This window comes from Mobula birostris, chromosome 20 (assembly GCF_030028105.1).
Source record: "Mobula birostris isolate sMobBir1 chromosome 20, sMobBir1.hap1, whole genome shotgun sequence".
NCBI classification, from domain to species: domain Eukaryota; kingdom Metazoa; phylum Chordata; class Chondrichthyes; order Myliobatiformes; family Myliobatidae; genus Mobula; species Mobula birostris.
Genome location: NC_092389.1, coordinates 61,140,125 through 61,263,277, shown reverse-complemented (window position 1 = coordinate 61,263,277; position 123,153 = coordinate 61,140,125). Strand labels below are relative to the sequence as shown.

Here is a 123,153-nt window from a genome sequence, read left to right as displayed (position 1 = left end):
AACAGTGTGACCCGTGTCCGATCTTAGATTAGCAGCCGCTCACAGGCTCTAGCACTCCTGATCTTTAGCTGAAGCAAAGTCCCGTGTTAATTCCTGGAGAATGTGTTCAGTAATGGCAGTGTCTATCCTCTCTCTCACCCAACCCCCCCCACCCCCACCCTCTCTCTCTCTCTGCAGTGAATTTAATGGCGATTGTGATCCTGTCCGGGGGAAAGTGCGGCCTCTCTACCTGCACCACTCGCTACCTGGTGGCCATGGCAGCGGCGGATCTACTGACCATTGTCACCGAGCTCATTTTGTCTCGAATCAATTGGTATTACTTTCCGTGGAATTTCCTGGACATCACCCCTGTGTGCAGTGTTATCAATTCACTGACGTACGCAGCCACAGACTGTTCTGTCTGGTTCACCGTCACTTTCACCTTTGATCGTTTTGTCGCCATTTGCTGCCAGAAGCTGAAAGCAAAATATTGCACCTGGAAAACTGCGGCTGTGGTTCTGACAACAACCGGCGTACTGTCTTGTCTGAAAAACATTCCACGATATTTCACGTTTGAACACAGCGTGATCATTGACAATGTACCGTGGTTTTGCAGAATCAAGGAAAATTATTTCAATGACCCCGGGTGGGTGGGACATGACTGGCTCGATACGGTTTTAACTCCGCTCCTCCCTTTCGCCGGGATCCTGCTGCTCAACGCTCTGACAGTCAGGCACATTTTAGTGGCCAGTCGGGTCCGTAAGGGGCTGAAGGGTCAGAGCAAGGGGGAGAACCGCAGTGACCCGGAGATGGAGAGCAGGAGGAGGTCTGTGGTTTTACTCTTCACCCTCTCTGGCAACTTCATCCTCCTGTGGATGACATACGTTGTAAATGTCATATATTATCAGGTCGCAGGAAAAGGATCTGATTTCAATGATTCTGAATGGATCTTTCACTACGTCGGAGTTTTGCTGAGTATTTTCAGCTGCTGCACGAATACATTTATTTACACGGTGACTCAGTCGAAATTCAGGGAGCGGCTGATAGGCGCGGTGAAATACCCGGTCACCTCGGTGCTTCAGTTCATGAATAAAGCCGCTTCCTGAGCACTAGCCAGTGCGGGCCGCTGTGTGTCGAGCCCGGGCTCTGGTTCCTCTCATTCACCGCCTGATGGCCAAGGTGTTATTTCCGGGCGGGTTTTCCCAGCTACCGGCAGCTCCGGGAGATTAGGGTAGTCTGTGTGGTGGAGGGAGGGGACGTGGACGGTGGGGGAGTGAAACACCGTCATGGCGACTCAGAAACTCAGTGTCCCGCCATATGCCAATCAATGTACTGCTCCAGAATGCCGCCCAGCATTTGGTCTGTGGATATGTCTATCTATTCCCTTTCCTGCTCAGTACCTCACAGTCTGACGTCCCCAGACAACTGTAGGGCTGGTGTGATACTGGGTGGCCAATCCACTGCCAGTTCTCTAGTCTCCAACTTTCACATGAATAACGGGCTAACGTGAAAATATAGGGCGGGGTATGGATAAACACTTTTTTTTTAATTGGTGAAAAGCCAGGTCGCCCCATCTTAATGACCGCCTCTGCAGCTACTAATGACTACGACAATAGCTGATAGCAGATTGTAGCTGGGAGATTAGTATCCAAGGATACATATAGTATGGAAAAAAACAGGCTGGAAGGCAGAGGTGGTGGCTTAGCTCTGTTTGTTAAACAAACAAAATCAAATCATTAGAAAGAGGCGATATGGGGGCGGAAGGTGTTGAATCATTGTGGATAGAGCTGAGGAACTACAAGGTGAAAAGACCCTGTACAGACCATGCAACCGCAGTGAGGATGTGACCTACAAATTACAACGGGAGACAGTGAATGCTTACCGAAAGGGAAATGGTAGAATAGTCATGGGGGATTTAAATATGCGTGTAGATGGGAAAAATCAGGTTAATCCTGGATTCCAGGCCGGGGAATTTCTAGAGTGCCTTCGAGATCGCTTTTTAAGGCAGCTGACGTTTGAACCCACTGGAGCATCTGCTGTCCTGCACTGGGTCTGGGGCAATGAAGCGAAACTGATTGAAAACCTGAAAGCAAAACAACCTTTAGGGGCAAATGAGCAGAATGTTTCTCAGTTCACCCTGAGGTTTGAGAAGGAAAAGCAAAAAACAGATGTGCTGGTATTACAGCAGAGTGACGGTAATCACAGAGACAATTACAATCGGCCAGAATTAATCGGAAGGGAACACTGGCAGGGACTACGGCAGAGCAGCAATGGCTGGAATTTCCGGAAGCAATTCGGAAGGCTCGGGATAAATACATCACAAAAGAAGAAGAATTTTGCAGGAATGTCAATGCCAGCATAAAAATCTAAGAGAGGCGATATAATTGAGTAAAAAACAATAGTGAGAAGTTAGACAATTCGGAAGCTTATGAAAACCAAAAGAAGTGAACCAAAAAGTCATTAAGAACGTAAAGATGGAATACGAATTTAAGCTAGACAGTGATATAAAAGAGGACACCAAAGGTTTCTTCAGCTACATGACGTGCTAAAGGGAGGAGAGAGTGAATTTCCGGCCGTTGGTAAACGAGAATTAGTAATGGGGGCAAACGAAATGGTGGACTGAATCAGATTTTAGGAGTATGGGCAAAAAATTGGCAGATGGAGCACAGTGTCGGGAAGTGTATAGAAGAAAAAATGAAAGGGTTAACTATTTTATAAATGGAAGGAAAATGTATTGTAACACGCGCTTCCTCTAGGCTTAATCAGGGGGTGACAATCCCCCTGCCCCGCCAAATTTAATAAATCTCGTCGGGGTGGATGCTGCGCGATGTGTCCCCTGTTATAAATCAGTACCCCGAAATAACAAACAGTACACAATATGCAATTAAACGATTAAGCTTTATAACTATTACCTTGACTACATGGTTAGTAGAGAATATATATATATATAAAATGGAAATAAGGCACCAATCTGATTAAACGGTCCTGTGCACACGCAGTTGGAGCTCACGCAGTTCAGTTGTTCTTCTTCCTCCATCGATCTCCTCCTTTGGGCCTCCGCTCGGAGACGACCCCGTTCGGCGATCCACCACATTTCTCCGTTCGCGTCTTCTCTCTTCATCTCTCTCTCTCTCCTTTTCGCAAAAGCCCGCAAAAGCAACTGCTTCCAGAATCACAAGACAGGGCAACAAAATCCTGATTTGCTAACATGCATCAACAGTCCGGTTATCTCCGCCCATAACCAAAACATTGCTGCTACAGAGAAACCATTCCTTCAGCAGTGAACATTGCAAAAAGAAACATTACATAGCAGTGAACCCTTACAGCGCGTTACACTCTGCCCCCACCACTACCAAATTTAGTCATGTCCTCATGACGTTGAGATAGTTCGACAACCCCTCCTACAAACACAAAGTCCAATCCAGATGCAAAAGGCAGTGTCATAGCTCGCCACAACAGCAGAGATCACACACTGTTCCCAGGCGCTACGTAGGCCAACCTACGGTGGTCTACACATCCGTACCTCCTCACTTAACTCTTCAGACTCAGACGCTACTGGTGACACTTCGTGTCTGCTTGCCGAGTCCTCCCCCACCCCCACCCCCACAACTCGGAGCCCTCTGTCCCGTGTCCAGGCCCCGCTTCCTCTCCTTCAATGTCCTGCTGTAACCAAGGCTGCCCACAACTCACCCACCCCCTCCACCTCACCTGACTCAGGGGGGAAGGGGCCGGGGCTTTCTTCCTCAATCAATGGGGAGTTAGCGAAAGGTAGCATGTACCTCACATCCAGATAATCATCCTCCGATTCAGCTTCCCTCTCATGGGCGCGGCCCGGCCCAGCCTATCCCGCTGTGGGCCCTGCAGTTGCCCTGCGTTTTCGCAGAGTCCTCTTACTAGGTGTAGGCTCACAAGTCGGGCTCTGGGTCAACCTGCACCTCTTGTCCCAGGGGCAGCAGGTGGTTCCGATGAAGAATCTTGACAGGCCCCTTCTCGTTTCACCTGGAAAATCGGTAGGTTTGGCATCTGACTCTCCACCACTTAAGGTGTGGCCGCCCAGCAGTCAGCTAACTTGTACTTTCCAGGTAGCCCCAAATTCCTTATGAGGACTCGGTCTCCCGGCAGGAGTTGGGAGAACCTCACTTTCTGATCATACCTCCTCTTATTTCCTCGATTCTGCTTGGCGGCTGCAGCCCCAGCCAATTCATAAGCGCTTTTGAGCTCAGTCCTCATATCACACAAATACTTCAGATAAGGCTTCGGTGGTAAGTCACCCTCATCAGTCCCAAAACAAGGGTCAATGGGCAACCTCGCCTCGCGCTCAAACATCAGATAACATGGCGAGTACCCAGTAGCTTCATTTCGTGTACAGTTGTAACAGTGAACCAGATGCACAATATGTTGACTCCACCTGCTCTTCTTGCTGATCTCCATGGTCCCGAGTACGTCCAGCAAGGTCCTATTAAACCCCTCAGGCTGGGGATCGCCCTGCGCGTGATAGAGCGTGGTCCTCGACTTCTCAACTCCAAGCATGCGCAGTGACTCATAGATGAGTCTGCTCTCGAAGTCCCGTCCCTGGTCACTATGTATCCGCCTGGGGAGGCCATAATGAACGAAATACTTCTCCCACAACACTTTTGCCACCGTAGTCGCCCTCTGGTCCTCGGTAGGAAAAGCCTGAGCATATCTGGTGAGGTGGTCCGTGATGACTAAGACATTCGCCGTGTTGCTGGCATCGGGTTCTATGGACCGGATATCCACACACACCAGGTCCAGGGGCTCTGTAAGTGTTAGTGGGACAAAGGAGCTGCCCGCGTAGGCAGTGTCTTCCGGCCTATGCAGTGAATGCACGACTTGCAGTATTCTTCAACCTCCGACTTCATTCGGGGCCAGTAAAACCGGTCGCTGAGCAATCCATAGGTCTTCTTCACCCCCAGATATTCAGAATCATCATGAAGTGATTACAACGCAATCCTCCGATACCTCTCAAGCAGAACCAGCTGGCAACGCCGGGTCGGACCTGTCATGACGTGACCCGGGATAAGATCTGGCTCTTCAACTCCAATCGAGGCCACTCTTTCAGTAATGGAGGCACCGAAGCGTGTTTTCTCTTCTCTGTCTGAGCCGTGTCTCAATTTTCTACCGCAGACCAAATAGTACCACTGCCCGGGTCATCCCGCTGAGCAGCCGCCACTTCCCCAGAACTCAATTCCGGCAGCAGTGAGGTCACAGTGAACCTGGGGAATGACGTCATCGGAAGCCGCCCATTGATCCGCTGCTCGATCCGGCCGCTCCTTTTCCTCTGCCTTCACGGTGATGGCAAACTGACACAGGGCCGTCACCCCAGGGGCAGGAACGCTCTCCCCCTCCTCGTCCCTGTCTAGTCCCTCATGTACCCGTCACCCCAGGGGCAGGAACGCTCTCCCCCTCCTCGTCCCTGTCCAGTCCCTCATGTACCTGTCACCCCAGGGGCAGGATCGCTCTCCCCCTCCTCGTCCCTGTCCAGTCCCTCATGTACCTGTCGGGACAAAGCATCCGCATCAATGTTCCGGCTCCCCGGCCGGTGCTTCAGGCTGAAATCACAGGCAGACAACGCTGCCAACCACCGATGGCCTGTCACATCCAGTTTCCCCGAGGTCAGGATATAAGTTCGGGGGTTGTTGTCCGTCCTCATCTCAAACTTGGCCTCGTGCAGTCAGTCACTCAGCTTATCCACCACCGCCCATTTCAACGGCAGGAATTCCGACTTGTGCGTGGGATCGTTTCACTCGTCCAGCGACAAACTCCGGCTGACAAACACCACAGGCCTCAACCCGGTGCCCTGATCCTGATACAGGACGCTCCCTAAACCCTCTCGGATGGCATCTGTGTGCAGTACTTACGGCAATCGGGGGTCCGCAAAAGCCAGCACCGGCGCCTGGGTCAGCAGCTCCTTCAGCGACTGAGAAGCTTCCTCACATTTTACATCCCACCTCTGCCCAAAGGGCTCCGACGGGTTTAGATATTCTCCACCCTCCTGTCCTTTCCCCCCTCCCTTTCTTCCCCAGGGGAGGGTAACCACATAGAAGCTGATTCAAGGAGTGATTCACTTTGGCGTAACCCGTCAGGAATCTCCGATAATAACCACAGACCTCAGGAACGAGCGCAGGGCGCTGACAGTCTGGGGCCTTGGCCAAGTGGTCACCGCTTCTATCTTAGCATGGTCTGTCCCTACTCCATCGGTGAGATTATGTGTCTGACTTAGATAACAGACGTTTTATAGAACTGGCACTTGTCCAGGGAAAGTTTTAACCCTTCATCTGTCAGGCGGCCGAGCAGCTTCAGCAGGTTCGCTTCGTGTTCTTCCAAGGTGGATCCAAATACTATGAAGTCATCCAAATACACCAACACCTCAAGCAAGTTCATATCCCCCACCGTCTTCTCCATGACCCGCTGGAAGTTTGCAGGGGCTCCCGATATGCCCTGGGGCGCCTTTCAAACTGTTGGCATCCCAGGGGACATATAAATGCCGTTTTCTATTTGTCGGGCTCACTCATGGGGATCTGGTAATATCCACACTTCAAATCCAGCACACCAAACCACTTTGCACCACTCAGACAGGCCAGCGCGTCTTCGAGCCTTGGAACCGTATACTGGTCAGGGAAGGTGCGCCTGTTCAGAGTCCTCTCGTCCACACACATGCGTACCTTCCCGTTCTTCTTCCAGGCTACGACTATTGGGGACGCATAGGGGCTTTGGGACTCAGTGATGATCCCAGCTTCCTTCAACTTACACAAATGCTGCTATACGTCTTCCACGTCTGCTAGTCGCCGCGATCTCTCTCTAAACGGGGTGTCCTCGGTCACCCGGATACTGTGACGCGTGCTCTTGGAACAACCCGCATCAAACTCGACAATGGAAAATACGCCTTCCAATTTCAACATCTTCTCTACCAGCCTCCTTTTCCAACCCGGCGGCACCGGGGAGTCCCCGAAGTTGAATGACTCAGCGGTCAACTTTCCCCGCTTTTCCAATAGTTTCTCCCCGGAGTGCCTCACGGGGGCGCTAAACATTACCGTCACCGGGAACAAATGCGCCAGAGGCATCCCCCGCTTGAAGGTGACCTCCCTCTTCGTAGTGTTCCTGACGATCACTGACATCCTGCTCGGCTGTACAAGCGAGGGCTTCTGGAATTCGGGCCTCACCAGCACCCCAGCCAGAAACCCCGACACCCCCTTGTGGTTCTCCAGAGCGTCCACTAAGAGGGTTTCTCCCTCAGGCATTCCGGGAAATATGGTGGGTCTCCATCACTCTCGCTACCTCCCCGGGCCATACCACCATTGGTTTCGACTGGGTGAACCACACGGTCCCTCGTTTAAATTTGGTATCCAGCCCAATGCTGCCACGCACTTCCTCAAGATCACCTTGATACACTGGGAGCACGGACAGGGTCCCCAAAAATCTCTCACCCGCCTTCTCCTTACAGGCCCCCATGAGCCTCCTCACCAGAGGGATGTTGGTCCCCACCAGAATTGAAACGCAGCCCTTCTCAACAGGGAAACCAGCACCACTGTATCAAGACCCTCAGACACTCCCACATCGGCCTCCGAGAACTCCAGTTTCACTGACAAGTAACCGTCGTATGGGTAATCACCAGCACTGAGACCCCAAATCTCCACTGCACTGAATGGTGTCAAGGCTAAATGCTTCAGATACCGGTTGTAAAACGAATGGTACAGTAACGTGACCTGTGATCCCGTGTCGAATATGGCTTTAGCGTAAATACTCTCTATCCGTAGCGACACACTGGAGCGTGGTCCCACTAAGCCTTCAGGAATAGGGTCTTTTGCTTTCGGGAGTACCTTGGTACATTGCTGGGAACGTGTTCCCCCAGAGACACCAGGCCGTTCCCTCACTGGGTCCCCTCTAGGTTTCCCCAACGACTCTCCCTGCTGAGGTACCCGGGGGCTCACTCTCCTTCTGGCGTGAGACCTGCTGCCAGCAGCCCTCCGCACTGTTCATCCCCTTGGGGAATCTGCAGCGCCCCCCCCCCGCCCACAACAGCCCCAACATATGGGGGGGGGGGGAGTCACACCCGCTGATAACAACCGACGTATCTCCGTTCTCAACTCTGCCACAATCTCTTCTACCACTCCCCAGGGTAGGCTATCTGTGGTCACTTCACCGCAGGAGACACTACCGAGGACTGTACCCTGCTGACTGAGTCCTCCCGTGCTTCCGCCGCATTCTCCTCTTCCCGTACCTCTCTGATCAGCTTAACAAAAGATGGAGGGGATGCGTCGTACGAGACTGTCAGAGACCCCACACAATCGGGTCATGGCTATCTGGTCCATTCTTAACCGATCCACCTCAGCCGCCTGAATGACCCCTCTGTGCCGCAAGCAGTTTAGCTGCCTCTCTAGTCGTAAAATAAAAGCAGAAACCTTCTCCCCCTTCTCCTGACGCATGCTCTGAAACGCCACCAGGAGCTCCACTGGGCTTCCAGTCGATCAAAGTCATTGCCCAGTGCTTGTTGATAACTGACAGCTGTCGCTACGGGATAATGTAACCTGACAGCTCTCTCGTCAACGGCCCGCCCATTCAAACTTTCAACCAATCACTGTCGCTTTTCATCATCCGAGCACTGCCACTCATCTAACAACTGAGAGGTCCGTTCCGCCCACGTCTCATACTCCTCCTCCCCTTTAGGTGTGGGTGTTATTCCAGAGAATAGGTGGAGCCTGCCATAGCTGCGACTTGGAATCTGATTTTTCCATTTATTCGCCAGAGAAGTAAGGGCGGCTACTACCTCAGAATTCTCACTCTCCACCGGGGGACGTGGAGTAATTAGATCTTCCAACTCCGACCACTCTTTCCCCTCACTCCACAGAAATGATAGAAACCTGTCTTTGAAATCTCCGCCTCCAGCTCCCTCAGCGCTGGTCTGCATGAGAACAAGAGCAGCATCCGCCATTTTATCAAGTCTCCGCTCACAATCACAACTTCAACAGAACCTAACAGTGGAATTAACAATTCATCCGGAGTACAAATATCTGCCCCACTGGTTCATTTCTCAGGGTAATTACACAGCATCCAACAGAATCAATCCCGAACGTAGCCCCCACAATTGTAATTCTCGCTTTGCCTAGCGGCTTAATCTAGGGGGTGATAACCCCCTTCCCGGCCAAACTGAAGAAATGTCGTTTGGATGGATGCTGCCCGATGTGTCCCCTGTTACAAATTAGTGCCCAGAAATAAGAAACAGAACACACTTTGCGATTAAATGATTAAGCTTTATAACTCTTACTTTGACTGTATGGTTAGTAGAGAAACAAAATTGAAAAAAGGGTGCGATCTTATTAAACAGTCTGTGCGCAAAAGTGGAGCTCACTGATAGGCCGATCGGTCCCCATCGGCCTCCTCCGATCGTTACTGCCCTTCGGACCCGCGCTCCGAGTCCACCCTCTCCGGCAGTCTAGCAAATCTCTCCATTCGCGTCTTCTCTCTCCATCTCTCTCTCTGACAAAATCAACGCTCCTAGATTCACGAAACAGAGCAACAAAATCCTGATTGGCTGACATGCATCCCACAGTCCTGTTATCGCCAGCCATAACACGAACATTGCTGCTGCAGAGAAACTGTTACTTCAGCAGTGAACATTACAAAGAAGCCATTGCATTAGCAGAGAAACCTTACAGCGCGTTACACATAACAGAAGCATCTGGCTTCCCTTGGGCTGTATTCCCTGGAGTTCAGGAGAATGGGGGCTGGGGTCGTGAGGGGAATCTCATTTAAACATTCTGAATTTTAAAAGCTCTGAACAGATTAGATATGCGAAAGTTATTTTCCATGGTAGGTGAATCTAGGACAAGAGAGCACAACTTCAGGATCGAAGGACATCCATTTAGAAAAGAGATGAGGAGTACTTACTTTAGTCAGAGGGTGGTAAATTTGTGGAATTTGTTGCCACATGCAATTGTGGAGGCCAAGTCATTGGATGCATTTAAGACAGAGAGAGATGGGTTCTTGATTAGCCAGGGCATCAAAGGGTATGGGGAGAAGGCAGGGGAGTGGGGATGACTGGAGAATTGGATCAGTCCATGACTGAATGGCGGAGCAGCCTCGAAAGGCCAAATGGCCGACTTCTGCTCCTATATCTTATAGTCTTAATTGAGTTGACTGAGTGAATCCTTTCCCACATTCAGAACAGGAGAGTGGCATCCCCCAGTGTGAATTCGCTGATGTATTTTAAACTCAGAATGCCGAGTGAATTCCTTCCCACAATCTGAGCAGGTGAACGGTTTCTCCCCAGTGTGAATTCGGTAGTGGCTTACAAGTTTGGATGATTGAGTGAATCCCTTCCCACATTCAGAGCAGCTGAAAGGTTTCTCCCCAGTGTGAACTCGCTGATGCACCTTCAGTCGAGATGACCAAGTGAATCCCTTCCCACATTCAGAGCAGGTGAATGGCCATTCCCCAGTGTGAAGTCGCTGATGTTCCTTCAGTTGAGCGGAATGGGTGAATCTCTTCCCACATTCTGAGCAGGTGAATGGTTTCTCCCCAGTGTGATCTAACTGGTGTGTCAGTAGTCGAGAACGCCGAGTGAATCCTTTCCCACAGTCTGAGCAGGTGAATGGCCTCTCCACAGTGTGAACAAACTGATGATCTTTCAGCTGAGCTGCATCGGTGAATCCCTTCCCACATTCTGAGCAGAGGAATGGTTTCACTCCAGAGTGGATTTGCTGGTGTCTCAAGAGCTGAGATGACCGAGCAAATACCTTTCCACATTCTGAGCAGGTGAATGGCTTCTCCCCAGTGTGAACTCGCTGATGCTCCTTCAGTACAGATGACCGAGCAAATACCTTTCCACATTTAGAGCAGGTGAATGGCCTCTCCCCAGTGTGAACTCGCTGGTGTGTCAGTAGGTCAGATGACTGAAGAAATCTCTTCCCACAGTCTGAGCAGGTGAATGGTCTCTCCCCAGTGTGAACTAACTGATGTTGTAGCAGGTGATTTGACTGAATGAATCTTTTCCCACAGTCTGAGCAGGTGAATGGCTTCTCCCCAGTGTGAACTCGCTGGTGGGTCTGTAGGTTGGACGATTGAGCGAATCCCTTCCCACAATCTGAGCAGGTGAATGGCTTCTCCCCGGTGTGAACTCGCTGGTGTCTCTGTAGTTTGGAGGAGTGAGTAAATCCCTTCCCACAGTCTGAGCAGGTGAACGGCATCTTTTCTGTGTGAATTCACTGGTGTTCATTCAGTTGAGATGATTGAGTGAACCCTTTCCCACAGTCTGAGCAGGTGAATGGCTTCTCCCCGGTGTGAACTCGCTGGTGTCTCTGTAGTTTGGAGGAGTGAGTGAAGCCCTTCCCACAGTCTGAGCAGGTGAACGGCATCTGTTCTGTGTGAACCAGCTGGTGTTCATTCAGTTGAGATGATTGAGTGAACCCTTTCCCACATTCAGAGCAGGTGAATGGCTTCTCCCCGGTGTGAACTCACTGGTGTCACTGTGTTGTGGTTGAGTGTGTGAATGCCTTCCCACCGTCCGAGCAGGTCAATGTCCATTCACTGGTGAATTTTCTGATATACCTTTAGCATCAATAACAGAATGTGCTTCCCACAGTCAGAACAGGTGGAGCATCTCACTATGGTGTGAACTTGCTGATGTATCTTCAGACTGGATGACTGAGTAGTTCCCCTCCCTCACACAGAGCGGGTGAATGGCCTCTCCCCACTGTGAGCGGGTGAATGGCCTCTCCCCACTGTGAACTCACTGGCGTGTCTGCGGGTAGCCTGTGAGTGAATCTCTTCCCACACTGAGAGAAGGAGAATGATATCTCACTATGATCAATTCTCTGGCAATTCAGAAAGTCAGACGTTTGAATGCCTTGTACAATCAATGCAGTTGAGAACTGATCTCCAGTGAACAAATGCTGGTGTGTTCTCAGCTCCTGGTTCCAGTGAATTACACAGAGTTAAAACAGAAAATTTTATTTCAGAGACAGAATAAATTACCAGCTGCGATGAGATACTTCTTCATCTCCAAAGATCGACAACAGATGTGTTGGCGTTGCAAAGAAAATATTTGGTCACTGCTTAAATATCCAGACAGAGACAGAAAAACTGATGTTTTGTTGTGTTGAAGATTCCCGTACACAAGTGCTCTGCAAATTCAAACCTGTAAAAATATTTGCAAAAGACATCAATTGGTGAAGGACAATATTTCAGGAGAGGTTTCGTCTGTGGTGAGAACATCAGAACAAAAGAAATAGGAGCCGGAGTCGGCCATCTGGCCCTTAGAGCCTGATCTGCCATTGAATAAGATCATGGCTGATCTGGCCATGGACTCATCTCCACTGACTGCCTTCTCCCCATAACCCTTAATTCCCCAACTGTGCAAAAATCTATCCAATCTTGTCCTAAATATATTTACTGAGGAAGCCTCCACTCCCTCATTGGGCAGAGAAATCCACAGATCCACCACCCTCTGGGAAACGCAGTTACTCCTTATCTCCATCCCAATTTACCCGAATTTTGAGGCAATGTCTCATCTACCAGTGGAAACAACTTTCCTGCCTTTATCTTATCTATTCCTTCCATAATTTTACATGTTTCTGTATGATCTCCTCTGAATGTGAGCTCTGGCGTCACATTTTATCAATTTCAACACGTTGGGGGTTGTCAACTTGAGATATACCTCAGGATACTGTGGGAAGTGAGGGAGAAAATTGCTGAGCCTCTGGCGATGATCTTTGCACATCAATAGGGAGAGGAAAAGTACCAGAGGATCAGAAGACATCGTTTCCTTTTCAAGAAAGGGAGTAGAGATAAGCCAGGAAATTACAGACCAGTGGTTCCTACTTCAGTGGAGGGCAAGTTGTTGGAGAAGCTCCTGAGAGGCAGGATTTATGAGCATTTGTAGAAGCATAATCTGATGTGGGATAGTCAGCATGGCTCTGTCTAGGGCAGATCGTGCCTTACGAACCTGATTGAATTCTATGAGGATGTAACAAAACACACTGATGAAGGTAGAGCACTGGATGTTGTGTACATGGCTTTCATGAGACTTTTGATAAGATTCCTCATTGGAGGCTCATTCAGAAAGTAATGAGGCAAGGATCCAAGTAGACCTTGCTTTGTGGATCCAGAATTGGCTTGCCCACAGAAGCCAAAGGTGGTTGTAGATGGCTTGTATACTGCATGGAGGACGGTGACCAGTGGTGTTCCACAGGGATGTGTTCTGAGACTCCTTCTCTTTGTGATGTTTATAAATGATCTTGATGAGGAAGGAGAAGGGTGCTGATGACACAAAAGTTGAGGGTGTTGTGAAGAGTCTGGACAGTTCTCCAGAGGTCACAGCAGGATGCAGATAGGACGCAGACCTGGCAGATGGAGTTCAACGCAGATAAGTGTGCTGTGGTTTATTTTGGTACATCAAATTTGAAGACAGAACACACTATTATGTTGGGACTATTGGCAATGTGGAGGATCAGCGAGATCTTGTGGTCCATGTCAATTTTACACTCAAAGCTGGAGTGCTGATTGACAATGTTGTTAAGAAGGCCTCCATCAACCATGGAACTGAGTTCAAGATCGGTGAGGTAATGTTACAGCTATATAAGACCTTCTTTAAACCCACTTAGAGTCTTGAGTTCAGTTACCTCATTACAGGAAGGATGTGGATACCATAGAAAAACTGCAGAGGAGATTTACAAGGATGTTGCATGGAATGGAGAACATGCCTTATGAGAATAGGTTGAGTGAACTTTGGAGTGACGGAGGATGAGAGGTGACCTGACAGATGTGTATAAGATGATGAAAGGCATTGATCGTGTGGATAGCCAGAGACTTTTTTCCTAGGGCTGAATTGGTGTAGTTTTAAGGTGTTGGAAGTAGGGTTAAAGGGGATGTCAGAGGTAGGTTTTTCACACAGAGAGTAGTAGGTGCATGGAATGCACTGCCAGCGATGATGGTAGAGGCAGATACCATGGAGTCTTTTGAGAGACTGTTAGATATGTACATGGAGCTCAGGAAAACAGAGTGCAATGCGGTTGGGAAATCCGAGGCAGTTTCTAGAATAGGTTACATGGACGGCACAACACTGTGGGCCGAAGGGCCTGTAATATATTGTAGATTTCTATGTTTCTATATGCACTCATCTTCAAACAAGGCACGGATCAGACATTCTGACTGACCATCAAATTCTCTGACTGTATTCCTGTCTGTGTGAGAATGGGCTATTTTTGACTTCAATCAACCTGTGACTTGGCTGAATTCGTCTCTGCCCTTTGGTATTATTTCAAGTTCTGGCCGTGTTCCACAACACTACAAAGAGCACTTGTTACTACATGTATGATCCTGGAGATTTACTAATTACTTGCATCCACTACAGAGCATTGTGGGAGCTGAATTCTGAAGGAAGGCAGTTTTTTTAAAAAAAACTTCTTCGAGTGCAAGGAAAACGAGACTGCGCAGGCGCATGACGTCAACAGGACAGCGCGGAGAGTTTAAAAAGGCAGGTTGTTACCAACAGCTGTCTTTTGGATCGGGACTACAGAGCATAGTGGGAGCTGAATTCTGAAGGAAGACAGTTTTTTTAAAAAACTTCTTCGAGTGCAAGGAGGACGAGACTGCGCAGGCACGTGACGTCAATAAGACAGCACGGAAAGTTTAAAAAGGAGACCACCCTATACAGCGGGCAGCGGAGTGAGTGGGAGCAGAGTGTAGGGCTTTGGCTTCAACGGGCTTCGGCGGTAAACGGGAAGAGGCAAGAGCGAAGCACCAACTCTTTTTTTTCTCCCCCCCCCCCTCGCGAATCGGCCTGGACAGACAGGAACAGCAGGGCTCTCACAGCTAACGGTTTAAAAAGTTCATCTGTTTGGCGAGGTAAGTGGGTGAGTTGACTTATTTTTCCTGTAGAATTAGATAGCATGCCTGCAGGGTTAGTGCTTTGTTCAGGGTGTCAGATGTGGGAATCCTGGGAGACCTCCAGCCTCCCTGATGGCCACATCTGCACCAGGTGCACCGAGATGCAGCTCCTGAGAGACCGTGTTAGGGATCTGGAGCTGCAGCTTGATGACCTACTGCTTATCAGGGAAAGTGAAGAGGTGATAGACAGGAGCTACAGGGAGGTAGTCATCCCTAGGCTACAGGGGTCAGAAAACTGGGTCACTGTCAAGAGAGGGAAGGGAGATGCCCGGATAGTGGAGAGCACCCCTGTGGCTGTCCCCCTCAGCAACAAATATCTTGTTCTGGATGCTGTTGAGGGGGATGACCTGACGGGGGATGCCCACGGTGACCGGGTCTCTGGCACTGAGCCTGGCGCTGTTGTGCAGGAGAGAAGGAAGGAGAAGAGGAATGCAGTAGTCATAGGGGATTCCATAGTCAGGGGAACAGACAGGAGATTCTGTGAGCCTGACAGAGATACCCGCAGGGTGTGTTGCCTCCCAGGTGCCAGGGGACGGGATGTCTCGGATCGGGTCCTGAATATTCTGAAGGGGGAGAGTGAGCAGCCAGTTGTCTTGGTACATGTTGGTACCAGTGACATAGACAGGACAAAGGAGGAGGTCCTGAAAAGAGATTTCCAGGAGTTAGAAAGGAAGCTTCTCCAAATGCTCATAAATCCTGCCTCTCAGGAGCTTCTCCAACAACTTCTCCTCCACTGAAGTAAGAACCACTATCTGTAATTTCCTGGTTTATCTCTACTCCCTTTCTTGAAAAGGGAACAGTGTCTTTTAATCCTCTGGTACTTTTCATCTCCCTATTGATATGCAAAGATCATTGCCAGAGGCTTAGCAATTTCCTCCCTCACTTCCCACAATATCCTGGGGTATATCTCAAGTTGAGTACCCCCAACTTGTGTTGAAATTGGTAAAGTTGTCCACTCTTGGACTGTATTCCTTGGAGTTTAAAGAATGAGGGGCGACCTCATAGAAACATTCGAATGTTGAAAGGCATGGACAGAGTGGATGTGGCAAAGTTGTTTCCCATGATGGGGGAGTTTAGTACGAGACGGCATCACTTAAAGATTGAAGGGCGCCCATTCGGAACAGAAATGCGAAGAATTTTTTTTTAGTCAGAGGGTGGTGAACCTATGGAATTTGTTGCCACGGGCGGCAGTGGAGGCCAAGTCAAGGCAGAGATTGATAGGTATCTGAGTAGCCAGGGCATCAAAGGTTATGATGAGAAGGCGGGGGAGTGGGACTAAATGGGAGAATGGCTCAGCTCATGATAAAATGGAGGAGCAGACTCGATGGGCCGAATGGCCGACTTCTTCTCCTTTGTCTTATGGTCCTATGGACTCCCACCAGCTGATTGACAGTGATGATCACATCGATGGCAATGCTAATGAATATAAAGTGGAGGGCAGTGGTTATTCTTATTGGAGTGCAGCACTTTTGTGATGTGAAAGCCCCAAATCACTCGTCATCGAGGCAAAGATGTTTTATATCGTTATTTATCCAGCGAGAACTAAATCTGACGGAAGGTTTCATTTCCATACAGCACTAATTGACATTCCCACTGACTGGAAGGTAAACTCTTCAACCGGCATTAACTGGGAACTATACTTCTGTTCCGAGTTCATAATTCTCGGATTTACATAGCTGGAGCTCGGCAGTGTTTGGGAGATACATCCGCTCGCATTTCCTTTGACTGTTCGGGACAACGCCGGTACTGTTGCCTATGGCTGCCTCTTTACCCAGAAGCCCTCACGATGAGAAAGCTCTCCATCAGCCATCGAAAGATGCAGGAATGTGCATGCGCCGCAAAACTAGCGGCGGAGGCGCCGAGTCGAAAGCTCCTGGGGGAGCCCGGGTCCGGATCGTGGGGCTGAGAGAGGGGGAAAGGACCGGGACTGTCGTGGGGTGCAGTACCAGTGTGGCTGGAAATCACAGTAATTGTCCTTCGGTCGCGTTTCAGACGCCGATGATTGACAGTCCGCCCGGAGCGCGCTCTTACTTGCGTCCATTCGTTGTGAGCCGCTCGTCCAGTCAGGGCATGCGCTGTATTCGGGTCTGAGCGCGGCGACCACGCATGCGCGTTTTTTTAAACAGGAGACACATCTGCAGATGCGGAAATGCAAAGCGACACACGGAAAATGCTGGAGGAACTCAGGGGGGCGGCAGCAACGTGGAGAGGGGTGAACAGTCGGCGTTTCACACCGACACCCTTCTTCAGGACTGGAAAGGAAGGGAGGGAGTCAGAATGTGTGTGTGGGGCGGGGGGGAGTAAAGTCAAGAGGTGTGAAGGTCACTCGTGAAAGAGATACAGGGCTGGAGAATAATAATAAATGCTTTATTGACCCCGAGTGGGAAATTCTTTTGTTACAGCAGCTAAATTTAAAATCACACTTAGCAGTGTGCAGATTTTACTAAAAATAAAGTAGAGAATAATTATATACAGAATAATACGGTACCAATGTGCAATTATAACGTATGAAACAATTTTGCGGAGACTACTGAACTATGATCTGTCGCAGAAAGATGTATTTAATTGATTTTATTTCCTACATCCTTCACATACATGTGGAGTAAACTCAAATAGGCAATCATAGTAATTTATAATAAACAGAACAGTCAATGTAACATAGAAATACACTCAAATCAGCGTGAGTTAAGCAGTCTGATTCCTGGGGGAAGAAGCTGTCCCGGAGCCTGTTGGTCCTGGCTTTTGTGCTGGGGTTGCGTTGCCCCGATGGTAGCAGCTAGAACAGATTGTGATTGTGGAGACTCGGGTGCCCGGTGATCTACACACCTGCCTTTGTAAATTCCCTGAATCGTGGGAAGTTCACAACAACAGATGCGCTGGGCTGCGCGCACCACTCTCTGCAGATTTCTTCGATTAAGGGAGGTACAGTTCCCATACCAGGCATTGATGCAGCCAGTCAGGATGCTCTTAGTTGTGCCCCTGTAGACAGTTCTAAGGATTTGGGGGCCGACACCAAACTTCCTCAACCATCTGAGGTCAAAGAGGCGCTGTTGTGCCTTTTTCACTGCACAGCTTGTGTGTACAGACCACGTGGGGTCCTCGGTGATTCGGATCCCGAGGAACTTAAAGCTGTTTACCTTCCAACCCCAGATCCATTGATGTCAATAGGGGTTACTCGTCTCCCTTCCTCCTGTAATTCACAGCCAGCTCCCTTGATTTTTTGACATTGAGGGAGAGGTTGTTTTCTTGACACCACTGTGTCAGAGAGATGACTTCTTCCTTGTAGGCCACCTCATTATTGTTTGATGTTAGGCCAATCAATGTAATGTCGTCGCAAATTTAATTCGCAGTTTAGAGCTGTGGTGGCAGATTAGCAGATGAACTGTTGTATATGGTTATTATATTTGATGGGAAAGATCTTCTGTAATGATCCTTGTGACAGCGGCGCTGAGTGAGTCTGTTTGAAAGGGTGCTCCGCTGCCGATGCAGTATGTCGTGGAGAGAATGTGCCCGATTGTCCGTAATGGATGACCATTTGTTTCGTGTCCTCCTCCCCACAACTAACTCGAAAGAGCCCCGGTTGTGGCCAAGGACGGTTCCAGCCTTTTTGATGAGTTTATTTTGTCGTTTTGCATCACCAGCACCGATGCTGCTCCCCCAACATAAATCCGCAAAGAAGACTGCACTCGCTACAACAGACTGGTAAAAAAATCTCCAGCATCCTGCCTCACACATTCAAGGATCTCAGCTTCCTTAGAAAATGGAGCCCGCTCATCCCCTTCTTGTAAACAGCCTTGTTGTTGCTTTTCCAATCATATCTGCTGCCGAGGTGAAACCCCAATGCTGTACTCCTCCACCACCGCAACGTCTTCTCCCAGAACGTATACAGGCCTCGTCACTCTCCTCTTCCACCTAAAATCAATCACCTTTTCCCTGGTTTTGGCCACATTCAGGAGCAGGTGATTCCTCCCTTACTATTCCACAATACTGTTAAACCAGCCTTCTGTACCCCGAGTCCTGCCCGTCTCTGATGCACTCAACTACGGCAGAGTCATCAGAGAACTTCTGCAAGTGGCCAGACTCAGAGTTGCACTGAAAGTCTGAGGTGTTCAGTGTGAACAGAAACGGAGACAGGACAGTCCCTTGTGGGGCTCCGGTGTCACTCACCTCCACCTCAGGCAGAGAACCACCCAGCGGTACAAACTGGGGTCTATCAGTCAGGAAGCCAGTAATCCAGGAGATAGTGGATTTGTCTGCACGCATCCTTTGCAGCTTCTTGCGCAGATGACGCGGCTGGATTGAATTAAATGTTGCCCGGGGCGACTGAGGAGAACCCAAGTGCGGGACACCGGCACGTCGACTGAGTTGGGGATGCTGGCGTAGACGTGAACGTAGAACAGCAAACCGGAGGAATCTTGACAAGGAAATGGGATCTACAGGGACTATCTGAAAACTAGAGCTGAATTTAGAACTAACGTTTCTAATCGCACAAGAGAACGAAGTATTACACGAGAATGGACCAACAAACTGGCAGCCTATGATAGTGACACCATCGTACTGATTTCACAGTCTCTGATGCAAACCAGAGGTACCCTAATAAAGCAAACTAGCAGCAATTGAAAATCTAATGGCTGAAATGAGGGCATAATCAGGGAGAAAGGAGTGTTAAAGGGGAACAGCCAAACGGAACCATGACATTAAAGGCACCAGAGACATTTTTAAAAATGTGATTCTCAGAATGCCACCACAATCATCCCGGTGGGAATGAGCTCGCTGCAACAGGGAGATGACAGTGAAACACCCAGGTTCTGTTTGGCTACCTAAGTCTGGGGAAGGCCATCTCTGGCCCCGCCAAACGTGTGAGATTGAGGTGTGAGCTCACCCGAGACCCCCTGTTTGGGTGGATGCTGCGTGATTTGTTTCCCTGATACAAATCAATACCACGAAATAACTGACATAACACCATACCCAATTAAACGATGTTGATGAATTTGGGGGTGCACACTGATTTGGGGGTTGCATGCGCGTTTGAGGGTGCAAATGCATATGGGCTTGCACACAGATTTGGGTGTCTCGGTGGATTTGGGGATGCACACAGTATTGGGGAGTCCGTCGATTTGGGGGTGTGATGATTCTCAAGGTTGTTTCATTTATAGGTATTTTAATAACAAATGCACTTTGAACTTTGATTTAAGCAACTATTCTGTGAATTGTTGGAAATGAGTCTTGCTCTGGGATAATCTAATGTGCATGTGGTGTTGTCGTGCGGATGGAGTGCGAACAGATTTGTGTATGTAGTTGGATTTTAGGGTGTTAGCAGGTTCGGGGTGAGCATAGAATTGGGGGTGCAGACTGATTTGAAGATTGCCCTGAATTAGGCGTGCTTTAGCGAATATGGGGGTGCAGAGATATTTGTGGATATGCGCGGAAGTAGGGGGTTGTCAGCAAATATGGGGGTGTCAGTGGATTTGGGGGCACCTACTGACGTGAAGATGGGTTTGCGGAAGTGCATATATTTGGAAATGTCAGCGGATTTGGGGTTGCACACGGATTTTGGGATTTGGTAGATTTGGAGGTGTTCATGGATGTTGGGTGCGCGCATATTTCACGGTTCTCAGGATGTGGCTGTTTCGTGAATCATAAAGTTATTTCATTTATAGATTTTTTTTGACAATAAATGCAGTTTGAACGTTGACATTTGTTCTTGCTAAATTATTAAGGTGGACCTGCTTGAAAGGATGCTTGCTGTGGTATAATCTGATGTGTGTGTCGGGGTGTCAGCGGGTTTAGGTTGCACATGGAATTGAGGTGCACACTGATTCAGTGGATACAGGTTTGGGACTGTGCGCTGATTTAAGGAGACGTCAACGAATATGCGGGTGAACACACATGTGGACGTGTGTTCAGTCTTTGTTCTTGCTACTTTTAAAGTGGAGACAGCTATTTTGTGAAGTGTTTGAAATCCTTCCTGCTCTGGGATAGACTCATGTGTTGGTGTACCACGGATTTGGGGTGCGCTGGGATTTGGAGATGTGGGAATAGTTTGGAGTTTGTCAGCGAATGTGTGAGTACACAGGTATTTTTGGGGTGTCAGCAGCTTTGGGGGTGCACACTGACTTGAGAGTTGAATAAGTGTGTGCTGGTGACCAGAAATTTTTTGGGTGTACACGATTTGCAGATATATGCAGAGTTGGGTGTGTTGACTTTGACTTTGAGGAGCTGTTGGATTTGGAGGTGTGTCGAATCTCAAGGTTGTTTCCTTTTTAGATAAACCTGTTTTTAAATGGAAGCAGCCATTTTGTGAACTATTTGAAATGATTCTTGCACTTCGATAATCTCCTGTGCATGTGGGAGTATCAGCGGGTCGGGAGCGCAACGGATTCGGTGGTGCAGACGTATTTGAGAACATGCGCTCATTTAAGAGTGTTTTGGGGAATTTGGGGTGCACAGGGATTTGGGAATATAGACAGGAATGGGTGTTTTCAAGCTAATATTGGGGGTGCATGCAGACTGAGGGCATACATGAACCTAGATCCAAACGGATTTCGAGGGGCACACGTATTTGTGTGTCGGTGCGAATTTGAGTGTGTGCAGAGATTTGGGAGTGTTTGCTGATTTCAGGGTGCATGCGGATTTTGGGGGTTCAGTGGTTTTAGAGCATACATTGGGGTGTGTATGTATTTCAAGGTTCTGAGGATTCGGAGGTGTGACGACTATCATACCTGTTTTATTTAGAGTTAATTTAATAATACAAACATTTTGAATGTTAACGTTTGTTCTTGCTAATTTCTAATGTGGGGGCAGCCGCTTTGTGAACTATTTGAAATGATTTTGCTCTGAGTTGATCCAATGTGCAAGTGTGTCTGCTGATTTGGAGCTCTGGCGAATGTCAAGTTTATTTCATTGGATTAATCATGAATGCAATTTGAATTTTGACCTCTGCTCTTGATTTTTATGGTTCAGGCAGCCATTTTGTGAAGTGTTTCAAATGAGAGTTGGAAAGCATGTACAGTTTGCCAAGACAGATGGGAAGGACTGAACCGAGAGGATAAATTGAACTCGAGGTCTATAGATACGTGCAGAGTCAGGCAGGGTCAGGCAAAAACAATGGGTTGATTCACACAGAGACACAGAAACACGCTACACAGAACTGTACTTTCATATCTGCTTCTCCAGCACTCCGCAACACATACGCGGTGATATGATTAAAACATACTCAACTCACAACTAGACTGCTGAATTTCATGGCCATGTATTAGGGTTAAGGGTGGGTCCTGGACGAGCACCGAAATGTTCTGACTGTGACGAAGTCACTTAAGATATTGGAAGGCTTTGTGGATATGAAAGTGTTTATTCACCATCACACGCAGTTCCTTTCTTGGCGACCCCATCGTTAGAGTCCGCCAAATACAAACTATTCCAACAGTTTACACTCGCGAGGAGAATAGTAACAGTATGTAATTCAATACAATTTTACAAGGTGCAATGACGTAAGTTATTTCAATATTATTTGTCTCTTAAATGTGTCCATTGAAGTACATATCTACAGTGGAAGCACATTTACAGCGGCATACACAAGTTTGGGACTCCAGGTCAAAATTTCTGTTACTGCGAATAGTTGAGTAGAAAATGAACTGATCTCCGAAAGTCATAAAGTTACAAATGAAACATTCTTTTCAACTTTTTAAGCAAGATTAATGTATTTTTTTTTGTACAATGGTAGTATGAAAAAAGGGAAGGAGCATCATGCAGAAGTTTGTTTACCCCAAGTGATTTGAGTTCTCAGATAAGTTTTACCAAGGACCCAGACTTTAATTAGCTTCTTAAGGCTATGGCCTAATCACAGTCATCATTATGAAAGGCTAGGCGATACAAATTTCAAAGCTTTATTAATACCCTGACCCCTCAGCTGCTCTAAACAGCTTCCTAGCACTCTGAAAATAAAAATAATTGATGCCCACAAAGCAGCAGAAGGCTATGAGAAGTTAGCAAAGCGTTTTCAGGTAGTCGTTTCCTCAGTTTGTAATGTAATTAAGAAATGGCAGTTAACAGGAACGGTGGAGGTCAAGTTGATGTCTGGAAGACCAAGAAAACTTTCCGAGAGAACTGCTCATAGGATTGCTCGAAAGTTAAATCAAAACTCCCCTTTGACAGCAAAAGACCTTCAGGAAGATTTAGCAGACTCTGGAGTGGAGGTGCAGTGTTCTGCTGTGCAGCGACACCTGCACAATTATGACCTTCATGGAAAAGTCGTCAGAAGAAAACCTTTCCTGCGTCCTCACCATAATATTCAGCGTCAGAAGTTTGCAAAGGAACATCTAAACAAGCCTGGTGCATTTTGGAAACAAGTCCTGTAGACTGATGAAGTTAAAACTTTTTGGCCGCAATGAGCAAAGGTAAGTTTGGAGAAAAACAAGGGTGCAGAATTTCATGGAAAGAACCTCTCCAACTGCTAAGCACGGTGGTGGGTCGATCATGCTTTGGGCTTCTGTTGGAGGCAATGGCAACAGTGGCAATGAATTCAATTAAATACCAGCAAATTCTGGAAGCAAACATCACACCGTCTGTTAAAAAAAGCTGAAGATGAAAAGAGAATGGCTTCTACAACAGGTTAATGATCCTGAACACACTTCAAAATTCACAATGGACGACCTCAAGAGGAGCAAGCTGAGCGTTTTGCCATGGTCCTCACAGTCCCCCGACCTAAACATCATCGAAAATCTGTGGACTGACCTCAAAAGAACAGTGCATGCAAAACGGCCCAAGAATCTCACAGAACTAGAAGCCTTATGCAAGGAAGAATGGGCGAAAATCCCCCAAACAAGAATGGAAAGTCTCTTAGCTGGCCAGAGAAACCGTTTTCAAGCTGTGATACTTCCCCAGTACTGACCATGCCCGGCGCCCAAACTTTTGCTTCGGGCCCTTTTTCTTTATTGTTATTTTGAAACTGTAAAAGATGGAAATAAATTTTAAAAAAATCTTTGTTACAATATTAAAGAAATGTGTGATCCTTAACCTTATGACTTTTGGAAATCAGGTAATCTTTTACTCGCTTAGCTATTCACAGTAACACAAATTTTGATCAGGGTTGCCCAAAGTTTTCCATGCCATTGTAATTGATAAGACACCACTGAAGGTTCAGTTGCCTTTGTTGGAACAAGCTAATTCACACAAACAGTCTAAACATTGCACTGGTTAATTATTTAATCGCAATATGTCACCATGGGGATTGCACCTGCCATACGTAATTGGTTTGTAAATAATTTCAAAACATTTATTTTTAAGTCTGTTGAAATGTGTCCCTGTGGAGTCGCTACATGGTATTTAAACCCTTGGCATGTGTTGCCTGAACATTTCATTCCGAGAGATCGCCTGTAGCACAGGGGGACAGATCACTCGACAGAAAAAATGTCTGGAATGTACTATAGGTACAAGAGTGTGGAGAAAATATTGTACGTGTTCATTGCCGTCATCGGAGTTCCTGGTGAGTGAGCAGAACAATTCATGTTTGGTATTTCTGTGTGTTAACCATGTGAATCTGTTGATGACCATTGTACAAATATTTGTCTGAGATATTCATCCTGTCAGTTCACACTCTGATTTTGCATATTTAATGACAAGCGGAACTAAACTCCTGTCTCTCATCTAACTCACGGGATCAACTCGAACGTTGTTCTTGCCTTCAGTGACACCTCGTCCGGAGTTGTCCCGGTGTGGGGACAGGCAGCTCTCCCGCAAGCTGTGACTGGGAGGGGTTTACATTGTAAAGTTCACTGTTTCTGAGTTATTGATCAGAGAGAACCCCTGGTCCTGTGTTTCATGTCTCCCTATGGAGTCTGTCACAGTCTGATCTCACTACCTGTCGGTCAATAATTGGGTCTGGTCACCTGAACCAGTGTCCACGGATCTGCTGACGAGAGTTATCGAATTGAACTGCGCTGCGGAATTAATCCATTAACGGAGCCACTCAGTCTCAGGTTACCAAGCTGTTCCTGCTTTCCCTTTGAGACGCGTCGTAAATTGCGGCACCGCTTCGTCCTGTAGAAAAGTCTTGGCTCTAAACCAGAGTTTGTTCAATCCCATGTATGCTGCTTGACCTGCTGAGTCCCTCCAGTATTTTGCGTCTGTTGCTCCCCTCGGTATCCCTTCTCGGCCCCAGCAGACGCTGAGTTTCCAGAGGCCTGGTCAGTCACTGTTAAATCAGTAGAACCGGTCGGATCAGCGACCGGAATCGGGATCAGCACCGATCGTTGTTGTTCACGCAGATCGATTTTATCGCTGACGATTCTGCACACATTGTCTCATCTCCACACTGAAGAAGGCAGGTCAGAGACAGTGTGACCCGTGTCTGATGTTTAGATTAGCAGCCGTTCGTAGACTCTCCTGATCTCCTGATCTTTAATTGAAACCCGATCTCTCTTGAGGAATGTGTTCAGTAATGCCCAATGTCTCTCTCTCCCTCCCCCTTCCCCGTCTCTCACCCCCTGTCCCGCCCCTCCCGCCACCCCCCCCCCCCCCCCACACACACAGTGAATTTAGTGGCGATTGTGATCCTGTCCGGGGGAAAGTGCGGGCTCTCCACCTGCACCACTTGCTACCTGGTGGCCATGGCAGCGGCCGATCTATTCAGCATTGTCACCCAGGTCATTTTGTCACGACTCAAATGGCGTTACTTCCCGGACAGTTTTCTGAGCATCACCCCTGTGTGCAGTGTTATCGATGTACTGACGTTCACAGCCACAGACTGTTCTGTCTGGTTCACCGTCACTTTCACCTTTGATCGGTTTGTTGCCATTTGCTGTCAGAAGCTGAAAACAAAATATTGCACCGGGAAAACTGCGACTGTGGTTCTAACAACAACCGGCGTACTGTTCTGTCTGAAAAACGTTCCCCGATACTTCGCATGGGAACCCCGGATGATAATTGACAACGTACCGTGGTTCTGTGAGATCCCAGACAACATTTTCACTGACCCCGGGTGGGTGGGTTATGACTGGTTTGATACGGTTTTAACTCCGTTCCTCCCTTTCGCTGGGATCCTGCTGCTCAACGCTCTGACAGTCAGACACAGTTTAGCGGCCAGTCGGGTCCGTAAGGGGCTGAAGGGTCAGAGCAAGGGGGAGAACCGCAGTGACCCGGAGATGGAGAGCCGGAGGAGATCCATGGTTTTACTCTTCACCCTCTCCGGCAGCTTCATCCTCCTGTGGATAACAATTGTTGTCAATTTCATATATTATCAGGTCTCAGGGAAAGGATTCGATTTCAATGATTCTGAATGGATTTTTCACTACTTCGGGGTTTTGCTGAGTGATTTCAGCTGCTGCACAAACACGTTTATTTACGCGGTGACTCAGTCAAAATTCAGGGAGCAGATAATTAAGGCGATGAAATATCCGGTCACCTCGGTGCTTCATTTTATTAATAAAGACGCGTCCTGAGCACAAGCCGGAGGCGGCCGCGGTGTCTCCAGTCCGGACTCCGGCTCCTCACATTCACCGCCTGATCTCCCATGTGTTATTCCGGGTCCGACTGTCCCATCGACCGGTTGGTCTGGGTCATTAGGATAGTGTGTTGCTGGGGAGGGGCTAAGCACCGTCCTACTCGTCGGATGTCAGTCAACGAAGTACTCTGGAATGCCAGCCACCCATTGGTCTGTAGATATGTCCATCTATCCCCATTCCCGCCCAGCAACCTCACAGACCGACGTTCCCACAAGACAGCAGGGGTTCTAGACTGATGCTGGTTGGCTAATCACACCAGTTTTCGCATTCCCCTTGGATGATTGGCTAACGTGAATAAATAGGGCGGGCTTTGGATGCATGGCCGTTGACACTCCAACTTAATGTCCGTTCCCACCACTAGCTGGACTGGAATATGGTGCAAGGAAATGGGAAATAAAACCCTCACTGATTTTTTTTTCTAATGAAAACTAAATTACCCCCGAAAATCCTATAGATTGTACCTAATGAAACCTAATACAGTGAATTAAATTAAACTCATTGCCACAACTGAAATGAAAGATTTCCACCCCCATCGATTGCAATGAAATCTGGATTTGATTTCTATCTACCTGATCAGCTTCACCCGGAGACAGTGTGTTCAAATGCTTCATAATGACAAAACCTACACAACCCAGTATAAAGTTTTCCAACACGGCGGAAGGAATAACTCATTATAGTAAGGCCAATTCACGTCGTATCAATATAATTCCTTCCGTTCTGTTTTTTACCAACTTCTCCCATGAAACCAACACTATTCGGTATCTGTAAATGCGTCTTTCCTTGTACCCAGTGCCCCACGAGATTTCCCATATGCTCCGAATTCTTAACCCTGCAAACCCTGAAACAGGTTCTCATTTGCAACGTGGAAGGCCTTTATCCACAGTTGAACTTTTAACAGCTTTTGTAACTAAACAGTCAACCCTCTCATTCCCCTCAGTACCTCCATGTGCAGGATCCCATCAGAACAAACCATATAAACCAATACTTTGCGTATGGAATAATGTTTGATGAATTTCCGACATAAATCTGACCGTCTGCTGGTGTCCAGCTAGTTCCAGACTGAACGAACCGTTTTAAAATTAATCAAAACAGAAAATGGCATCTGAACAAATTACAACTTGACATGGACAATTTTCCTCCACTCAGAGTAAATTTAAATGATGGCCTCATATTCTGCTGCTTATACTGATAAATGGTTGATAAGTTGCTTCTTTATCGTTACCTTTAATGCTGGCACAAAAAAAAAAACACAGCCATACCGTCATTCCCCGTTAAATTGCCTTTTGATTCCTCTGCAACAATGGTTAACATATCAAAATAAATTTCTTTAATATATTGATGAACCAGCAGATCCCCAAGCATAACAGAGTCTTTGGACTTTATTAAAATGTGAGACCTAAAATCAACTAGTCAGAGGCAGAACAAAGTGGGGTTTCAGAGAAGGTGACAGTGCGCCATATTGCATAATCCAACAATCTCATCTTCCCAGCCTGATAAGATCCCAGCCAACTAAATATAAAAAAAACACTTTTCGTATGATGTTCCCAATAGTCCTCTAACACAACTTTAACAGGGTGATCATTTATTTGCCCCCCCAAATTAATCCAGTATGTTAACATCAACGGCAGTTTCCGCAATTGCAAGGGCAGTTGTCACATTTCAACCAGTACAGCCGAAACAGGGGGCGAACTTACTACACCACAACACATTCCTAAAGCCTGTGCTCGTATCACAGCCAAGCATTTTAAAGTTGAAAACGAAGCTGATCCTGCGCCACACAGCCATAATCAAGAAGAAATCTATTTAAACAAATAAAATGGTCATCAGATTTTCATGTCCCCAGAATACCCACATAGACACTTGAAAATATTCATTGCTCCGTTATATTTATCAGTTACTTTACTGATATGCTTCTTCCATATTATATGTTCACATGCCTGGAAAAGAAACGTCTTCAAGAGTTTGACTATAGAATTTCAAATCAGCAGCAGGTCTATTAATCCTCTATGTAAAACACATAAATTGTACATTAGCCACTGAAAACTTAAATCCTTATATATTTGCCAATTGTTCAAACGTACTAATTGCTAATTGCATCCAATATACGGTATAATTGAAATTGCTAACTCTAATCCATAAAGCCCTATCATCTACATGTAGTGATTGACATACCTTAGTGACTATCTCAGAAAAGTATCATTAATGACAATATTTAATAATAAGTGATTACAAGTACTGCCTTGTGGTTTCCCAATCTTTATCTGATAAAAACACAAATGCAACTGGCCCACCACACTAGCACAGACCGTCCAAATATAAAACTCAGAAACAATTATGCAATCTCCCCCTCAATGCTCACTTCCATAATTTAATCAAAAGCTTTTCATTCCAGAAACATCATATGCCTTTTCAATATCAAACATATATTGCTATCACATCTATATTTTACTGTGATTTGTTTATATTATCTTCAAAACCTAAAACTGAACCCACTGTCATACGACCATTCCGAAATTCATTCCGCTATATATTTCAATCGCACGATTACCATATGTTCCACACGTGTACAAATTGTGATGTTAAATTTTACACCTACAACTGCAAGGATTTAGAATAGGCACTACTGCTGTCACTTTCCATGGGGAAGGAAGATGGCCTAGCCTCCAAATACGATTCAAAACTGTTACTATCGCAATAGAGTTGTCAGTCAGATGTCCAATCATACAATAGCATACACCATTCTTTCCTGGAGACATTTGAACTGCATTATTAATAATGCAAGCTCAAACAAGAGAAAAATATTGCAGCTGCTGGAAATCCAAGCAAACACGAGTAAAATGCCAAAGGAACTCAGCAGGCCAGTTCCTTACTCCTCTCCTGCTGAAGTGCCTCGGTGCAACACGTCGACAGTACTCTTTTCCACAGATACTGTCGAGATTTCTCTGATCTTCCAGCATTTTGTGTGTATTTCCTGCATTAATAATAACCTTTTGACATTCACAGAAAGAAAACTGTGTATCAGTGATTCTCTCATTGCCACAGCTGGTTTCCAACACGTCAGAGCACTCACTGAGAACCTTATCCCTACATTGTTTAACCTCTTCACTTACATTGTCTTTATTATGAATCGCAGCTAATGACCCAGCCAGTAACACAACCTTCCCTGTTTCAGTAACAATCATTTTACCCACATCAATCTTTCACAACCTTTACTACTTTCCTCACCCCGGCCTGCGCCCTTTTATACTTTACAGAAACTTTTTAACCTTTCTAAACGCCCCGTTTCTTTCCCTAAGTGGACGAGATATCCGAGCAGCAGAATTCACCACATCCTTTATAAACATCACACTTTATCCAGCAGTGAAGTATCTTCAGCGAGAGAGCTCTAATGACGACACACATCCTCTGACGTCAGAGTCGGTTCTCTGAATAGGAACACTATTAATATTCGCTTCGACGCCTCAGTGAGTCCGTTCTGTCGGTGTTTGTGGTGGATGAAAAAAAGCGTTGCTCCCTAAGCGAACACTAATGACTACAACTCCCAGAAGGCCACACGACCCGGCTAGTTCGGCAGTTGTTGCCGTTTTCGCGCCGTGTCCGACGGGCGAAAAACATAGAAACATAGAAAACGTACAGCACAATACAGGCACTTCAGCCCACAAAGCTGAGCCTAACATGTCTGTACCTTAGAACTGCCTAGGCTTTACCCATAGCCCCCTACTTTTCTAAGCTCCATGTACCCATCCAGGAGTCTCTTAAAAGACCCTATCGTTTCCGCCTCCACCACCACCGCCGGCAGCCCATTCCACGCACTCACCACTCTCTGCGAGAAGAAAAAAACTTACCACTGACATCTCCTCTATACCTACTTCCAAGCGCCTTAAAACTATGCCCTCTCGTGGTAGCCATTTCAGCCCTGGCGAAAAGCCTCTGACTATTCACACGATCGATGCCTCTCATTATCTTGTAAAGAAGATTTAATGCTCCTTTAAATTTATCAATTATTTTACTGACATGCTGCTTCCATGTCAGCTTATTATCCATCCACACGCCTGGAGAACTTACCACTGACACATCCTTAAGAGTTTAATAACATAATTACAAACCAAGTGAAGGTCTATTAATCCTGTTTGTAAAACACATAATTTGTTTTAGCGACTGGAAGCTCAAATCCTCGTCTATTTGCCCACTGTTTGACCTATTAACTGTACATTGCAGCCGATGTACAGTAAAATTGAAATTACTGCCTCTAATCTATAAAGCCACATCGTTTGCATACAGTGATTTACCCACCAGAGTGCCTATCTCTGAGAAAATATCGTTAATCATAATATTAAATAATGAAGGGCTACAAGTACTGACTTGTGGGGTCCCATTCTCTACCTCATAGAAACACAAACATACTGTGCCCACCCATACCTGCATCCAAATAGAAAACTGAGGAAAATTATACAATCTTCCCCTTACTCCTAATTTCCATATTTTAATCAAAAGCCCTTCCTTCCATAACATATAATTTCCCTTTTCAACATCAAAAAATACTGATTTACAACATCTTTATTTAACTGTCCTTTCCTATAATCATCTTCCAACACTAAAACTGAATCAAATGTCATTTTACCCTTCAAAAATATACTCTAACGAAACGCTACATCACCACTCTTTCCAAAATATAACTCAAGCGCTCGATACCATACATTCCATCAGTTTACATAACCGAGACATTAACGATTTAAGCTCAGAACTAGAAGGATCTGCCAGGATCTGCCACTACTGTTGCCATTTCTCATGAGGGAGGAAGATGCCAAACCTCCAAACAAGATTCAAAATGTTAATATTTTCACAAGAGAAAATTACATACAATTACAATTACATATATCACCATTTCCTGTGGGCACCTGACCTGCAATAATAGAAGTCTTCTTAAATTCATGCAAAAAAACTCTACATCAGTGATCCAGCTGACTTCCAACACATCAGGGTATTCACTTAGAAACTTATCCCTACATTGTTTAACTTCTTCACTTAAATTACCTTGTTTACAATTCACAGCAAATGACCCAGTCATTAACACAACCTTTCCTGTTACTGGAACAATCATTTTGACCCATTAATCAATACTGGAATATTATGATCCTTACAAATCACCGCACTTTCTTAATCATTTCCCAAACATCTCCTGAGTTTAATACCCCTTCCAACGTCAGCGAGTTCAGCGGGTTGCTGCTGTCGGTGGTCTCCGGCCTTGGCGTTCACGAGGACAGGCGTGGTTCCCCTTCGATTCCTCGATGATTCCATTCCGGCGACGTCTGTGGTGGCAGAGGAAAAATGTACTTGCAGGGAGCGAGCGAGCGACAAGGGAGGCCACATGACTACAACTCCCAGAAGACCCTCTGATGACAGAAAATTTGGGGGTGTTGTGGAGAGTCTAGAGAGTTGGCAGAGATTACAGCTGGAAATAGATGGGATGCAGAACTGGTCTGAGAAGTGGCAGATGGAGTTCAGCCCAAATTAATGTGAAGTGTTTCATTTCGGCAGGTCAAATTTCAACACAGGATATAACATTAATGCTAAGACTCTTGGGGCAGCGTGGAGGATCAGAGAGATCTTGGGGTCCGTGTCCATACGACACTCAAAGCTGCTGTGCAGGTTGGCAGTGTTGTTAAGAAGGCGTCTGGTGTGATGGCCTCATCAACCGTGGGATTCAGTTCAAGAGCTGTGAGGGAATATTGAAGCTATATAAGGCCTTAGTTACACCCCACTTGGAATACTGTGTTCCGTTCTGGTCACCTCACTAGGAGGATGTGGATACTATATAGAGTGTGCAGAGGAGATTTACAAGCACGTTGTTCTTGGATTGGAGAGCATGCCTTATGAGAATAGATTGAGTGAACTTGGCCTTTTCCCCTTGGAGCGATGGAGAACGAGAGGTGAGTAGACAAAGCTTAACAGGATGCTGCTCGGATAAAGTGAGACTGGACAATCTAGGGAATTAGTTTCTCTGGAGCGGCTGAGGCTGAGGGAGGTCTGACAAATGTTTACAGGAACGTGAGAGGCACAGGCAGAGTGGACAACCGGTATTTTGATCTCTGTGGAGGAAACGTCTAATACCAGAGGGCATGTACTCCAGGAGAAAGGGGAAAAACTACCTCATTGGTCCTTTTTCAGTATTTATGTGTTTTGAAATTTTGTGTAATTTTGCATCTTATCTCCACACAGCTGCTGTTAAAAAATTAGAAAAGACAATAATTTTAAAAATCTGACTCAGAATGTTTCAGGTAGATTTGCGTTTCAAGTTTTGTTTTTCATACCCATCGTGGTGAGTGTCTGGAATGAATGTCAGGGGTGGTGGTGGAGGCAGATGTGATAGAGGCTATTAGATACCACATGAATGTGAGGAGAATGGAGTGATGTGGACCTTGTGTAGGCAGAGGGATTGGTTTAGTAATGCATGAAATGACCGTTTCAATTGGTTCAGAATCGGACTAGATCCCCGCCACTTAATGGCTGAGTTCGGTGGGCGGGAATGGGAATAGATGGACATATCCACAGACCAATGTGCGGGCGTCATTCGGGAGTAGTTCTTTCACTGACATCTGACGGATCCAATGAGGTACTGAGTCTCCAGGCTGGGTCTTTGTCCCTTCCCTCACACTCACTCTCCTCATGTCCCGGAACTGCCGGTCGCTGGGACGGTCTGCACGGGAATAACACCTGGGAGTTCAGGCGATGAATGTGAGGAGCTGGAGCCCGGACTGGAGACACTGCGGCCGCCTCTGGCTTGTGCTCAGCACGGGGCTGCATTAATGAACTGAAACACCCAGGTGACCGGATATTTCACCGCGCTGATCCCCTGATAACGTCTGACAGGCGCAATCCCCGCTGTGAGATATTGTATTTACATTAATGAATTAATATTTAGACTATTTCTGGGAGTAAGTTTGTCCCAACAAAGGTGTCTGATCAATTGAATATGCTTCCACTGTAAATCTGCCTTGAGACTCGTCACGGCTGCAAATCAGCAGCCACCCTCACATGCACGTTAGGTTACTCCAGAGCAAGAACCATTTCACGCAATGGCTGTCTCCATTTAAAAAAAAAGCAAAAACAGAGATCAAAGTTCATATTGCATTTATTATTAAAGTCTGTATTAACGGAAAAACCTTGAGATTCGAAACACCTCCAAATTCACCGGATCTCCCAAGTCAGTGTGCACCCCGATTCCGGCAACACACTCACTCTTCACATATCTGCAATCGGGGGGCACCCATAAATCTCTGCACACCCGCAAAACCATATCCAACCCTCAAGTCAGTGTGCACCCCCAAAGCAACTGACAACCCAAAATCCCAGTGCACTCACAGATTCGCTGGCATACCCCTAAATCTGTACACATCCGTGAAGCCGCATGCGCCCCCGAATCTGTAAGCGCCCCCAGATTCACCGACAAATCCGGAAATATGCACACACCCCTAAATCGGTGCGTATTCTAAATCCGTGCATACATGACTATCACAGAGCAGGAATCATTTCAGACACTTCACAAAACAACTGCCTCCTCCTTAAAAATAGCAAGAACAAAGTTTAAATTCCAAACACACGTCCACATGCCTATTCCCCATATAATCATTGACATCCTCTTAAATCTGCCCACCTCCCCAAGCCTGTCCTCACCCCCGTGTCAGTGGGTGCCCCAAAATCCACCGACTACACCATATTCGCTGACAAACCCCTATGGCTGCGCACATCCACAAATCCCTGTGTACCCCATATTCGCCAAAACATTCCTAAATCAGCGCAATCCTCCAATCTGTGTGCACCCCGAAATCCGTGCTCACCCGAACCTGCCAACAGGCACGAATCTACCGACATACACAGATTGGTACGCAACCCAAACCCGCTGACTCCCCCACATGCACATCAGATTATCTCAGAGCAAGAATCATTTCAACTAGTTCTCAAAATGTCTGCCTCCAACTTAAAAAAATAGAAAGAACAGAGGTCAAAGTTCAGGTTGCATTTATTATTAAACTACGCATCAACCTTCAAATTCAAAATGCCTCTAAATTCACCGGGATTTCCATATCTGCAAATCTGTAAACACACCCGAATCCGTGTACATCCGCAAACCCGCATGCAAACCCCAACTCAGTGTTCACCCCTAAGTCAATGTGTATCCCCAAATATATACACAACCCCAAACCTGTCGAAACCCCGAAATCCACCCACATACCAGATCTGAGAGCACCCCAAACCTACTGACACCCCGAAATCCACCCACATACCCAGGTCTGTACATACTCCAAACCCGCTGACATCCCCACATGCACATTAAATTATCACAGAGCAAGAATCATTTCAAACACTTCACAAAATAGCTGCCTCCACCTCAAATCAAATAGCAAGAACAATGTTCAAATTTCAAAGTGTTCTTAAACTATCTGTAAATGAAACAGCCTTGACGTTCATTACACCTCTAAATCCAAGGACTCCCCAAATCCGCCGAGACACCTAACTCTGTGCGCAGCCTTAAATACTCCCCAAATCCCTGTGCACCCTCAAACGCCCAAAGCAGTGTGCACCCCCAAATTCACCGACACCCCAAAATCCGTGTGCACCCCACATTCACCAGCATACCCTGAAATCTTTGCACATCCGCAAATCAATGTGCAGTCCCATTTCCAAGTGCACCCCCAAACCCACTGACATCCCCACAAGCACATTCGATTATCCCAGAGCAAGAATCATTTCAAACAGTTCTCAAAATAGTTGCCTCCATCTTACATCGTTCAAAATGCAAACTGCATTCATTTTTAAAGTGTTTCTGTATGTTTGCATCTCAGTGTGTTTATATGCGTCTTCGTATGTGTCTGTCCGTCTTTTTGTGTGTCTGTGTGTTTGTGTCAGAGACCAGCTCGCAGACAGCGCTCGGTCTTTGTCCTGACGGCGTAGCTACTGAGAACACACGGCCATCCTGTCTACTCCACACTCCCCACCCCCGCCTGTTCTGCAGCGTACAAAAGGGGAACGAACCGGCCTCTCCCGGAAACCACAAGCCGTTATTTTCTGAGAGAACAGTAGAACTTTCCAAACAAGTAATAATTTTACAACATCTATAATTCAGCATGCGTGTTAACCGTCATCACAGTGCGGGGTGGGGGATGTGGGGACGGGTGGGTGCCGGGGAAAGCGAGCTACAGGAAAGGGGGAAATGGGGAGATGGCGAGCGGCAGGCGAAGCGTTCGGCAGAACGGAAGAAAGAGACAACAGGGGAGAGAAGAAGGGCACTGAGTGGGTAGGGAAGGGATGAATGTGTGGAGGAAAGAGTGGGGCAGTGGGGAAGAGAACGGATAAAGAGAGGAGGACAGAGAGAAAGAGATTGAGGCTATATATATATTTAGTCTCTCTCTCTCTCTCCTCCACACTTCCCTCCCCCGCCTATTCTGTAGCACATAAAAAGGGAACAAACTGGCCTCTGCCGGAAACCACAAGTCTTTATCTTCTGAGAGAACATTGTCGCTGTGCAAACAACGGAGAATTACACAACATCAGACAATTCACTCTGTGTGTTAACTGTCATCACAGTGCGGGGTGAGGGTGGGGACGGGAGGGTGACGGGGAAAGCGAGCTGCAGCAAAGGAGGAATTGGAACGCAGGCGAGCCGCAGGCAACGCGTTCGGTAGAAAGAGAGAAGGAGACAAAATCGAAAGAAGAAGGGGAGTGAGTGGGTAGGGGCGGGTAGAATGTGTGGAGGAAAGAGAGTGGTAGTGGGGATGGGAACGGATGAAGGGTGTAGAGAGAGAAACAGAGTGTGGAAGAGAATAAAATAGGTGAGAAAGGAGGAGGGAGTGGGAGACACCAGATGGAGAGGGAGACGGTGAGGGAACGGGGAAGAGGAGGTGGCGAGAGTGGGAAGGGGTGAAATGGGGCAGGGGAGCGGGCAGAGTTTGAGCCAAAGAGGAGGAACGAGCAATTTTTGGAAAGCGGGGTGAAGGGCAATGGGAAGATGGAGGGAGCGTGTGTGTGTGTGTGTGTGTGTGTGTGTGTGTGTGTGTGTGTGTGTGTGTGTCTGTCTCTCTGTCTACCCGTGTGCATGTGGGTGTCTGTCTGTCTGTCTACCTACCCGTGTGCATGTGGGTGTCTGTATCTGTATGCTTTTCAACAACTTTAGAATCCCTGCCTCTCATCTCCTCACTTTGGCCATGGATGTCCAGTAGCTGTTCACTTCAGTCCCCAGCAGGAAAGCCTTAAAACACATCGCATTCTTCCCGACAACAGACCCAAACAATTCCCATTCGCCTCCACTTTATCAGGAGTGAGGGAGTACTGTAACAAAGAAACAAACCCCTTTGCCCATTGAGTCGGTATCGAATTGTTATTCTGTTGAGTCCCATAACCGCAGCTGGACCGTGGTCCTCAATACCCTCCCGTCCATGTACTGATCCAAACTTCTCTGCAATGAAATCCATAACTTCCACTGACATCTCTTCCCACACCCTCACCGCCCTCTGAGTGAAGGGATTCCCACTCAGGTTCCTCTTAAATATTTCACCTTTCACCCTTAAACTGCGATCTCTAGTTCCCATCTCACCCAACCTCAGAGGAAAAAAAAACCTGCCCGCATTTCCCCTGTCAACAACATCTACGAAATCTCACTTCATTTTCCAACACTAAAGGGATTAAAGCCCTTACCTTGTTCGAAAGCTTTGAGTCCTCATGTCTCAGCAAACCGATTGTCAATGTTCTCTGCACTCTTTCAAATTTGTTGCTAGTTTTCCTTCAAGCAGGTAACAAAAACTACACACAATAATCCAGATTGGGCCTCACCAACGTCTTATATAACTCAACATAACATCCAATCTTCTGTACTTTGATTTATGAAGTCCAATGTACCAAAAGCTCTCGTTTCGACGCTATCTACCCGTGACGCCACTTTCAAGTTATTATAGAACATAGAATACTACAGCACATTACCGGCCCTTCGGCCCACAATGTTGTGCCGACCCTCAAACCCTGACTCCCATATGACGCCCCACCTTAAATTCCTCCACATACCTGTCTACTAGTCTCTTAAATTTCACTAGTGTATCTGCCTCCACCACTGACTCAGGCAGTGCATTCCACGCACCAACCACTCTCTGAGTAAAAAAACTCCCACTAATATCCCCCTTGAACTTCCCACCCCTTACCTTAATCCCATGTGCTCTTGTATTGAGCAGCGGTGCCCTGGGGAAGAGACGCTGGCTATCCGCTCGATCTATTCCTCTTCATATCTTGTACACCTCTATCATGTCTCCTCTCATCCTCCTTCTCTCCAAACAGTAAAGCCCTAGATCCCTTAATCTCTGATCATAATGCATACTCTCTAAACCAGGCAGCATCCTGGTAAATCTCCTCTGTACCCCTATCCAATGCTTCCACATCCTTCCTATAGTGAGGCGACTAGAACTGGACACAATACTCCAAGTGTGGCCTAACCAGAGTTTTATAGAGCTGCATCATTACATCGCGACTCTTAAACTCTATCCCTCGGTTTATGAAAGTTAACACCCCATAAGCTTTCTTAACTGCCCTATCCACCTGTGAGGCAACATTCAGCGATCTGTGAACATGTACCCCCAGATCCCTCTGCTGCTCCACACTACCAAGTACTTTGTACTCTGCCTTGGAGTTCGTCCTTCCAAAGTTTACCACCTCACAATTCTCCGGGTTGAACTCCATCTGCCACTTCTCAGCCCACTTCTGCATCCTATCAATGTCCCTCTGCAATCTTCGACAATCCTCTACACTATCTGCAAGACCACCAACCTTTGTGTCATCTGAAAACTTGCCAGCCGCACTCTTCTACCCCCATATCCAGGTCGTTAATAAAAATCACGAAAAGTAGAGGTCCCAGAACAGATCCTTGTGGGACACCACTAGTCGCAATCCTCCAATCCTAATGTGCTCCCTCTACCACGACCCTCTGCCTTCTGCAGGCAAGCCAATTCTGAATCACCTGGCCAAACTTCCCTGGATCCCATGCCTTCTAACTTTCTGAACAAGCCTACCGCGTGGAACCTTGTCAAATGCCTTACTAAGATCCATATAGATCACATCCACTGCACTACCCTCATCCACATGCCTGGTCACCTCCTCAAATAACCCTATCAGGCTTGTTACGCGATCTGCCCTTCACAAAGCCATGCTGACTGTCCCTGAACAGACCTTGATTCTCTAAATGCCTTTAGATCCTATCTCTAAGAATCTTTTCCAACAGCTTTCCCATAACAGACGTAAGGCTCATGGTCTATAATTACCCGGACTATCCCTACTACCTTTTTTGAACAAGGGGACAACATTCGCCTCCCTCCAGTCCTCCAGTACCATTCCCGTGGACAACGAGGACATAGAGATGCTAGCCAGAGGCTGAGCAATCTCTGCCCTCGCCTTGTGGAGCAGCCTGGGGAATATTCCATCAGGCCCAGGGGCCATATCGGTCCTAATGTATTTTAACAACTCCAACACCTCCTCTCCCTTAATATCAACATGCTCCAGAACATCAACCTCACTCATATTGTCCTCACCATTATCAAGTTCCCTGTCATTGGTGAATACCGAAGAGAATCATTCATTGAGGACCTCGCTCACTTCCACAGCTTCCAGGCACATCTTCCCACGTTTATATCTAATCGATCCTACCTTCACTCCTGTCATCCTTTTTTTCTTCACATAATTGAAGAATGCCTTGGGGTTTTCCTTTACCCTACTCGCCAAGGCCTTCTCATGCCCCCTTCTTGCTCTTCTCAGCCCCTTACCTGTTACAGAAAGCGTTGACAAGCTGAGGTACTTGCCAAAGTGAGTGTTACTAAGTACTGATCAGCAGGGTGCCTAAACTTTTGCTTCGGGCCCCTTTCCTTTTTTTTGAAACTAGAAGAGATGGAAATAAAATAATAATAATATTCTTGCTTAAATATTAAAGAAATGTGTCGTCATTAACTTTATGCCCTTGGAAATCAGGTCATCTTTTACCCGCTTATCTATTCACAGTTGCAAACATTTTGAGCAGAGGTGCCCAAATCTTTGCATGCCACTGTACGCTCAAGCTTTTCAATCGGCTGTAAGGCATCCCTGCAATCGCAAAGATTATTTACCGCATTGAATACTGAAGCAAAGTATTTTTTTTACGTACATCGGTTATCTCCTCCGGACCCATGCACTCTTTTCCACTGACATACTTGATTGGTCCTATTTTCTCACGTCCTATCCTCTTGCTATTCACATACTTGTAGAATGCCTTGGGGTTTTATTTAATCCTGCTCGCCAAGTCCTTCTCATGGTCGCTTCTAGCTCTTCTAATTTCAGTCATAAACTCCTTCCTGCTAGCCTTATAATCCCGACATCTCTATCATTGCCTAATTCTTTTAACCTTTCGTAAGCTTTTCTTTTATCCTTGCCTCTAGAGAGGTACCGGTATTCAAGGATTCTGGGATACACAGACAGACGCATGAAGAGGCACGGCGATCCAGAGGCACAGAAATAGCGAGGCGCGCGTATCCAGAGAACCTCTGATATGGGGATACAATGATACGGCGATACACAGACTGAGGGACGGAGAGACACAGGGACACATTGATACGGAGACATTGGGATACAGAGGCACCGCGATAGACATATACAGGGATGCAGTGATACAGAAGCACAGGGTTGAAGGGAAACAAGGATACAGGGACTCAAAGATACAGATAAAAAAAGATGAAGAGGCACAGGGATACAGAGGGAGAGGGAGAGAGCGATACCGGTAAGCAATGATATAGAGGCAGGGATACAGGGAAAGGAGGATAGAGTGACACAAGGATAGGATGTTACAAGGATGCAGTGATATAGAGACAGGGATACCGAGAAGGACTGATACAGAGGCACAGGGATACAGAGTCAAAGGGATAGAGCGATTCAGTGATGCAGTTATATAGAGACAGGAATACAGAGGAAGAATGATACAGTGACAGAAGGTTTATAGAGACAGAGGGATTTAGAGATACAGGGATGCAGTGATATAGAGACAGGGATACAGAGGAAGAAGGGTACATTGGCACAGGTTTACAGAGGCACAGGGATAGAAAGGTACAGACATATAGCGATAGTAAGATACGGAGTCACATAGAACGAGCGATATAGGGAGACAAGTATACAGGGATACAGGGGCAGTCAAAAACAGAGGATAAAGTTACATAGAGAGGACTGTTAGATCTGCAATCCGGCGGAGATTCAGCAAAAGGTATGCTGCGTTGTCCGGATTCTTATTATGGAGAGTGGTTTAGGGTATTGCCTGGGTTTTGAGCTGTATTGACTGTGAGGCCTGGTTAGCGGGACGTGTGACATGGGACATACGCACAGAAAGCCGTTTCTTTCCGAGAGCGGAATACCCGTTGTCAATCTGAAATGTTACCAATGCTCCAAAGTTTATTATTAACTTGATCGCTTCTGCTCCCTGCCAGAACTGAATCCTCAAAAAGACACCATGTTCCGCCAGGTGCCGAGTGAGAGTCAACGAGTCTCAGCGCAGTTATGATTTCGAATGTCGTTTTGCCATATTGTCCAGTGTTTCCCCAATTGACACTTCATTGCTCAGAATTAGGATTACCGCAATTCTGACTATGTAGTGACATGGGATGTAATAACAGTCCTGTTCACCTTCTCCAAGCCGTCGGGTATTCGTTCCTTTTCTCAGTGGATTGTTCACTTGAATTCATTCGCAGCTGTTTCATTTACAGCTTTTTTTCCCCCTCCACTTTACGTAGAGAAATTGCTTTGGCACAGTAGAGCCAGAAATCCACATGGCACAGAAGTAGCCTCACTGGTCATGATTCTATTGCCAACCACTTCGAGAATATTTAATTTTACCTGGAGCTTGACTACAGTTTTCTGGTTCTGAACAATTTTTGTCCAGCCGCCCCTGGGGTGTTAGGAAAACTTCCGTCTCCCTCACACACTCAGACCGGGCTGTCTAGACGCAATGAAAAACGTTAACAACTTTTCGATAATATTGGAGTAAGACGTTGTTTAATTTCTACCTCATAAACACATCTCTGGTTTAGTCACAGGTGGAATACAGGGTACAATTTTAGTCGTCACGCTGGAGGAATGGTGTGGTTTCACGGAAGGAAATATTTGGTCTCAATCAAGTGTACCTCAATCACACGCTTTTCTATTTTTTAGCTACTCAAGCACGCCCGTCTCTTCCTTCCTCTTGAATGATTGTCTACGTGAAGAAATAGTCAGGGCTTTGGATAAACGGCAGTTGATATTCGAATTAAAGGCGCATTTCACCTACAACTGGACTGGAGTGTGGTGTAGAGAATTGTGAAATAAAACCCTCACTGTTGCTTGTTTTACTAATGAAAGCTAAGTTACCTCAAAATCCATTGTAGTTTGTACGCAGTGAAAAACATTACAGCGAGTTAAATTAAAGGCAACTCATATCTTCAGAAAACTCTGAACTGAAAGCCATCAACTACCGAAGATTGTAATGAAGCCTCCATTTGATTTATTTCTACCCGATATGCTTCACCATAGAATAGTGTGTCAACTGTTTCACAATGACAAAACCTACTTGACCCAGAATGATGTTTTACAGCACGACATGATTAAGTATAATATTCCCAACTTCGCAAACAAAGGAAAATCTGCAGATGCTGAAAAGCCCTAAACACACACACAAAACGCTGGAGGAACCCGGCAGGCCAGGCAGCATCTATAGAATAGAGTTACAGTGGACGTTTCGAGCCGAAACCCTGTAGCAGTGCTGCAAAAAAAGAGAAAACAAAACAAATATGAGGAGTGTACTTGAAAGGTATTGGGAGGGGGGAGAGAATCGCCAGACGATAGGTGAAACTCACGGGGAGGGGGATTCAGGAAAGAGCTTGCAAGTTTATTGGTGAAAGAGACATAAGGCCATGGAGAGAAAAAAGAGGGGGCGGAGGATCACAGAGTGAGGCGATGGGCTGGCAAAGAGATAACCGGAGAGAGGGAAAAGGTGACTGGAAATGGTTAAGAGGCGTGTTGACATTACTGGGAGTTGGAGAAATCGATGTTCATGCCATCAGGTTGGGGGCTACCCAAATGGAATATAAGGTGCTGATCCTCCAACCCTTGTGTCGCCTTATCCCGACAGTGCAGGAAACCATGGATGGACATATCGGAATGGGAATGGTAAGTGGAATTAAAATGAGGTCACTGGATTATTCTGGCGGACTGAGCATAGATGCTCGGAGAGGCGGTCTCCTAAACTCTTATATCTGCATACCTCGACTCTCTTTTATCACCAACCCCGGTTCAATCCCATCCCACCTATATCCGTGACACTTCACACGCTTTTGATCTTTTCAATGATTTCAGGTTCCCTGGTCCTAATCATTTCATTTTTACTGTGGATATCGAGTTCTTCACACCATCAGGAAGGCCGTAAAGCTCTGCGTTTTTTTTTTCTGGACACAAGACCCAACCCGATCTCCTCCATCAACACTCTCCTCAGACGAGAGGAACTTGTCCTCACTCTAATTTCCCCTCCTGTTTCTCCTACTTCCTACAAGCAGAAGGTATAGCTTTGGGTACTCGCACGGGTCCCAGCACTGCCTGCCTGTTTGTCGGCAGTGTATGTTCCAGGCCTACAGTCGTGACATTTCTGCACTGTTTCTACGCTACATCGCCGACTACATCGGGACTGCTTCCTGCACCCGTGCTCAACTCAATGATTTCATCCACTTTGCCTCCAACTTCCACCCGGCCGTCAATTCACCTGGTCCATTTCCGACACTTCCGTTCCTTTTCTCCATCTCACTGTATCAATCTCCGGACATAGCTTGTCTGTTATGAACCAAAGGACGCTCACAGCTACCCGAACAGTACCTCATCCCAACCTGCTACTGGTAAAATATTATCCCCTTTTCTAAATTCCTCCGACTCCGCCGCATCTCCGCTTGGGATGAAGGTTTTCATTCTAGAGCAAAGTAGATACCCTCCTTTATCAAAGAAAAGGGCTTCCCTTCTTCCACCATCAAAGCTGGCCTCTTCGACTTCAAGCAAATCTGCTCTTACCCCATCCTCCCGCCACCCTACGAGGGATAGGTTTCCCCTTCTTCAGTACAGTACCATTCAGGGTCCCAAATAGTCCTTCCAGATGAGGTTAAGCTTCACCTATGAGTCCGTTGGCGTCATTACTGTGTTCGGAGCTCCCGGTGTGGCCTCCTGTATATCGGGGAAACCTAACGTAGATTGGGATACCGCTTCGCCGAGCATCTACTCTGCGTCTGCCAGAACAGGTGGGATCTCCCTTTAGACACAGACTTTAATTCTATTTCCTTTCCCCATTCCGATATGTCCATCCATGGCCTCCTCAACTGCTGGGATAAGAGGACACTTAGCCTGGAGGAACAACACTTTGTATTCCGTTTGGGTAGATTCCAACCTGATTGCATGAACATAGATTTCTCCAACTTCCACTAATGACTCCATCCTCCACCATCTGTACATTTGCCATCACCTTTTCCATCTTATATGTCATCTCCCTGCTCGCCCATCGATTCGTTCTGGTGTTTTTTTTTCCCTCCCAGCTCTTTTCTTTTCTCCACGGCCTTCTTTCACTTTCACAAATCAACTTCCTATCTGGCGTTTCTCTCTCCCCTCACCCAACCTTTCAAATCTACTCCTCAGCTTTTTTTGTTCCTCGGGTTTCGGCACGCAGCGTCGACTGTAACTCTCTTCCTAGATGGTGTCTGGCCTGCTGAGTTCGTCCACCATGTTGTGCGTGATGCCTAATATTAGGTTGTGCCAATATGATTCTTTCCCTTCTTATTCAGATTAGCTTCTGATTTACTAAATGGAAGATCTGTATCCAAGTTGTAATTTAACAGCTTTTGTACATAAACAGTCAACCCGCTCATTCCCCACAACACCTTTTGTGCTAGGACCGGTTAGAAGAGGACATGTGAACCAACACTTGGAATATGAAATAATGCTTGATGAGATTCCTACTGTCATTGTGACCGACTGCAAAAATGACTTGTTTTAAAACTCATCAAAACCTACATATCCAGTTAAATTATGTTTAAATTCCTCTGTATTCATAGTTGACATATTACAATGATATTCCTTCATGCACTGATGAGACAACAGCCACTTCGGCATGACAGAATCCTTAGACTTCATTAAACTGTGTGACCTAAGATCAACCAGTCATAGGCATAGCAAGTTGGGATTTCAGAGAAGGTGACAGTGGGGCATATTGCACAATCCAACAATCTCATCTTCCTAGCGTGATAAGATCCCAGCTACCTAAAATTAAAACCACTATTCCTGTGATGTTCCAAACAGTCCTCTCACACAACTTTAACAGAATGATCATTCTTTTGGCCTCTCAGATTAATCCAGAATGTGAACATCAACTGCAATCTCCGCAATTGTAACGGTAATTATCTAATTTCAACCACAAATCCAAAGCCGGAGACGACCTTACTGCACCACAACGCAAACCTAAAGCCTGAGCTTGGACCACACCCAGACATATTAAAGTTCAGCTAAAGCTGATCCGTAATCGACACAGCCGTAATCAAAAACAGATCAAAATAAACAAATTAAACACGTCGGCAAAGATATTTCTAGAGCAGCTCAGGAAACCCATACGGACACCTGGGAATATTTAATGGTAGTTTACATCTATCAATTATCTTACTGATATCCTTCTTCCGAGTCATATTATTATCCATCCACATGGCTAGTAATGTTACCACTGACATGTCTTCAAGAGTTTGACCGTATAATTTCAAATCAACTGCAGGTTCATTAACCTTATATGCAAAACACATAACTTGTGCATTAGCTATTGAAAGCTTAAATCCTCATATATTTGTCTATTCTTCAAAATTATTAATGATTGCTAATTGCATCTTATTTGTAGTATAACTGAAATTTGTACCTCTTATCTATAAAGCTCCATCGTCTGCATATAGTGATTTACACACCTGAGTGCCTAGCTCAGAGAAAATATCATTAACCATAATATTAAATATAATGGGTTACCAAAGCTGCCTTCTGGTTTCCTCATCTCCATATCATAGAAAGCCAAATGTAAGTTTCCCACCCCTACTATCACCGGCTGTCCAAATATAAAACTCAGAAAATGTATGCCATCTCCCCCTCATTCCTCATTTCCATAATTTTATCCGGAGTCCTCCTTTCCATGAATATCATATGCCTCTTCAATATCAAATCTACTGCTATTACAACATCTTTACTTAACTGTCCTTTCCAGTTTTGAAACCGGAAACGGAATCCAGTTTCCTTCTACCCTTCCGAAATCCACTCTGGTAAAACGATATATCGCCTGTTATCCGAAAAAAAGAATACTTCAAACGCTCGATTAACATATGTTCTACAAGTTTAGAAAAAAATGAGAAGTTAACGATGTAGGCCTACAGCTAGAAAGATCAGGCATAACGCTGCTAGGATTTAGGGCAGACAGCAGTACTTTTCATTTTCAATGACGAAAGAAAATGGCCTAACCTCCAAATATGATCCAAAAGTGCGATTCAAGACAGTTGTCAGTCCAATACCTAATCAGACAATTACATACATCATCCTTCCCTGGAGAGATTTGACTTGCATTATTAATAATCCAAGCTCGAACAACAGAGAGTCTGTAGATGCTGGAAATCCAAGCAAGCACACATAACATACTGAAGGACTTTGCGTGTGTAGCCTTTGATAAGAATAGATGGGTATAGATGGGGAGTTACCGGTCTCTGGGAAACATATTTCATATTGAATGTCTTACACAGAGTGGATCCAGATATCAAGATTCCTTTAGTGAGTGAATCTATGTCCGAAGGATCATGACCTCAGAAAGGAGGGATGTCCGTGTGGGAAAGAGACTTCTTTAACCAAATGGTGGTGAGTCTGTGGCTTTACTGATAATGGATGCCTGTGGAGGTCATATCACTTGATAGAGAAACCTCCCCTGAATACCGATGAGATGTCACACACTTCTCATATCTCGTATCTTCAACAGTAACCCAAACAAGAGGCCTACATAGAGAACAAAAGCATAACAGAGAAAAAAAGAATGAACGATGTGAACCACGGCATTACACCTCTGTCTCTGAATCTCTGTGTCTGTGTCACTGTATCACTGCATTCTTCTTTCGTAGATTCCCTGCATACCTATGCCCTTGTATATGTGTATCCCTCAGCTTCTGTATCCCCGTATCCCTTTATCCCTATATCAAAGTGTTTCTGAAAGCGCGTGTCTCTCTATTCCCGTGCCCCTGCATCCCTGTGTATCTGTATCCCTGTGTCTGTTTATCGCAGCATCCCTGAATGCTTGTATCTCTGGATCCCTGCCTCTGTGCACCCCTGTGTCCTCGTTTCTCCAGGTCTCTCGATATCCCTGCTTCTCTTTCTCTCTGACTCTCTATCTGTCTATCTGTGTATCTCTGTATCGGTGGTAAAGAAAGCAAATGAAATGTTAGCATTCATTTGATGGGTTTTGATAGATTTTGAACAGGGCTTCAATGGCTACAAAGAGAAGGGGAGAATGAAGTGGAGCGGATTATAAATCATTCATAAAGTAATCGGAGTAAACCCGATGGTCCGAGCAGCCCAATGCAGCTCCGATGTCTTTTTGTATTCTGGACTGATCTGAAAAGGATTTCAGTTTTTTTTTTTAAAAATTGTGATTAATAGATATCTGCAATTCGCTCTCGGTGAATATGCTGGAGACAAAGGCAATCACTGCATTTGAAGATAATTTGGGGAAAACTTTTAAATAGATGTACAGCAGTAAATGATCCAAATGTAGACAGTGGGATGAGTGCATATGGACAATTAATGGATGTGATTTGTCAAACGGCCTGTTGCTCTGCTGCTCGGCCTGTGAGCCTGTACTGCGCATGCGGCATTCTGGAACATTGTGCTCCAGTCCATTCCATTCGGTACCTCCAAGGAAGAAGGGTTCTACCTCCAAGCAAAAAGTCACGGTCTGTTCTGCCCTTTAAACAATACCAACCGGTTCTCTGTCCAAATTGGGCCATAACGAGTTTGCATGTTCTCTCCCTGACTGCGTAGGAAACCCGTGCTCCGGTTTAATGATGCATCCCAAAACTATCAGGGTTATCTGGCTGTTTAGTCACATGACTGTAACTCAGAAGCTAGGGCTCCTAGGGCCAGAAAGGCCAGCTACCAACATATAGTAACAACCGTTTCAAAATTAAGTTAACAGAAAGTTCTGGAGAACAATCTGAACCCTGCTGAAAGGGTCTCGGCATGAAATGACGACAGTACTCTTTTGCTGAGATGCTGCCTGGTCTACGGAGTTCCTCCAGACTATTACAAGAAAGTTTTGTGATCCCGGTGGTATAAATAAATTGTCTCCGAAAAGACAGCAGGCAACCGAACGTTTTGTTTTATTCACTAGTGTGCAAATGTTTTCCATGTAACATAATGAAAATCGTCTGATTGTTCAAAAGCATAATCGCTTTGGATCTTTATCGTCTATTGCATTAATTACATGATTACAATTGCAGTGTATTGTCAAATTCCAGTGTATCTGTGATTCACATTTAACTTTTTCTATATCAGATTGAGTTTCTATGCTCTGACATCCCTGTTCCTTTATTTCATGTATAATCACCTTTTCAACACTTCCTATGGAAAACATTTTCGGTTATAGGTATTGGTTTACGCTTTACATCCTATTTAAGAAAATAAAGATCAGATGGGGAAGAATTCAAAGTGCGGCATTTTCAGCCTCTCTGGGAAACAACAGAAAATGCATCTACGTTTTCTACGTTATGTGGATGACGTCATCACGTATGCCGAGGTTCTGATGCTTTCGAGCTCCGTGACATCGCTCGTCGATTTCCTTTACATAGTATACTGCTGCAGGCTTCAGTTGCATCAAAAGTTGCCGGGACGGCGCTAATCGAACGGCGGGAAGCGCCTGTTCCATGTTTTAACTCTAAACAAAATAAAATAATAAAATTAACACTGAGGCGCTATCTATAACTATTAGTTACATCGTGATCTGCTAGGTAATTTCGACTGTGGGAAATCTGCATATTAAGCAGCGTGACATCACAAAGTGAATACGAAGTTCTGTGATTCTGGGATTATACCGAACCCGTGACTCTCCTTCTCCCTTTTTAAAGTCATGTCAAATGTTTTAGAATTGGTCAGCGTGGTCATCATCGTGTTTGAAAATAATAGAAATGACGGCCGAGAGCCACATGACGTCATGTCACCTTGTGCAGTTCATCTACATCTGAGAATTAGAGGAGGCCTGGCTTTCCATGTCTGAGCATCAAAAGCCACAGAGGATTCAGAGTCGAGTCATAACGTCAGCGTGAAATGCGACGGGCGGAGCATACAGGCTCCCTCATCTGTATCGCACCACGACGGATGGAAAAGCAGACCTTCGAGCGTGTATCACCCGCTATTACTGCAGCATAGACCGAAGGCATATCATAAATGTAGCCGGACGCCCGCAGTACACGGGCCACGTGGAAGAGGTGCTTTCACTTGCTGATATATCCAACACAGTAGCATAGAGGTCATGTTACGCCATTGCGGAACATCCGTCACGTCACAGCTGGCGCGCTGCATCTGGATGCTCTCGCTAATCAAAACGTCAGGACTGAATCCACTGTACGGGTATCGAATGTTTGAGCTATGAGGAAAGACTGGACGGTGTGAAACGAAAATAGTAGTAACATACACTATCCCATCGACCGGCACAGTAGGGAGTGGGAAACATTCTTCAGAAGGTGATATCCATGACCAGAGGGTCTCTGGGTAAAGAAGCAAATGGTTAGAGAAAAGTAGCTAAAAGAGGAATGTGGTTGAGGTACAGTTGTTCGAAAGCCAAATACCCCTAGAGTACCTCTGTAACTGCAAAAGTCCATCACGGACTACAAACCAGTGAATATCCCCTGCATTTTCATCAGCGTAACCGCCCCCTTCCTCCACCGTGACAACTAGAATTGTACCCGGTTCTCCACCTGTGGCTAAACCAGAGATGTGTTTATGAGATAGAAATTAGACAACGTCTTACTCCAATATTATCGAAAAGTTGTTAACGTTTTTCATTGCGTCTAGACAGCCCGGTCTGAGTGTGTGAGGGAGGTGAAAGTCCTCCTAACACCCCAGGGGTTGCTGGGCAATGATCGTTAACGGCCAGAGAACTGCGGGCAAACACCTGGTACAATTAGATATTCCCGAAGTGGTTGGCAATAGAATCGTGATCAGTGAGGGTACTTCTGTGCCATGTGGATCTTTGGCTTTACTGTGCCAAAGCAATTTCTCTGCGTAAAGTGGAGAAAAGAAAAACATAAACTACAAATGAAACAGCTATGAATGAAAACAAATGAACAATTCACTGAGAAAAAACGAATGCCCGACGGCTGGGATACGGTGAATAGTGCTGTTATTACATCCTGTGTCACCACAAAGTCAGAATTGCGATAATTCCAAATCTTAGCAATGAAAAGCCAATTGGAGAAACACTGGACAATGTGCCAACCTGATATTCGAGATCATAAGGCTGTTGACACTCGTTGTCTCTCACTCTTCACTTGGCAGAACATGGCGTCTTTTCCAGGATTACAGTTCTGACATGGAGCACAATCAATCAAGCTAATGATAAACCCTGGAGCATCGCCTGACATTTCAGGTTGACAACCGGTACTCCTCTCTGGGAAAGAAACGGCTTTCTAAGCGAATGACGCATATCACACCGCCCACCGACCATATCTCAGACTCAAAACAGCTGAAAACCCGCGCAATACATGACAACGCTCTCCATAATCACGAATCAGATCCAGACAACGCCCCGTACCTATTGCTGAATCTCCGACAAGATTGCAGATCTAACAGTCCCTCTGTATAACTTTATCCTCTACGTTTTTTCTACCCCTGTATCCCTGTATACCCATCTCTTTCTATCGCTCTTTCTGTGACTTCGTATCTTGCTATCCCTATATAACTATATCTTCCCATCCTTGTGTCTCTGTATCCCTGTGTCTCTGTATCATTATTTCTCTGTATCCCTGTCTCGACATCACTGCATCCTTGTATCGTTCTATTCCTCTGACTCTGCAGCCCTGTGCCTCTGTATTTTTCTTTCTCTGTAGCCATGTCTCTATATCGCTGCATCCCGGTATCTCTATATCCTTGAGTTACTGTATACTTCTTTCTGTTTATCGCTGTCTCTACATCACTGTAGACCTGTATCGCTCTACCCCTCTGTCTCTGTATCCCTGTACATCTGCATCTATCTTTCTCTGTATCCGTGAATCCCTGTATTCCGGTGTCTCTTTATTCCTGTGTCTCTGTATCACCGAATCCCTGTATGTGTGCATCCCTGTGTCTCTGTGTCCTCTTTCCTCTGTACCCTGTGCCTTTATATCACTGTATCCCTGTGTCTCTCCATCCCTCAGTCTGCCTATCGCCTTATCTTTTTTTATCCCGCTATCACAGGTTCTCTGGATACGCGCGCCTCTCTATTTCTGTGTCTCTGGATCGCCGTGCCTCTGCATCCCTGTGTCTGTGTATCCCGGCATCCCTGAATTCCTGTATCTCTCTATCCCTGTGTTTCTGTATCCCTGTATCGTTGTATCCATTTATCTCCGTATCCCTGCATCCCTAGTCTCTGTATCCCCGTAACTCTGTTTCCCTGCGTCTCTGCACCCCTGTGTCTCCGTTACTCTCTGTCTCGGTATGTCTATATCATTGCTTCTCATTCTTTGTGTCTCTCTGTCTGTTTCTCCATCCAGCTACCTCAGTATCTCTATATCGGTGGTAAAGAAAGCAAATGCAATGCTGGCATTCATTCCGAGAATGTATGTAAGGCATTGACTTTGGCCAGACTGCAGTTCGAGTATTGTAAGTACTTCTGTGGGCCTTATCTGGGAGGAGATGTGATGCGTTGGTGTATCCGGATGAGGTTCAATATATTATTCTGCAAATGACAGGGTTAACCGGACGAGGGGCGCTTAATAGCCCTGTGCCTTTACTCGCTGGATTTTACAGGAATGATGGGGAGTGGTCGATCTCACAGAAACATTTGCGCAAACATACCCTTTCTCCAGCGTGAAGACTGCAATTATGCCCTGGCCAAACCAGGTAGGTATCCAACGGCAGACGTAGTACCACATAATTCTGCAAAGTTTGACAAAGTTTTTGTTCCTGAGAGTCATAACTTTTAAAAGCACGGTTTGTGTGCATGATGGAGTTGAAAGCTTCACATTGTAGTACCTGGAAAATAATCGTTAAGAGCCAGAGAACTCTTTTGCCACAAAATAATTTAACTGTGTAAGCTGAAAAAAAAATAAGCTATAAATGGAATCAAGTGAGCAATGCACTGTACTAATGAATACTAGACGGGTGGGTTGAGGCGAACATGATTGTTATTACACCACGTGTGGCTGCATAGTGAGAATTGTGAAGAGTTCTGAGCTTCACAATAAAGATACGATAATAGAAGCACTAGACAATGTGCCAAGATGACTTACGAAATGGCAACTACGCTGAGACATGATGTCTCTCACTCGTCATTGGAAGAACATGGCATCTGTTTGAAGCTTACTGATCCGGCATGGGAATGAATTTAAAAAGTTAATGGTAAAACTTAGAACGTCACCTGATATTTCGGGGCGGCAACGGGGAAAATGCGGCTTTCTGAGTGTATTGACAACCAGGCATTTCTCACTGTTCACCACCTGGCCTCATTGTCAAAGTAGCTGAAAACCCGCGCAATTCCCTACCACACTCTCCATAATCACTGAACTGATCCGGACAGCGACAAACACCATAACAACCTCTTCAGTATAAATATAGGAACATCTCCGACATGATTACAAGTGTTTCAGTCCTCTGCATAATTGTATCCCTGCATCCCTGTACCCCAGTGTTGCCATATCTCTTTATCCCTCTTCACTGTATTCCTGTGTCTCTGTATCTCTGTATCGCTTTATCCCTGATTCCTTGTATCACTGTATTCTGTGTCTCTGTAGCTCAGTATCCCTGTTTCCCTCTGTCCCTGTCTTCTTATCTCTGCATCTTTGTATGCCTCTACCCCTCTATCTCTGTATCCCTGTGTCTCCGTATCCCAATATCCGTGTATCCCTATTTGTGTCTCTGTATCCCTGAGACCCCGTGTCTCTATCCTGTATTTCTGTATCCCTGTGTCCCAGTCTCTCTATCCTGTATTCCTGTCTCCCTGTCTCCCTGTGTCTCTGTATCTACGTATGGCTCTCCCTATATAATTATGTCACTGTATACCTGCATCTCTTTTCCTTATATGCCTGTCTCCCTATACCCCAACATCTCTGCTTCCCCGTATAGCTGTATCTCTGAATCTCTGTGTCTTTTTATCTCTGTGTCCTTGTATCCTTGCATACTTGTATCCTTGTGTCGCTTTATTTATGTGCCTCTAAATCTATGTATCTCACTATCTGTATCTCTGCATCATGTATCCCGGTGTTTCTGTGTCACTGTGTCTCTGTATCCTTCTATCTATGTACCGCTGTGTCCCATTCTCCCTATCCCGGTGTCTCCGTAACACATATCCCTTTATCACTCCATTGCTATCTCCATATCCCCGTGCCTCTGTATCCTTGTGTTTCTGCATTCCAGCATACCTGGTTTCCTATATCCCTGTGTTTCTCTATCCTTGTGTCTCTGTATCCATCTGTATCTGTATCCCAGCACATCTCTATTCCGGTATCCCTGTGTCCCCGTGTCTGCTTGTCCCTGTGTCTGCTTTTCCCCGGGTCTCTGAATATCGGTATCTCTGTATCGATTTATCACTTTACCTGTGTATCCCCGTATCCCTTATCCCTGTATTATTGTGCTTCTGTATCCCGGTATACCTGTCCCGGTATACCTGTGTTACAGTATCCCTGTATCCCTGTGTCTCCTTATCCCCGCGTTACTGAATCTCTATATCTCCGTATCTCTCTGTCACTTTATCCCCATGAATTTGTGTCCCTGTACCTCTGTATTGCTCGGTCTCTTTATCGCCATGTCTCTCTATCCCCGAATCTCTGTGTCCGTTTATCTCTGCATCTCCGTATCCCTATGTATCTGTTTCCCTGCGTGTCCGCATTATTGTCGCCCTATTTCACCGTATCTCTGCATGGCTGATCGTTTTCCTCTCTCTCCACCTCCACCCAATTTTCGTTTCTCCCCGTAACCTTTGATGCCATGTTCAATCAAGAACCTATCAATATCTGCCTGAAAAACGCTTAACAGGCGAACCTCCACAGCTGCATGTGGCAACGAGTGTCACAAATTCGTCACCTTTTAGCGAAAGAAATTTCTCCGCGTCCCTGTTCTGAAAGGATGCCCCTCTATCCTGAGGCTATGCTCTCTTGCCCTGGACTCTCCCACCATGGGAAATATCCTTTCCAAAACTACTTTTTTCTTCCTTTCAAAATTCGAAAGATTTCAATGAGATCCCCCCTCATCCTTCTGAAATCCAGCGAGTACAGACTAAGCGCCGTCAAACGTTCGTCGTATGATATCCATTTCATTCCTGGAATCATCCATGTGAACCTCCTCTGGACCCTCTCCAATAGATGTTTCAGAAAGGACAGGAATGGTGCCAAAAGTGTGGGGGCTTGGCACTGCTGATGAGAATCAGGTTTGCAGAAAGGGTTGAAGCAATGTAGAGATTGTCTCTGAGTTTCTCTGGGTGGAAGTTAGAAACATGAAGGGGTCAGTAACTCTACTGGTGTTTTTTTTTTTTTTTATCGACCACCCAACAGTCGTGGCTATTTCTCCAGGTCGAGGATGATGGCCTTCCTTCCGTTGATCTACTTATAGGCTCTCAAGTGGCTTATGAGCCCAATCTTGGCTTTGAAAGTTCTTCCGCATTCAGGACAGGTAGTTCCAGATGGCAGATCGGGCTTTGGTTGTTGCTGCCTCTCTTTCCATTTTCTTCTCTTTTCTTTTAATTCTGCACATCTGTTGACTTCCAAAGTTACTTTTCCTTCTCGGATGGTGGCTTGCCAGAGTTTCCTGTCCTTGGCATTGGTTTCCCAATTGTTGATGTCGATGTTACATTTCTTCATGTTGGCTTTTAAGACGTCTTTGAATCTCTTCTGCTGTCCGCCTCTTTTACGTTTGCCTTCTTTAAGCTGGGAGTACAAGATTTGTTTCTGCAGCCGTTCATCTTTCACCCGAGCAACATGACCGCTCCACTTTAGTGGGATCTTGATGACGTAGGCTTCAATGCTTGTTGTTTTTGCTTCATTTAGCACACTGACGTTGGTTCTTCTATCTTCCCAGCTGATATTTAAGATGTTTCGAAGACAGCGTTGATGGAACTTTTCAAGTGCCTTCGGATGTCATCAGTATGTTGTCCAGGTTTCTGATGCATACAGGAGCGCTGGGATTACCACTGCTTTGTACACTAACATTTTGGTGTCTGTTCGGATGTCACGATCATGACAGACTCTTGTTCGGAGACGTCCAAAAGCTGTTCCAACGTATTTAAGACGATGTTGGATCTCGTCATTACGTTCAACATTGGAGGAGAGGTGACTTGCAAGATACGGAAAGTGGTCCACGTTTTCCAGGGTTGTTTCGCCAAGTTGAATTGATGGTTCTATCCGATTTGTCTCAGCTGGTGGTGGCTGTCAGATGATCTGAGTCTTCTTGGAATTGATGGTAAGTCCAAGTTTATGTATGCACGGTTGAAGACACTCAGAATATGTTGTAGGTGGTTTTCTGAAAGAGCTGCAACACTGTTGTCATCTGCGTATTGGCACTCGATGAAGGAGCTCGTGGATATCTTGTTTTTGGACTTGAGATGGGCAAGATTGAAAAGCCTGCCATCTGTTCTGAAGACAATTTCGATTCCTGAGGGTACGTCGTCCTTGATGATATGGATAATTGCCACACTGAAGATGGTGAACAAAGTTGGGGCAATCACGCATCCCTGTTTTACTCCTGATCTAACCTGAAAAGGCTCAATGTTACTGTTGCTGACCACGACTGCGGCAAGCATGCCTTCGTGAAGGAGTCTGAGGATTTGAATGTACTTTTCCGGGCATCCATAGGTGGATAGGATATCCCATAGTAGACCACATTCTTGCTACTGTTTGACATGTTGTCATGAAAACTACCTTTCCCACAACGTCAAGAAAACAAAGCAGTAAAACATGAATTCAGAGTGGGTGCCGTCAAGCTTCCGTCTGCAACATGGGTATAGAACTGAAAGGGTAGAAGGCGTCAGGTTCCGAGCAGTATCAACGCCAATAAACACTCCTGATCAAACCATGTGAACACCACAGCATAGAAGGCCCGCCTAAGCATTCTCAGCAAAATAAAGAAATTCTTAGTTATCCCGTCGAGCGCTGACAGTTTTTATTGATGTACCAGAGAAAGCATTCAGCTTTCTGTCTGGGAGCATCGCGGCATGAATTGCTGGCTGCCCTGCGTGTGGCCGCAAGAGACATCACCGGAAAAATCTTCCCCTCAGTGTATTCGGTCTAATAAAGCGCCAGCAGAAACAAAGGAGCCACTCACTCCCCCCAACCCCCCGTCAGAGAATCCCTCTTTACCCTGTCCCATCCGGCTGGAGGAGCCACTCACTCCCCCAACCCCCCGTCAGAGAGTCCCTCTTTACCCTGTCCCATCCGGCTGAAGGAGCCACTCACTCCCCCAACCCCCCGTCAGAGAGACCCTCTTTACCCTGTCCCATCCGGCTGAAGGAGCCACTCACTCCCCCCACCCCCCGTCAGAGAGTCCCTCTTTACCCTGTCCCATCCGGCTGAAGGAGCCACTCACTCCCCCCACCCCCCGTCAGAGAGTCCCTCTTTACCCTGTCCCATCCGGCTGAAGGAGCCACTCACTCCCCCAACCCCCCATCAGAGAGTCCCCCTTTACCCTGTCCCATCCGGCTGAAGGAGCCACTCACTCCCCCCACCCCCCGTCAGAGAGTCCCTCTTGACCCTGTCCCATCCGGCTGAAGGAGCCACTCACTCCCCCAACCCCCCATCAGAGAGTCCCTCTTTACCCTGTCCCATCCGGCTGAGGAGCCACTCACTCCCCCCAACCCCCCATCAGAGAGTCCCTCTTTACCCTGTCCCATCCGGCTGAAGGAGCCACTCACTCCCCCAACCCCCCGTCAGAGAATCCCTCTTGACCCTGTCCCATCCGGCTGAAGGAGCCACTCACTCCCCCAACCCCCCGTCAGAGAGTCCCTCTTTACCCTGTCCCATCCGGCTGAAGGAGCCACTCACTCCCCCAACCCCCCGTCAGAGAGTCCCTCTTTACCCTGTCCCATCCGGCTGAAGGAGCCACTCACTCCCCCAACCCCCCGTCAGAGAGTCCCTCTTGACCCTGTCCCATCCGGCTGAAGGAGCCACTCACTCCCCCCAACCCCCCATCAGAGAGTCCCTCTTCACCCTGTCCCATCCGGCTGAAGGATCCACTCACTCCCCCAACGCCCCGTCAGAGAGTCCCTCTTTACCCTGTCCCATCCGGCTGAAGGATCCACTCACTCCCCCAACCCCCCGTCAGAGAGTCCCTCTTTACCCTGTCCCATCCGGCTGAAGGAGCCACTCACTCCCTCAACCCCCCGTCAGAGAGTCCCTCTTTACCCTGTCCCATCCGGCTGAAGGAGCCACTCACTCCCCCCAACCCCCCGTCAGAGAGTCCCTCTTTACCCTGTCCCATCCGGCTGAAGGAGCCACTCACTCCCCCAACCCCCCGTCAGAGAGTCCCTCTTTACCCTGTCCCATCCGGCTGAAGGAGCCACTCACTCCCCCAAACCCCGTCAGAGAGTCCCTCTTGACCCTGTCCCATCCGGCTGAAGGAGCCACTCACTCCCCCAACCCCCCGTCAGAGAGTCCCTCTTGACCCTGTCCCATCCGGCTGAAGCTACAAAAGTTTGGAAGCGCCAGGCTCAAGGACAGGTCGGTGCGACCGCTATCAAACTCCTGACGATATTTCCTTGCAGTGCGATAGACTCATAGCAACCAATCTACGTGATGTGCTTGCACTAACTCGCTTATCAATGGTACACTAATCCGGTAACTTTCATTCCTTTAGTTTAGTACAGCTCAGTGTTCTGTGGTAGATTTGATTTCTTTAAACAGTGTGAAAGAGACGCCTTTCACTGTGTCCTGGTCCGTGAGGCAAGAGGAAACCGAAACCGAATGTGGAAAAAATCTCTCTCTCAGTTCTACTCATCCTGCATTTTAAACTTTTGGGAATCTTGCCCGAGGACTCTCAAGTCTCTTTGCACCCCGGATTTCTGAATTCGCTGCCTGCTCAGAAAACCAGCTGCGCTTCCGTTTTCCCTCTAAGAAAGAGCGTGACCATACATTCCTCTGAGCGGTTTATATTGCCGAGATCGTGTTTGACATCTGATTCTGCTTGCCAGCACAGTGACGGTCAGCTTTTATGTCAAGGACAGCTCATTCGCGTGATCCAAATCATTCTAGATTATTTCTTTAACTGGGACCAGAGGAGAGGATGTCTGCCTCTCTGCCTGCCAGAAGATGAACATGGAGACAATCTGACGCAAGAATAAATTAATTAAAACTCCATCCTCCAGCCTGCCCTTAATGTCATTTGGAGTATCTCTGACACCTCCCTCCTCCTTCTGGTTCTCTCCGTCTTCCTCTCTGGAGACAAACTGTCAAACATTCATTTCAGACACCAACTGATTCCAACGGGTATACCGAATATTCCTTTTCCCACTCTAACTTCTGTACAAATGTTATTTTCTTTACACAGTCTCTTCGCCTCTGCCGCATCTGTTACCAGGAGAGGGCCGTCAGTTTTTAAGAGGTGTCCTTTTTCTTTAGGGAACGTGGTTTCCGTACTGATGCGGTCTTCACCTGCATCTCCTCCATTTCCTGTACATCCACACACACCCCATTTTCCCCCCACCTGAACAGTGTAGGTGTCCGTAACTATCACTCCATTAGCATCTACATAGAATACGTTACGCTCCACAACATGGGCCATTTTCAAATGGATCCTTCCAGTACACCTATCTTTCCCCCACCCGCTTCTGTACATATTCTTTAAATATCACTCCATCCGCGATTCCCTTGTCCATTCGCCACTCCACACGATTCTACCTCGAGACACTACTCCTAAGAGCTACATCTGCCCATTCATCTCCTGATTCATCTCCATTCGGAGACCCGAATAGTTCTCCCAGGTGAAGCATACATTACCAACTACTGGTGCAGCAGACCATAAATACAGCCGGATACCCGCAGCACGCGAACCACGAGGAGGAAAGCTTCAATTTGCTGGTATACCTAATATAAGTACATAGTAGTCATGTTGTTATATTATGACACATTGGTTATGTCACAGCTGGCGCGCTGCATGCAGGTGGCGCTTGCTAATCACAATGACAGAACTGAATCCACTGGAGACGACGTACGGGTTATTTTGCAAGAAAATGATGAGTATAGAATACTTCAGTGATGAGGAAAGAATGGATGATTTGTGTTTGCCTCCCTGCAGGAAAGAGAACAATAGGGGTAAACATCATTCCAGAGAGAGACACACAGTGGGAGTGGGAAACATTCTTCACTGATGGAGATGTCCATGACCGGCAGGCTGAATCGTAAATGAATAAAGTGTTAGAGGTTTTCTAAGGAAAATAATTACACCAGGAATAATGTCGCTGATGTCTAGTGGATCAAAACATTATCTTCCCAGTGTATCCGCGTAACTACATCACCACATCTCTGACGACAAATAGGTGAATATTTCTTTCATTTTCTTGTCTCCATTCTCTCGCCCTTATTCCAGCTGTGGCTGAAGCAGAGTTTTATACATGAAATAGATATGAGACATCATGCTACTCGAATGCTCTCCAGAGTTTGACAACGTTTCTCATCCTTGCTGTTCTTTGGAGATTTCAGCTCTCTCAACATTTAAGCAGTACTTGGACAATGATCAGTAAGACGCAGAAAGCAGTGGATCAACTAAGAGCTGGGGCTCCGGTCAGCCACTGATCAGGGGTATAAGAGCTGAGCGCAATTTTCTTTGCGTTTCAAGCTACAGTTTGAAAAGGCAGAGTTTCGCCGCAGTTTATCGACGTTGGACTGCGACCACTTACTGACCGAGGTTCTTTAGAAATAACGTAAGAGCAAACGGAGTGGCCGTTGGTATGAGTGGACCAATGTTTGGAGTGGTTTTAGCTGATCGGGCTTGGGAGACGTAAGTATCAGGCAGGTTCTTCATCCCGTGTCTATGAAAGCATGGTGCTGCTGTGAGAATGGCTGCAGAGGACGTGTATAGATCTATGAGTGAAAAGTTGAAATTCTGGGAAAAGTCCAGGCTCCCCGATAACCACATCTGCACCAGGTGTACCAGATTAATGTAGGGGAACTCCAGCTCGATGACCATCGGCTGATACAGGAGAATGACAAAGTGATAGCAGCTACAGAGAGGTAGTCACTCCTTGTCGGCAGGCGGCGGGTAACTGGGTGACTGTCAGAAGAAGGAAGGGAATTACGCAGCCAGTACAGAGTAGCTCTGTAGCCCTTCCTTTAAGTAATAAGAATACCACATTGAGTACTGTTAGTTGGGACGAACTACCAAGGGGACAGCAGTGACGGGATCTCTGGCACTGGGTCTGGTCAGGGGATCAGAAGAGAAGACAGTTGAAAAGGACTCCAGTTGTAAAAGGAGATTTCTAGTCACAGGAAGAGAGACGGGATTCGATGGACACCTTGGGGACTGGGATGGAAGCGATACCTCGGATCAGATTCACGGAACTCGGAAGGAAGTGGTTGAGCAGCCAGAGGTCTGAGCACGTATCGGCACCAAGCACATGGGTAGTGAAGCTGAGGATCGCAGGTACCTATTGGTATGTATGACGTTGTGTTCATCGCTCAGTCATGGCTGAAAAAAATATTCGACCTATGAAATTTATGTCCAAGGTCACATTGTATCGCAGTGGCAGGCAGAAAGGCAGATGGGGTGGCGTGGCTTTGTTGGCGAAAAGAAAACATCAAATCATTAGAAAGTGGTGACATCGGGTTGGAGGATGTTGAACCGTTGTGAGTAAAACCAAGGAACCGCAAGAGTAGGAACGATTCGGGTGGCAGTTCTATACAGTTCCCCAAACGGTAGAAAGTTGTGCTCGACAAATGAAGAAGAGAGAGAGAAAATGCAGGCCAAAAGCGCAATGTTACGATAGTAATGGGGGATTTCAATATGCAGATGAATTGGGAAGGTCTGATTGGTGCTGGATCCCATGAGGCTGAGCTCCTAGCATGGCAAAAGATGGAACAGCTCCTGGTTGAGCGCACTAGGACATCAACTACTCTGGACTGGGAGTTATGCAATGAACCGGAATTGATCAGGGAGTTAATGGTGAGAGACATTGGACCATAATATGTTGCTATTCATCCTGCGATTTGAGAAGGATAAGCTAATGACAGCCGTGACAGTACCACAGTGCAGTAAAGGGAATTACTGCGGCATAAGAGAGTTGCTGGACAAACGTTACGAGGAAAGAACACTGGCAGCGATGCCGCCACAGCAGCGATAGCTGGAAGCAATACGGAATGTGCGGGATATATACATCCTGAAGAGTAAGTTGTACTCGAAAGGCAAGATCACAGATTCGTGGCTAACGAGAGGAATCAAATCCAATGCCAAAGCCAGAGAGGGCAAGTAGTAGACCAACAGTACATTGGGACGATAGAGGATCGGGACGTTAAAATAAACAGCAATAACAACAACAACAACAACAACAACAACAGCAGCAGCTGCAGCAACAACAGCAATAACAACAACAACAACAACAACAACAAGCGAAGGCAACTAAAACAGTCGTTCAGGTGAGATACCAAGGCAAAGCAGCCAATAATATTAAAGAGGATACCAAATATTATTCATACACATACAATGTAAAAGGGAGGCGAGACTGGATATCAACCGCTGGAAAATTATGCTGGAGAGGAATTAACAGGGGAGACTGAAATAGCGAAAGAACTGTATATGTATATTGCATAAGTCTTCAATGTGGAAGAACAATACACCGGATGTTCAAGAGTGCCAGGGGAAAAATGTCTGAAAATGTTGCCATTAGTAGGGAGATTTTTGGGAAACTGAAAAAGGTCTGACGTCCCGTTCGAAAGATGGTGTGCACACCAGTTTTCTGAAAGAGGTGGCTGAAAAGATAGAAACAAATAATTGATGATCTATCAATAATCTGTCATTGTTCCGGTAGAATGGATATTTGAAAATTTAATTGCACTCTTAAAGAAGGGACAGGGCTCAATCAAGGAAATTATCTACGATTTAATCTGAACTCAGTCGTTGGGTAGATGTTGGATTCGATTGTTAAGGATATGATTTCAGAATACTTGGAGGCACTTCATAAAATAGGCTGGAGTCGGCGTGGTTTCCGAAAGAGGTAAATTTGCCTGACAAATCTGTCAGAATTCTTCGAAGAAATAACAAGCAAGTTGCTACACCTGAGACTGCTTGACAAGTTAAAATCACATGGAATCACATGGTATTGCAGGAAAGATACAATCACGAATAATCCACGAGGTAATTGGTAGGAAGCAAAGAGTGGGAGTAAAGGGGAACCTGCTCTAGTTGGCTGCAGCTTACTTGAATTCCACAAGGGTCATGTTGGGACCCATTATCTTACGTTGTATGGCAATGACTTGATTGAAGGAATTGATGGCTTTGTGGCTAAGGTTGCAGACGGTAAAAAGGTAGGCGAAGGGGCATGTGGTTTCAGGGAAGTATACAGACTACAGAAGGACTTTGATAATTTAGGAGAATGGGCAAAGAAGTGGTAGATGAAATACTGTGTCTGGAAGTACATGGCCATGGACTACGTAAGAGAAACTGAAGTATGGACTATTCTCTAAATGGAGAGTAAATTCAAGAATAGGAGGTACAAAGGAACTCGGCAGTCCTCGTGAAGGATTCCACAACGATAATTTGCTGGCTGAGTCGGTGATGAGCAAGGGAAATGCGATGTTAGCATTCATTTCAAGAGGAGTAGACTGTAAAAACAAGGATGTAATGTTTAAGGTCTATAGGGCACTGCTAAGGCCTCAGTTAGAATATTATGAGCAGTTTTGGGCCCCTATCAAAAAAAGAGAATGTGCTGACATTGGAAAAGGTTCATGGGATGTCCACAAAAGTATTTCCTGGATTTGAAAGTCTGTCATGTGAGGAAGGTTTAATGGCTCTTCACCTCCACTCACTGAAATTCAGAAGAATGATAGGTGACTTAATTAAAACTTAACGAATGTTGAAGGAACTCGATAGAGTGGATGTGGGGAAGATGTGTCCAGTAGTAGGGAGTCTCGTCGCAGGGTCCAGTGCAACAACTTCCAGGTTCTTGGATTTCATCGATCAAGGCGTTCCTCGGGATAGAACTCCCCGCCCTCCTCTGCCATCTGCACATATTCCATGGTTGAGGCTGCAGTGACTCTTTTCGATGTGCCCCTCCCCTCTGTAAAGAGACATGCTAAAAAAATAAGATCTCCCCTTATCTATTTTAGTTCCACTCGTGAATTACCACTTTTGTCTTCCGGAGGACTAATTTTCTCCCTCGTCATCCTTTTGGTCTGGACATAACTGTAGAATCCGTTACGCTTCTCCATCACGTTAGCTGCAGGAGCAATGTCATGCCTTCTTTTAGCCCTTCTGATTTGTTTATTGCGTTACCTTACATTTTATGTACATTTCAAATACCACATTTGTTCCTATCTGCCTAAACCTGCTATACACCTCATTTTATCTCTGAACTAGAGCCTTAATTTCTCTTAAAATCAAGGTTACATGCACTTGTTATCTTTCCCTTCCATTCTATCAGGCGCTCACAAGCTTTGTACTCTCCAAATTTCGCTTTTCAAATCCTTTCGCTTACCATGTACACCTTTGCCAGAAATCGCCCTGACCCAATCCCCACATGCCAGATCAATTCTGATACCTTCAGAACCGGAAAGTCTCCAGTTTAGAATCCGAACCCACCCACCAGACCTATCTATTTTTCAGATTTATTTTGAAACTAATATCATGGTGGTTACTAGATGCAAAGTGTTCCCCTCCGCAGACTGTTATCACCTTCCCTTTCTTATTGCCCAAGAGAAGATCGGGCACACACGTTCTCTTGTTGGGACTTCTGAGGACTAAAGAAGAACATTTTCCTGAGCACATTTGCTAAACTCTCTCCCATCTACCCCTTCTAGAGCGTGGGATCTACAGTCCCAATATGCAAAGTTCAAATCACCGACTGTTTCGTGTTTCTTCTTCTAAATCGCTGGGACTGTTGGATTCTCTCTAATGTAGCTCCATCGATGTGCGCGTATATTTGTTATATTTCAGTGGCATCCACATTTTCTGGGCCGACCTACTTTTGGGTAAAACTGACATGGACATGTCCACAGTGGTCGACAAAAGCATCATGACCTATAAGGCTATTATTGTGCCATATGCAATTTAACGCGTGAATTGGAGAAAACTTAATCTATTAATGTAATAAAACGTGTACAGATCTCTGAAAATAATGAATACCGTGCGGCTGAGCAAATTTGCTCAGTGTTGTTATTACATCCCGCTTGACGGCAGAGTGTGAATTGTGAAGAGTTCTGATTTTCACACTGAAGATCCGATTGGAGATGTGAAAATAGGCGAGACGTGAAAATGACATTCGAATGAATAACTGCGCTGAGACTCATTGTCTCTAACTGGACACTTGGCAAAGCCAGGCGTCTGCTTGGAGATTGCAGTTCTGGCATGCGGCTGAATCGAATTCGTTACTGATTAGATTTGGAGCATCGCTTAATATTTAAAGTTAGCAAAGGGCACTTGTCACTCACTAAAACACGCCCCTCTGATCGTATGAACAACATTTCATATGTCACGCCCACCAACCAGAACTAGCCAATGCAATCCTGACAACACAACAGTTTTTTTTTATAAGTTGTGCGGCATCTCCGACACCAATCCAAGTTTCATTCTCTGGCTCGCTCGGTCTCAGTAGGGTGCGTTACACAGAATGCGAAACACGTTCGTCTTCATTTTGATATTATTAATATGTCAGCAGTTTGCGCAGGCAGCCTGGCGGAAATCACGTAGAGATGGTATGTACGTTTTTAAAACTCTCTCAGCAAGCAGAGTTAGGTGATGGTTGATTTAACGTCCACTGACCCCAGGAATGCTTGTCTGTGTCGATAGCGAACTGCTCGCCCAAAGAAGGATGGTTGTAGCGGGAGCGGATCCTCTGTGGAGGCGGCTGAACCGTGGTGTTCCACAGGGCTCTGCTCTTCGTGTCTGTGATATTTACAGATGATGTGGATGGTAAAAGGGAAGGGTAGGTTACTATATTTACAGATGAGACCAAGGAAGCGGGATTTATAGGTCGTGTAGAAGTTGGTTGTAGAGTACAGCAGTACTTTGACAGAATGCAGAACAGTGCTGAGAAATGGCAAATGCAATTCAACTCGGAAAGATATGATGCAATTCAATCAGAAATCCGGATTTAAAGTGAGAATACGGAGTCATTCTGAGTTTTCCCAGTATCGGAGTCTAACTCGTATTGTGCTTTTTTTTCTTTACGTAGCCAGACCATGCAACTACACTGGTGCAGTCTGTTTGGAAGGAAGATGTCCCGAGGGTTATATTCGGAGGCCTGCAAGCTGCTACCGTAAATACACTTGTTGTCTGCCCCTATATTTCCATGAAAAGTGACATGATCGTCAAGAACTCGCTTCTACTATTTGCTCTCGGTAACAGGTCTTCCTCGATGAGAACTGATTAGAATCTGTAGCAATAAATATGATTGGTTGCATGAAACAGATTCATTTACTTTTTTTTTTCTGGTTTCAATGGTAAGACGAAAAAATAATTCAGAAATATCCAATCTATTTGAGCGAGAAAGAACAATTGACGAAACTATGGGAATCACAGTATATATAGAGATAATCAAGGCCGGGAATATTCACCTGACCAATTGTCTTCGATGGGATGCATTAAAAGTTTCCCTTTCTCTGAGGGTGACCGACATGCGAAGCGTTCCGCCTTCCAATTTTATTTCCTGGTGTTAGGGGACGATAAAACCTCAGGTGCATTCCTTGAAGAGGAGCTGGGAAAATGACTAGCAACACTGCATTCGTACCTGACATTTCACACTTTAAGGTGACATATCAGAACAAAGATACGAGAAAGCCATCCGCATTAATTTTTACAGCGGAGTGTTCACAATATTAATTGAGTACTGTGACAGATTTTTCCCCCTATGAAAGTCCTGGTCTATCATCACTTATGTTCAGTGAATTTTTAAATAACTTTCACAATTAAAAATTGTAATAATTCCACAAAACTGCATCTTCACTGAAATTCCCAGTGATATCAGACCTAATAGTGCGATATCCCAGGGAAATGAACTTGGAACAAGTCAGTGATATTAAAGAGAAATTTGAGTTCATTGACATCCACAGGTACACACATACGCAGGTGCAATGTAAACAGTTACTTGCAATAAAATGCGAGTACGGGGAGCAGCATTCTCCAGATAGTTGTATCAACAAATTCCGAGCATTTTCCCACGATAGCGAACAATCTGAACAGCACAATTTGCTGGACGGTTGCAGCGAGTATAGGAGATAAACATGGACGTCATGAAACAGAGCATAATGTAGATATTACCTGTAGAAAATAACACTGTGGTGGTCTGACAAATAATGTATCTCATAAAGCCTGTACCTTACATCATGTCTTTTGGAGGCTGGTACTCTGGAAATCAATGGTATCATTTCATTACGAGGGCAAAGAGTACAGGAAGGAGACACTGAACCTACTGACGTCCGTCAATACAACAACACATTTCCCGCAAAGTCAACAAAACAAAAGAGCAAACCATTGATCGGGCGAAGCGGCTGTGCACATGTTCCTGTCTCCAATAGAATATCAGGCAAAACACGATCCTCAGATTTTATTATCCCAACATATACTAAAACCATTGGTAAAAACAAGGTGTGGTTACCGAGAGAGCTACAGTGGGACATAGCGCATAATCTAACCAACCCATATTCCGAGCCTGATAAAAACCCAAAACTAAAAACACTCTTCTTGTGATGTTAACAAGGTCCCGCAACGCAAAGATTGTCATTTCCTTCACAAATAAGAGCAAATCTGCAGATGCCGGAAAACTGATCATTTCTTTCCCGCCGTAAATTAATCCAGTGTGCCACATAAAATTCAACCTCCGCAATCGTAAAGGTAGTTGTTTCGTTTCAACCAATAAATCTGAAACGGGGACGACCTTGCTACACCACAAAATAAAATCTTAAAGCCTGTGTTGTATCACTTCCAAACATTTTAAAACTGAAGATGAAGCTGACCGACAAGTCATGCAGACATAATCAAGGACAGGTCTAATTAAATAGACAGAAATGTTCAACAAAGATGTTCCTGACAGCACCAACACGAAGAATACCCACATCGACGGCTAAGTATATTTAATGCTCCCTTACATTTCACACAGATCCTTTTCACACATGGTGCTATCATGACAGCTCATAATCCAGCCACATACTGAGAATATGATCATATAATTTGAAATCAAGTTTACGTCTATTAATCCTATTTGTAAAACGCCTAACATTTTCTTTAGCTGCAGAAAGATCAGATCCTTATCTATTTGTCCACTGTTCCAACTTATTAATTGCTAATTGCATCCTATATACAGAAAGTTTGATACTTCTACTTCTAATCTATAAAGCTCCATCGTCTGCATATAGTGATTTACATACCCGAGTATCTATCTGAGAGAAATACCATTAATCATAATATTAAATAATGGAGGGGTACAAATACTACCTTGTGGGGTTCCATCCCCTTTCCCAATGAAAACGGAGTAGAACTTGTTCACCCTTACCTGCATACACGTTCAAATTAAAAAAAAAATACTCAGGGGGAAAAAAAACGTCCCCTCCTCTTATTTCCGTAATTTAATCAGAAGCTCTTTGCTCCATAACGTATCATAAGGCTGTCCAATATCAAAAAAAAAACCGTTATTGCAGCATATTTTAACTGTTATTTCTTAATGTGTTCTTTTAAACATAAAACTAAATCCAATGTCATTCTACATTTCTGAAATCCACTCTGAGAAAACACTATAACAGTTCTCTTTTCCAAAATATAATTGAGACTTTTGATTACCATATGTTCGATAAGCTTACATAAATGAGATCTTGCCGATAATGGCATATGACTAGAAAGTTCTGACGGGGAGTTACCACGTGTTAGATTTCGCACAACCAATGCCATTTTCCATGAGGAAAGAAGATGGGCCAACTTGCAAATAACAATTCAAAACATTTAATATTACCTCACGAAAGTTTTCAATCATATATCTAATCAGACATTAAAATATATTATCCTTTCCTAGGGACATCTGACCTGCATTAATAATAGCTTTCTTTTTTTGTTTCACACAAAGAAAACTCTACTGTCATACGGGGGCGCTGGTGGCGGACCCAAATGCAAGACACAAACACTGAAGTACTAGGAATAGGACTGAGAGAGACAAGAAGGCAAGGGAAGTCGGGAGGAAACAATGCTGGACATGGACACAGGCAATGGACGAGACAAGGACACCGGGCCTGGGCTACGACTTGGACAAGAATCAGGGAACCTGGACAAGGAACTATGAACTAGGAGCCTGGGCATGGACTCCGAGCCAAGGACTGGACAAGAACCCAGATCCTGGGTCTTGCCTCCGGCTCGGACACCAGAACGAGGCAAGAACATGACATGGCTGCAGAACAGGACGTGGCTGGGGTCTTTGGTCTTGAGGCTAGACGAGGCTTGGGGTCTTCGAGGCTAGACGAGGCCTGGGCAAGGAGAGGTTCTTTGGCATGACGAGAGACACCAGGACGGGACGAGGAATTCCCAGCACAGGACGAGGTACTCCAGCACTGGGCTGGGCGTGGAACTGCGGATTCAGCTGGACTCGGCTCTTGACTCTTGGACTGGACGAGGTACCCCTGGACGGGACGTGGCTTCAGGACGGGACGGGACTCTGCTCTTAGGTACTTGACTGGAGACGGCCATCGGACTGGGCTCGTCTAGGCTCTTCGATACTTGGCTGGGTCGGCCCTTGGACTGGGCGGGGCTCGAAGCCGGAACTCCTTCTTGGGGCTCGTAGCCGGGACTCCTTCCTGGGGCTCGGAGCCGGGACTCATTCTTGGGGCTCGGAACCACCGGAACCCTTCTAGGACACAGGGCCAGGATGCTTTCCAGGACGCAGGACCAGGCTGCTTCCTCGAACGCAAGGGCCGGGATGCTTTTCAGGACGCAGGGCCAGACCCTTTTTAGGAGCAGGGCCGAGGTGGCTGCCGAGGACACTTGCCCTGGTAACCGCCGAGGGAACTTTACGTAGCAACTGCCGAGGGAACTTGCCATAATAAAGACCGAGGGAACTTGCCATGATAAACATAGAACATAGAACATAGAATAGCACAGCACAGTACAGGCCCTTCGGCCCACAATGTTGTGCCGACCCTTAAACCCTGCCTCCCATATAAGCCCCCGCCTTAAGTTCCTCCATATACCTGTCTAGAAGTCTCTTAAACTTCACTAGTGTATCTGCCTCCACCACTGACTCAAGCAGTGCATTCCACGCACCAACCACTATCTGAGTCAAAAACCTTCCTCTAATATCCCCCTTGAACTTCCCACCCCTACCTTAAAGCCATGTCCTCTTGTATTGAGCAGTGGTGCCCTGGGGAAGAGGCGCTGGTTATCCACTCTATCTATTCCTCTTATAATCTTGTACACCTCTATCATGTCTCCTCTTATCCTCCTTCTCTCCAAGGAGTAAAGCCCTAGCTCCCTTAACCTCTGATCATAATCCACACTCTCTAAACCAGACGGCATCCTGGTACATCTCCTCTGTACCCTTTCTAATGCTTCAACATCCTTCCTACAGTGAGGCGACCAGAACTGCCGAGGTAACTTGCGCTGGCAACTGTCAGGGATACAGAAGGAAGGGGAGGAAAAGGAACAGTCCAGCAGCCAGAGGCTGAATCCTGAAGCTAGTTATGAAGTCAGCCCAAACGAGAATCAGCTGCTTCAATCGAAACCGGGGAAAACCGGAAAACCAAGTATAGGGAACGATGGACCGGGCCGTGAACAGGAATGCGGACCTCACAGACCGGGACATGACATCTACATCAGTAATTCTATGGTTGCTACAGTTGACCTCCAGCAGATCATGTTATTTAATCCTTATCCCTACATTGCTTAATCTCTTCACAAATTATCTTGATTATCAATCGCACAAATGACCTAGTGATGTAACTAAACAATCCCTATTTCAGTAACAATAATTCTACTCTCATCAATCAATACTGGAATATCATCATCCGAACGATTACTTCCTCCATTTTCATAAGCATTTCTCAAATATCGTCAAGTTTAATATCTCTTCCAATATTATTGCAATTTGATTTCCAGGAAACCTTTTCACAATCTTCACCATGTTCTATGCCTTTTAGATACTTAATAAGATCAATCGCAGACTGTTACCTCTTAACTTTCCTAAACGCCTTATTTCCCTCCTTCAGTTCCTCTGTACGCTCCTCAGTCCACCACAGTAGATTCCATCAGAGGGATGGGCTGTCAGGGGTTACTTCATCAACCTTGAACCCTGCTGACGGAGGCTTTCGGCGCCTCTGCCGAATTCCCCACTTCTCCTATTTGCCTGATCAGCTCGTCAGACGAGACATGCGTAAACCCCAAGCGATCAAGTATTGTGACTGCGTGCCTTTTGCCAATTAGTCCATTCTGAACTGATTCACCTCAGCCGTCCGAATGGATCCCTGCACCGCAAGCAACTCAGCTGCCACTATGCCGATTTTGTGATATCATTCTGGAGGAACATTGTATCATTTCTCAATGCATGTATTTCTAAATGACAATAAACGAGGACTGAGTGTCCTCATAATCTAAATCTAAAAAAAAAACTCATCTAATCTAAATGTAAGCGAAAAAATTCTCTCCTTTCTCCTGAAAGGCCTCTCTGATGAATGATATCTGTAATCTGTCAAGTAGGGTACCGTGCACAATTCTGATTTGATGGAGACAGATGTGAGAGTACGGAGGAACATCTGAAGAAACTTCTGAACTGCCCGCTTCGCTGCCGCTGCTACTGTGTGGTAACCGGAATCTCCGTAGCAGAAGGCCCCGAATCCTCGACTTTGCTTGTTTCGGCGGCCGGGTTAAGGTCGAAGGCGCTCGGTAGAGGATGGCTCTCGGGAGGCTGTATCGGAGGGGCTGGTCGAAGACTCGACGTTTTCGGAAGGACGGACTCGGTGTCGGCTGTGGTCGGCTGCTTCCAAGGCATCGGCAGTTGTCGGTGCCTGGAGGTTTACAGCAGGGAGTTTCTCCCTTTTGGCGCCTGCTATCGGGGACTCGGGAGTCGATGGGGACTTTGAGATTTTTTTATTTTATTTACCGCGCCCATGGTCTGTTCTTTATCAAATTACGGTATTACTTTGCACTGCTGTCACTATAAGTTATAATTATGTGGTTCTGTCAGTGTTAGTCTTTGGTTTGTCCTGTTTTCTGTGATATCACTCCGGAGAAACATTGTATCATTTCTAAATGACAATATAAGAGTACTGAGTGTTCTCATAATCTAAAAAAACAGTTTCGAATAAGAGACATAAGCGCCTCTGGGCCAAAAGCAGTTTTTAGCGCTTGCATGTCGCAAAAGTAACCGAAGGGTGTTGTGCCCCCCGGACATTAATACGTCAGCAGTCCGTCCTCTCAGACTCTCTGCCAGGGGCTGTATTTTCACGTCATTAGAGCTCTGCGACTCACCCAGCATCTGATAATACTTTGCCTCTTATTTGTCCATACCCCTAAAGTATCGAAGTCTCTCTGCAGGCTCTCTGTTTTCTCGACACTACCCGTTCCTCCACTTACCTTTGAATCATTTCAAATCTAGTCGCAGATCCATTAATACCGAAGTCCAAACCATTGACATACATCGTAAAAAGCAACGGTCCCAACACCGACGCTTGTTGAATTCCACTGCTAACCCGCAGCTGGCCAGAATAGATTTCTTTTTATTGCCACTCTCTGTTTTCTGCCTACCAGCCAATACTCCACCCATGCCAGTTACTTAGATTAGATTAGATTATGAGGACACGCAGTCCTCTTTTATTGTCATTTAGTAATGCATGCATTAAACAATGATGCAATGTTCCTCAAGAAATGATATCACAGAAACACAAGACAAGCCGACTGAAAAACTGACAAAAACCTCATAATTATAACATATAGTTACAACAGTGCAAAGCAATACCGTAACTTGATGAAGAACTGACCATGGGCAAGGTAAAAAAGAAGTCTCAAAGTCTCTCGAAAGCTCCATCATCTCACGTAGACGGTGGAAGGAAGAAGGAAAAAATCTTCCTGCCGTGAGCTTCCAGCGGCGCAAACTTGCCGATGCAACACCCTGGAAGCACCCGACCACAGCCGACTCTTGAGTCCGGCCAAAACCTTCGACCCTCCGACCAGCCCTCCGACACCGAGCGCCGAGAACCATCTCTGCCGAGCGCTTCGACCCCGCCCCCGCAACAGTTCATAGGCAAAGCCGAGGCCTTCCCCTCCGGAGATTCTCGATCGCACAATAGTAGCGGCAGTGAAGCAGGCATTTCAGAAGATTCTCCAGGTGTTCCTCCGTGCTTCTCACGTTTGTCTCCATCAAATCAGGATTGTGCACGGCCTCTACTTAACACATACGATATCATTTCAGAGCGGCCGCGCACGTTGCGTCGCGCCGCCATATTCTCCTCCTTCCCTGTAATTCCGTGGGCTCTTATCTTGCTAAACAGCCTCCTGTGCGGCAACTTGTCAAAGACTTTCCGAAAATCCAAGTACGTCACGTCTACTGCTTCTTCTTTGTCTACCCTGTTTGTAGTTTCATTAGAAAAAAATGCAGTAGGTTTGTCAAGCAGGATTTTCCTTTTCGGAAATCATGCTGGTTTTGGCTTCTCTTGTCATGTGCCGCTAGGTACTCCGTTAACTCATCCCTAACAATCGATTCCAACAACTTCCCAACTACTGATGTCCGGCTAACAGGTCTATAGTTTCCTTTCTGCTACCTCCCGCCCTTCTGAAATAGCGGAGTAGCATTTGCAATTTTTCCAGTCGATGGGTAAAATACTAGAATCTATTGATTCATTTAAGACGATCGTTAATGCCTCCACAATCTCTCCGGCTACTTCGTTCAGAACCCGATGCGTTCCAGCAGGTCCAGGAGATTTATCCACCCTTAGACGATTAAGCTTCCTGAGCACGTTTATAGTCGTAGTTTTCACTGCATAAACTTCACTTCCCTGACACTCCTGAGCGTCCAATATACTGCAGACGTCTTCCACTGTGAAGACTGGTGCAAAATTCGCATTCAAGTCATCACTCTCATTACAGCACCTTTCATTACAGTACTTTCAGCGTAATTTTGTATTGGTCCTATATCTACCCTCGAATCTTCTTTTTACCCTTTATATACTTAAAATGCTTTCAGTATCTTCTTTGATATTAGTCTCCATCTTCCTTTCATAATTCATCTTTCACATCCTGATGACCTTCTTAGTTTACTTCTGGAAGGTGTTTAAATCTTCCCAATCCTCTATCTTTCCTCTTGCTGCAGCTGCTTGTATGCCCTCTCTTTTTGCTTTTACTTTGGCTCTGACTTCAATGGTCAGCCACGGTAGTGTCCTTCTCCCCTTTGAAAATTTCTTCTTATTTGGAATATTTCTGTCTTCCGCATCCCTCATTTTCCGCGGAAACTCCACCCGTTGCTGCTCCTCCTGTCCTTCTTGCGAATGTCCCCTTCCAGTCAAATTCAGCCAGTACCCTTCTCATGCTATTGTAATTTCCTCTATTCCACTGTCACGTACCCCGTAACCGGGAGAAAGAAACCAGCAGAGATAGAAACCACTTTGGAGTCCAGTATTGCTTTAAGGTACAAATATTTATTAGTAACTACGCCATACAGTAATATAAATGTAGATAAATCAAACAGGTTAACAATGATTATATATAAAAGTAAGTGTGGAATATATGATGCAGTCGATTTTCCTCGTCCTCCTCCGAAATCCTTCCCAAGTCACCGACTGTGACTTTAACCAGGGGACCGGTTTTCCTGTGGTGGAGCTATCACCCCAGCAAGGGTGGACACATAGACAACTCCCCACCAGTCAACCCCTTCTCCTTCACTGGGATAGCAATTTGAAGTCAATTCATCTAATCGATCCTCCAAAACCCACTTTCTCTACGGGCACAACAATGCTCATTCAGTGTCCAGATCATGTGTCTGAGGTCTGTATCATCTGACCTCCCATTTACCCCACCAGGCTGAACATCACTTGTCATTCACAGAGTCCCTCCCTCCTTTGTCTATGAAGAAATGCACAAGCAGGCACCAAGTCGTTGAAAGTAACATCAATAATCTGCCTTTGGTCACCATAGCAACCTTCGAGCTGCTCGGATTTTATCTCCAAAGTAAAACTCCAAAGTTAACTCCCTTGTTAGTCCAACCGTTAATCTTCGTCTCTCTCTCTCTATCTCTTCAAAAGCAACATATCAGTGGTAAATAACTCTCTCTCTCTGTCTCTCTTCAAACAGCTAATAGGGGCACTCCTGGATCCCCTCACACTACTGAAATACCGACACATTGGATTATATTTTTTCGATGTTCAATTTCAATGTGAACTCGATCATATTGTGATCATTGTTCCCTAAGTTTTCCTGAAGCTTAAGCGCTCTTATCACCTCCGGATCATGCCGAGGTGGGCGTATTCCCCGTGAATATTCTGAGCCTACGATACCGGAGACCTTCCATATGGCTATTTGGCCATTTATTCGCCGGGGAAGTAAGGGGAGATACCAACTCAGAATTCTCACCACTCGCTGGACGACTCATTAAACATTCCATCTCAGATCACTCCTTTCCCTCGATCCGCAGAATCTAGAGCAACTGTCTTTGAAGTCTTCGCCCCCAACTACAGGTGAATCGACTTGCAATTCGGCCGCTGAGCGTTAACAACATCCATACCTACGTACCGTATGCACTTTAGCACAGACAGAAACACACAACCCACTGGATCAATGCTCAGGGCAATCATACAGCATCCAACGAAATCGATCTCGGACGATGCACGCACAGTTGAAACACTCCGGTCCCGTCGGCTGTGCAGGTCTAGGGGAGACACCCTCTGGCCCCGCCAAACGTGCGAGCCCATCCTGAAAGGCCATGTTGCTGTGGATGCTGTGTGATTTGTTACTCTGTTACAAATTAGTACCACAAAATAACAGACGAAACATCACATACAATTAAACGATTTAGCTTTATTATTGTTAACTTGATAAAGGGTTAGCAAAGAAAAAAACCGTAATACCCTGGGAAAGGTTTCACCTCTAATGTAAAGATCTTTCTGTAGAAGCAGTGTTTGCGTTATGGTTAGAGATAAAGGGCGCTTTGTTGTTCCGTTGTTTAAAAAAGGTTTCAAAAATAAGCCAGGTAATTACAGGCAGGTGAGCCTGACATCAGCAGTAGCTAAATTATTGGAAAGTGTTCTGAGAGATCGGATATACAGGTATTTGGACAGCCAAGGGGTGATTAAGGATATTCAGCATGGCTTTGTGCGTGGTAGATCGTGTTTAACGAATCTTGTAGAGTTTTTCGAGGAGTTTACCAAGAAAGTAGATGAAGGAAAACCTGTGGATGTTGTCTACACGGACTTTAGTAAGATCTTTGACAAGGTCCCGCAAGGGAGGTTTGTTCAGAAACCTCAGACACCAGGTATCCATGGAGAGGTTGTAAACTGAATTCAAAATTGGCTGTGTGGGAGAAGACAGAGAGTGGTAGTGGATGATTGCTTCTCAGACTGGAGGCCTGTGACTAGTGGTGTGCCTCAGGGATCTGTGCTGGGACCATTCTTGTTTGTTGTCTATATCAATGATCTAGATGACAATGTGATAAATTGGATCAGAAAGTTTGCTGATGACACTAAGATCGGAGGCGTTCTGGACAGCGAAGAAGGCTTTCAAAGCTTGCAGAGGGATCTGAACCATCTGGGCAAATGGGCCAGAAAATGGCAGATGGAATTTAATGAAGACAAGTGTGAGGTGTTGTATTTTGGAAGGATAAATCAAGGTAGGACATACACAGTGAACGGTAGGGCACTGAGGAGTGCGGAGGAACAGAGGGATCTGGGAGTTCAGATACATAATCCCTTGAAAGTGGCGTCACAGGTGGACAGAGTGGTAAAGAAGGCTTTTGGCATCCTGGCATTCAGAAATCAAAGTATTTAGTGTAGGAGTCGAGATGTTATGGCGAGGTTGAATAAGACATTGGTGAGACCAAATCTGGAGTATTGTGTGCAGTTCTGGTCACCTAACTATCGGAAGGATATCAGTAAGATTGAAAGAGTGTAGAGAAGATTTACTGGGGTATTGCCGGGTCTCCAGGAGTTGAGTTACAGGGAACAAGTTAGGACTTTATTCCTTGGAGCGTAGAAGAATGAGGGGGGATTTGATAGATGTTTACAAAATTATGAGGGGTTTGGACAGAGTAAATGCGAGTAGGCTCTATCCACTTAGATGAGGAGAGATAAACACGAGAGGACATGGCTTTAGAGTGAAAGGGGAAAGGTTTAGGGGGAAAATTAGGGGGAATTTCTTCACTCAGAGAGTGGTGGGAGTGTGGAACGAGCTGCCATCTGATGTGGTAAATGCGGGCTCACTCTTAAGTTTTAATAATAAATTGGATAGGTACATGGATGGGAGAGGTCTGGAGGGTTGTGGACTGGGTGCAGATAAACGGGACTAGCGGAATAAAGTTTTGGCACAGACTCGAAGGGCCTAATGCCCTGTGTTCTGCACTGTAGTGCTCTATGGTTCTATGGTTCACTGTCAGTTAAATGTCACTGTCCCTATTTACAACACTCGGGGCAAGAGCCTGAGCGCAAATATGAGTGATCAGCAATAAATCAGCATAACAATAGATGTAATTCGTCTACACATCCGCAATGAAGACAATTAGTATGAGATCTTTTTTTTTGCCATTTCCACCTGGTTCGGGGGATGGATTTCAAAATTCCACACATTCCGAGAGACAGGATCATAATCGCCGTTAAATTAATCACAAAGAAATGAAAAGCTATTCCAGCGGAGTTTGACTTGTTGTATTGTTGATATTAAAGACAAATTTGGACCGATATAAAACGAGGGTTCTCATTTGCTGAATGAAATGGAAAAAAAAAGCCTGACTGTCCGAAAACAAATGGCAAGTTCACCGAAACAGTGTCATGTTGATTTTGTTGCACAGATCTGTTATTTACTAAAGACACACGCTGCGACATAGACACTATTTATGGCAATCCCTCTTTCACTGGACAGCATGACTGGCTGTACAGTGTTTCGTCAGGGCGTGGGGGTTCCCAAACAAAATATTTATCAGAAACAGATTCCTTAATAAAACAACGTGAGGCTGGGGACAAGAAAAACAGTCTCCGAAATGATTTGTCAGAGATATTTTGAAGGCATGGGACTTCCCACAAGCAGGGTCAGAGCGAGTATAAGTTATTCTCACAACACGCTGGAGGAGCTCAGCAGGTCGGGCAGCATCCGTGGAAAAAAATCAGTCAACGTGTCGGGCCGGAAGGCTTCGTTCATACCCTATGAAATTCCATGTTCATACCGAGGGGCCGGAGACTACCTAGACGGTATATAAGGTATATAGCACCTCCGCTCCGTCTGCCTAAACCCGACGCAGATTGGGGGACCGCATCGTCGAGCACCTCCGCTCCGTCCGCCACAACAGACAGGATCTCCTGGTTGCCACCCACTTCAACTCTGCTTCACGTTCCCATTCGGTTATGTCCATACATGGCCTCCTCTTCTGCCATGATGAGGTTAAACTCAAGTTGGAGAGGCAACAACTTATATATCGTCTGGGTAGTCTCCAGCCCCTTGGCATGAACATAGAATTCTACAACTTCCAGTAATTCCCTCCCCCTCCCTTTCCCTAACACCTATTTCACTCTGCCCCCTCCCCCAGCTGCCTATTACCTCCCACATGGTTCCGCCTCCTTCTACTACCCATTGTGTTTTCCCCTATTCCTCCTTCACCGTTCCTGCCTACCACCTCCCTGCTTCCCCTCCCCCACCCCTTTAACTTTCTCTTTACTGTCTTTTCACCTGGAACCTACCAGCCTTCGCCTTCCCACCCTCCACCCACCTTCTTTATAGGGCCTCTGCCCCTTCCCTCTTCAGTCCTGACAAAGGGTTCCGGCCCGAAACGTTGACTGATCGTTTCCACGGATGCTGCCCGACCTGTTGAGTTCCTCCAGCGTGTTGTGCGTGTTGCTTTGACACCAGCATCTGCAGAGTACTTTGTGTTGAGTGTAAGTTATTGCTATTTGTAGCTGATATTAACTCATTTGGCATTTAATGCAACGGGTCCTATAACCAGTAAGGATAGCATTGAGAATGCATCACCAATGGATAAATCACCGCTGTTAGACGTCATTTGCCTCCCCACATTGGACACACTGAGCTTTGTAAAATTTGCAATACAATAAAAGAAACAAATGAAGTGAACATTGTATGAAAATAACACACCTGTAAGAACTGTTAATGGAGAAAGAGGGAGTGGATCGACATGTTATTGGGGGAAATACGAGTACTCCTTGTTAAACAGTGTAGTTCTGTGGGGAAAGTGGTATTGAATGTCTCTATTTTTTACAGATAGTTTTGTGAAAGAGTCTCCTTACATTAATCACAAATGACCCCGCTACTCCCACACCAGTTTAAACGTGGAGATGACCTTCCAGACACATCGTTAATTTAATCGTTAGCGAAACTGTTTTTCATCCAGATTGACTACTATTGTGGCACCAAACTAATCTGACAGCAAGAAGGAGGTGTGAACATTCCCCTTCTGGGAAAAGATTATTGAATTCAAAAATCAAACTGAAAGTCCTTCCTTAACCTTAGAATCTTAATGCTCGTCGCCCGTTGTTACTATTGATAATTATTAGAGAGGGATCGTCCACGTTGTAGAAGTATTGAGACTGAGGGTCATTCTATGTGAAACGCACCAGTTCTGTGTCATCGAGAAAGAATGTACAACATTCGTTTGAAGGTGTGAATAAACAAAATTAAACATAATTGTTATTTTGTGATTCCACCGAGGGAGCGATTTTAATTGCACGATGACGAAATTAATACAAATGAAAACAATCCTGAAGTGATTGTTCAGTGGACTGTCTCTGTTGTGACTGACCATGTGGTATGATTAATTGTCAGAGTGCACTTGCCTCTCCTGTATAAGAGTTTGCAAAGCAATTAACAGTAGATATCGGCAGTTGGACTATTTTCAACTGATTGCAAATTAACACAGAAAATGGGATATCCAGCAATTTACTACATCGCGAGTATTTACTATCCTGTACTAGCAGCGATTGGTATCCCGGGTAAGTAACTGGAATTGGCTACAACTGTATGGATGTGTTTTGTATTTGCAGCATTTGTTACAGATGATGCCTCATCTGATTAGTGTTTTAAACCTATTTGGGTTTAAATATATATTTTATTTCATTCCTTCATTTTTCTCTGGGACCTTTACTCGTTTCTGATGTCCGATGATATTGTCAATATCAACAAGTGATTGAGTGTTAATATTGCTCCTGTTTTAGCATTTTACCCTGCTCCACCTTCCAGCTTCCCCATCATATATTGTTATAAATCTGATTCTGCATCAATATCGAAACACACGATTACTAACTGAAAACAAAATCTTAAGCAGCATTGCAGCTCTCTCTGCGAGATTCCCGGTTTTTCGGTGACACCGTTTTCTTTTTACTCTCTGACATGTTTTTTTTTTTTTGCTTATTTGTCTTTGAACTTGCCACAATAACGTGCAAACCATTTACGTTTAAATGTGTCCTTCTTCGCTAGGCGGGTTTTAATTTAGATAAAACTTGGTTTGTTTTATTTCTTACACCCACCTCACAAGGTGAGGATGCCAAAATCTTTATATTGCGCCTCCGTCCCAAGGTACAAGATTCAACATTATTTGCCACCTGTAAATCGAAGCATGAATTTAGCTCTGCCTTTCCTCCACTCCAAAATGTTATCTCCGAAGAAAGTCTCCCTAAGTCCATTTTATGGCCGCAATATATAAAACATTCAACATTCTCAGCTACAATGATGGGTCTGTCTCGATCAGTGGGTCGATAAGCAGCCGATTGGAAAACGTGCTGGCAACTGCAAAGTTGCGGTTCAGCTGTTACTCGGTTCCGTCGTTATCGTCCGATGGAATGAGGGTGACGGAGCCCGTGAGAGCAGTATTTCCACAGTCTGAATCGAGCTCTGCCTGGCCCGGCATAGGATCCGATGTCTGAGGTTCACTCAGCCCGATTCAACACATTTTTCTGCGCGTATATGAAGTAAAAATGATGAGGGATTGTGCAAATGAACATAACTCTTCTTTGCTTCCTTGCAGTTAATTTAGTAGCGATTGTGATCCTGTCTCTGGGAAACTGCGGACTCTCTAAATGCATCTCCCGTTACCTGCTGGGAATGGCAGCAACTGATTTATTGTGCGTTATTATTGCTGTTGTACTCGGTCATATAAATAATATTTATATGTATGGCCCTCCTTTGCTCATTACACCGATTTGCTCCATGACGATTGCCCTGAGTCTCGCAACCATGGACTGCTCTGTTTGGCTCACGGTGGCTTTCACGTTCGATCGCTGTGTTGCAATCTGCAGTCAAAAGCTGCGGGAACGGCACTGCACCGAGAGGACAGCGACTATTGTGATTGTAATTGTGTGTTTAGGATGTTGTGCAAAGCGTGTTCCATTCTCTTTTGCGGTAGAAGCTTACCTTATCATTGACAACATATCCTGGCGATGCATTGCGAAAATGGAATACGGAACTTTACCAGCGTGGAAAGCATACCAGTTGTTTAACACCATCACTACACCTTTATTACCGATCGGTTTGATTCTGCTGTTTAATGCTTTAACAGTCAGTCATATTATAGTGGCCAACAAAGTTCGCCGGGGGCTCAGGAACAGCAGAGATAAAAAGAAAAATCCAGAGGCGGAGAACCGGAGAAAGTCAATAATTTTGTTGTTCGCTCTGTCAGCCAATTTCATATTGTTGTGGATCCCCTATATTGTCTATGCTATGAACTGGCAAGTTCAGAATTACTCTTACACAAATAGATATTTGAATACTCCGAGATATATCCTGCAACAGTTTGGGTTGATGTTGAGGTATCTCTGTATATGCACCAACACGTGTATCTACACTCTGTCACAGAGGAGGTTCCGGGAGCAATTGACGAATGGACTCAAACATCTGCTCACATTTAGTGGTCGGGTCTGTAGTTAAAACGCAAGTCCAATTGTAAAGTTTGTTCGGAGTTCAAATAAATGTCGATATCATTCAGATTTCCGGGAGCTTAACCGTATATTTTGCAGCCTGGTGAGAAAAAGTTAGTAACTTGTCATTACCGGTTAGTTCAGCAAAATTAACTGAGTTAATTCGGGTCGATGTGCCAACGAATGCTGGCTCGCTAATGAGATCTTCACATGAGCAGAGACTGCAATGAGAAGTGCCAACCACCCACGTGATGCTGGCATGATTTTTCATCCATTGCTATAGTTTTGTTACAATTAACAGATTAACGGTCTCTGGAACACGAGTGGACTTTCTCGTTGAGAACCTCAGTAATATGTCGAGAACATGGAAAACCCGTGACTTTTAAAGTGAGCTGGAATAAGTGTAACATCCATTGTATTGGCGTTTTTCGAATGCCTTTTCCTTCTGAAAACGCGTGGTCCTTTACAAAAACGGAAGTTTAAAACGGCTGGCAGACGATACTATCGTCCGACCCATAAATGGACGTGCTTAGCAGCTGTCTTCGATGGGGTTTTATGCAGTTGCGGCGTGTAAATGCAAGCTGTTTTTTCTTCCGCTGAGGTTTGGCGTTTATACCCAATCTAGAAACATGATAATTTTAAGATAAGAGCCCTTTATCTTTGGAAGGATGTGCTGAAACTAGAGAAGATTCCAAGGTGGTTACTAAAATGTTTCCAGGATTGAATGGCTTATCAAATGAAGAGCATTTAATGGCTATCATTACAGTTTGATTCTGCTTTTTAATGCTTTAACAGACAGTCATATTATCGCGGCAAACAGAGTTCGCCGGGAGCTCAGGAACAGCAGAGAGAAAAGGAATTGACCCAGAGGTGGAGAACCGGAGAAAGTCAATAATGTTGTTGTTCGCTCTCTCCGCCAATTTCATTTTGTTGTGAAGTTTGTGTTCATGTTGCAGTTTCTCTGTAACTGCGCCAAGACGTGTATCTATACTCTGTCCTAGACGAAATTCAGGGAGCAGTTGAAAGATGGACTCAAACAACTGCTCACATTAGGTGGTCGTCTCTGTAGATAAAACCATATGTTCATGTAGCCTGGTGGGAGAACGTTAGTAACTTTTCATTTCCGGTTAGTTCAGCAACAATAATTTAGTTCAGTGGGGCAGATGTTCTAACGAATGAAGACTCCGTATGAGATACTCACATTAGCACAAACTCTATTGGAAACATTGGATTCCTGACGGGATCTGGGCCAACGACCCTGACGCTGGTATGATTTTACTTTAGAAGATGCTGGTATGATTTTACTTCCAATGGTATAAATTTATTACAATTCACGGATTGTCGATCCCTCGACAACGAGTGAATATCCTTTGTGCCAACTGAAGCAATATGCCGAGGACATGGAAAACTTGTGACAGATAAAGTGAGTAAGCGTAACTAAACCTTCCGTTGTACTGGTGTAAATAATATTTTGTAATGTCGTTTCGCTCAGGAAACGGGGCGGCTCTTTATAAAAACTGGTTTAAAATGTCTGGCAAACGAAACTCTGGTTTGACCTGTAAATGGGCATGTTTAGCAGTCTGACTCCGTGGAGTTGTTATCAGAAATTAAGTTGTGGAGTAAAGCAATGCTTCTCTGTACAATCAAGTATCGCTAAATAAAGTTTTATTTTCGGGCGTAAGAGAGGAAGTGATTTATCTCATCGAAGTTTTTGCTTCTACCAAACACACCGCACGGAAAACTAGATGCAGAGAAAGTTCCTGACTCTCTTCACCTCCGATGGAGTCTGGTCTCTGGACCTCTGCTTTCTTCCTCCTGAAACTAATTATCAGCTCCTTGGGTTTTAGGTTGCTATTGTGGAACGACACTTCCAGAGTTGTTGTTGTTGTTGGTTTATAAATCTCCCTGCTATCTGCTGGTCCCACAACGACAATGGCGTCGTCAGCAAATACGATCATGGCTTTGGAGTTCTGATTATCTATACTGACAAATGTGTAAAGCGGGTAGGGCAGGGAGGCTAAGCACGCAGCTTTGTGGTTCACCAGTGCTGATGCAGATTGTGGTGGAGATATTGTTGCATATCCCAGCTGACTAGGATCTGCAAATGAGGAAATCTTGCACCCATTTGTACAGGGTCCTATTGAGGTCAAGGACTTGAAACTGTTTAACAGGGTTTGCCGGGATGATAGCGGTGAATTCGGAACTGTATCGATGAACATCATCATTTATCTGATAGTCATAGAAAGCTGCAGCACAGAAAAAAGTCTTTTCCGCCGATCTAGTTCGAACCAAACTGTTTAACCTGTCTTTCCCATCGTCCAGCTCCCGGGCCACAGCCCCTCCTTACCTCTACCAACCACGTACCTATTCAAACTTCCCTTAAATGTTGACGTAGCCCCCCTGAAACCCCCTTACATTGAAATCCAGCTTGCATGCACCTCTTGCGCCGGCCTCCGGTTCCACACTCCCAGGACACTCTGAGTGAAGACGTTTTGTCTCTTGTTCCCATTAAACTATTAACCTTTCACCATGAACCCGTGACCTATTGTTCTAATTCAACTCCGACCAACCCCCTCCTCTCACTGGAAAAAGCCTGCTTAAATTTACTCTTTGTATAGCTCTATCAAATCTTCCCTCAATCTTAGGTCAGTCCTAACCTATTCAAGCTTTCTTTATAACTCAGCTGCTCAAGCATTAACCCTTTCATTCCTGGAATAATTCTTGTGATTCTCCTCTGGACCGTCTCCAAAGTCAAAACATCTTTTCTCAGATAGGGGCCCAGAACTAGTCACTCAGAGATTAAGCTAGTTTTGCGGGGGGCTGGGAACTGGAGCCTGAAGTCACGAAATGAAGGACAGGACCAGAAGATATGTGTCATGAAGTGTAAAATCGAAGTAACAGTTACGGTGGTTTGGATCACTTGAAGTTTATATATTTTAATGACAGGATGGGTACGCGTGATGAATTTAGAACATGGTTCTACGATGTTGTAGCCATTATACTGAAACTTGGTTGCGAGTGGGGTAGGAATAAAGATTAATGTACCTGTTTTTTGGAGATTTAGAAAAGATAAAGGAGGAGGTAAAGGAGGGGGTTGTGTCGTAGTTGCACTACTTCTAAGGCACAATGTCACAGCTGGACTTTGAAGAGACATAATTGAGTCGTCAGTCACGGAGTCCATTCCTGTGGAGCTCAGAAACAGGAAGGGTGCAAGGGTGCAATCACAGCTACCAGGACGTGAAACAGATATTAAATCAGATTAACTAAATAATTAAACTTAATAGCGTTCTTGTCTGAGACCTTGTCAGATGGAGCAGAATTTATTCAGTGTATCCAGGAAGGTGTATTAAATCAATTTGAGGACGGTCCAACGAGAGTTGTGCCGTACTGGATCTGGTGTTGTTTAATGAACTCCACCAGGTGACTAACCTTACAGAAGGACTGGCGAATAGCTAATGTTGTACCTCTGTGTAACACTCGCTTCGCCTAGCGGCTTAATATTGGGGGTGATAAAGCCCAGCCCGGCCAAACGTAAGAAACCTCGTTTGGGTGGATGCTGCGTGATGTGTCTCCTGTTACAAATCAGTGCCCAGAAATAAAAAATACACAATATGTGATAAAACAATTATGCTTTTATATATTGGCGAGGTCCGGTGTTCCCGATGTGGCCTTTTATATATTGGCGAGGTCCGGTGCTCCCGATGTGGCCTTTTATATATTGGCGAGACCCGACGCAGACTGGGAGACCGCTTTGCTGAACATCTACGCTCTGTCCGCCAGAGAAAGCAGGATCTCCCAGTGGCCACACATTTTAATTCCACATCCCATTCCCATTCTGGCATGTCTATCCACGGCCTCCTCTACTGTAAAGATGAAGCCACACTCAGGTTGGAGGAACAACACCTTATATTCCGTCTGGGTTGCTCTAACTTCCGCTAAGGCCCCCCTCCCCCTCGTACCCCATCTGTTACTTATTTTTATACACACATTCTTTCTCTCACTCCCCTTTTTCTCCCTCTGTCCCTCTGAATATACCCCTTGCCCATCCTTTGGGTTCCCCCCCCCTTGTCTTTCTTCCCGGACCTCCTGTCCCATGATCCTCTCGTATCCCCTTTTGCCTATCACCTGTCCAGCTCTTGGCTCCATCCCTCCCCCTCCTGTCTTCTCCTATCACTTTGGATCTCCCCCTCCCCCTCCAACTTTCAAATCTCTTACTCACTCTTCCTTCAGTTAGTCCTGACGAAGGGTCTCGGCCTGAAACGTCGACTGCATCTCTTCCTACAGATGCTGCCTGGCCTGCTGCGTTCACCAGCAACTTTGATGTGTGATGCTTTATAACTCTTACTTCGACTATATGGTTATTAGAGAAACAAAATATATAAGGAAAAGGGCCCAAATCTTATTAAACAGTCTGTACACATAATGTTGATCTGCTCTGGGCGTCGCGTCCTTTGGACCCCCGCTCCGAGTCCACCCCGTCCTGCTGTCTACCAAATCTCTCCATTTGCGTCTTCTCTCTTCATCTCCCCCTTTTCCTCTGGCAAAAGAGTGGGAAATCAACTGCTTCCAGAATCTCAAGATAGGGCTACAAACCCCTGATTGGCTAACCCCTGCATTCCCCAGCCCTGTTATCTCTAGCCATAACCCAAACAGTCCTGCTACAGAGAAACCATTACCTAAGCGGTGAAGATTACAGAGAAGCCATTACATTCTCCCCCCGCCAAATTTATTCCTGTCCTCATGCGTTGAGATAATTCGCCAACCCTTCCTGCAAAACACAAAGCCCAATCCAGGTGCAAAAGGCAGTGACATAGCTCCTTAAACGGTAGAGATCACGCCCTGTTCCCCTGACGCTACCTAGGCCAACCTATCTGCTGGTCTCCTAATTCTCTGACACCTTCGTACCTCCTCATCTAACACTTCAGGCTCAGACGCTACTGGGGATACTTCGGGTCTATTTAGCGAGTCCTCCCTCGATCTACCACTCATGGCCCCCGGCAACTCGGAGCCCCCTGTCCCATGTCCAGGTCCCGCTTCCTCTCCTTCAGGGTCCCGCTGTAACCCAGGCTGCCCACAGATAGCCCCCACTTCACCTAACTCAATGGGAGAAGGGCCAGGAGACTCTTCCTCAATCAATGAGGACTTAGCAAAAGGCAGCATGTACCTCACATCCAGATCATCATCCTCCGAATCAGTACCCCACTCTTGGGTGGGGCCCGGCCCAGCCTCTCCCGCTGTGGTCCCTGCAGTCGCGTGCGTTTTCGCAGAGTCCTCTTACTAGGTGGAGTCTCCAAGTTGGCCTCCTGGTCTACCTGCACCTCTTGTCCCAGAGACAATAGGTGGTTCCGATTGATAATATTGACAGGCCCCTTCCTCTGCTCTGGTCTCACCCGGAACACTGGTAGGTTCGGCATCTGACTCTCCACCACATAGGGTGTGGCCGCCCAGCGGTCAGCCAACTTGTACTTTCCAGGTAGCCCCAATTTTCTTATGAGGACTCGGTCTCCCGGCAGGAGTTGGGAGAACCTCACTTTCTGATCATACCTCCTCTAATATCCTCGGTTCTGCTTGGCGGCTGTAACCCCAGCCAATTCATAAGCCCTTTTCAGCTCGCTCCTCATATCACACAAATACTTCAGATAAGGCTTCGGTGGTAAGTCAACCTCATCAGTCCCAAAACAAGGGTCATTGGGTAACCTCGCCTCGCGCTCAAACAACACGTAATATGGCGAGTACCCAGTAGCTTCATTTCGTGTAACAGTGAACCAGATGCCCAATATGTTGACTCCACCAGCTCTTGCTGATCTCCATGGTCCCGAGTACGTCTAGCAAGGTCTTGTTAAACCCCTCAGGCTGGGGATCGCCCCGCGCGTGATAGAGCGCGGTCCTCGACTTCTCAACTCCAAGCATGCGCAGTGACTCATAGATGAGGCTGCTCTCTAAGTCCCGTCCCTGGTCACTATGTATCCGCCTGGGAAGGCCATAATGAACGAAGTACTTCTCCCATAACACTTTTGCCACCGTAGTCGCCCACCTGTCCTTGGTAGGAAAATCCTGAGCATATCTGGTTTAGTGGTCAGTGATGACTAAGACATTCGCCGTGTTGCTGGCATCGGGTTCTATGGACAGGAACTCTATACACACCAGGTCCAGGGGCCCTGCACCTGAAAGTGGGACAAAGGAGCTGCTCGCATAGGCAGTGTCTTCCGGCGTATGCAGCGAATGCACGACTTGCAGTATTCTTCAACCTCCGACTTCATTCGGGGCCAGTAAAGCTGGTCTCTGGGCAATCCATAGGTCTTTTCCACCCCCAAGTGTCCAGGATCATCATGAAGTGACGTCAACGCAATCCTCCGATACTTCTTGGGCAGAACCAGCTGGCAACGCCGGGGTCGGTCCGGGGCTGACGTGACCCGGGATAAGATCTAATTCTTCAACTCCAATCGAGGCCACTCTTTCAGTAATGGAGGCACCGAAGCGTGTTTCATCTTCTCCGCCTGAGCCATGTCTCCTTTTTCGACGCGAACCAAATAGTACCACTGCCCAGGTGATCTCTCTGAGCAGCTGCCACTTCCCCAGAACTCAATTCCGGCAGCAGTCAGGTTACAGTAAACTGGGGGTATGGCGTCATCAGAAGCCACCAATTGATCCGCTGCTCGATCCTGCTTCTCCTTTTCCTCGGTCTTCATTGTGGCTTTTACCCAGGGTCAGAAACGCTCTCCCACTCCTCGCTCCTGTCCTGTCCCGAATGAATCTGTCGGGACAAGCATCCGTATCAATGTTCCGGCTCCCCGGCTGGTGCTCCAGGCTGAAATCACAGGCAGACAACGCTGCCAACCACCGATGGCCTGTCACATCCACTTTCGCCGAGGTCACTTCAAACTTCAGTCCTCACCTGAAACTTGGTCTCGTAGAGTTAGTCACTCAGTTTATCCACCACCGCCCATTTCAACGGCAGGAATTCAAACTTGTGCGTGGGATAGTTTCTCTCGGAAGGCGACAAGGTCCGGCTGACTTACGCCACAGGCCTGAACCCAGTGCCTTGAACCTGATACAGAACACTCCGCCTAAACCCTCTCGGCTGGCATCTGTATGCAGTCCATACGGCTATCGGGAGTCCGCAAAATCCAGCACCGGTGCCTGGGTCAGCAGCTCCTTCAGCAACTGAGAGGCCTCCTCACATTTTACATCCCATCTCTGTCCAAAGGGCTCCGACGGGTTTAAATATTCTCCACTCTCCTGTCCTTTTCACCCTCCCTTTCTTCCTCAGGGGAGGGTAACCACACAGAAGCTGATTCAAGGGGTGACTCACTTTGGCCTCGCCCGTCAGGAATCTCCGATAATAACCACAGAACCCCAGGAACGAGCGCAAGGCGCTCAGTCTGGGGCCTTGGCCAGGTGGTCACCGCTTCTACCTTAGCCGGTTCTGTAGCTACTCCATCAGGAATCTCCGATAATAACCACAGAACCCCAGGAACGAGCGCAGGGCGCTCACAGTCTGGGGCCTTGGCCAAGTGGTCACCGCTTCTATCTTAGCCGGGTCTGTAACTACTCTATCATGTGAGATTATGTGTCCGATATAGCCAATTGACGTTTTGCAGAACTGGCACTTGTCCAGGGAAAGTTTTAACTTTTTACCTTTCAGGAGGGCGACTACCTTCAGTAGCCTCGCTTCGTGTTCTTCCGATGTGGATCCAAATACTATGAGCTCATCCAAATGCACCAACACCTCAAGCAAGATCATATCCCCTACCATCTTCTCCATGACCCGCTGGAAGTTTGCAGGGGCTCCCGATATGCCCTGGGGCATCCTTTCAAACTGGAGGAAACCCAGGGGACATTAAGATGCTGTCTTCTATTTATCGCCCTCACTTATCGGGATCTGGTGATATCCATTCCTCAAATCCAGCACATTAAACTACTCCACACCTCTCAGACAGGACAGCGCATCTTTGATCCATGGGACCGTATACCGGTAGGGACGGTCAGAGTCCTATAGTCCACACACATGTGTACCTTCCCATTCTTCTTCCGGGCCACTACTATTGGGGACGCATAGGGGATTTGGGACTCAGTGATGATACCAGCTTCCTTCAACCTACACAAATGCTGCTGCACGTCTTCCACGTCTGCAGGGGCCAGTCGCCGATACCTCTCTCTAAACGGGGTGTCCTCGGTCACCCAGGTAGTGTGACACGTACTCTTGGAACAACCCACATCAAACTCGCCAAGGGAAAGGACACGTTCCAAGTTCAACATCTTCTCTACCAACATCAGTTTCCAACCCGGTGGCACCGGGGAGTTCTCGAAGTTGAATGACTCAGCGGTCAACTTTCCCGCTTTTCCAATAGTTTCTCCCCGGAGTTCCTCACGGGGGGGCGCTAAACATTACTGTCACCGGGAACAAATGCGCTAGGAGCATTCCCCCGCTTGAAGGTGACCTCCCACTTCATAGTGTTCCTGACGATCACTGCCCTCCTGCTCGCCTGTACAACAGAGGTCTTCTGAATTTCGGGCCTCACTAGTAGCCCAGCAGGATATCCCGACTCCTCTTCCTGGTCCTCCAGAGCGTCCGCTAAGAGAGCTTTGCCCTCATGCACTTCGTGAAGTTTGGGGGTCCCCATCAGTCTTGCTATTTCCCCAGACCATACCACCATTGGCTTCGACTGGGTGAGCCACACAGACCCTCGTTTAAATTCGGTATCGGACTCCCTGCTGTGACACACTTCCTCGAAAGCAGCTTGAAACACTGGGTGCACGGACAATGTCCCCAAAAAGCTCTCCCCAGCCTTCTCCTTGCAGGCCCCCATGAGCCTCCTCACCAGGGTGTTGGTCCCCACCTGAATTAAACATAGAAAACAGGTGCAGGAGTAGGCCACTTGGCCCTTCGAGCCTGCTCTGCCATTCATAGAAACATAGAAACATAGAAAATAGGTGCAGGAGTAGACCATTCGGCCCTTCGAGCCTGCACCGCCATTTATTATGATCATGCTGATCAACCAACTCAGAACCCCGCCCCAGCCTTCCCTCCATACCCCCTGACCCCCGTAGCCACAAGGGCCATATCGAACTCCCTCTTAAATATAGCCAATGAACTGGCCTCAACTGTTTCCTGTGGCAGAGAATTCCACAGATTCACCACTCTCTGTGTGAAGAAGTTTTTCCTAATCTCGGTCCTAAAAGGCTTCCCCTCTATCCTCAAACTGTGGCCCCTCGTTCTGGACTTCCCCGACATCGGAAACAATCTTCCTGCATCTAGTCTGTCCAATCCCTTTTGAATTTTATACGTTTCAATCAGATCCCCCCTCAATCTTCTAAATTCCAGAGACTATAAGCCTAGTCGATCCAGTCTTTCATCATATGAAAGTCCTGCCATCCCAGGAATCAATCTGGTGAACCTTCTTTGTCCTCCCTCTATGGCAAGAATGTCTTTCTTCAGATTAGGGGACCAAAACTGCACACAATACTCCAGGTGTGGTCTCACCAAGGCCTTGTACAACTGCAGTAGTACCTCCTTGCTCCTGTACTCGAATCCTCTTGCTAGGAATGCCAGCATACCATTCGCCTTTTTCACTGCCTGCTGTACCTGCATGCCCACTTTCAATGACTGGTGTATAATGACACCCACGTCTCGTTGCACCTCCCCTTTTCCTAATCGGCCACCATTCAGATAATAATCTGTTTTCCTATTCTTGAGACACCGCCCGTCTCAACAGGGTCCGGACAAACTAGCACCACTGTATCAAGAACGTCAGACACTCCCACGTTGGCCTCCGAGAACTCCAGTTTCACTGACAAATAACCGTCGTATGGATAATCACCAGCAATGATAACTCAGATCTCCAGTGCATTGAATGGTGTCAAGGGTAAATGCTTCAGATACCGATTGTAAAACGAACGGAACAGTAAGGTGACCTGTGATCCAGTGTCGAATATGGCTTTAGCGTAAATACTCCCTATCTGGTCCCACTAAGCCTTCATTTTCGGGAGTTCCTTGGTACATTGCTGGGAACGTATTCCCCAAGAGACACCAGGCCGTTCCCTCACTGGGTCTCCTCTAGGTTTCCCCAACGACTCTCCCTGCAGAGGTACCCGGGGGTTCATTCTCCTTCTGGCCTGACACCTGCTGCCAGCAGCCCTCCGCATTGATCGTCCCCTTGGGGAATCTGCACCCAGCCCAGCAGCTCCATCATATGGGCGTGGGGGGGGGGCACACCTGCTGATAACAGCCAACGTATCTCCGTTCTCAACTCTGCCACTATCTCCTCTACTGCTCCGCGGGGTAGTCTATCTGTGGTCACTTCACTGCAGGGGACACTACCGAGGACTGTACCCTGCTGACTGAGTCCTCTGACGCGTCCGCCGCGTTCTCCTTGTCCTGTACCTCTCCGATCAGCTCAAAAAAAGATGGAGGGGGCCCGTCTTACGAGACTGCCACAGACCCCACACAATCAGATCATGTGACAGGGCACCCCTGGCTATATATCCGTCCCAGCTCAGCCGCCTGAATGACCCCTCTGTGCCGCAAGCAATTTAGCTGCCCCCGTAGCCATAAAATAAAAGCAGAAACCTTCTCCCCCTGCTCCTGACGCATACTTTGAAACCCCACCAGGAGCTCCATTGGGCTTCTATTCAGACGAAAAGCATTGCCCAGTGATTGCAGATAATTGACAGCTGTCTCTATGGAATGATTTAACCTGACAGCTCTCTCGTCAGCAGCCCGCCCATTCAAACTTTCAACCAATCTCTGTCGCTTTTCATCATCCGAGCACTGCCACTCATCGAACAACTGAGAGGTCCGTTCCACCCACGTCTCATACTCCTCCTCCCCTTTAGGTGTGGGTGTTATTCCAGAGAATAGGTGGAGCTGCCATAGCTGGGACTTGGAATCTGAATTTTCCATTTATTCGCGAGAAGTAAGGGCGGCTACTACCTCAGAATTCTCATTCTTCACCAGGGGACGTGGACTAATTAGACCTTCCAAATCCGACCTCTTTTTCCCCTCACTTCTCAGAAATTGTAGAATTCCAGATGAATTGTTAATTCCACTGTTAAATTCTGTTGAAGTTGCGATTATGAGCAGAGGCTTGAGAAAATGGTGAGCGCAGCTGTCGTTTTCATGAGATCTTTGAAATTTCCACCTCCAGCTCCCTCAGCGCTGGTCTGCATGAAAACGACAGCTGCGCTCACCATTTTATCAAGTCTCCGCTCACAATCGCAACTTCAACAGAACTTAACAGTGGAATTAACAATTCATCCGGAGTAGAAATATCTGCCCCACTGGTTCATTGCTCAGGGTAATAACACAGCATCCAAAGGAATCATTCCCGAACATAGCCCCCACAATTGTAACCTTTGCTTTGCCTGGCAGCTTAATCTAGCGGGTGATAACCCCCTGCCCGGCCAAACTGAAGAAATCTCGTTTGGGTGGATGCTGCGCGATGTGTCCTGTTACAAATCAGTACCCTGAAATAACAAACAGTACACAATATGCACTTGAACGATTAAGCTTTATAACCCTTACTTTGACGATATGGTTAGTAGAGAAACAAAACATAAAAGAAAAGGGGCCCAAGTCTTAGTAACAGTCTGCGCACAGAAGGTGGAGCTCACTCAGTCGTCCTTCTTCCACCATCAGTCTCCTCTCGGCGTCGCCGACCTTCAGGGCACCCGTTCGGGGTTGGGTGCATCAACCTATCTATATGTCCTGCCTATCACCTATTCAGCCTCCCGAATGATCTGGAGTTCATCCAGTTCTACCTTAACATGGGCTGTTCGGAGCTGCAGCTGGATGCCCTTCTCACAGGTGTAGTTATCAGGGACACAGGAGAGTCTCCTGCCTTCCCACATCCCGCAAGAGGAGCTTCCCGCTATCCTGCCTGGCATCTCTACTGCTCTAACTGAGCAAATGTAAAGAAGGGGGCAAAAAATTCTACTTCTGGCATAATTTTGTCTTCTCTGACAGAATGTTCTCCTGACCGAAACATCAAAGAGGTAAAGCCTCAAAGTCTCCGCTCCGACTCTGCCCACTCCAACATTGGCCGCTCCACTTGCTCCTGCCCAACTTTAAGATCTTCTTGATAATCAATCCTGAATCTTGATTGGCCACTGGTGAAAGCTCAAAAATAACCTGCCCTAAACCATTGCCTTTATTACTCGATCGGCGAACCTGAGGGAATTCCGTCCTCTCAAGCTTCTGATTTCTCCGATTAATGATGGGTCAAAGCCCGGCAGGGTGACACAAGGATGAATGACAGATTGAAACCCATCCCACATTCAGAACTGGTGACCACCCTCACCACAGTGTGAACCCACCACTGCCTCTGCAGTGTGGGTAAGTGTGTGAATGCCTTCCCTCAGTCTGAGCAGGTCAATGTCCTCTCACTGCTGAAAACAGTCTGATCTGTCGGTAGGTGAGATGAATGTGTGAATTCATTCCCACAGTCAGAACAAATGAACGGCTTCTCCCCAGTGTGAACTCACTGATGTGCATTCAATTGAGATGTCTGAGTGAATCGTTTCCCACATTCAGAGCAGGTGAGTGGCCTTCCCCAGTGTGAATTTGCTCATGTACTTTAAAGTCAGATAACTGAGTGAATCTCCTCCCACAATCTGAACAAGTGAACCATCTCTCCTTCGTGTAAATTCAGCAGTGCCTCACAAGGCTGGATAACTGGGTGAATTCCCTCCACATTCAGAGCTGTTGAATGGCCTCTCCCCAGTGTGAGTTCGCTGATGTACCTTCAGTTGAGATGACCGAGCAAATCCCTTCCCACAATCTGAGCAGGTGAACGGTTTCTCCCCGGTGTGAACTCGCTGATGTACTTTTAAGTCAAATGACCGCGTGAATTCCTTCCCACAATCTGAGCAGGTGAACGGCTTCTCCCCAGTGTGAATTCGGTAGTGTGTCACAAGGGCGGATGACTGAGTGAATCCCTTCCCACACTCAGAGCATGTGAACGGCCTCTCACCAGTGTGAACTCGATGATGTTTCTTGAGATCAGGTAACTCAGCAAATCCCTTCCCGCATTCAGAGCAAGTGAACGGTTTCTCCCCAGTGTGAACTTGGTAGTGCTTCACAAGGTTGGATGACCGACTGAATCCCTTCCCACATTCAGAGCAGATGAACGGTTTCTCCCCAGTGTGAATTCGCTGATGTACCTTCAGTTGAGATGACTGAATGAATCCCTTCCCACATTCAGAGCATGTGAATGGCCTCTCCCCAGTGTGAATTCGCTGATGTTCTATCAGTTGAGCTGAACGGGTGAACTGCTTCCCACATTCAGAGCAGGTGAATGGCCTCTCCCCAGTGTGAATTCTGGAGTGTGTCACAAGGGTGGATGAATGTGCGAATCCATTCCCGCACATAGAGCAGGTGAATGGCTTCTCCCCAGTGTGAATTCGGCAGTGCTTCACAAGGGGGGATGACTGAGTGAATTCCTTCCCACATTCAGAGCAGGTGAGTGGTCTCTCCCCAGTGTGAACTCCTTGGTGTCTCTTCAGCGTGCCCGAGTGAGTGAATCGCTTCCCACAGTCTGAGCAGGTGATCGGCATTTTCTCAGTGTGAACGAGCTGGTGTTCATTCAGTTGAGATGACTGAGTGAACCCTTTCCCACATTCAGAGCAGGTGAATGGCTTCTCCCCGGTGTGAACTCGCTGGTGTCACTGTGTTGTGGTTGAGTGTGTGAATGCCTTTCCACTGTCCGAGCAGGTCAATGTCCTCTCACTGGTGAATTTTTGGATATATCTGTAGCGTAAATGACAGAATGAATTGCTTCCCAGTCAGAACAGGTGGAGCATCTCACTGTGGTGTGAACTTGCTGATGTATCTTCAGACTGGATGACTGATTAGTTCCCCTCCCTCACACAGAGCGGGTGAATGGCCTCTCCCCACTGTGAATTCACTGGCGTGTCTGCGGGTAGCCTGTGAGTGAATCTCTTCCCACACTGAGAGAAAGAGAATGATATCTCACTGCCATCAATTCTCTGGCAAAAGTCAGACGTTTGAATCCCTTGTACAATCAATGCAGCAGAAGAACTGATCTCTAGTGAACAAATGCTGGTGTGTTCTCAGCTCCCTGCTGCAAGTGGATTTCACTGAGTTACAACAGAAAACTTGACTTCAGACACAAAATACATTTCCAGCTGGGATGAGATACTTCTTCATCTCCAAAATCGAAAACAGATGTGTTGTTGTTGCAAAGAAAATATTTGGTCGCTGCTTAAATATCCGGACAGGCACAGCGAAACTGATGTGTTGTTGTGTTTGAGATTCCCGTACACAAGTGTTCTGCCATTTCAAACCTGTAAAAATATTTGCAAAAGACATCAATGGGTGAAGGACAATATTTCAGGAGAGATTTCAGTCTGTGGTGAGAACATAAGAAATAGGAGCAGGAGTCGGCCATCTGGCCCTTTGAGCCTGATCTGCCATTGAATAAGATCATGGCTGATCTGGCCATGGACTCACCTCCACCTACCTGCCTTTTCCCCAGAAGCCTTAATACCCCTATTTTGCAAAAACCTGTCAAAACTTGTCTGAAATACATTGACCGGTAGACTCCACTGCTTCATTGGACAGACAAATCCACAGATTCACCACCCTCCGGGGACAGCAGTTCCTCGCAATCTCCATTCCAAAATGCCCCGAATCTTGAGGTAATATCCTCTACTTCTAGTCTCACCCTACCAGTGGAAACAATTTCCTTGCCTCTATCTTATCTATTCCTTTCATAATTTTACATGGCTCTATATGATCTCCTCTCAATGTGAGCTCTGGCCTCACAATTTTACCAAATTCAACTCAACTTGGAGGGGTGCAATTGAGATATACTCCAGGCTACTGTGGGAAGTGAGAGTGGAGACTGCTGAGCCTCTGGCGATGATCTTTGTATCATCAGTCAGGACAGGAGAAATACCAGAGGATTGGAAGACATTGTTCCCTTGTTCGAGAAACGGTGTAGAGGTAACCCAGGAAATGAGACACCAGTGGGTCTTACTTCAGTGGAGCGCAAGTTGTTGGAGAAGCCCCTAAGAGGCAGGAGTTATGAGCAATTGGAGAGACATAACCTGAGGGGTAGTCAGCTTGGCTTCATCAAGGGCAGGTCATGCCTTACGAACCTGATTGAATTCTTTGGGGATATAACAACACACATTGCTGAAGGTAGAGCATTGGATATACTGTACAAGGCTTTCAGTAAGACGTTAGATAAGGTTCCCCATGCGAGGCTCACTGAGAAAGTAACGAGGCATGGGACCCAAGGAGACCGGCTTTGTGGATCCAGAACTGGCTTGCCCACAGTGGCAAAGGGTGGTTGTAGGTGGTTTGTATTCTGCATGGAGGACGGTGACCAGTGGTGTTCCACAGCGATCTCTCCTGGGACCCCTCCTCTTCTGCACCCTCTTTTCTCCGAACATAACTTTGCTCATTGTGGCCAAAATTTAGCATCAGAACTTTGCAAAGGATCACCTAAATAAGCCTGAAGCAGTTTGGAAACAAGTCCTGTGGACTGATGAAGTTAGAATAGAACTTTTTGGCCGCAATGAGCAAAGATATATTTGGAGAAAAAAGGGTGCAGAATTACATGAAAAGAACACCTCACCCGTTGTGCACAGGGGTGGATCGATCATGCTTTGGGTTTGTGTTGCAGCCAGTGGCACGGGGAACATTCCACTGGTAGAGGGAAGAATGAATTCCATTAAATACCAGCAAACATCACACCATCTGTAGAAAAGATGAAGATGAAAAGAGGGTGGCGTCGACAACAGGTTAATGATCCTAAACACACCTCAAAATCCACAGTGGACTACCTCAAGAGGCACAAGCTGAAGGTTTTCCCATGGCCCTCACAGCCCCCTGGACTAAACATCATCGAAAATCTGTAGATGGACCTCAAAACAGCAGCGCATGCAAGACGGCCCAATAATCTGACAGAACTAGAAGCCTTTTGTAAGGAAGAATGGGCAAAAGTCCCCCAAGCAAGAATTCAGAGACTCTTAGCTAGCTACAAAAAGTGCTTACAAGCTGTGATACTTGCCAAAGGGGGTGTTACTAAGTACTGTCATGCAGGGTGCCCAAACTTTTGCTTCGGGCCCTTTTCCTTTTTTGTTATTTTGAAACTGTAAAAGATGGAAATAAAAAAGTAATCTTGCTTAAAATATTAAACAAATGTGTCATCTTTAACTTTATGCCTTTTGGAAATCAGGTCATCTTTTCCTCATTTAGCTATTCACAGTAACAGAAATTTTGACCAGGGTGCCCAAACTTTTGCATGCCACTGTAAACAAATCCTTAGTTAGACACAACTTTTAGTACTGTGTTCATTGCTAGTCACCTCACAACAGGAAATATGTGGATACTCTAGAAAGAGGGCAGAGGAGAATTACAAGGATGTTGCTTGGATTGGAGAACATGCCTTACAAGAATAGGTTAAGTGAACTTTGGAGTGATGGAGGATGAGAGATGACCTGATAGATGTGTATAAGGTGATGAGAGGGACTGATCATGAGTATAGTCACAGGCTTTTTCCAGGGCTGAATTGGCTAACACGAGGAGGCAGAGTTTTAAGGTGGTTGGAAGTACCTTCGTCTGGTGATCTGAAGGTCGCTCGTTCGAGCCTCAGCTGTGGCAGCGTGTTTGTGTCCTTGAGCAAGGCACATAACCACATATTTCTCTAGTGTCTGTGCGAGGAGTGGCGCCCCACACAGACTCACAACCTGCACCTTGTAAGGCATGAAAATGCCCAACACAGGCCTCTCATGGTCTGAGTCGACGTTCCCTCCCCTGGAAGTAGGTACAAGGAGGATGTCAGAGGTCAGTTTTTCACACAGAGAGCAGCCGGTGCGTGGAACGCACTGCCAGTGACAGTGGTAGAGGCAGGTAAAATAGGGTCTTTCCAGGGGGCTGAGAAAAATAGAGAGCTGTGTGGCAGTGAAACTCCAGGCATTTTCTAGAGTCAGTTACATGGTCAGCACAACATTGTGGGCTGAAGGGCCTGTAATGTACTGTAGGTTTTTATGTCTATATATGAACTCCTCATCTTCTAATAAGGCATGGATCAGGCATCCCGTCTGACCATCAATTTCTCTGACTGTATGAGAATGGGCTATTTCTGCCTTCACTCAGCCTGTGACTTGGATCAAATTGCCTCTGTCCTTTGGTTTTATTTCAAGTTCCGGTCACGTTCCTCAACACTACAAAGAGAACTTGTTACTACATGGACCACACCTGGAGTACTGTGTGCAGTTATGGTCCCCTAATCTGAGGAAAGACATCCTTGCCATAGAGGGAGTACAAAGAAGGTTCACCAGATTGATTCCTGGGATGAAAGACTGGATCAACTAGGCTTATACTCATTGGAATTTAGAAGATTGAGCGAGGATCTTATTGAAACGTATAAAATCCTAAAGGGATTGGACAGGCTAGATGCAGGAAGATTGCTCCCGATGTTGGGGAAGTCCAGAACGAGGGGTCACAGTTTGAGGATAAAGGGGAAGCCTTTTAGGACCGAGATGAGGAAAAACTTCTTCACACAGAGAGTGGTGAATCTGTGGAATTCTCTGCCACAGGAAACAGTTGAGGCCAGTTCATTGGCTATATTTAAGAGGGAGTTAGATATGGCCCTTGTGGCTAAAGGGATCAGGGGGTATGGAGAGAAGGCAGGTACAGGGTTCTGAGTTGGATGATCAGCCATGAACATACTGAATGGTGATGCAGGCTCGAAGGGCCGAATGGCCTACTCCTGCACCTATTATCTATCTTTCTATGTTTCTATGCCTGATCTTCGAGATTTTCTACTTCCACAGATCCCTTACCCCAGCTGATTGACATCGATGGCGATGCCAATGAATATGAAGGGGAGGGTATTAGTTATTCTCATTGGAGTGTGGCTCTCTTGTCGTGTGAAAGCCACAGTCACTTGTCATCGAGGACAAAGCTGTTTCATGTAACAAAAGCTGCCAGAACGATTTTTGTCCCACACAGCACGAACTGACAATTTTACTGACTGGAAGGTACACTCTTCATCCGAGATTAACTAGGAACTAAAGTTTAAAGTTAAACTGGATAGATATATGGACGGGAAAGGAATGGGGGGTTATGGGCTGAGTGCAGGTCGCGGGACTAGGAGAGAGTAAGAGTTTGGCACGGACTAGAAGGGCCGAGATGGCCTGTTTTCGTGCTGTAATTGTTATACGGTTATATGTGGCTATATGGTTAACTATATTTTCCTTCCAAGTTCCTAATCCTCGGATTTACATAGCTGGAGCTCGGCAGTGTTTGGCAGTTACTTCCGATCCAATTTCCTTCCATTGTCCGGGGACAACGCTGGTCGTCTTGCCCATGGCTGCCTCCTTACCCAGAAGGCACCACGAACTAGAAACCTATCTGCCACCACCTGAGGATCCAGCGATGCGCATGCGCCGAAAATGGCGGCAGCGCCGGCCTAAAGTTCCCTGTGGCTTGGGTACGGATCGTGGGGCTGACAGAGAGGGAAAAGACCGGGACTGTACTAGGGTGCAGTACCAGTGTGGCCGGAGCTCTCAGTAATTATCCTTCAATCGCGGTTCAAACGCCGGTGATTAAATCCCGCCCAGAGCCCCCTCCTACCAGCAGCCGATCCTTCGGAGGCTCTCGTCTACTGTGCGCATGCGCGACATTTAGGGTTACCTTCGACCTCAGCGCATGCGCATTTGATCAAACTGGAAGGAAAAAAAATCTGCAGATGCGGAAATGCAAAGCAACACACGGAAAATGCTGGAGGATCTCAGGGGGGCGGCAGCAACGTGGAGAGGGGTGAACAGTCGGCGTTTCACACCGACACCCTTCTTCAGGACTGGAAAGGAAGGGAGGGAGTCAGAATGGGAGGTGATTGGTGAAACCGGGAGAGGGGGCGGGGTGAAGTAAAGAGCTGGGAAGTTGATTGGTGGAAGAGATGACGGACTGGAGAATAATAATGATAATGATAATAATATTGATAATTTTATTGATTCCGAGTGGCGAATGCTTTCGTTACAGTAGCAACATTTAAAAACACACTTAGCAGTGTGCAGACTCTATTAAAAATAGAGAATACTAATATACACAATGATAATATATGAAATAATACTGCAGAGACTATTGAACTATGATGTGAGTTCTCCTGTCGCACAAAGATGAACTGTTTTATATGCTTATTGCATTGGTTCGGAAAGATTTTCTGTAATGATCCACCAGCACTCTGTACTCCGACCCCTGCCCATCTCTGAAGCACCGCTGAGTCATCAGAGAACTTCTGCAAGTAGCCAAGACTCAGAGTCGCACTGAAATTCTGAGGTGCACAGTGTGAACAGAAACGGATACAGGACAGTCCCTTGTGGGGCTCCAGTATCACTCGCCTCTACCTCAGGCAGAGAACTATGCAGCAGCACAAACTGGGGTCTGTCTGTCAGGTAGGCAGTAATCCAGGAGATCGTGGGTTTGTCGACGCCCATCCTTTGCCGCTTCTTGCTCAGAAGATGTGGTTGGATTGTACCGAAGGCAGTAGAGTAATCCAAAAAAAATGTGACTCTCAGAATGTCACCACCATCATCCCGGTGGGAGTGAGCTCGCTGCAACAGGGAGATGACGGTGAAACACCCAGGTTCTGTTCGGCTACCTAAGTCTGGGTAGGACCATCTCTGGCCCCACCAAACGTGTGAGACTGAGGTGTGAGCTCACTCGAGACCCCCTGTTTGGGTGGATGCTGCGTGATTTGTTTCCCTGATACAAATCAATACCACGAAATAGCAGACTGGACAGCATACCCAATTAAAGGATTTAGCTTTATAACTATGAATTTGACTGAAGGGTTAGTAAAGAAAAAAGCAAAAAAAAAAAAACAAAAGGGGCCCATTTTAATGAAACAGTCTAATGTGGACAAGTTGGAGCTCACGGTTTCCCCTTCGCTGATCCTCCTTCGATCTCCCCGGCCTTTGTCGGATCATGACTCCGGTCCGGCGTCTTCTCTCTTCATCTCCCGCCGAATGAAGATGTCACTCTGGTGTCAGGCACACGGCACGAAACACACTCCCGTCATCGGACGGCTCACTTTCCAAAACACCCGTTATCTCTTACCATCACCCAGACACTGCTCCTGCAGAAAGATCATTTCACTCTCCCCCCACCCCCGCACCAAGATTAAACATGTCCTCATTGTGATAATTTTCCACCCCTTCATACAAAGCACAAAGTCCAATCCAGGTGTAAACGGCAGTGACACAGCTCACCAAGGCGACAGGTGCCACAGTCTCTTCCCCCGGTGCTACATAGGCCAGCCTATCGAGTGGTCTCCTGATTCTGTGAGATCTCCTTACCCCGTCATCTACTTTTTCAGGTTCAGAAACTTCTTGGGATACTTCTGGCCCCCAGACATTCCTTTCAGCTGTGAGTCGGCTGGGGTGATATACTGCTTCCAGTACTCCCGATGCAGCCTTCTATATATTGGCGAGACCCGACTCAGACTGGGAGATCGTTTCGCTGAACACCCACGCTCTGTCCGCCAGAGAAACAGGATCTCCCAGTGGCCACACATTTTAATTTCATGTCCCATTCCCATTCTAATATGTCTATCCATGGCCTCCTCTACTGTCAAGGTGAAGCCACACTCAGGTTGGAGGAACAACACCTTATATTCCGTCTAGGTAGCCTCCAACCTGATGGCATGAACATTGACTTCTCAAACTTCCGCTAATGCCCCACTCTCGTACCCCATCCGTTATTTATTTATATACACACATTCTTTTTCTCTCTCTCCTTTTTCTCCCTCTGTCCCTCTCAATATACCGCTTCCGCATCCTCTGGGTTCCCCCTCCCCTTTTCCTTCTCCTTGGGCCTCCTGTCCCATGATCCTCTCATATCCCTTTTGGCAATCAACCATCCCTCCCCGTCCTGTCTTCTCCTATCACTTCGGATCTCCTCCTCCCACTTTCAGATCTCTTACTAGCTCTTCCTTCAGTTAATCCTGACGAAGGGTTTCGGCCCGAAACGTCGACTGTACCTCTTCCTAGAGGTGCCGCCTGACCTGCTGCGTTCACCAGCATTTTTGTGTGTGTTGCTGGAATTTCCAGATTCTGCAGATTTGCTCGTGTTTGCATTGATAAGAAAGGATATCTTTAATTTTTTAATTATTTATTTTAATTAATTCGTTTATTTATTTTTATTTTTCCTGCTGGGTGGCAGTGACGTCAAAGAGGGGCTGTGCTTTCAGTAGCGAAAGCGGCTCCTCGCTGCCCTTCTCTCGAAATTGCTGGAGCAGCCTCTGCCATCCCGCGGCGTGCCGGAAGGTGACATCGAAGAAGCCGGGGAAGTCCTGTAGGCAGTAAAGGTCCCCGGGGGTAAATCCACAGCAGTCCATCAGGACCTTCCGGGTGAAGGTCTCCCTGGAGTACCGGATGCCCCCGTTCCGGTCTCGCACTATCACTCTGACAGTGTTCGGGATTTCCGGTTCTTGCGCCGATGCGCTGATCTCCGCGGCCATCCTCCACATCGCGGTCGTTGCCGGAATTGATTCAATCACAAGCCGCCGCGAGTTCCCAAAGACATTTTTTTTTCCAAAAATACTTTATTCAGAAATATTACAAAATAAAAATAATTACATACAGAAAAAGAAAACCATTCGTTGACTCTGAGTCCTTATTCAATACAGTTATTAACAATAAAATTTTGCGTTGACTCTGTTCATTTACAAATGAAAGATGTTTACAGTAAATCATGCGTTTACTCTCAACTCTTGGTCAAGTGTTAAGACTTATTAACAATCAAAATTTTCAACAATAAAGGCAGGCAATGGCTCTAATACTTTCCCAAATTAACAATTCCACCCACTCCTTGGGCACCATGTTGATTATCTCCCCACACCGCTGATGAAGGTAGGTCTCCTCCCCACCCAACCTCTCCCCCTCCTACGGGTGATGAACGTTAAACGGTGGTCCTTCCCCACCGGGCCTTCGCGGTGGCTGCACCAAGTTCCCAAAGACACAGCACTCGATTTTAGCCGAAAGGCCGAGAAACGCTAGCTGAAAACACTGGACCCATTCGGATCCTGCTAGTCTTCCCTCTGTTAAGTTAGACCGACTGTCTACACAACGCCTGCTTATCCTACTTCTCTTGAACTGTTGAAGCAGATTTGGTGCAATTTCTCTCAGTCTTTGGCATATGTTGTCTTTTTCTCCCCTGTAGAGAAACCTCTTTCGGAATCTGGCTGATAATGTAAAATAGCTGATATTGCACCAACCCAATGAGAGAGGCGGAGCTTGTTTGTGTGACTCCTCCTCCTCTCCGCTTAGAATTCCTGTCGGGCTGTTCCGCCCCTCCTCCCCGGGCTCTGGCGTCTTACGTCAGTGCAGCGTAATGACGTACCGGTAGGTGTCGGAGTTGGGGGAACGTAACTCGATCTGGGTCATTGTCGCCGGAGAAGCGAAGTTTGTGCCGGGGCAGGTGACTGGGGAGGGGGCCTCCGGAAACGGGAGCAGTGTGGATCGGAACGTCGGATGGAAGCGATGGCGCGGGAGTGGGACGAAGGGGAGGGTTGTAAATGGGGGAGTGAGGGACGATGGGTGGTTGAGTTGGTGGGGGAGAGCGATGCGGGAGAGTCGGACGAAAGGGAGGGGGTAGGGTTGCAACTCGGACAATGTTTAAGTGTGAGCTGGCATGTGGCAATGGATTATTTCCACATAAATTAATCTAACCATCTGGCTGGACTTCATTGGTAACGAAAGCTTATTGACTAGAACTGGTTCCATTAAGAAATCGGCGATAATCAGGGGAGAATGGGGGTACACTCCAGTGACTACGAACTTCTTTCAGACATCCCACGGCCTTTCTGCCGTATGCCTTAAGCCAAATACTGGAAATAATTATGAATATTCCGTATTTGGCTAAATTTGTGCAGTTCCATCCAGCGTTTAACAACATTCTCCAACCTATGGTTTGTACCACTTACTACATCTCCAAGGAGAAAAAATGGTGGAAATCTGGGGAAAAAAGAAGCATAAAATACTGAAAGGGATTCTGTGGTAATGCAGCATTCTGTAGAGAAAGAAGCAGTTAATGATTCAGATGTGATGTGATTCTTAATTATGGCAGTGATCTTTCATCAGTTCGAAGGAAGAGCCATTAACCTGACACATTTGCTCTGTTTCTCTGCAGAAGGCTGACTGAAGTGCCAGGTATTGCCAGCACTTTATTTTAATTTAAAAGATATGGCCATTCTGTCATTGTGGAGGCTGGGTCTGAGTCCTGGAACGCCGTCCCCATCAGGAGTGCGGAGATCCTTAACCAGAAGAAGTGCGGTTGTTCAGGACTCATTCACTGTCACTTTCTTTGGGGCAATGATGGATGTGCAGTAAAATCTGGCACTGGTAATGAAGTATGGATTCTGGAAAGTCAGTAACTTAAAACAGCCTAATGGAACACTACAGCACAGTACAGGTCGTTCGGCCCAAACACTCCCTCCTAGATCGGCCTCTACTTTTCTAAAATCCATGTGCCTATCTAAAAATTCCTTTAATGTCCCCAATGTATCTGCCTCTACCACTACCCCGGCAGTGTGTTCCATGCACCACTCTGCTTAACAAAAATTCTTACATATGATGTCCCCCTGTACTTCTCTCCAATCACCTTAAAATGATGCCCTCTCATATTAGCCATTTCTGCACTGGGAGAAAAGGTCTCCGGCTGTCCTTCTTGCAAGCTTCTCCCGTACCTATTGTCTATCGTCTAAGCCAGATAAGAGTGATGTACAATACTTATTCAGTTTATCTGCCATCACCTTGCACCCCCACCCCATTACTACCTCTCCAGCATCATTTCCCACTTCCGCCTCTCTTTTACACTATATGTACCTGAAGAAAAATTTGGTATCCTCTTAATATTACTGGCTAGCTCACCTATGAATTCCACCTTTTCCTTCTTAGTTATTTTAGTTGCATTCTGTTGGTTTCTAAAAGCTTCCCAACCCACTAACTTCCTAGTAGTTTTTGCTCTGTGCCCTCTCTTTAGTTTTTATGTTGTCTTTTGTTTCTCTTATCAGTCATGGTTTTGTCACCTTACCTTTAGAATACTACATCCTCTTAGTGATGTGTATATCCTGTGCCTTCCGAATTGCTTCCAGAACTTCCAGCCATTACTGCTCTGTTTTCATCCCTGCCCATGTTCTTTTGAAATCAATTTTGACCAATTTTTCTATCATGCCTCTCTAATTCCCTTTATTCCATATCTGACTTTAGCTTCTCCTTTTCTAATGTCAGGGTGAATTTGATCACATTAAGATCACTTGCTCCTAAGGGTTCTTTGAATTTAAGTGACCTGATTAATTCCGGTTCATTAAAACACACAAAGCAGAATAGCTGATCCCCAAGTGGGCTTAACCACAAGCTGCTCTAAAAAAGCATATTGCAGGCATTCTAGGAATTCCTCTTCTTGAGAACAACAACACACTAATTCTCCTGTTCACTTGGATGACAATCGCCATGACTATTGTAACATTGCACTTTTGGCACGCATTTTCTGTCTCCCATTGTACTTTGTGGACCACATGCTTACTACCATTTGGTAGTACACAGCCTGGAGGCTGTGGAAGTGAGTGAGGTCCTCAATGAATACTTCTCTTTGGTATTTACCAATGAGAGGGAACTTGACGATGGTGAGGACAAAATGAGTGAGGTTGATGTTCTGGAGCATGTTGATATTAAAGGAGAGGAGGTGTTGCAGTTCTTAAAATACATTAGGACGTATAAGTCCCCGGCACCCGATGGAATATTCCCCAGGCTGCTCCACCAGGCGATGGAAGAGATTGCTGAGCCTCTGGCTAGGATCTTTATGTCCTCGTTGTCCAGGGGAATGGTACTGAAGGATTGGAAGGAGGCGAATGTTGTCCCCTTGTTCAAAAAAGGTAGTAGGGATAGTCCGGGTAATTATAGACCAGTGAGCCTTACGTCTTGGTGGGAAAGCTGTTGAAAAAGATTCTAAGAGATAGGATTTATGTGCATTTAGAGAATCATGGTCTGATCAGGGACAGTCAGCATGGCTTTGTGAAGGGCAGATTGTGTCTAACAAGCCTGATAGAGTTCTATCAGGAGGTGACCAGGCATATAGAAGAGGGTAGTGCGGTGGATGTGATCTATATGGATTTTAGTAAGGCATTTGACAAGGTTCCACATGGTAGGCTTATTCAGAAAGTCAGAAGGCATGGGATCCAGGGAAGTTTGGCCAGGGGGATTCAGAATTGGCTTGCCTACATAAGGCAGAATGACATGGTGGAGGGAGTACATTCAGATTGGAGGATTGTGACTAGTGGTGTCCCACAAGGATCTGTTCTGGGACCTCTACTTTTCGTGACTTTTATTAATGACCTGGATGTGGGGGTAGAAGGGTGGGTTGGCAAGTCTGCAGATGACACAAAGGTTGGTGTAGAGGATTGTCAAAGATTGCAGAGAGACATTGATAGGATGTAGAGGTGGGCTGAGGAGTGGCAGATGGAGTTCAACCCGGAGAAGTGTGAGGTGGTACACTTTGGAAGGACAAGCTCCAAGGCAGAGTACAAAGTAAATGGCAGGATACTTGGTAGTGTGGAGGAGCAGAGGGATCTCGGGGTACATGTCCACAGATCCCTGAAAGTTGCCTCACAGGTGGATAGGGTAGTTAAGAAAGCTTATGGGGTGTTAGCTTTCATAAGTTGAGGGATGGAGTTTAAGAGTCGCGAGGTAATGATGCAGCTCTATAAAACTCTGGTTAGGCCACACTTGGAGTATTGTGTCCAGTTCTGGTCACCTCACTATAGGAAGGATGTGGAAGCATTGGAAAGGGGTACAGAGGAGATTTACCAGGATGCTGCCTGGTTTAGAGAGTATGCATTGTGATCAGAGATTAAGGGAGCTAGGGCTTTACTCTTTGGAGAGAAGGAGGATGAGAGGAGACATGATAGAGGTGTACAAGATAATAAGAGGAATAGATAGAGTGGATAGCCAGTGCCTCTTCCCCAGGGCACCACTGCTCAATACAAGAGGACGTGGCTTTAAGGTAAGGGGTGGGAAGTTCAAGGGGGATATTAGAGGAAGGTTTTTTACTCAGAGAGTGGTTGGTGCATGGAATGCACTGCCTGAGTCAGTGGTAGAGGCAGATACACTAGTGAAGTTTAAGAGACTACTAGACAGGTATATGGAGGAACTTAAGGTGGGGGGGGTTTATGGGAGGCAGGGTTTGAGGGTCGGCACAACATTGTGGGCCAAAGGGCCTGTAATGTGCTTTAGTGTTCTATGTTCTATGTTTGGACGTCAATATACATTTCCTGTCACAGATTTTTTTTTACATTTTCTGTTCCGTAATTCTATCCACAGATTCTACACCTTCCAACCCCATGCCACCTGTTTTTAATGATTTTATTTAATATTTTACCAACAGAGCCACACAACCCCACTGCTAGCTTGTTCTTTCAAGAAACATATAAGCATCTGGGAGACAAGTGGACCTGCTGATGCTAGAAATCTAGAGAACTACACACAAAGTGCTGGAGGAGCTCAGCATGTCAGGCAGCATCTATGAATGGGAATCAACATTACGGGCCAAGACCCTTCATTGGGACTTGATACTCACGTATCTGGAATATCAACAGGCATAGAAAATAGGAAGTAGTGTGAAATAAGGAAAACTTGTCACAAAATTTAGTTCAAGGCTCAAAAAAACCTGCCAAACAGAGCTCAATAGTTACCAAATACAACAAAAGCAATAAACACTTCCACCAATACCGACATTGACTTTTTTTTAATGAAAGTATCTTGGTCACATTTCAATCAGTAAGGTTTACAAAGATAAATAAGAACTGAAATGACTACTTTAGAAAAGACTATTTACACTCAAACCCACTGAGATTAACACTAACTTGGACAGAAGGAGGAACAGAAATAACACACGTGAAAGAAAAATCACAGAACATCGTCCAGAGCCCCAAACTCTGCCCTGTGCAGACCCACTTCTGGTTTCTGACCCTGGTCTGTAGAGCATCCAACTAATGGTTTCCCATTCTGCTTTCAATCTTTAGAGGACGTGTTTTCTAATAAGCCTTTAGAAGCAGGAAAAATGACCCATAATGTGGGAATGAGCCCTGAACGAGGAAGTTAACTCCCAATGTCATTCTTCCTCAGCCCAGAGATTTGAGGGGCAAAGAACATCTCAGACAGAACTGCAATCCGCTTGACTTCTTCGGTCTGCAGAACATTCAAGGGAAACCTCTTCACCCACAGAGCGGTGACTGTTTGGAACCCATCACCACAGGGAGAGTGAGAGATGAACAACAGGGGAGGATTTAAAAGGACTTTTGTGGAGCTGAATCACTGGCAGGGTCCAGCCGGCCTGAGTTGACTCTCTACTATACACTAGGTGTGGTATAAATTCACTAAGATTTCCAAAACTGTTTCAATACAGAATACGACCAAAACATATGTGTCAATATTGCTGTCTCAGTTTTACATCTATCACACTGATTATCAACATTAAAAAACATTCTAGACAGTCTCTCCTTTGTCAAATAGTAACAATGTACAATTTTAAATTGAATTAAACAGCGACTGGCACAAATTGAAGAAGAGTTAACCAACTTCAAAATTCTCCGTTAGCAAGGTCATGTTAAGTTCTCTTTCCTAATCTTGCTTAATCTTAAGTGAAGGGTAATTATACTGTTGTAACAGTAAATTATTAATTTTGCCAATAAAACTTTCACAAAATGATTCATTTTTAAAATGTCTAACGGATCAGAATCCTGTATATATGGAAAATTACTTAAATATACTTGTAAGAAATGTCTGACCAAAAGATATTGCAAAAAAAAAATGTGAATACGAGAGAGTATTTAGTTACTAATTTCTCAAAACACATCAATCGGCCTTCCTGGAACAGATCCATGAAGGAATAGACTCCTTTATTCCTCCAAAGAAAAAAAGTAGGATCACTTAATGATGAAATAAATAATTTCCATTTTCTCTACAATTTCTAAAGCTTTAGAAATTAAATTACAACCTAATAAATTGACATTTTTTTCGGTATAATCCCTCAATATATTCATGGTATTTCTATATCAGACCAACATGTAATTGCATTTGTTACATTATTGGCCAGAAGGGCTATTTTATTAAAATGGAAAGATGTCTCTGCTTCCACTTTGATACAATGGTTCTCTCAGCTGATGTTATGTCTCAGTTTGGAGAAAATCAGGAGTAGAACTTTTGATCCTCAATCTGACTTTGAGAAAAGGTGGGGTTCTTTTGCCCGCTACATCGGATTTGAGTTAATTAAGATGGTTTCCTTCTGATTCTTGTTTCAATAGATTTGAGTTGGCGGATTGATGTTTTTCTTTTATGGAAGCTTGTATGGTGTACAGCTCCGCGGTCAGGCTCCCAATGGTTTCTTTTCTCTTTTTGTTTATTTTTTTGTTAGCAAGGTTTTTTTCTGTTTTAGTTAGTAGGGGTTCTTAATTTCCTTCTTTCTTTTTTCAAAAAAAAATATTCTTAACACTTTTTTTATTGTTGTTGATATATTGTTTAGCTTTGTTAATCAGTTATTTGGTAATTTAATTCCTCATTGTGCATATTGACATGTTGACTTGATTAATGTATTTTTTGTTGATCTCAATAATGAACAATAAAAAAGATTTTAAAATGAAATAAATTCACTAAGTACGAAGACAGAGTTTAAAATACACTGATTTGATTGTCTCAGATCCAGAATATTAAACTCCAGTCCCATTAAACGTGAATGTGCAGCAGAAGAAACTTCTCCCATGCCCAGTGACCAGGGTACAGAACTGGGTGTGGTGACCAGCAGCAATAATTGCAGAGTTCAGCACCAACAGTCACTGTCGAAATTGCATTCTGCAACGGGGATGGATAAATATCCAGCACGCAGCTTATTGAAACTTTCTCCCCAGTGTGAACCCGGTAGTGTGTCACAAGTGTAACATGCCGTAAGGTTTCACTGCTAATGTAGTGGCCTCTCTGCAATGTTTCACTGCTGAGGTAACGGTTTCTCTCCAGCAGCAATGTTTAGGTTATGACTAGAGATAACAGGGTTTTGGAATGCAGGGCTATTCAATGACAGAAATGTTGTTCTTCTGTGTGAGTCTGGAAGAGAAATTTTCGTGGTCTTTTGCTGGGGAGAGATGAGAAAATGCAAATGAAGAGAGTGGCCCCTTTTTCTTTTTCTTTGTTTACTTCACTAACCCTACAGTCAAAGTACGAATTCTAAAGCTCAGTTGTTTAATCACATATTGTGTACTGTTTGTTAATTGAGATTTCTTACGTTTGGCCGGGCTGGGGGGCTATCAGCCCCTACATTAAGCTGCTAGCCGAAGCGAGAGTTACATAAGGTTAGATGACTGAGCGAATCCCTTCCCACATTCAGAGCAGGTGAATGGCCTCTCCCCAGTGTGAATCTGGTAGTGTGTCATAAGGATAGATAACTGAATGAATCCTTCACCACATTCACAGCAGGTGAATGGCCTCTTCCCAGTGTGAAATCAATGATGCACATTTGGTTGATTTGGCTGAGAGAATTTCTTCCTGCTCTCTTCTGAGCAGGTAATCGGCCTCTACCCGGTGTGAACTCGCTGGTGTCTCTGTAGTTGAGATAATAGAATGTATCCCTCCCCACACTCTAAGCAGGTGAACGGCCTCTCCCCACTGTGAACTGACCAGTGTGCTTGTAGGTGGGATGACTGAGTGAATCCTTTCCCACACTTTGAGCAGGTGAACGGCCTCTCCCCAGTGTGAACTCGCTGATGTACCTTCAGTAGAGATGACTTAATGAATCCCTTCCCACAGACTGAGCAGGTGAATGGCCTCTCCCCAGTGTGAACTCGCTGATGTATCTTCAGTAGAGATGACTTAATGAATCCTTTCCCACAGTCTGAGCAGGTGAACGGCCTCTCCCCAGTGTGAACTGACCAATGTGCCATTAGAGTGGACGACTGAGTGAATCCTTTCCCACACTCGGAGCAGGTGAACGGCCTCTCCCCAGTGTGAACTGACTGGTGTCTCAGTAGCTGAGATGACAAAGTGAATCCCTTCCCACAGACTGAGCAGGTGAAGGGCCTCTCCCCGGTGTGAACTCGCTGATGTACCTTCAGTTGAGATGGTTGAGTGAATCCCTTCCCACAGACTGAGCAGGTGAATGGCTTCTCCCCAGAGTGAACGGACTGGTGTGTCAGTAGACGAGCTAAATGTGTGAATCCCTTCCCACAGTCTGAGCAGGTGAACGGCCTCTCCTCGGTGTGAACTCTCTGATGTGCCTTCAGTTGGGATGACAAAATGAATCCCTTCCCACAGTCTGAGCAGGTGAACGGTCTCTCCCCAGTGTGAACTCGCTGATGTACCTTAACTTGAGCTGACGAAATGAATCCCTTCCCACAGTCTGAGCAGGTGAATGGCCTCTCCCCAGTGTGAACTCGCTGATGTACTTTCAGCTGAGATGACAAAATGAATCCCTTCCCACAGTCTGAGCAGTTGAATGGCCTCTCCCCAGTGTGAACTCGCTGATGTACCTTCAGTAGAGATGACTTAATGAATCCTTTTCCACAGTCTGAGCAGGTGAACGGCCTCTCCCCAGTGTGAACTGACCAGTGTGCCATTAGAGTGGACGACTGAGTGAATCCTTTCCCACACTCTGAGCAGGTGAACGGCCTCTCCCCAGTGTGAACTGACTGGTGTCTCAGTAGCTGAGATGACAAAGTGAATCCCTTCCCACAGACTGAGCAGGTGAACGGCCTCTCCCCAGTGTGAACTCGCTGATGTACCTTCAGTTGAGATGACTGAGTGAATCCCTTCCCACAGACTGAGCAGGTGAATGGCCTCTCCCCAGTGTGAACTCGCTGATGTACCTTCAGTTGAGGTGACTGAGTGAATCCCTTCCCACAGACTGAGCAGGTGAATGGCCTCTCCCCAGTGTGAACTCGCTGATGTACCTTCAGTTGGGATGATAAAGTGAATCCCTTCCCACAGTCTGAGCAGGTGAACGGCCTCTCCCCAGTGTGAACGCGCTGATGTACCTTCAGTTTAGATGACCAAGTGAATCCCTTCCCACAGACTGAGCAGGTGAACGGCCGCTCCCCGGTGTGAAATCGCTGGTGAGCCATTAGGTCAGATGACCGAGTGAATCCTTTCCCACAAATTCAGCAGATGACCAGCCTCTGCCCAGTGTGAACTGACTGGTGTGTCCACAGGTGGGAAGACCGACTGAATCCCTTCTCACCCACAGGACAAGGTGAACGGCCTTGTCCCAGTGTGAACTTGCTCATGTATCTTCATGAGATGACCTTGAATCCCCACAGTCTGAAAAGCTGAACAGCCTCTCCCCTGTGTAGACTGACAGGCATGCCAGTCAGTCAGATGATCGAGTGAATCCCTTCCTCCACTTCTTACAGACATGCACAGAGACAGCAAAACTGGCGTGTTGTGTTCGAGATTCCCGGAGATAAATTCCTTGTCATTTTTAACCTGAAAAAAGATATATAAAATCCATCAATAAGTGAAGAACAACATTTCAGATGAGATCACTTCAGTTGTCAAGGTGTGATCTGGCATCTCACTGTTACAGTGAAGTTTAACCCAAGTTGGAGAGAGAAATCATCTTCTAACTGGGCACAATGCTGGTATCTGGAATGACCATCAAATTCTCTGATGCTCTTCCTGTCTCTTAAAAAAAATAAGGCATTTCTGCCATCTCCAATCTGTGGAGTATAAGAAATGCAAGAGAACAAATAAGAAATAAATCAGGATGGCTAAAAGAAGGCATGAGTTTGCCCTCGCAGAAAAGATGAAGAATAATCCTCAGAGATTCTGGAGTTATATTAAGAGCAAAAGGATTCCAAGGTACAAAGTTGGTCCTCTGGAAGACCAGAATGGCAATCCAGATGTGGAACCAGAGCAGATGGGAAGATCTTAAATATTGTTTTCATCTCTATTTACTCAGGAGATGGACACAAGGTCTATGGGAGTGTGGAAAAGCAGCATTAACATCGTGGACTCTGTACAGATTAAAGAAGAGGAGATGTTTGCTATCCTGAGGCAGATTAGGGTGGATAAATCTCCAGGGCATGACAAGGTGCTCCCTTGGACCCAATGGGAGGCAAGTGCAGAAATTGTCGGGGCCCTAGCAGAGATAATTAAATCACACTTAGTGACAGGGGAGTTATCAGAGGATTGTAGGATAGGCAAAGTTATTTCGCTGTTCAACATAGAACTTAGAAATCTATAGCATACTCCAGGCCATTCAGCTGACAATGTTGTGCCAACTTACTCTAGAAACGGCCTGGAATTTCCCTAGCACATCGCCCTCTATTTCTCTCAGCTCCAGGTACCTATCTGAGAGGCTGTTAAAGACCCTATTGTATCTGCCTCCACCACCGCCGCTGGCAGTGCATTCCACGCACCCACCACTCTCTGTGTAAAAAACTTATCCCTGACATCCCCTTGGTATCTATTTCCAAGCACCATAAATCTATGCCGCTCGTGTTAGCCATTTCAGCCCTGGGAAAAGTGTCTGGCTATCCAAAGAATTAATGTCCCTCATCATCTTATACACCGAAAAAAGGCTCTAAGCATAAACAAGGAAACTATACATTGCTTTGAGGATTTGTTGGAAGGATACACAATTATGAGAGTATAGATAGGGTAAATGCAAGCAGGCTTTTTCCACTGATGTTGGGCAGGACGACAACCAGAGGTCATGGGTAAGTGGCTTCCCCAGTTATTGAAGATTTAACGGGACTGCGTGGAAAACCTCTTCACTGAATTGATTATGAGAGTGTGGAATGAGATGCCAGCACAAATGGTGCATGTGAGCTCGATGTCACCATTTAAGGGAAGTTTGGATTGGTACCTGGATGGTTGGGGTATGGAGGGCTGTGGTCCCGGTCGTTGCATTGGACAGCTTAATTGTTTTCAGCACTGTCTAGACGGGACAAACGGCCTGTTCCTGGACTGAACTTCTCCATGCTTCTTTGACAGAGAAGCTGGCCAAACTTGACTGGAAGGGGAAGCTGGCAGGAATGTCGGTGGAGCAACAAAGGCTGGAGTTTCTGGGAGCAGTTCGGGAGCTGCATGGTAGATACACACCAGTGAAGCACTCCAAAGGCAGCAGGACACAACCATGGCTGAAATAAGAAGCCAAAGCCCCAGCAAGTTAATGGATACTTCTCCTGGTATTAGAGAATGGCGATTTAATTCTAATTTGCTTCAAGACCCGGATTTTGTTAAGTTTATGAAAGAGCAGATTGATGTCTTCTTTTCCACTAATATTACAGAAGAAATCTCCAACGGGACAAGATGGGAGACTTTTAAACCATCTATCCGTGCACAGGTTATTTCTGATTCTGTTGGTTTGTAAAAACGTATTAAGAATGAAACCCTTTTGTTGGTTGATAAAATTTAAGAAATTGATAAGGAGTATTCTATTGCTCCTAGTAAGGAGCTTTATAAACAGAGTCAAACTTCAAATGGAACACAGCTTATTGTTAACATCCCTGATTGAAAATCAATTAATGAAAACTAGAAATGAGTTTTATATACACAGTGACAAATCGGGTAAATTATTAGCTCATCAATTGAAAACTGCTTCGGTTAAAGATCAAATCATTAAGATTCACAAACATGATGACACCGTGACAGTTAATCATGATGAGATAAACAAATCTTTTCAGCAATTTTATACCTCCTTATACCATTCCGAATTTCCTCACCATCCCAACACTATGCAGGACTTTTTAAGGAAATTGAATTTTCCGAAATTATCACCCAAAGAATGTTTAACATTAGAAACTCATATTACGGATGAAAAAATAACAGCTGTTATTTCCTCAATGAATTCCGGCAAAGCACCTGGTCCAGATGGTTTTACAGTGGAATTTTTAAAGTTATTTTCATCTATTCTTTCTCCTCTGTTGTCTAGAGTTTTTAAAGAAGCAATCAGATTAGGTAAATTACCGCAATCATCTTATGGAGCTTCTGTTTCTTTAATTCTTAAAAAGAATAAAGATCCTACTGATTGTGCATCATACAGACCGAAATCTCTCCTGAATGTAGATTCTAAGATTTTTTCTGAAGTATTAGCAACTAGGTTAGAGAAGGTATTACCTCAAATTATTTCTGTGGACCTAACTGGATTTATTAAAAACCATTATTCATCTTTTAATATTAGGAGGTTAATGCATATTATTTATACTCCTTCACTTAGTACTCCAGAATGTGTTATTTCATTAGATGCTGAGAAAGCTTTTGACAGAGTTGAATGGCCATATCTATTTATTGTGCTTGAGAAATTTCATTTTAGTCCAATATTTATATCTTGGATTAAATTGATATATCATACCCCTGTAGCTTCCGTTTGTACTAACATTCAAAGATCTCCCTTTTTTTGCTTATCTCGGAGTACTAGGCAGGGATGTACTCTTGGTCCATTATTATTTGATATTGCCCTTGAACCTTAAGCAATTGCTATCTGAGTCTCACCAAACATTTTTGGTATTACACGTGGGAATCAAATACACAAGTTATTATATGCAAACGATTTGTTATTATACATTTAATCCTGAGAATTCCGTTCCTACTATTTTATCTTTGTTGGCTCAGTTTAGTAATTTTTCTGGTTATAAACTGAACCTTAATAAGAGTGAACTATTTCCCCTAAATATGCAGGTTCCAATTCATGGATGTTTGTCATTTAAATTGGATACTGATTTTTTTTACATATTTAGAGGTTAAAATTACAAAAAGGCATAAGGATTTACTTAAGGCTAATTTCTTACCTTTAATTGATCAGAATAAACTTTTGTTTACTAAATGGCCACCAATGTCTCTGTCATTGATCGGTCGGATCAATGCTATTAAGATGGTTATTTTACCTAAATTTTTATATTTATTTCAAGCGGTGCCAATTTTTATTCCGAAATCCTTTTTGATAATGTTAATTCCAAAATTGCTTCATATATATGGCAGAATAAAAATCCTAGGTTAGGTAGAAGATACTTACAGAAATCTAAAAAGGAACAGGGTTTGTCATTGCCGAATTTTAGATTTTACTATTGGGCAATTAATATTCGATATTTAAAATTTGGTTATGGGACTTGGATGTAACTGCAAGTCCACATTGGGTAAATCTTGACTGTTCGTTTCCACGGATGCTGCCCGACCTGCTGAGTTCCTCCAGCGCGTTGTGAGTGTTGCTTTGACCCCAGCATCTGCAGAGTATTTTCTGTCAAAAATCTTGAATGTAATTCTTTACAAGGGTTTCCATTGGGTTCTATTTTAGGCACTTTGCTTCCCTTTACTCTTTCTAAATTGTATAAACAAATGGATAACCTAATAGTGAAATATACTTTATGAATATGGTTTCAATTTTGAAAATCTTTTGGGTTGAATCAATTTATTCTTGCAAGTCATAGTATATCTATTTTTTTCTTTCAACCCTCCATTATGGACCAAGCATATCTGGCTTGGAAAACTAAAGGTATAGTACAATATTGTGATCTATTTTTGGATAATTGTTTCATGTCCTTTGAACAATTATCTAACAAATACAGCTTGCCTAGATCCCATTTTTTAAAGAAATTTACAGATTAGAAACTTCTTAAATACTGTTTCTCCTACCTTCCTGAATTTATATTCAATGGATATTTTGGAAAAAAAATTAGATTTAAATCCTTTTCAGAAAGGTGTAATTGCAACTATTTGCAATATAATTATGAAAATACATCCAGACGTATCTAATAAAGTTAAGACTGATTGGGAAAGGGAACTTAAGATTACTTTACTGATTGAAAAATGGGAAAAAAATTCTTCAATTAGTTAATTCATCCTCTATATGTGCTGAACATGCATTGATACAGTTTAAAGTAGTGCATAGGGCTCATATGTCTAAGGATAAATTAGCTCATTATGACTCTCATATAAATCCTGTGTGTGATAGATGTCACTCTGAGATAGCTTCTTTAACTCATATGTTTTGGTCATGTCCTCTTTTAAAAAAATACTGGAAAGATATCTTTGATATTATCTCAACTGTTTTGAGTATTGATTTACAACCCCACCCTATCACTGCAATTTTTGGTTTACCAATGATAGAACCAAATCTTTTAACCTCTTCAGCTCAGCGGATGGTTGTATTTCTTACATTAATGGCTAGAAGATCCATTTTACTGAATTGGAAAGAGATCAATCCTCCCACCACATTTCATTGGTTCTCTCAAACTATGTTGTGTTTAAACTTAGAAAAAATTAGGAGTGTTATTTATGATCCCTCTATTAAATTCAAAAAGACTTGGAGGCCATTTATTCAACACTTCCATATGATGTAATCTGACCTTTTCCAATCCTGTTCTCTCTCTTTTTAATGCATGTTGAGAGGAGCGGAGTCAACGACATTAATGGTTCTTTTTTTTAATGTTTCACAACAGCCCAGGACTTTTTTTTTTAGTTTAGTTGGTTAACACTGTTTAGGTTAGTTTTTTTTTGGGAGAGAATATATTTTTCTTTCCTTTTTCACGATATATTTTTTAAAACTTTTTTTTTGTATATTATATTATATTTGTATCCTGTATAATTGGGAAGTTTAATACCCATGTGTCAACTGGGTGTATATTTAAATATGTTAAGTACAACAATGTGATCCCAATAACTTTGTATCAATACTATGTTATGTTTATTATTATGAAACCAATGAAAAGATTGAAAAAGAAAGAAACAGAAGCCAAAGCCAACATAAATGCCAAAGAGAGGGCAAATAATAGAGCAAAAAATACTGAGAAGCTTTTAAAAACCAACAGAAAGTCAGATGAGCTCAGGGCATGGAATTATGAAATTGTAGTCATTAATGAGTCTTGGTTGCACCCAACAGCCTGAGGCATTTGGAGGAACAACATATTCAGGGCCTTAATATCGCTCGAAAACCAAGGTTCCGTGCACCAGTTACCATTCAACTTTTATTTAGGGAAGGCACATACAAACTCTACACACACAAAATTTCACTTCCGAAGGCCTCCCACTTACCAAGTACTCCTTTGCCAGAAAACAGCCTGTCCCAATCCACACTTGTCAGATCCTTTCTGACACCATCAAAATTGACCTTTCTCCAATTTAGAATCTCAAACCGTGGTCCAGGCCGCTCTTTTTCTATATTTACTTAGAATCTCATGGCATTATGATCACTAGCTACAAAGTGTTCCCATACACTAATTTCCGTCACTAGCCCTGGACCATTTCCTAATAGCTTACTGCACACTTCTACGTCAGAAATTCTACATACTGATTAAGGGCACATTTGACAAACTCTACCCCATCTAGTCCTTTTACAGTATAGGAGTCCTCGTCAATATATGGAAATTTAAAATCACTTACCATCTCAACTTTTGTTTCTTGTCATAGTCTGCGATCTCTCTACAAATTTGTTCCTCTAAATCCCTCAGACTGCTGGGTGCAACCAACTCCCAGTAATGGCTACAATATCATAATTACCTGATCCGTACATACGTGGTGTGCGGTGAAAAAGGCACAACAGTGCCTCTTTCACCTCAGATGGTTGAAGAGGTTTGGTATGGTTCCCCAAATCCCAAGAACTTTCTACAGGGGCACACTTGAGAGCATGCTGAGGGTCTGCATGGTACGGGAACTGTACTTCCCTCAGTCGCAGGGCTCTGCAGAGAGTGGTGCGGACAGCCCAGCCCATCTGTAGATGTGAACCTCCCACTGTCCAGGATATTTACATTATTGTGTAAAAAGGACCTGTAGGATCATTGGGGAGCGGAGTCACCCCAACCACAGAATGTGGCAGCTGCTACCATCCGGGAGACGGGACCGCAGCATAACAGCCGGGACCATCGGCTCCCATTCCCCCAGCAGCCGGAAGCTCCCCGGGGCCCGGGTACGGATCGTGGGGCTGAGAGAGAGGGACTGTCCAGGGACTGCAGGCCACGGTGCCCGGACTCAGTCGGTGCCGAAACCCCCCGCCCGGCCGGCGATCCGCTCTCACCTGGTGCCGGTCGTCCCCAGGCCGTTTGTGCACTGCGCGCGTGCGTGATATCTGGTTACGTCACAATCCTGACGCCTGCGCCTGCGCATTTAATCGGTGCTGCAGTGAAGGGAGTTCTTTCTGAGGCGCCGCTTTCGGGGTAATCACGGTGTCGTTAGGTTTCTGCAAGCACCGGTTCTGTGTCCGTGTCTCACTGTGTTTTGTGTGTAGAAAACTCAGCAGCTGTTTTAACGCAGAAAGCAGCTTCTGTAAATAATATACTCGATATCAACAGGCATTTCGCCTGTCAAGAGCCGAAGTACAATCCTCATAGAAATGCAGATATAAAACACAAGAGATTCTGCAGTTGGTGGAAATGTAGACACACACACACACACACGCATATATTCCTCGTTGAGTATTTTGTTGGCAATCTCAATGCTAATGCAAACAGCTTTTCTATTTCTTTTGCAAACTTTCCTTGTATTGTGATGTGGCTCTGCTGAAAAGAACTGTGAAATACTTGAACAGCCTTCCCTGCGGTTAGCCTTCCTAATATGTTGTGGTCCCTAAAAGAAATAAAAGCATAAGGTGTATCCTTATTGTATTGTCTTATGTAATACTTTGTTTCGTGATTTTGTCTAATCCGTAAACCAGTCTGTAATATGGAAACTGGGTATATGCAGAAAATGTGACATGAAAATACAGTATGTACTTATATATTTTCATGGAGTCGTTTTTTAATTCTATCACAACATTAAGCACGTCTACAGGGAGTTTGGCCTCATCACGCAGGACATCAATAGAGTAGCTCCTTAGCAGCTAGTTTAAATAACGTTAGCTATGCTAATGAACGAATGACACCTGTTAAACTCACCTCAACATGTCTTTTACAGTCATTTAACCCACCATGGGCAATAGAAAAGTCACTGTTGCAGACAGTGCAATGAGCAACACTGTCATTATTTTCGACCCCTATTACGCAGGGGTACACTTTAGTGTAGTCTGGGGTGAAGTGGGCTTTATATTTTCTTTTTTTTTTGAAAAACTTTGCCACGGCGGTGCAGGACACGAAACTGAACTGATGGAGAGACAGAGGTCGACTGTAAAGCCCGCCCACACAGAAAACTGATAGGTCTACTTAGCACAAAGAGAGACCAATCAGGATGCTCGCTCTTGCTCCCGCTCTGGATCTCGCTCCCGTTCGCGTTCTCGTTCCCGCTCCCGCTCCCGCTCTCGATCTCCCTCTCATTTCCGGGATATTGTACATAATTTGCGGGCGTCAGGGAGCTGCTATTAATATGCTGGAGACTCCCGGAACTTCGGGGAGAGGTGGGATGTCTGGGAGCCCCACAACCCTGACTGATGCGGGCAACTCGTTGGTTTCTAACTCTGCTCCATCGAAGATTCACTCGCTAGTCTGCTGTCAGACTTTAGAGGCGCATTGCAATAACCCAGCTGTCTGAGGCACAGCCCTTCGAAACATACAAACTTTGCAGAAACATAGAAAATAGGTGCAGGAGTAGGCCATTCGGCCCTTCGAGCCTGCACCGCCATTCAGTATGATCATGGCTGATCATCCAGGCAAACAACTTACGTCACCTCCAACGGGATCCACCACTAAGCACATCTTCCCATTCCCCCCCTCTCTGCTTTCCGCAGGGATCGTTCCCTACGTGACTCCCTTATCCATTCATCTCCCCCATCCCTCCCCACCGATCTCCCTCCTGGCACTTATCCGTGTAAGCGGAACAAGTGCTGCACATGCCCTTACACTTCCTCCCTCACCACCATTCAGGGCCTCAGACAGTCCTTCCAGGTGAGGCGACACTTCACCTGTGAGTCGGCTGGAGTGATATACTGTGTCCGGTCTCCCGATGTGGCCTTCTATACATTGGCGAGACCTGACACAGACTGGGAGATCGTTTTGCTGAACACCGACGCTCTGTCCGCCAGAGAAAGCAGGATCTCCCAGTGGCCACACATTTTAATTCCACGTCCCATTCCCATTCTGACATGTCTATCCACGGCCTCCTCTACTGTAAAGATGCAGCCATACTCAGGTTGGAAGAACAACATCTTATATGCCGTCCGGGTAGCCTCCAACCTGATGGCATGAACATCGACTTCTCAAACTTCCGCTAATGCCCCACCTCCCCTTCGTACCCCATCCGTTATTTATTTATATACGCACATTCTTTATCTCTCTCTCCTTTTTCTCCCTCTATACCTCTCACTACACTCCTTGCTCATCCTCTGGGCTCCTCCCCCCCGCTTTTCTTTTCCCCTTGGCCTCCTGTCCTATGATCCTCTCATAAGCCTTTTGCCAATCACCTGTCCAGCTCTTGGCTCCATCCCTCCCCCTCCTGTCTTCCCCTATCATTTTGGATCTCCTCCTCCCCCTCCCACTTTCAAATGTCTTACTAGCTCTTCTTTCAGTTAGTCCTGACGAAAGGTCTCGGCCCGAAACGTCGACTATACCACTTCCTAGAGATGCTGCCCAGCCTGCTGCGCTCACCGGCAACTTTGATGTGTATTGCTGACATGAATAGTTATGACAAGGGGGTGGGGGTGTCTAAATTTTCTTGATTTTGACAAACTTAATAATACTTTTTAAATTAATTGGATTAAACAATTTTTGCGTAACCCTACTTCTGTATGGAATTGTATTCCTTCTTTTGTCTTTTCCCAGGTTGGTGGATTGATTTTTTTTTTCTTTTATGTAATTAGAAAATAGACAAAGTTCCTCTCCGTTTATCTCAGTTTCATGAACAGATGCTTTTATCCTGCTCTTCGATTTACAAACACAATTTTTCTCCTTATAGTTATTTTAACTGGAATAAGCACAACATAATTTCTAAGAATAAATCTTTGTTTTATAAAGGTTGGCTTGATAATAATATTTTGTTAGTTAAATGGTTATTTAATTCAAGCGGTACTTTATTGAGTTAGACTGAGTTTTTATCCAGCTTTGAAATTCCTGTGACTCCAAAAGAATTTGCTGTTGTTATGGATGCAGTTTGTTTAGAAATACATCATATTCGGTAGTTGAGTTACCGAGCTTGGATCCATCCAGTACAGCTGCAGGAAAGATTTGTTTTCTTCTGTCATTTATTTAAAATAGAGGTATTGGAAGATTTTTTTTCAAAAAGACATTACTTCTATTCCTACGGCTGTTAGTTTTTGGAATAGTCGCTTGGGGAATCTGAGGCAGAGGAGTATTTGGGGCTCAATTAATGTTTTTATTGAGGAATAAAATTAAAGAAATGTCATTTAAAATTATACATATATATTATCCAACCAATGTTTATTTGACAAGGTTTAATTCTGATATTGAAACTAGCTGTACTTTTTGTGGTTTATATCCAGAGGATTTATTTCATCTGTTTTGGGATTGTATGTTAAAATATTTTGGGTTGATATTTGTCAATTTATAGATCAATACTGTATATTAATGTATATCTTACTTTTTTGTTTTGAAAATGTTTTATTTGGGTTGACTAATAATACCAAATCTCAGAGGGATCATTTCTTTATCATAAATCTTTTGTTAATTTACAGGAAATTTTATATCCATAAATGCAAATACGGCAATAAGAAACCTTCATTTATATTTTTACGTCAGACTGCAAACTATACATTAATACTCTGAAAACTTCCCATAACCAGAAAGCTGTAAAGACTGTACAAATTTGTCAACGTTTCAGGTTATTTCTGTAAATGTTTTTGTTTTGTGACTCCCTTTAGGCAAAGGTCCACCTGTCCAACAGTATTGAGAGTGGATTTTGTTTTTATTTGTATATTTAAAGTTAATAGTTTTATATTTGCTGCTGCTTATGTGTGATTCCCTGGCTTCGTTAGCAGATGTTCAGTGTTTCTGTTTCTGTTTAAACTAATGCGCATGCCTGAGCCCCGCAGCCAATCCCGAATATCGCGCATGCGCTCAGTAGACGAGAGGTTTTGGGATCGGATGTAGGTCGGAGCGGGGTCGCGGATGGGTACTTAAACACCGGGGTCTGAACCGCGATTGAAGGAAAATTGCTGTGAGCTCCGTCCACACTGGCCCTGCACCCCAGCACAGTCCCAGTCCTTTCCCTCTCTCAGCCCCACGATTTACCCAAGCCACGGGGAGCTGCCGGCTGATGAGAGCTGACGGCGCCGGGGGCTTCTGTATAAGGAGGCAGCCAGGGGTTGTCCCCGTAGAGTTTGTCCCAAACACTGCCGACCTCCAGCTATGTAAATCCGAGGATCAGTAACTCGGAACAAAAATATCGTGTCCAGTTACTCTCGGATGAAGAGTCTA

General features: G+C 45.6%; 2 protein-coding genes and 1 pseudogene across 2 annotated transcripts; 2 read left to right on the top strand and 1 right to left on the bottom strand.

Moving 5' to 3' along the window:
- Positions 1–10,113: 10,113 nt before the first annotated feature.
- LOC140185023 (uncharacterized) lies at positions 10,114–111,641 on the bottom strand (annotated as a pseudogene).
- On the top strand, positions 22,279–26,321 carry LOC140185358 (probable G-protein coupled receptor 139). Its single transcript, XM_072238741.1, has 2 exons — positions 22,279–22,336; positions 25,414–26,321. Coding segments are annotated over exons 1-2 (909 nt in total). The 5' UTR covers positions 22,279–22,335.
- LOC140185480 (probable G-protein coupled receptor 139) lies at positions 69,554–80,858 on the top strand. Its single transcript, XM_072238815.1, has 3 exons — positions 69,554–69,613; positions 79,684–79,792; positions 79,960–80,858. The coding sequence occupies exons 1-3, from the start codon at positions 69,554–69,556 to the stop codon at positions 80,856–80,858; spliced, it is 1,068 nt and encodes a 355-aa protein (XP_072094916.1).
- Positions 111,642–123,153: the final 11,512 nt, after the last annotated feature.

Excerpts from the sequence above, each read along its gene's own strand:
- LOC140185480 (XM_072238815.1), top strand. The coding sequence starts at position 69,554 with ATGGACCGGGCCGTGAACAGGAATGCGGACCTCACAGACCGGGACATG. Across the intron at positions 69,614-79,683 it reads GGGACATGACATCTACATCA|TGGGTCGATAAGCAGCCGAT; the intron begins GTAATTCTATGG and ends TGTCTCGATCAG. Across the intron at positions 79,793-79,959 it reads GAATGAGGGTGACGGAGCCC|TTAATTTAGTAGCGATTGTG; the intron begins GTGAGAGCAGTA and ends GCTTCCTTGCAG.